Source organism: Oncorhynchus gorbuscha, linkage group LG19 (assembly GCF_021184085.1).
Source record: "Oncorhynchus gorbuscha isolate QuinsamMale2020 ecotype Even-year linkage group LG19, OgorEven_v1.0, whole genome shotgun sequence".
NCBI classification, from domain to species: domain Eukaryota; kingdom Metazoa; phylum Chordata; class Actinopteri; order Salmoniformes; family Salmonidae; genus Oncorhynchus; species Oncorhynchus gorbuscha.
Genome location: NC_060191.1, coordinates 18,553,440 through 18,688,167, shown reverse-complemented (window position 1 = coordinate 18,688,167; position 134,728 = coordinate 18,553,440). Strand labels below are relative to the sequence as shown.

The window sequence follows — 134,728 nt, the reverse complement described above, 5'->3', positions numbered from 1 at the left end:
CAGACACTGTACCTCCATCACAGAGTGCTATGCAGACTATGTGTGTGTTTGGAGCAGAAGGACACTGTGTAAGTGGAGCGTTGTGGAGCTCTGGCCTGAAGCTTTCTCTCAGCACCCGTCTGGCTGACCCATGTTATTGGCTTCTGTCATTTGTTTCCAAAATTAATTTCTGCCAATTTCCTCCCGCTTTCTCTCTCTCTCTCCAGTCATCTTGCTTACTCCTCTGAGGCGTTTTGCAGGGAACTTTCTATTTCCCTCTGAGTCAGACGCTCTCTTCCTGCTTGACCTTTTGTAAAGGGAAATGTTGGAAAGCGGCGCCCGGTCATTACTTTCTGAATGATGTGTTGCTGTATTTGCGTTCCCCCTCATGCCGATGCTGCCGTTTCTGGGTCATGTGAGAGATTGGGCTCCAGGAAGCATTTGGACCTCTTTGTTGGGACTTGAGACGGGTAGGTAAATGCTGCAGGGTTGGGCAAGGTTTAGGCCAGGGTTGGGCCAGGTTTAGGCCAGGTTTAGGCCAGGGTTGCACCAGGTTTAGGCCAGGGTTGGACCAGGTTTAGGCCAGAGTTGGGCCAGGTTTAGGCCAGGATTGGGCCAGGTTTAGGCCAGGGTTGGGCCAGGTTTAGGCCAGGTTTAGGCCAGGGTTGGACCAGGTTTAGGCCAGGGTTGGACCAGGTTTAGGCCAGGGTTGGACCAGGTTTAGGCCAGGGTTGGACCAGGTTTAGGCCAGGGTTGGACCAGGTTTAGGCCAGGTTTAGGCCAGGGTTGGGCAAGGTTTAGGCCAGGTTTAGGCCAGGGTTGGGCAAGGTTAAGGCCAGGTTTAGGGCCAGGGTTGGACCAGGTTTAGGCCAGGGTTGGGCCAGGTTTAGGCCAGGGTTGGACTAGGTTTAGGCCAGGGTTGGGCCAGGTTTAGGCCAGGGTGTGTACCAAACACGGCAGAGTTGGTATTCCTCAGGCTCGTCATAGTCATAGAGCCTCTGTGTCTGGACCAGTTTGTAACTGAAAGCCTTCCCATAGTAGTCTATGGTCAAGACAGACTGGAGTTCAGTCTGCTTGGCTGTGTTTATTTAGCTCAGGCCCAAGCCTTGTTGGTCTATGCCATAATGCCGCCCTGTCCTGACACATACGAAACATATTGTTCAGACGTCCCACAGACAGACAAAGGCCTGAGTGTGTGGACTGAACATATCTTTGGGCATCTGACCCAGAGACCCCGACCCGGTGTATCCACATCAACCCCCTCCCACACACACACAGTGAGGGACAGCCCCTCCCTGTCTGAGAGGAGACATTAAAGCCTCTCCACACTCCTCCGTCTCTGCGTTGACTCTACCTCTCCGTCCACCACCCCCAGATGGACTGATAGACTGCTTTATTAACTAGACCTGCTGCTGAGAGACAGACAGGCCAGGGGAGGGAACGCATAGATACACACACAGTCGGTTATACACACACACTTTCTCTCTCCCACACACACACACACACACACACACACACACACACACACACACACACACACACACACACACACACACACACACACACACACACACACACACACACACACACACACAGTCAGTAGCATTTCATTAGCAGCTGTCCCAACACTGCTGTCTCCCACTAAGAACCTTTTCTCTGTGGTTCCAGTGGCCCCAGCACTGCCTGTGAGTTGGATGGGACTGGAATCCCCCCTCCTATTGGGAGTGTAATTTGCTTGATCATGCAGTGGTTTACCAGAGGGGTTACTGACTTAGACACCACGACTTCTGGGATTACAGGCCAGTGTTTACACAGCAGCGTGAACATAACCCCAACCTCCACCCACCTCTCATACAGCTTGTGTGTGTGGTGTGTGCATGCGTGCATGTGTGTGTGTGTGTGTGTGCGTGCGTGTGTGTGTGTGTGTGTGTGTGTGTGTGTGTGTGTGTGTGTGTGTGTGTGTGTGTGTGTGTGTGTGTGTGTGTGTGTGTGTGTGTGTGTGTGTGTGCGTGCGTGCGTGCGTGCGTGCGTGCGTGCGTGCGTGCGTGCGTGCGTGCGTGCGTGCGTGCGTGCGCGCGTGGGTGCGTGCGTGCGTGTGGCGTGTGCGTGCGTGCTTAAAGAGAGCATAGAGGAGCTAGAAAGGTAACTGGTCTCTGACACCTGAATATGTGTTTGTCTGTATATGTGGTGCAACCCAAGTCTCCTGTTCCACCGACAATTACCTAGCTTGTATACTGTCCCCTCCTCTTCTCTCTCTGTCTCCTCCTCTCCTCTCTCTGTCTCCTGCTCTCCTCTCTCTGTCTCCTGCTCTCCTCTCTCTGTCTCCTGCTCTCCTCTCTCTGTCTCCTGCTCTCCTCTCTCTGTCTCCTGCTCTCCTCTCTCTGTCTCCTGCTCTCCTCTCTCTGTCTCCTGCTCTCCTCTCTCTGTCTCCTGCTCCCCTCTCTCTGTCTCCTGCTCTCCTTTCTCTGTCTCCTGCTCTCCTCTCTCTGTCTCCTGCTCTCCTCTCATCTCTGTCTCCTGCTCCCTTCTCTCTGTCTCCTGCTCTCCTTTCTCTGTCCCCTCCTCTTCTCTCTCTGTCTCCTCCTCTTCTCTCCTCTCTCTTTCCCCTCCTCTTCTCTCTCTGTCTCCTCCTCTTCTCTCCTCTCTCTGTCCCCTCCTCTTCTCTCTCTGTCTCCTGCTCTCCTCTTTCTGTCCCCTCCTCTCTCTGTCCTCTCCTCTCCTGCCCACTCCTCTCTCTGTCCCCTCCTCTCATCTCTCTTTCTCCTGCTCTCCTCTCTCTGTCCCCTCCTCTTCTCTCCTCTCTCTGTCCCCTCCTCTTCTCTCCTCTCTCTGTCCCCTCCTCTTCTCTCCTCTCTCTGTCTCCTCCTCTTCTCTCCTCTCTCTGTCTCCTCCTCTTCTCTCCTCTCTCTGTCCCCTCCTCTCTCTGTCCTCTCCTCTCATCTCTCTGTCTCCTGCTCTCCTCTCTCTGTCCCCTCCTCTTCTCTCCTCTCTCTGTCCCCTCCTCTTCTCTCCTCTCTCTGTCCCCTCCTCTTCTCTCCTCTCTCTGTCTCCTCCTCTTCTCTCCTCTCTCTGTCCCCTCCTCTCATCTCTCTGTCTCCTGCTCTCCTCTCTCTGTCCCCTCCTCTTCTATCCTCTCTCTGTCCCCTCCTCTCTCTGTCCTCTCCTCTCCTGCCCTCTCCTCTCTCTGGCCCTCCTCTCATCTCTCTGTCCCCTCCTCTCATCTCTCTGTCTCCTGCTCTCCTCTCTCTGTCCCCTCCTCTTCTCTCCTCTCTCTGTCCTCTCCTCTCCTGCCCTCTCCTCTCTCTGTCCTCTCCTTTCTTTGTCCCCTGCTCTTCTCTCTTCTCTCTCTCCTCTCTCTGTCCTCTTCTCTCTCTGTCCCCTCCTCTCCTCTCCTCTCTCTGTCCCCTCCTCTTCTCTCTCTGTCTCCTGCTCTCCTCTCTCTGTCCCCTCCTCTTCTCTCCTCTCTCTGTCCTCTCCTGTCCTGCCCTCTCCTCTCTCTGTCCTCTCCTCTCTCTGTCCTCTCCTCTCCTGCCCTCTCCTCTCTCTGTCCCCTCCTCTCATCTCTCTGTCTCCTGCTCTCCTCTCTCTGTCCCCTCATCTTCTCTCCTTTCTCTGTCCTCTCCTCTCCTCTCTCTGTCCCCTCCTCTTCTCTCCTCTCTCTGTCCTCTCCTCTCCTGCCCTCTCCTCTCTCTGTCCCCTCCTCTCCTCTGTCCCCTCCTCTCCTCTGTCCCCTGCTCTTCTCTCTTCTCTCTCTCCTCTCCTGACCTCTCCTCTCTCTGTCCCCTCCTCTTCTCTCCTCTCTCTGTCCCCTGCTCTCCTCTCCTGTCCTCTCTCTGTCCTCTCCTCTCTCTGTCCCCTGCTCTCCTGTCCCCTGACTCTACCTCTCTTTGTCCCCTGCTCTTCTCTCTTCTCTCTCTCCTCTCCTGACCTCTCCTCAGGAGGATAGACTTCTTTACTAACTAGACCTGCTGCTGAGAGACAGACAGGCCAGGGGAGGGAACGCATAGATACACACACACTTTCTCTCTCCCTCACACACACACACACCCACACACACACACACACACACATCCATAAGCACTCTAACAAAGACATATAATTTATCACACATTAACTTTTCCCTTGGACAGACAGAAACACACACACACACACACACACACACACACACACACACACACACACACACACACACACACACACACACACACACACACACACACACAGTCAGTAGCATTTCATTAGCAGCTGTCCCAACACTGCTGTCTCCCACTAAGAACCTTTTCTCTGTGGTTCCAGTGGCCCCAGCACTGCCTGTGAGTTGGATGGGACTGGAATCCCCCCTCCTATTGGGAGTGTAATTTGCTTGATCATGCAGTGGTTTACCAGAGGGGTTACTGACTTAGACACCACGACTTCTGGGATTACAGCCCAGTGTTTACACAGCAGCGTGAACATAACCCCAACCTCCACCCACCTCTCATACAGCTTGTGTGTGTGGCGTGTGCGTGCGTGTGTGTGGTGGCGTGTGTGTGCGTGCGTGTGTGCTTAAAGAGAGCATAGAGGAGCTAGAAAGGTAACTGGTCTCTGACACCGGAATATGTGTTTGTCTGTATATGTGGTGCAACCCAAGTCTCCTGTTCCACCGACAATTACCTAGCTTGTATACTGTCCCCTCCTCTTCTCTCCTCTCTCTGTCTCCTGCTCTCCTCTCTCTGTCCCCTCCTCTTCTCTCTGTCTCCTGCTCTCCTCTCTCTGTCCCCTCCTCTTCTCTCTGTCTCCTGCTCTCCTCTCTCTGTCTCCTGCTCTCCTCTCTCCGTCTCCTGCTCTCCTCTCTCCGTCTCCTGCTCTCCTCTCTCTGTCTCCTGCTCTCCTCTCTCCGTCTCCTGCTCTCCTCTCTCTGTCTCCTGCTCTCCTCTCTCTGTCTCCTGTTCTCCTCTCTCTGTCTCCTGCTCTCCTCTCTCTGTCTCCTGTTCTCCTCTCTCTGTCTCCTGCTCTCCTCTCTCTGTCTCCTGCTCTCCTCTCTCTGTCTCCTGCTCTCCTCTCTCTGTCTCCTGCTCTCGTCTCTCTGTCCCCTCCGCTTCTCTCCTCTCTCTGTCCCCTCCTCTTCTCTCCTTTCTCTGTCCTCTCCTCTCCTCTCTCTGTCCCCTCCTCTTCTCTCCTTTCTCTGTCCTCTCCTCTCCTCTCTCTGTCCCTTCCTCTTCTCTCCTCTCTCTGTCCCCTCCTCTTCTCTCCTCTCTCTGTCCCCTCCTCTCCTCTCCTCTCTCTGTCCCCTCCTCTCCTCTCCTCTCTCTTACCCCTCCTCTCCTCTCCTCTCCTCTCTCTGTCCCCTCCTCTTCTCTCCTTTCTCTGTCCTCTCCTCTCCTCTCTCTGTCCCCTCCTCTTCTCTCCTCTCTCTGTCCCCTCCTCTTCTCCTTTCTCTGTCCTCTCCTCTCCTCTCTCTGTCCCCTCCTCTTCTCTCCTTTCTCTGTCCTCTCCTCTCCTCTCTCTATCCCCTCCTCTTCTCTCCTCTCTCTGTCCCCTCCTCTTCTCTCCTCTCTCTGTCCCCGTCTCTCCACTCCTCTCTCTGTCCCCTCCTCTCCTCTCTCTGTCCCCTCCTCTTCTCTCCTCTCTCTGTCCTCTCTTCTCCTGCCCTCTCATCTCTGTCCCTCCTCTTCTCTCCTTTCTCTGTCCTCTCCTCTCCTCTCTCTGTCCCCTCGTCTTCTCTCCTCTCTCTGTCCCCTCCTCTCCTCTCCTCTCTCTATCCCCTCCTCTCCTCTCTCTGTCCCCTCCTCTTCTCTCCTCTCTCTGTCCTCTCTTCTCCTGCCCTCTCATCTCTGTCCCCTCCTCTTCTCTCCTTTCTCTGTCCTCTCCTCTCCTCTCTCTGTCCCCTCCTCTTCTCTCCTCTCTCTGTCCTCTCTTCTCCTGCCCTCTCATCTCTGTCCCCTCCTCTCTCTGTCCCCTCCTCTCCTCTCTCTGTCCCCTCCTCTTCTCTCCTATCTCTGTCCTCTCCTCTCTCTGTCCCCTCCTCTTCTCTTCTCTCTGTCCCCTCCTCTCCTCTCTCTGTCCCCTCCTCTTCTCTCCTATCTCTGTCCTCTCCTCTCTCTGTCCCCTCCTCTTCTCTTCTCTCTGTCCCCTCCTCTCCTCTCAACCCATTCCCACGTTGCCAGCCTCCACGTTTTGTTTTTAGATTAACATACACTGCTGTTGTGGCCGTTTAGTCTGGACCACACTCACACACACATCACACACGCACGTCACATCACAGAGCAGGGGACACAGGGGAATGCAAGCGCTCTGTGAGGCCTGTGTGTATTTTGACTGTGGCCCCCTGAAGCTCTAAAGAGCACCAGCTCTTTTCTCTTAGAGGGGAAGCGGAGCAGAAAACCTCTGCTTTGAAGAGAAGGCGATAGGACCATTCTCCTCTGGGGAAATGTTATCTACTTGTTGACATTTGTTTGGCTGTTTTTTGTGTTGCTGACGGGAGTGTACAGTGTTGCAGTCAAACGTCTTTGAACCCACACTATCATGAGCCCACACCATACATATCAATACACACTATCATGAACCCACACCATACATATCAATACACACTATCATGAACACACACCATACATATCAATACACACTATCATGAACCCACACCATACATATCAATACACACTATCATGAACACACACCATACATATCAATACACACTAGCATGAACACACACCATACATATCAATACACACTATCATGAACCCACACCATACATATCAATACACACTATCATGAACCCGCACCATACATATCAATACACACTATCATGAACCCACACCATACATATCAATACACACTGTCATGAACCCACACCATACATATCAATACACACTATCATGAACACACACCATACATATCAATACACACTATCATGAACACACACCATACATATCAATACACACTATCATGAACACACACCATACATATCAATACACACTATCATGAACACACACCATACATATCAATACACACTATCATGAACACACACCATACATATCAATACACACTATCATGAACACACACCATACATATCAATACACACTATCATGAACACACACCATACATATCAATACACACTATCATGAACCCACACCATACATATCAATACACACTATCATGAACCCACACCATACATATCAATACACACTATCATGAACCCACACCATACATATCAATACACACTATCATGAACCACACACCATACATATCAATACACACTATCATGAACCCACACCATACATATCAATACACACTATCATGAACCCACACCATACATATCAATACACACTATCATGAACCCACACCATACATATCAATACACACTATCATGAACCCACACCATACATATCAATACACACTATCATGAACCCACACCATACATATCAATACACACTATCATGAACCCGCACCATACATATCAATACACACTATCATGAACACACACCATACATATCAATACACACTATCATGAACCCACACCATACATATCAATACACACTATCATGAACCCACACCATACATATCAATACACACTATCATGAACCCACACCATACATATCAATACACACTATCATGAACCCACACCATACATATCAATACACACTATCATGAACCCACACCATACATATCAATACACACTATCATGAACCCACACCATACATATCAATACACACTATCATGAACCCGCACCATACATATCAATACACACTATCATGAACACACACCATACATATCAATACACACTATCATGAACCCACACCATACATATCAATACACACTATCATGAACACACACCATACATATCAATACACACTATCATGAACCCACACCATACATATCAATACACACTATCATGAACCCACACCATACATATCAATACACACTATCATGAACCCGCACCATACATATCAATACACACTATCATGAACACGCACCATACATATCAATACACACTATCATGAACCCACACCATACATATCAATACACACTATCATGAACCCACACCATACATATCAATACACACTATCATGAACCCACACCATACATATCAATACACACTATCATGAACCACACCATACATATCAATACACACTATCATGAACCACACCATACATATCAATACACACTATCATGAACCCACACCATACATATCAATACACACTATCATGAACCCACACCATACATATCAATACACACTATCATGAACACACACCATACATATCAATAAACACTATCATGAACCCGCACCATACATATCAATACACACTATCATGAACACACACCATACATATCAATACACACTATCATGAACCCGCACCATACATATCAATACACACTATCATGAACACACACCATACATATCAATACACACTATCATGAACCCACACCATACATATCAATACACACTATCATGAACCCACACCATACATATCAATACACACTATCATGAACCCACACCATACATATCAATACACACTATCATGAACCCACACCATACATATCAATACACACTATCATGAACACACACCATACATATCAATACACACTATCATGAACCCACACCATACATATCAATACACACTATCATGAACCCACACCATACATATCAATACACACTATCATGAACCCACACCATACATATCAATACACACTATCATGAACCCACACCATACATATCAATACACACTATCATGAACCCACACCATACATATCAATACACACTATCATGAACACACACCATACATATCAATACACACTATCATGAACCCACACCATACATATCAATACACACTATCATGAACCCACACCATACATATCAATACACACTATCATGAACCCGCACCATACATATCAATACACACTATCATGAACACACACCATACATATCAATACACACTATCATGAACCCACACCATACATATCAATACACACTATCATGAACCCACACCATACATATCAATACACACTATCATGAACCCACACCATACATATCAATACACACTATCATGAACCCACACCATACATATCAATACACACTATCATGAACCCACACCATACATATCAATACACACTATCATGAACCCACACCATACATATCAATACACACTATCATGAACCCACACCATACATATCAATACACACTATCATGAACCCACACCATACATATCAATCAATACACACTATCATGAACCCACACCATACATATCAATACACACTATCATGAACCCACACCATACATATCAATACACACTATCATGAACCCACACCATACATATCAATACACACTATCATGAACCCACACCATACATATCAATACACACTATCATGAACCCACACCATACATATCAATACACACTATCATGAACCCACACCATACATATCAATACACACTATCATGAACACACACCATACATATCAATACACACTATCATGAACACACACCATACATATCAATACACACTATCATGAACCCACACCATACATATCAATAAACACTATCATGAACCCACACCATACATATCAATACACACTATCATGAACACACACCATACATATCAATACACACTATCATGAACACACACCATACATATCAATACACACTATCATGAACCCACACCATACATATCAATACACACTATCATGAACCCACACCATACATATCAATACACACTATCATGAACACACACCATACATATCAATACACACTATCATGAACCCACACCATACATATCAATACACACTATCATGAACCCACACCATACATATCAATACACACTATCATGAACCCACACCATACATATCAATACACACTATCATGAACCCACACCATACATATCAATACACACTATCATGAACCCACACCATACATATCAATACACACTATCATGAACCCACACCATACATATCAATACACACTATCATGAACCCACACCATACATATCAATACACACTATCATGAACCCACACCATACATATCAATACACACTATCATGAACCCACACCATACATATCAATACACACTATCATGAACCCACACCATACATATCAATACACACTATCATGAACCCACACCATACATATCAATACACACTATCATGAACCCACACCATACATATCAATACACACTATCATGAACCCACACCATACATATCAATACACACTATCATGAACCCACACCATACATATCAATACACACTATCATGAACCCACACCATACATATCAATACACACTATCATGAACCCACACCATACATATCAATACACACTATCATGAACCCACACCATACATATCAATACACACTATCATGAACCCACACCATACATATCAATACACACTATCATGAACACACACCATACATATCAATAAACACTATCATGAACCCACACCATACATATCAATACACACTATCATGAACACACACCATACATATCAATACACACTATCATGAACCCGCACCATACATATCAATACACACTATCATGAACACACACCATACATATCAATACACACTATCATGAACCCGCACCATACATATCAATACACACTATCATGAACACACACCATACATATCAATACACACTATCATGAACCCACACCATACATATCAATACACACTATCATGAACCCACACCATACATATCAATACACACTATCATGAACACACACCATACATATCAATACACACTATCATGAACCCACACCATACATATCAATACACACTATCATGAACCCACACCATACATATCAATAAACACTATCATGAACCCACACCATACATATCAATACACACTATCATGAACACACACCATACATATCAATACACACTATCATGAACCCACACCATACATATCAATACACACTATCATGAACACACACCATACATATCAATACACACTATCATGAACCCACACCATACATATCAATACACACTATCATGAACCCACACCATACATATCAATAAACACTATCATGAACACACACCATACATATCAATAAACACTATCATGAACACACACCATACATATCAATAAACACTATCATGAACCCACACCATACATATCAATACACACTATCATGAACCCACACCATACATATCAATAAACACTATCATGAACACACACCATACATATCAATAAACACTAGCATGAACACACACCATACATATCAATAAACACTAGCATGAACACACACCATACATATCAATACACACTATCATGAACCCACACCATACATATCAATACACACTATCATGAACACACACCATACATATCAATGCACACTATCATGAACCCACACCATACATATCAATACACACTATCATGAACCCACACCATACATATCAATACACACTATCATGAACACACACCATACATATCAATACACACTATCATGAACACACACCATACATATCAATACACACTATCATGAACCCACACCATACATATCAATACACACTATCATGAACACACACCATACATATCAATACACACTATCATGAACACACCATACATATCAATACACACTATCATGAACCCACACCATACATATCAATACACACTATCATGAACCCACACCATACATATCAATACACACTATCATGAACACACACCATACATATCAATACACACTATCATGAACCCACACCATACATATCAATACACACTATCATGAACACACACCATACATATCAATAAACACTATCATGAACACACACCATACATATCAATACACACTATCATGAACACACACCATACATATCAATACACACTATCATGAACACACACCATACATATCAATACACACTATCATGAACCCACACCATACATATCAATACACACTATCATGAACACACACCATACATATCAATAAACACTATCATGAACACACACCATACATATCAATACACACTATCATGAACCCACACCATACATATCAATACACACTATCATGAACCCACACCATACATATCAATACACACTATCATGAACCCACACCATACATATCAATACACACTATCATGAACCCACACCATACATATCAATACACACTATCATGAACCCACACCATACATATCAATAAACACTATCATGAACACACACCATACATATCAATAAACACTATCATGAACACACACCATACATATCAATACACACTATCATGAACCCACACCATACATATCAATACACACTATCATGAACCCACACCATACATATCAATAAACACTATCATGAACACACACCATACATATCAATACACACTATCATGAACCCACACCATACATATCAATACACACTATCATGAACCCACACCATACATATCAATACACACTATCATGAACACACACCATACATATCAATACACACTATCATGAACCCACACCATACTCACCAATACGGTACAAATGTCATATCAAAATAAAATAAATCACATGCACCGAATAGAATAGAGTGAATTGCTTATACCAGTAGTATATGTACCGGTACAGAGTCAATGTGCGGGGGCACCGGTTAGTCGAGGTAATTGAGGTAATATGTACATGTAGGTAGAGTTATTAAAGTGATGATAACAACCTAGAGTAGCATTGGTGTAAAGGGGAGGCAATACAAATAGTCTGGGTAGCCATTTTATTAGATGTTCAGGAGTCTTATGGCTTGGGGGTAGAAGCTGTTTAGAGGCCTCTTGGACCTAGACTTTGCACTCCGGTACCGCTTGCCGTGCGGTAGCAGAGAGAACAGTCTATGACTAGGGTGGCTGGAGTCTTTGACAATTTTTTAGGGCCTTCCTCTGACACCGCCTGGTATAGAGGTCCTGGGTGGCAGGAAGCTTTGCCCCAGTGATGTACTGGGCCGTAAGCACTACCCTCTGTAGTGCCTTGAGTTCAGAGGCCGAGCAGTTGCCATACCAGGCAGTGATGCAACCACTCAGGATGCTCTCGATGGTGCAGCTGTAGAGCCTTTTGAGGATCTGAGGACCCATGCCAAATATTTTCAGTCTCTTGAGGAGGAATATGTTTTGTCGTGCCCTTTTCACGACTGTCTTGGTGTGCTTGGACCATGTTAGTTTGTTGGTGATGTGGACACCAAGGAACTTGAAGCTCTCAACCTGCTCCACTACAGCCCTATTGATGAGAATGGAGGCGCACTCAGTCCTCTTTTTCCTGTAGTCCACAATCATCTCCTTTGTCTTGATCACGCTGAGGGAGAGGTTGTTGTCCTGGCATCTCACAGCCAGGTCTCTGATCTCCTCCCTATAGGCTGTCTTGCCGTTTTCTGTGATCGGGCCTTCCACTGTTGTCATCGGCAAACTTTATGATGGTGTTGAGGTCGTGCCTGCCCGTGCAGTCATGAGTGAAAAGGAGTACAGGAGGGGACTGAGCACGCACCCCTGAGGGGCCCCTGTGTTGAGGATCAGCGTGGCGGATGTTTTGGTACCTACCCTTACCACCTGTGGGTGGGCCGTCGGGAAGTCCAGGATCCAGTTGCAGAAGGAGGTGTTTAGTCCCAGGGTCCTTAGCTTATTGATGTTGAACACTGAGATGTAGTCAATGAATAGCATTCTCACGTAAAGTTGAAGTCGGAAGTTTACATACACTTAGGTTGGAGTCATTTAAAACTGTTTTTTTCAGCCACTCCACAAATTTCTTGTTAACAAAGTATAGTTTTGGCAAGTCAGTTAGGGCATCTACTTTGTGCATGACACAAGTCATTTTTCCAACAATTGTTTACAGACAGATTATTTCACTTATAATTCACTGTATCATAATTCCAGTAGGTCAGAAGTTTACATACACTAAGTTGACTGTGCCTTTAAACAGCTTGGAGAATTCCGCAAAATGATGTCATAGCTTTCGAAGCTTCTGATAGGCTAATTGACATAATTTGAGTCAATTGAAGGTGACCTGTGGATGTATTTCAAGGCCTACCTTCAATCTCAGTGCCTCTTTGCTTGAGATCATGGGAAAATCAAAGGTAATCAGCCAAGACCTTAGAAATAAAATGGTAGACCTCCACAAGTCTGGTTCATCCTTGGGATCAATTTCCAAACACCTGAAGGTACCACGTTCATCTGTAGAAACAATAGCACGCAAGTATAAACACCATGGGACCACGCAGCCATCATACCTCTCAGGAAGGAGACACGTTCTGTCTCCTAGAGATGAACGTACTTTAGTGCAAAAAGTGCAAATCAATCAGAACAACAGCAAAGGACCTTGTGAAGATGCTGGAGGAAACAGGTACAAAAGTATCTATATCCACAGTAAAATTAGTCCTATATCGACATAACCTGAAAGGCTGCTCAGCAAGGAACAAGCCACTGCTCCAAAACCTCCATAAAAAAGCCAGACTATGGTTTGCAACTGCACATGGGGACAAAGATCGTACTTTTTGGAGAAATGTCCTCTGGTCTGATGAAACAAAAATAGAACTGTTTGGCCATAATGACCATCGTTATGTTTGGAGGGAAAAGGGGGATGCTTGCAAGCCGAAGAACAACATCCCAACCTTGCTGCATGATGCACGAGGGTGGCAGCATCATGTTGTGGGGGTGCTTTGCTGCAGGGAGGACTGGTACACTTCACAAAATATATGGCATCATGAGGGAGGACAATTGTGTGGATATATTGAAGCAACATCTCAAGACATCAGTCAAGAAGTTAAAGCTTGGTCGCAAATGGGTCTTCCAAATGGACAATGACCCCAAGCATACTTCCAAAGTTGTGGCAAAACGGCTTAAGGACAACAAAGTCAATGTATTGGAGTGACCATCACAAAGCCCTGACCTCAATCCCATAGAAAATCTGTGGGCAGAACCAAAAAAGCGTGTGCGAGCAAGGAGGCCTACAAACCTGACTCAGTTACACCAGCTCTGCTTTGAGGAATGGGTCAAAATTCACCCAACTTATTGTGGGAAGCTTGTGGAAGGCTACCTGAAATGTTTGACCCAAGTTAAACAATTTAATGGCAATGCTACCAAATACTAATTAAGTATATGTAAACTTCTGACCCACTGGAAATGTGATGAAAGAAATAAAAGCTGGAATAAATCATTCTCTCTACTACTATTCTGACATTTCACATCCTTTAAATAAAGTGGTGATCCTAACTGATCTATGACACAGAAGTTTTACTTGGATTAAATGTCAGGAATTGTGAAAAACTGAGTTTAAATGTATTTGGTTAAGGTGTATGTAAACTTCCAACTTCAACTGTAGGTGTTCCTTTTGTCCAGGTGGGAAAGGGCAGTGTGGAGTGCAATAGAGATTGGATCATCTATGGATCTGTTAGGGCGGTATGCAAATTGAGTGGGTCTAGGGTTTCTGGGATAATGGTATTGATGTGAGCCATGACCTGCCTTTCAAAGAACTTCATGGCTACAGACGTGAGTGCTATGGGTCAGCAAGTTACCTTAGTGTTCTTGAGCACAGGGACTATGGTGGTCTGCTTAAAACATGTTGGTATTACAGACTCGGACAGGGAGAGGTTGGAAATGTCAGTGAAGACACTCTCAGTACACGGTAATCTGTCTGGCCCTGTGGCCTTGTGAATGTTGACCTGCATAAAGGTCTTACTCACATTGGCTGAGGAAAGTGTGATCACACAGTCTTCCGTAACAGCTGGTGCTCTCATACATATTTCAGTGTTATTTGCCTCGAAGCGAGCATAGAAGAGTTTAGCTCATCTGGTAAGCTCGTGTCACTGGGCAGCTCTCGGCTGTGCTTCCCTTTGTAGTCTGAGCCGGTATAGTGCGATTCGATTTTAGTCCTGTATTAATGCTTTTCCTGTTTGATGGTCCGTCGGAGGGCATAGCAGGATTTCTTATAAGCTTCCGGGTTAGAGTTCCGCTCCTTGAAAGCTGCAGCTCTACCCTTTAGCTCAGTGTGAATGTTGCCTGTAATCCATGGCTTCTGGTTGGAGTATGTACGTACGGTCACTGTGGGGACGACATCATTGATGCACTTATTGATGAAGCCAATGACTGATGTTGTGTACTCCTCAATGCCATCGGAGGAATCCCGGGACATGTTCCAGTCTGTGCTAGCAAAACAGTCCTGTAGCTTAGCATCTGCTTCATCTGACAACTTTTTTATTGATCTAGTCAATGGTGCTTCCTGCTTTCATTTTTGCTTGAAAGCAGGAATCAGGAGGATAGAATTATGGTTAGATTTCTGTGTGTGGAGTAGGTGGTCCAGAGTTTTTTTCCCTCTGGTTGCATATTTAACATGCTGATAGAAATTTGGTAAAACTGATTTAAGTTTCCTTGCATTAAAGTCCCCGGCCTCTATGAGCGCCGCCTCTGGGTGAGCGGTTTCCTGTTTGCTTATGGCGGAATACAGCTCATTGAGTCCGGTCTTAGTGCCGGCCTCAATCTGTTGTGGTATGTAGACAGCTACGAAAATACAGATAAACTCCCTAGGTAGATAGTGTGGTCTAGAGCTTATCATGACAACTTACTTAGACTTATTACTTAGACTTGCATGGCTTAATCTTTGAGACAAGCATATGCTGAGCATATGCTCAGGCCTCATAAAATGAACATCTGCAAACATATTTGACGTAGGTTAGTATGACAATGTTAGTGATGATGACGGTGATGCTGTTGTGGTATTGGGTTAGCATTACAGCTGGGGACTGTTTGCTGATGTTTCCTCTGCAGAGAGGCCCACGGTAAAACCGATGCTCTATTTAGTCTAGAAGGTTCCACTTAGTTACTTTGTTGATCAAATAAAAATAGGAGAGGACCTGACTCTCTTATGCTTTAACCCCATCTTTTACGATGGAAATGTTTATCAAGTCCTGATAAAATGGCCCTGTTAACCCAAAAGGGTTCTGGTTGTCTGGATGAAAAATGTCTGATACTGCTATGTGATCGCTCATGTATTTCTGTCTGGGGAGTAGCAGCAGCAAATGAAGTGTTGATGTGGTTTGGACTTGGGTCTGTCACAATGGGACTGATTGTAGAAGGAAACCTGACTGTCAATCAATGCTTGATTCGGACAAAGGGGGTGGTGTTTGTCAGGAAAAACATTTGTGACTGTATGCATTTTACTTTGGCTAGTTCTCTCTCTCCTTTCTTTCTCTCCTTCTCTCTCACCCACACACAATTCTCTCCCTATCTAACACACTCCCATACTATCCCATTCTTTCAAGCATGAGCACACACACACACGCACACTTTCTAACTCCTATCAATACACACACACACACTTTCTAACTCCTATCAACACACACACAGAGATCTGATGTGTCAGTCCCACTGGTGTCTCTACTTGTTTGTGTCTTTTCAGCTGCTGATGAGTGACGTATGGACAGAGAGGCTTGTCTCTCTCTCTCTTATTTATATATATATATATACCTGAGTCTCCCAATCAGAGTAGTGACAGACAGACAGTGTCCAGCCTGGATTAGCCCTGTCGCTACCGCACAGCGCAGGATTAACCATTGCTACACACACACTCCATCTATAGAGACATAGACAAACTTTTATGTATGTACTCAAACACTCACACACACAGAATGTTTGAATAATCAATACATACATATCAACCTAAACTGTATATTTTGCTGTGTCTGCGTGCATTTGTGTTTATATATGAATGAGAGAGTTCAGTTTTTCCTCGGGGCAGGTCACTACAGCCATCCTCTTTTATGTGTGATTGGGAAAGATCTGAGGGAGTACGCGTGCGTGCCCGGTTCTCCTCCGTGTTACCCAAATGGAAACCCAGCTCTCAGTCAGGACAATAAGACACTGCTCCCTGTTTAACTGGCCCATTGCTGCTGCTTCACACAGGCTTTTCTGTTGAGACTTAACCAGTTCTGTCTTTTTTTGGTGGTTGATTTTGGTTTATTTGGTTATTTTTACACTGGCTTGCCTGTGGGGATCATTTAGGAAGGCTAGACAAACGAGCCGGAGGCTGCAGGCGGAAAAACAGGCCAGTTTATATGGCCCCTCAACTAACACACACAGCCTTGATACACACTCAGCCTTGATACACTGTGCTCTAGCAACAATGACGCTCTACACACTGGATCGTGTAGGTCACACACTGCATCTGACCGTGCACATCAGACACAGCACCCTGGCCTACACACTGGAACTCACCTCCCACACGATACACACTGAACCTTTCAGACGGAGCCATGCACACAAAAAGCCAGTACACACACACTTCAGCCAGGACTTTGTAAGCCCTAGACGATTACCCAGCTGATTGGAGTCCCTCTCCGGAGTCTCTAAACACACACAGTCTTTTAGAGATCTCACCACAGCCCCCCTACACACACAGCACTCTCCTTTCTCATGGAGATAAGGATGTCTCAGCCAATCCAATGTGGAGGCGGGGGGGGGGGGGGGTGCGACAGGTGCCGTTGTAATACAATTTGTCTATGGGAGGGTTTGGAAGCCGTCTGAACTTAATTGCACCGAGGGTCACAGTCCTCTCTGCTGCACTGTACATAATAGCATTGTGTAACAGTATGCTAACCACAGCATCGGCACAATGCAAATCTAGGATCACCTTGACATCTTACATTGCTAACTTGAGCGGACTGACAACTCAAATCACATCAGATTGTATTTGTCACATACACATGGTTAGCAGATGTTAATGCGAGTGTAGCGAAATGCTTGTGCTTCTAGTTCCGACCATGCAGTAATATCTAACAATTTCACAACAACTACCTTATACACACAAGTGTAAAGGAATGAATAAGAATATCTACATATAAATATATGGATGAGCGATGGCCGAACGGCATAGGCAGGATGCCGTAGATGGTATAGATTATAGTATATACATATGAGATGAGTAATGTAGGGTGTGTGAACAGTATATAGAGTGGCATTGTTTAAAGTGGCTAGTGATACACTTATTACATCCAATGTTTTATTTTTAAAGTGGCTAGAGATTTGAGTCAGTATGTTGGCAGCAGCCACTCAATGTTAGTGATGGCTGTTTAACAGTCTGATGGCCTTGACATAGAAGCTGTTTTTCAGTCTCTCGGTCCCAGCTTTGATGCACCTGTACTAACCTCGCCTTGTGGATGATAACGGGGTGAACAGGCAGTGGCTCGGGTGGTTGTTGTCCTTGATGATCTTTTTGGCATTCCTGTGACATCAGGTGGTGTAGGTGTCCTGGAGGGCAGGTAGTTCGCCCCCGGTGATGCGTTGTGCAGACCTCACGACCCTCTGGAGAGCCTTACGGTTATGGGCGGAGCAGTTGTCGTACCAGGCGGTGATACAGCCCGACAGGATGCTCTCAATTGCGCACCTGTAAAAGTTTGTGAGTGTTTTCGGGGACAAGCCAAATTTCTTCAGCCTCCTGAGGTTGAAGAGGCACTGCTGCTCCTTCTTCACAACGCTGTCTGTGTGGTTGGACCATTTCAGTTTGTCCGTGATGTGTACGCCAAGGAATTTAAAACTTTCCACCTTCTCCACTACTGTCCCGTCGATGTGGATAGGGGGTGTTCCCTCTGCTGTTTCCTGAAGTCCTCGATCATCTCCTTTGTTTTGTTGACGTTGAGTGTGAGGATGTTTTCCTGACACCACACTCCGAGGGTCCCTTACCTTCTCCCTGTAGGCCGTCTCATTGTTGTTGGTAATCAAGTCTACCACTGTAGTGTCGTCTGCAAACTTTATTATTGAGTTGGAGGCGTGCATGGCCACACAGTTATGGGTGAACAGGGAGTGCAGGAGAGGTGGAGTGGAGATGTTGTTTCCTAACCTCACCACCTGGGGGCGGCCCGTCAGAAAGTCCAGGACCCAGTTGCACAGGGCGGGGTCGAGACCCAGGGTCTCAAGCTTAATGACAAGTTTGGAGGGCACTATGTTGTTAAATGCTGAGCTGTAGTCAATGAACAGCATTCTTACATAGGTATTCCTCTTGTCCAGATGGGTTCGGGCAGTGTGCAGTGTGATTGTGTCGTCTGTGGACCTATTGGGGCGGTAAGCAAATTGGAGTGGGTCTAGGGTGTCAGGTAAGGTGGAGGTGATATGATCCTTGACTAGTCTCTCAAAGCACTTCATGATTATGACGAAAGTGAGTGCTTCGGGGTGATAGTCGTTTAGCTCAGTTGCGTTAGTTTTCTTGGGAACAGGAACAATGGTGGTCCTCTTGAAGCATGTGGGAACAGCAGACTGGAATAGGGATTGATTGAATATGTCTCTAAACACACCAGCCAACTGGTCTGCGCATGCTCTGAGGGCGCGGCTAGGGATGCCGTCTGGGCCGGCAGCCTTGAGAGGGTTAACACGTTTAAATGTTTTACTCATGTTGGCTGCGGTGAAGGAGAGTCCGCAGGTTTTGGTATCGGGCCGTGTCGGTGGCAATGTATTGTCCTCAAAGCGAGCAAAGAAGTTGTTCAGTTTGTCTGGGAGCAAGGCATCGGGGTCCGCAACGGGCCTGGTTTTATTTTTGTAGTCCGTGATTGACTGTAGACCCTGCCACATTCCTCTCGTGTCTGAGCCGTTGAATTGCGACTCTACTTTGTCTCTATTCTGATGCTTAGCTTGTTTGATTGCCTTGCGGAGGGAATAGCTACACTGTTTGTATTCGGTCATATTTCCGGTCGCCTTTCTGGTTGGGGAAGGTTTTAATAGTCACTGTTGGTACAACATCACCGATGCACTTGCTAATAAACTCGCTCACCGAATCGGCGTATACATTAATGTTGTTGTTCGACTCTATCCGGAACATATCCCAGTCCACGTGATAGAAGCAATCTTGAAGCGTGGAATCAGATTGGTCGGACCAGCGTTGAACAGACCTGAGCACGGGCGTTTCCTGTTTTAGTTTCTGTCTATAGGCTGGAAGCAACTTTATGGAGTCGTGGTCAGATTTGCCGAAAGGAGGGCGGGGGAGGGCTTTGTATGCATCGCGGAAGTTAGAGTAACAATGATCCAGAATGCTGCCAGCCCGGGTCGCCCAATCGATATGCTGATAAAATATAGGGAGCCTTGTTTTCAGATTAGCCTTGTTAAAATCCCCAGCTACAATAAATGCAGCCTCAGGATATGTGGTTTCCAGTTTACATAGAGTCCAATGAAGTTCTTTCAGGGCCGTCGAGGTGTCTGTTTGGGGTGGATGTTCACGACTGTGATTATAATCTAAGAGAATTCTCTTGGTTGATAATGCGGTCGGCATTTGATTGTAAGGAATTCTAGGTCACGTGAACAAAAGGACTTGAGTTCCTGTATGTTGTTATGATCACACCACGACTCGTTAATCATAAGGCATACACCCCCGCCCTTCTTCTCATCAGAGAGATCTTTGTTTCTGTCGGCGCGATGCCAATCAACAATGCTAATCAAATCAAATTGTATTGGTCACATGCACATATTTAGCAGATGTTATTGCAGGTGTAGTGAAATACTTGTGTACCTAGCTTCAACAGTGCAGTAGTGTCTAACAATTCAATCTTAACCCATATTATGAACAGTGTTAACCATAGCTAACACCACAGGAGAGCATTTGGCTCAGATTCCCCTCGGCCTATTGGTCACCACTAAATGACAGAACATCACTAAATCAGGCATCTCAAATCAGGCATCAGAGATGGAAAGAAGGGACTGTCTATCCGCCATCACAGATGAATCCCAAGTTAATGACGTGTGGGACTTCTGTTCATAATAACGTGTTAATCACTCCTATCTCTCTGTCTGGCCCTTTTCAGATAAAGATTCCAAGGACAAGAAAGTGTCTGCTGAGGGAGCAGTCAAGGAGACAGTGGAAGAGACTGCAGAAGAGCCTGTGAAAGAAGTGAAGAAAGAAAAGAAGGACCCCTCTAAGGAAAAGAAGGAGTCGACCAAGGAGCCTAAAGAGCCCAAGGACCCTGGGAAAGAGTCAAAAAAGGAGTCTTTGAAAGAGTCCAAGGAAAAGAAGGAGTCCTCCAAGGAAAAGAAGGAGTCCTCCAAGGAATCTGGAAAGGAGTCTTCTAAGGACACCAGCAAAGAGTCTTTGAAGGAGCCTGGGAAAGAGAAAGTGTCAAGAAAGTCATCTGTGAAGGTCAAGGAGAAAAAGAAAGAGCCAGATGCTGCTGCTGGAGAGGGCTGATAATTTCATGCAATAATTACATTCAGATACACACACACACACACACACACACACACACACACACACACACACACACACACACACACACACACACACACACACACACACACACACACACACACACACACACACACACACACACACACACACACACACACACACACACACACACACACACACACACACACACACAGTCTCACATATACACTCATATTCATTGACAAACACACTTCTATCAGGGCGGATGCTGGTCCATAGTCAGGACTTCTGGTGTCTGTGTTGGATGAAGGTGTGGTGCAGAAGATGAGGCCCAGTCAGAAACTCCAGTAGAACAGTCTAGGAGTTGGACGTGCGACATCAAAGCCCTTCCCCTTCCTTCCTTCCAGTGGCAGCGTCTCTCAGTGTAACCCACAGCCCTGTGCGTCGGTAAGCCCTAACCACCCCGCCTACACGCGGGCACTCTGACATCTACCCCGCCCTCTCGCCCCCTCGTGTGGCACCATGCCTTGCCAAAGCCACCCCCGCCTCAGGCTAAGAATAACCCCCGCGTTCCGTCCATCTCTCCGTATGTCCCCTCGGGTAAAACGAGGTCACTTTCACCCCCCCATCAGCAGCTTTCAGCACACAGAAGCAGGAAAACCATCAAACTGAGACAATAGCAGAGAAATTAAAAGCTGGGTGGGGGGGGAATTCAAGCAGCCCTCATGATCGTTTGTGAGGATTTGCAGGAACATACTCACACACACCTGAATCCACAAACACATGCACACAAACACAAGAATACAAACATGCACAACCATACATGTAAAAACACTAGCTAGCACCTGCTCGTATTCTGCAACACACAGCCCTGCAAGCGGTACAGTGTTTCCAGCCAGCCAGACCACCTTCTGTTAGAGGATCGCTGTGCCAGCCTGACCAATGACAATCCAAACAGCTCTTTGTATTGTACTGTACCTGTACGTCCTGTATGTGTGTGTTGTCTGTACGTGTCTTGATTAATTTAGATGTGTATCGTTTCCTAACTCAGCTTAATGAATGTATTATAGCAAAGGTTTCGTACCGTAATCAGTCTGATGCACCAGGCACCTGTTCTATGCCTGTTTTTATAGACAAAGCAGGGCGATTCAAGTTAGTGCTATGAAACTATTGTTTAATGTTTGTATCTTCTTAATCTCCCTCCGTATGTATGTCTTTCTCTCTCCCTTTAAGTCTCTTTTCACTCCTTGCTTACTGAGAATGAGGGACAGTGTGTATGTTAGAGTATATAGGAATGGTCACTGTTAAAATGAATTTGTCCTTGGCCAGTGGCTTTAGGTTTGGTTTTTTCCTTGCTGTTGTGTAAAAGGTCTGTGCTAATTTTCTTGAGCTCGGCACACGGTCAATTTCAGATTGAGTAACTGTGAGACTGACTGTTTCATTTGGCCCGGGTGGTTTGTAGATGTTGCGTTATAATCACGTCGTGGAAGAAGATGGGGATGGACTCCGGCGGACTCTCCTCTCAGGTCTGTGTTATGTTATGTTATGTCTGTTTAACGTCAGTGGGTTCACTTTTTTATTTTATTCTCCTCGATAACTTGTGTCTTTGACTAAACGCTTTGTGGCGCTCTGTGTTTCACAACATGAATGTTGTACAGGACAAGTTCACGTGCAAAAAAATGATTGAACTAGGACCAAACATTGTTACATGCCCCACTGTGAAAAACGGAACAGTGCCGCACAGTTTTGAGAGAATGTAATAAAAAGCCCTTTGGATTAGACTTTTAGAAACAAATGGGTTGGTGTCATTTTATTAAAGAAGCTGTCTTGTGAGAGGCTTAGGAGAGAATGTATATCTGATGTATGTGCATCAGAACAGTATGTAACGCTAATGTGTATCTGAGAGGAGATGAACTGTTATCCCTACTTCCCTGTGACAAGCTTGTAAACCGATGGAAAGTATTGAGTGTAGTAGGTCCCAGCCCCAGACTAAATCTACAGCTCCCACAATGCTCTTTGATAAATGCCTCTGTTTTTCCTCTCCCCTGTCTTAAAGAGACACTTACTTTCTCTATGGGTGTTTTTGTGCATGATTGTGTTTTCTATGTCTGCGCTTCTATTTGAGTGTTCTGGTGTGTTTCTAGATGTGTGTGTGTGTGTTTCGTCTCTGATCGGTGCCCAAATGAAGTCGCCTGTAAGTCGCCTGCTCGCACAGCTGTAGCCCGCGGGTACCCGACCTCTCACCCTGAAGAGGTCAGAGTTCAGGCTTGTTTTAAGTTTGGATGGAGCGAGGGTATCCCTGGATCCACCGTGGTGCTGCTTTCTGATCCAGGCTGGCGTGGGTCTGTGCTGGACGGAGGTCGCGCTCCAGTCTTGACACGACAGCTGAGTCTAACCCCTTCCCCTCTGGACCCAGACCCACCGTCTGCCCGCAGTCTTAACCCTGGGCAGCTGACTCCCAGGGCTCTCTTAACGTCTGTGCAATGTCTCCACAACGTCTGCCCCATGTCAATAAGATGTAGCAGTAGACACAATATAAAAACATTCCCTTCACACTGATTACATACATATTGACTCAAGCAGGGACAGTGACACAAAAGCACAACACTCTATAATATCTGATATAATAATATATACCATTTAGTAGATGTTTTTATCCAAATCGACTTATTCATATTCACACAACAACACAACACTATAACAGGGATGGACAACTCTTCCCCTCTTTTGTAGGCCCGTGGACCAGTTTCACCCCAAAATAAATCAAATATAAATATTATTATCATTTTTTTAGGAACTTTTTTTGAGTAATAGAATACACAAGGTGCAACTTGGAAATTTGGTTGTGCATCAGCAGCCACTCAATTAGCCCATGTCAACAACAACAAAAAATGTATCGGTAAATTAGTCTAGTGGCCAGCTATCTAAACATGCAGTGAGCATGGTTGAATTGATTGATCATCAGTTCTAATATTAAAAACGGCAAAGATTTGCCTCCAGCTATTGCAAAATGGGTAGAATTGCAGCAAACTTGTTTTAAAACTGAACTTTTCTTTACACCCCATGGCAAAATGTGCAGAATTGCAGGAAATGTACTTTTAAACTGCTGCGGCCCCTCATGACGAGTTCCGTTTGTTTGTGTCCCCCGACTCCATCAAAGTTGCCCATCCCTCCCTGCTCTATAATATAATAATATATGCCATTTAGCTTACGCTTTTATCCAAAACGTACTTATGAGTTGTCCCGTGATTCAAACCCACTACCCTAGCATTACAAGCACCATGCGCTACCAACTGAGCTACAAAGGACCATACTAAGGAATCTGAATTACGACAGCGCAATAGGCCTATGTCGTTTTGGGGTGGAAGAGGGCCATTTATGGCACAGTTAAATAAATAACTGTTTCAACTCAGCATCTGTAGTAATCTTGCGGAGAGTTTGGGAATTAGACACCTCTCCTTCAAACGGGTGCTCGTTGGCGCCATCTTCCGTTCAATATTAACACAACGTTAATCTGTACTGCTGAATGCACACACACTGTCGACACAAAGACAGTGACACACTCTCTTTCTCTCTAACACACAGACACACACATTCGCTAAGTTTACTCGTCACTCGTGGCATGTTTACAATGCGAAGTAACAAGAGCAATACAATTAGATCAAAGAAAACATTGTTCCTTGACAGTTAAATGCTGTAAATACAGGGTTGGGTCATAATTGGATCTTTGAAGAAATGCTTTTCCTTCCCATTTGAGGTTCTTCAGAAGCACAATTTTAAGAGTGACAAACTGTTTTAAAAGGTGTATATTTCTAAATCTGTCTCAAACAACAGTAACAGACACTTCATGTCATGCAAGCTGGTTAATGTCGCCTAAACTAGATATGTGCCCTTATTATAGGCTATTGAAATGTTATAGATCATATATACTGAATTGACATCAGACCTTTGAAGTGGTGTCAAACAAAGATGCCTAATTTATCAAATAACTGTTGCATTGAGGATATGACTGGAAATGTCAAATATATGATACTGAACAGACAGACATTGTGGTGCGCACCATCAATGCGGGTGGGGGAGATCAACAATTGTGGGATGACGCTTGGTCCACGGGCAGCTCGAGGGGCGCAGAAACCCCACCTTGATACAAAGTGGCCTGAATTAGTGAATTTTCGTTGTTCCATTCTGCGTTTCACACTGTTTTGCAGCGTGACCGTGTTGAGAGAGCGCAGCAGAGATGAACAGTAAAGACAGGTGAATCGCATGTTGTGTATCCAGGCGTGTTTGTAGTGAAACGAGATCCAGCCTCGAGATCTGATTGAAGTAGGTGGTTCTCTCACAGCGCGGTATTGTACCGAGTGTTTCATTACCAGAGCTGCAGCCAGCCGGGAGCAGCGGGCAAAATTGTACTTCAAATCACTCGGATTATTAAACCCGCGGCAACAATTGAAACATTGAGGGGCCGTTCTCGTTTTGTTTGGAGGAGGTTCCAGCACCCTGCGGGGATGTTTAACTGGAGTAGTAGGGTTTCTATTACGCTGGCATCGCCGTGCGCCTCAGTAGGAGCAGTTTACTATAACTTTGGGCTGGAGGTGGTTCGCTTCTCGCGAGTGAGAGAGACCAGTGCAGGCTCGTGTAGCCTTACCCCAAGCCCGCTACTAAACCTGAGACAGTTGGACAACATCTCGGCGCAAAACGGACCTACAATTCCAAATTTAACCGGTTTCTTTTAGCACTTGACAACATCTGTATATTTTTGATATTTCCAAACCTGAGGATTTTTGAAGATATTTAATTACGAGTATATCTTTAGGCTATTTGGGGAATTTATTTCCAAATACTTTTATTTGTATTTTTTATTATACGCATCTGTTTTATTTTAATATTTTATGAAATTAGTTTTTCACTTTATTTGGAAACATTTTCTAACCCCTGCACTTGTTTTGGGAACACGAGCGCTCCTTGACGCGACATGAGGACTGTCGCCTGGCTGTCCGCACGGCATTGTCATTGTAATTTTCACGTGTCATGTCGATATTCGGATGCCGGAGGACACGGGATGTCGTTTAGCATTTTGACAAACTGAAGGTTATGGTCTGGAACAAAACCAAATGAAGAACGCTATAGTAGCCTGAATGGGGGCAATTATGCTGGAGTCCCATATATTCTAGGGTTTTCATTCGCACACCAACCCATGGGGATTTAAATATTTATGTATATGTATATTCTAGCATACAATTTCCTTTTTTTAACGTTTTTCTTCTTCTTTTTTACTGGACCAATTTTAGGATGTTGTTGTATTGCTGCTCGAGCGCCTTGAACTTTCTTTTAAGTTCACCTGCAGCTTTTTATTCGTGTTTTTACTGTTCCAAATGCCACAGTCCTCCTCGCCTTTAATTACAGGTAAGATATATTAACTTGGCCTATTTAGTTTCAAAACATGTCAAGCAATTGACAAAAACAAGAAAAAAGCCCAAAAGCTAGCCTATAGGCCTAGAGGTAGTCTATTCACTGTTCCCGTTACTTCACACTCCACACAGACGTCAGCTCAATGTCTAACGCTAGTTTTGATTATTTACATTTGGTTGAATTGTGAAATCAACGTTAAATCAACAACAAATGTCACAATGTCATTGGATTGACGTTAAAAGTTGAGTGAAAAAAAATATACTCTGTCGGGTAACTGGTGCCCCGGGCTCGTTTGAAACCTCATGACATTGGCTCACCAGTATAATTTGCCCATCTACTGTTGTTTAGGAAACTCGAGTTGGGTCGCGCTGTCGAGGTCAGTATCCAAGTCACCTGGCGCCTTATTGTGCAAACATAATCATTTATTTCAGGGGAAAGAAAAACCTGCGTATCGGTATCAGCTGAGTAGGCTACCTTTAAATTCCCATGCCGTGCCGCTACCTGGTATTCGAAATATGCGGTATGTCATCTGTCTATTGTTTTCCCTGCAGGGCCGGGGTTGAACGCACCGTTTTCGTGGAATAGGAAAGTTGTCTGGTTGTAAAAAGACAAAATGCGCCCTGTCACTGTGCTCGGCTGCAAGAGATGGATGAAGAGTAAACAACATTTATAGGGCTATTCATTCATCTCTGCTTTATAAAAGAAGAAAAGCCTCATTGGATTTAGGCTAAAGTGTTGGGTTTCCCCACAATCACTTAAAGCAGTGCTGGTTTAATTACACGTGAAGGTTGTAGGGTACGCTACTGTCGGGGTAATTGCCCTTCTCCTGTAATTCTCACAGAAACCACGTTGTCACCAAACTTCCCCCCCCCCCAACACTCTCCCTGGCTGCCACTACCCTGCTCAACTAAAACATTTATATCTCAACTCAATTTAAATCACTCGGACAAAAATATTCTGAGGTAAACTGATCGAATATTTCGTAATTTAGAAAAAGTTATAGGCTATAGCCTATATAATCCAAATAGAGAGTCCATGACGTAACTTCTCTTAGGCGCGAATTTATTGCCTCTCTCCTCGCGCCCTTCACAGGTACAGAAGCCAGCTGCGAGAACGAAGGAGAGGTGCTCCACATACCCAACATAACGGACAACCCGTGCATCACCTGCGTCTGTCTGGTGAGAACAAATCCCATTTCTTGCTAAATAACTTTCAAATGGTGTTAGGGCAGGTAATTGTTAGTTGACATTGAGCTTCCCTATTGGTTTTTGGCACGTAGGTTCCACTGAGGAGGGAAAAAAACCAATTGTTGTGCGTAATTCTTCCCTCTGCGCTTGACTGAATAACTTTAATATTCATATTGTGACCTAATTATGTATAGTCTATAGCCGAGTTGTAGGCCTAAGTGGGCAAATAGGCCTGTACTGTTTTTTCTAATTATTTCCCTTGTAAGCCCACACTGGCTTTTAAACAAAATGGAATTGTTTGTTTAAAGACGTCCTTGTCTTTATGCTGACTTTGCCCCGACTTCCTGTTAAATCGAGGCTAACGTTACACATGTGAAAGGAGGCGTCTTTCCTGGAACATTTGCTCTTTGACCTCTGTCTCTCCTTGCTTTGAAGGTCATTGTTTTACGGTTGAGAATGCAAGTAAGAGGCTTTTCTGTCACCAGCAGCCAGATTCAATAATGCTCTCCCTCACCTGTCTTTTTAGTCCCTCTTTAAAAGTGTCATGTGGTGAGGAAGTTTCTACAAATGTTGTGTTTGACTTGCAGGGTATTTGCCCTATGTGAAACAGAGAAACAGTGTGTAAGGTTATATATTTATGTGTGCACTGTGCACGCTACTGTGGCCGTGCTGCCTCGGCTGTCTGTAGCTGCTCTGATAGTCTCTTTGATATGTCTCCCTCTGCTAACCACCTCCTTATCAGGCTTCCATCACTAGGAGCCCTGCTGAATGCTATCAGTCATCAGAGGGCCACGGCTAGCCTTTCATCTTGGCCCGTCCTTCATGTCACTGGCCCCAGAGTGCCTCACAGGGGAGGGAGGCCAGCCTGAAAGACACTTGTGTCGCCATGCTGTCTTTTAGGGGGCGTTAGCGGATTTTAAAGGGTGGGGGTGAGCTGTCAGGGCTCTAGTGTCAATCACAGGCTCCCAGTTGCGGCGGAGTATTTGTTCATGGCCCTGCACTGGCGGAAACTGAGGCACACAGAGAAGCCATTCTTTTCGCCAGCCATCTCACAAGACGCAGGAATCTGCCTCCCGCTCGCTAAACATAATATACAGGCAGCCAGGAGGCAGCTCTCGTTAACCTGCTATCTACTACTCCCCCTCACTTTTTCCCCCTCTCCTCTTTCTCAGTAGCAGTGATTGATGAGCTCAGTGGGCTGACCAGTGATCTGCAAACATTTGGGAAGCCAAAGGTCCTTTCCTGTTCCAACCGCTCCACAAACATGTAGATCAATACTCACCGTGTACCTTTACAGTCTTTACCTCTGCCACTGGCGTTGTCAGTGTTAATATCTCTACATTCTTAGAAAAAAGGTGCTACCTGACATGATGACTCCTTGCTGTCCCCGGTCCACCTGACTGTGCTGCTGCTCCAGTTTCAACTGTTCTGCCTTGTTATTATTCAACCATGCTGGTCATTGTAAGTCGCTCTGGATAAGAGCGTCTGCTAAATGACTTAAATGTAAATGTAAATTTATGAACATTTGAACATCTTGGCCATGTTCTGTTATAATCTCCACCCGGCACAGCCAGAAGAGGACTGGCCACCCCACATAGCCTGGTTCCTCTCTAGGTTTCTTCCTAGGTTTTGGACTTTCTAGGGAGTTTTTCCTAGCCACCGTGCTTCTACACCTGCATTGCTTGCTGTTTGGGGTTTTAGGCTGGGTTTCTGTACAGCACTTTGAGATATCAGCTGATGTACGAAGGGCTATATAAATAAATTTGATTTGATGTGATTTATCTAGAAGCTTAATGGGTTCTTCAGCTGTCCCCATAGGATAACCTTTGAAGAACCCTTTTTGGTTGCAGGTAGAACCATTTTTGGTTGCAGGTAGAACCCTTTTGGTTCCAAGTAGAACCCTTTTGTGTTCCATGCAGAACCCTTTCTACAGATGATTCTACATGGAACCCAAAAGGGTTTTATCTGGAACCAAAAAGGGTTATCCTATTGGGACAGCTGAAGAACCATTTTGGAACCCTTTTTTTCTAAGAGTGTAGTCTAGAAGACTCAAAGAAGACACAATCCTCCTTTATTTTCCGCTCTCTTTCTCCACCCCCCTCAGTTTTCCCAGTGGTCTATAGAGCAACGGTGGTGTTAGAGAATCGCCAGAGCAGCTTTGCTATTGGACCTTCCAGGATACTTCTAATAGAGGGGTAGAGACAACAAAAAATGTGTATATATATATCCAGGCTGTATCACAGCCGTCTGTGATCGGGAGTCCCGTAACGTGGCGCACAATTGGCCCAGCGTCGCCCGGGTTAGGAGAGGGTTTGGCCGGGGTAGGCTGTCATTGTAAAATAAGAATTTGTTCTTAATTGACTTGCCTTATTAAATAAAGGTTAAATAACAAAAATACAGTACCAGTCAAAAGTTTGGACTCACCTGTTAATTGAAATGCATTCCAGGTGACTACCTCATGAAGCTGGTTGAGAGAATGCCAACAGTGTGCAAAGGTGTCATCAAAGCAAAGGGTATCTACTTTGAAGAATCTAAAATTGTTTAACACTTTTTTTTGGTTACTACATGATTCCATATGTGGTATTTCAGAGTTTTGATGTCTTCACTATTATTCTACAATGTAGAGAATAGTAAAATAATGAAAAACCCTGGAATGAGTAGGTGTGTCCAAAATTTTGACTGGTACTGTATATATGTTTTATAGTCACACACAAGATAGGTGCAGTAAAATCTGTTGTTTTACAGGGACAGCCATAGTAGTACGGCACAGGAGGTTGGTGGTACCTTAATTGGGGAGGATGGGCTTGTGTTAATGGCTGGAGCTGAATCAGTGGAATGGTATACAAATTCATCAAACACATGGTTTCTGTCCTCCCCTCAGCAGTCTCCACTATAGTACGATGCCCCTGGATAAAATAGGGTTAAGTGCCTTGCTCAAGGGCACATCGACAGATTTTCACCTTATCGGATCAGATATTCTAACTGCTAGGCTACCTGCCAGGACATAAAGAAGGATAGGACAACAACCATCTGAATTCAAAGAAAAGTCATGGAGCTAGCCTACCTATCGGAGCCAAAAGTTACATTCAGTTCATTCAGCACCATTCACTTTCTACCACTGGTGCAGGAATAGGCCTACTTCTTGGATAGGCTTGTGACTTCTCAGTGAAATGTATATATTGTTGCCCTTATCTTTTTTTCATCCAGTTTTAAGCCACAACTGCTGCTCCTGTGGGGTCGCGACCTGTTTGTTTTGGAGGGAGATGAAGGGTCACGAGGGCAAGGAGTCCAGGTTTAAATAGGCCTTTGATTTGAGTGCTTCTCTGAAAAGCCTTTTAGTGATCTCTCCATCCTTCCATGAAAGACCGACGGCACGGTGGCTGGCGAGCCTGTCAGCTTGTTTTGACATGCCCTCTGAGGTCAGACTGAGAGAGAGAGAGTGATAGTGGAAAAGACTGGGAGAGAGATTAGGAGGGAGGGAGAGAGAAATTATCCGTAGACCATGGTTTGACTGAACACATTTTGATTATCTGAAGTTGGCAAATGGAGATAGTGAAACTGACTGTGCTGTCGCCATCTAGTGATCATCTTTCCACAGTACATGACCATCACGTCAGGGATCAATGCATCTTACATACTCTACATATATCTTTTTAGATGGTCACATTAACCTATCAACATGTTATTACCCTTCAGGTCAAATATTTCTCTAGTTATTACAAGAGACTAGCAGTAGTCCAATATCAATCCCCAGACCACCCGTTGGCCTATTAGAAGCCACGACATACCACCAGTAGACCAGTAAGAAGCCTCAGAAAGTACACGGTATGTTGAGTGTTTATGAGGCGTGGTGACCTGATTTGACCCCTAATCTTTGTTGAGAGAGGTCAAACCTTTTCACACCACTTAGTGTTAATGGCTGCCGAGTGGAATGGCTCCAAAGCCCAACTGGGAAAGCACAGGTGTGGAGAGACATTAAGATTCAAGGACAAATACGTGACCTCTATGACACTACTAGATATTCCAAGATGGCGTAGCAGTGCAGACATGTTTTGTTCGTCCTTTCGTGTACTTTTGTATTTTTTCGTCTTTTTTTGTATATATTTCAATTTTATTTTCAATCTCTTTCAATCTCTTTCAATCTCATTTTAGTTCAATTATATCTTCCGGTAACCTGCCTCACCCAATGTGATACGGAACCGCTATTATTTTTAATTTTTAGACCTTATAGCAAGAACCACCTAGCCATCAGAAACTAACCAGCTAATTAGCTACAAGCTATTTAGTCATTGTTAGCCACTGCTAGCGGCCTTTACCTTCTGCACATGTACCAGCACTTTTTTTAGCTAGGATAATACTCGCCAGCCTACCAGTAACGGACTGTCTCTCCACTACAACGCCGGATTCCTGCCGTAATCCCTGGACCATTCTCCTGATCTTCACAGCTAGCTAGCACCCACCGAGTTACCCAGTACTGAAACTATCCCTGAGGCCCACCTCTCGGCCTACTCAGTTGTTCACCTGGACTCCACCCAAACATGGATAGAACCCACTACTCCACCGGATCATTGCCGTAAGCTCTGGACCTTGACACCGGATCACCGCTGCTACCGAGTGGCTAATGCCCCTGCCCCGAAGCTAGCACCAGATAGCCGTGAGCCAGGCGCATCTCCCGGATAGAAAACTAAATTACTACAACTACAATACCTCTTTCGCCATCTGGCTTGGATCCTTAGTCGACACGGCGCCCCGCTGCACCACCACGACAGGTCTGCCGACAAATACTCCATCCACTGTGCCTTCAACCGGCCTCCGTCGGACGTCGGAGCAGACACTCCTATTAGCCCCGGGCTACTAACTTTAAACGTTGGTTCCCCTGCTAGCTTGTGTGGTAGCGACTACTCTGTGGCTTCCCTGTTCCATCGATTGCTGCCCCCTGGACCCTATGATCACTTGGCTACATAGCTGATGCCCGCTGGACTGTCCATTAATCACGGTACTCTTTTTATTCTTATTATTTATTTATTATTATTATTTATTTTATTTTTTTATCTGTCGGCCCTAGCCGCGAACTCAGGCTTTGTGTGTAGTTAACCGACCCTCTCTGCCCATTCATCGCCATTTTACCTGTTGTTGTTTTAGCTGATTAGCTGTTGTTGTCTCACCCGTTGTTGTCTTAGTTAGCTCTCCAAATCAACACCTGTGATTACTTTATGCCTCGCTGTATGTCTCTCTCATATGTCAAAATGCCTGGTATACTGTTGTTTAGGTTAGTTATAATTGTTTTACTTTACAATGGAGCCCCTAGTTCCACTCATTATACCTCTGATACCTCCTTTGTCCCACCTCTCACACATGCGGTGATCTCACCCATTATAACCAGCTTATCCAGAGATACAACCTCTCTTATCATCACTCAGTGCCTGGGCTTACCTCCACTGTACAGATTTCTGGGCGTGGTAGAATAGATTCAAGGCATAATGTGCAGACGGGTATGGTGGCATATTCTTTGTCCCCAACGCTCTAGTTTTGATAGCCTTTTCGCCGTACCCTCATCCTATTCCTCCTCTGTTCCTCGGGTGATGTGGAGGTAAACCCAGGCCCTGCGTGTCCCATGCACCCTCATTTGTTGACTCCTGTGATCGAAAAAACCTTGATTTCATGCATGTCAACATCAGAAGCCTCCTCCCTAAGTTTGTTTTACTCACTGCTTTAGCACACTCCGCCCACCCTGATGTCCTTGCCGTGTCTGAATCCTGGCTTAGGAAGGCCACCAACAATTCTGAGATTTCCATACCCAGCTACAACATTTTCCGTCAAGATAGAACTGCCAAAGGGGGAGGAGTTGCAATCTACTGCAGAGATAGCCTGCAAAGTTCTGTCATACTTTCCAGGTCTATACCCAAACAGTTTGAACTTCTAATTTAAAAAATCAACCTCTCCAGAAATAAGTATCTCACTGTTGCCGCCTGCTATCGACCCCCCTCCTCTCCCAGCTGTGCCCTGGACACCATTTGTGAATTGATTGCCCCCCATCTAGCTTCTTACACAAAACAGTTCTCACACAAAACATCAAGGAACCCACCAGGTACAACCCTAAATCCGTAAACATGGGCACCCTCATAGACATTATCCTGACCAACTTGCCCTCCAAATACACCTCCGCTGTTTTCAATCAGGATCTGGAGGAACTGCCTCTTTGCCTGTATCTGCTATGGGTACGCGGTCAAATGACCACCCCTCATCACTGTCAAATGCTCCCTAAAACACCTCTGTAAGCAGGCCTTTCTAATCGACCTGGGCCAGGTATCCTGGAAAGATATTGACCTCATTCCGTCGGTCGAGGATGCCTGGTCATTCTTTAAAAGTAATTTCCTCACCATCTTAGATAAGCATGCCCCGTTCAACAAATGCAGACCTAAAAACAGATATAGCCCTTGGTTCACTCGAGACCTGACTGCCCTTGACCAGCCCAAAAACATCCTGTGGCGGACTGCAATAGCATCGAATAGTCCCCACGATATGCAACTGTTCAGAGAAGTCAGGAACCAATACACTCAGTCAGTCAGGAAAGCAAAGGCTAGCTTTTTCAAGCAGAAATTCGCATCATGTAGCTCTAACTCCAAAAAGTTTTGGGACACTGTAAAGTCCATGGAGAACAAGAGCACCTCCTCCCAGCTTCCCACTGCACTGAGGCTAGGTAACACGGTCATAAATCCATGATAATCGCATTTCTCAATGGCTGGCCATGCCTTCCTCCTGGCTACTCCAACCCCGGCCAACAGCTCCACCTCCCCCGCAGCTACTCGCCCAAGCCTTCCCAGCTTCTCCTTCACCCAAATTCAGACGGCAGATGTTCTGAAAGAGCTGCAAAACCTGGACCTCTACATATCAGCTGGGCTAGACTATCTGGACCCTCTATTTTTAAAACTATCCACCGCTATAGTTCTGCATTGTTGCAACCCCTATTACCAGCCTGTTCATCCTCTCTTTCGTATCGTCCGAGATCCCTAAAGATCGGAAAGCTGCCGCGGTCATCCCCCTCGTCATCTACAAAACAGCTTCCAACACTCTACTCAGCAAACTGGATGCAGTCTATCACAGTGCCATCCGTTTTGTTACCAAATCACCTTATACCACCCACCACTGCGACCTGTATGCTCTAGTCGGCTGGCCCTCGCTACATATTCGTCGCCAGACCCACTGGCTCCAGGTCATCTATAAGCTAGGTAAAGCTCCGCCTTATTTCAGTTCACTGGTCACGATAACAACACCCACCCGTAGCACACGTTCCAGCAGGTATATCTCACTGATCATCCCCAAAGCCAACACCTCATTTGGCCGCCTTTCCTCCCAGTTCTCTGCTGCCTGTGACTGGAACTAATTGCAAAAATTGCTGAAGTTGGAGACTTTTATTTCCCTCACCAACTTTAAACATTGACTATCTGAGCAGCTAACCGATCACTGCAGCTGTACATAGTACATCTGTAAATAGCCCACCCAATCTACCTACCTCATCCCCATATTGTTTTTTATTTTATTTACTTTTCTGCTCTTTTGCACACCAGTATCTCTACTTGCACATCATCAATCTGCTCGTTTATCACTCCAGTGTTAATCCGCTAAATTGTAATTATTCGCTCCTATGGCCTATTTATTGCCTACCTCCTCATGCCTTTTGCACACACTGTATATAGACTTTATATTTTCTACTGTGTCATTGACTTGTTTATTGTGTTATTGGCTTGTTTATTTTTTCTCCATGTGTAACTCTGTGTTGTTGTCACCCTGCTTTGCTTTATCTTGGCCAGGTCACAGTTGCAAATGAGAACTTGTTCTCAACTAGCCTACCTGGTTAAATAAAGGTGAAATAAATAACATAAACAACTACTGTGGTCGTCAGAAGACGCATAACTCTCCACTCTTTCTATTTCTTTATCTCTCTCTATTTCTCTCTCTCTCTAAAAATCAATCTCTCTCTCTCTTTCCCTCTCAAAATCCATCCCTCTATCTATCTATCTGGCATCATATATCTCACTCTCAGACATATTTGTCTCAAACTGGCTGTTGAAAGTGCTCTGAAAATCTCTATGATTTAGACCAGTGGTTTGGGGAGCGCTTTACAGAGACTATGTATGGATCCCATGTGCCTTCGCCTCTCACCGCCCTTCTCTCGCCTTCACTGATGGCATCACCCAAACCAGCGTGGTTAGAGAACCAGTGAAGGCTCTCTGTAAATAAAACCGCCCAGTTTTATTTTAGTTATATGGGCCACGGTCCAGCTTTGAAGTTGACTCATTATACAGTCCAGTTAGGTTGCACTGAGTAAATGGGGACTATATAAAGGGAGTGTATAAAGTTAGTGGCAAAGTGATACTGTTTAGCGAGTATATAAAGTGGGGTTGTATATAAATTGAGAAGAGAGAAAGAGAACATCTGCATAAAGTACATGTAACCAGAGTTTATTTTAGCCTGTAAAAGGGGAGTGTGTCGACAAAGAATGTGTAGGAGACTTTATAATGTGAATACACTGATGGTAATCAAAAAGCTTCTTTCTCCCTCTATCCCTCCGTCTCTCTCTTCCTCTCTCTCTACCCCCTCTTTCTCACCTCCCCCCTCTTACTTTCGATCTCTATCTCTCTACCCTCCCTCCCCCTCCCACCCTCTCCATCAGAAGGAGAAGGCAGACTGTAAACAGGAGAAGTGTCCCCTGGTGTCTGAGGACTGTGCTCTGGTTGTCAAACAGACAGGAGCCTGCTGTGAGAGATGCAAAGGTGAGCAGCACACACACTCTACAACTCTCATCACCATGAAAACATGAGGTCGAAGGTTAGGGGATGCATGTACTGTTCTGTACAATAGACTTGGAACTTTGTCTAGTGGAGTGAGTAGGTTCTATCTCTGAATCTCTTTAGTGTTGATGTATAGACCTTGCTGCAGCGATGTTGTTTGACGGTCATTGATGCTACCTGTTGGAGTGAGGGTGACGTGACAGCTTGAGTCCCACAGTAGAAGACAGTCCAGCTGCACTGGTCATCCTACTTATTTATCCACTACTGCCTCCTTGTGGAGGAATGAGGAATAGTTTTTCTTCCCACAGCACAATAGTTACTATGCGTGTGTATGTATGTGTACTGTATCAGACCAATTGAAGATTCTGCTTGAGGGTAAATTGCTACATACACAAACACATATAGCTATTATTTTCCAGGCTTCTTCTCAAACACACCCACAAACATGTGACAGGCGTACAGCAAATCGTATTTAAGTCTTCAGACCTATTCTTTCTCACACTGTTTGCCAGCATCTCTCTCTCTCTCTCTCTCACACACACACACACACACACACACACACACACACACACACACACACACACACACACACACACACACACACACACACACACACACACACACACACACACACACACACACACACACACACACACACACACAGCTGCAGTGGTGGACTTCTCCTCTCTGGGACAGGTTGGGACCCGTTGGGGTTCAGCGTTGGGTTTATGGGGCACAGAAATAAACCTAGTTTACGAGCCGCTGCGCCTCTCAGCCTCCCAGACTAGGACCACACTCATTCACCTCCCAATCAGAACACACAGGGGTCGCGTAGTGTTGGGGTCACCTTGGACACGGTCCACAGCATTGACCACCTCATGGTCTGGGGCGCGGTCCTTTGTTTGCGGTCAAGATTATACGAGACTAGAGTTAATTCAAATGAAAAGAGGTGGAGCTCGCTTAAGTCGACCATGGAAAGCCCCATGTTGTCATGGTGAATGATATTAGTGCCTATTGTTCCTCCATTGTGGTTGACTTTGGGTTTTATTCATGACCATGTCTACATTTAGAACAGGAACTTGCTCATGTCAGCACAAAAACCTCCCACAAGTACTTAATGCAGTGGTTTTATCATAGGAATGGTTTTGCTGTGTTTCCATACCCAGACAACCCTATATCTGTTGAAATTGAAGATGAATTTAGTCCCTTATTGACTGTGGGTGGTGTATCTGGAGCGTTGTGATTGCTCATAGTGGATCTCAGGCCCATTTCACATGGTGTTTTTATCAAGCCCTTGGAATGGACCTGGACACTTCACAACAACATGGTCTGGTATCTTGATACATCTATGTAATGGATTGGGGTTGTCAGAGTGTGTGCATGCCTGTCTGTCTGTCTGTCTGTCTCAAGTGTCTGAATTGCACATAACTGACAGTGTCGAGACTACTAAACCTCACCATCACTATGCCAAATCATGACAATCAAAGAAAGGTCTTCCCAAGCCATAAGGGGCATTATAGCCAGCTGGCTCTGATGGTGGTGGCAGACAGACTCCCTCCAGGCATCGCATACAGTGGATTCATAACCCTGTGTTAAATCTGTCTCAACACTTATGGTCTGGAGAGGCAAACAGCTCTATGTTCACACATGTGGTCCATTTAGTGCTCCCTGTAGACTTTTAGTTTCCACGAACTAGTAAACATTCACATCCAGGTTTGGAGTGCTAACTTTCTCTCGCTCTCCCTCTCTCTGTCTCTTTCTCTCTATCCCCCCTCTCTCTCACTCTCTCTCTATCCTTCCCCTCTCACTCTCTAGGTTGTCAGCTGGATGGAGAGTCTTATAATAGTTCTGTCTCCTGGACCAGCTCCATCAAGCCCTGCATCTCTCGCCGCTGTCAGGTGAGTGTCACAAAGAGAAATGAAAGAGAGAAAGGGAGGGTAAAAGACATAGAGAGAGAGACGATGATGAGAAAAGTAAGTAGAGGGAATGTAAAGTAAATGACGGAGAGAAGGAAAGAGGGAGTACTAAGCCAGAGGCAGACAGGGAGAGGGAAAGAGAGAGGGAATGAAAGAGGGAGTACTAAGCCAGAGGCAGACAGGGAGAGGGAAAGAGAGAGGGAATGAAAGAGGGAGTACTAAGCCAGAGGCAGACAGGGAGAGGGAAAGAGAGAGGGAATGAAAGAGGGAGTACTAAGCCAGAGGCAGACAGGGAGAGGGAAAGAGAGAGGGAATGCAGACAGGGAGAGGGAAAGAGAGAGGGAAAAGAGGGAGTACTAAGCCAGAGGCAGACAGGGAGAGGGAAAGAGAGAGGGAATGAAAGAGGGAGTACTAAGCCAGAGGCAGACAGGGAGAGGGAAAGAGAGAGGGAATGAAAGAGGGAGTACTAAGCCAGAGGCAGACAGGGAGAGGGAAAGAGAGAGGGAATGAAAGAGGGAGTACTAAGCCAGAGGCAGACAGGGAGAGGGAAAGAGAGAGGGAATGAAAGAGGGAGTACTAAGCCAGAGGCAGACAGAATGAAAGAGAGTACTAAGCCAGAGGCAGACAGTGAGAGGGAAAGAGAGAGGGAATGAAAGAGGGAGTACTAAGCCAGAGGCAGACAGGGAGAGGGAAAGAGAGAGGGAATGAAAGAAGGGAGTGAGTGGAAAACAGGCAAACGGACACAGGGGGAGTGAGTGAAAGAGAGACGGGTGGAAAGGGAGAGAGAGATTCATGAAGAAAGGGAGAAAGATAAGTGAGGATCTAGGGAAAGATAGACATACATTTAGAGTGGGAGGCTGAATGACGCAGACAGAGACACAGAGTTGGGGAGGGAACGAGAGGTGAGGGAGAGAAAAAATGAGACAGTGTACAGATAGCCAAGGGTTTGGAGGAAGAAGAGACATAAAGAAAGAAAGTCAGATGAAGTTGGGGGGGCTGAGAGAGAGCGAGTGAAGGAGAGGGATAGAAAGATAATGGAGGATGATATATGTCTCAATATCTTTGGGAGAGGAGCCAGGTGAATTTGGCAGTACAGTCCACCCATCTGGTTTCAAGCCTCCCCAACCCAGTGTCGACCTCACAAGACTAACCCCACACGTCTCCTCAAAACACACTCAAACCACATGTACACCCAACCTCACTTACTGTATACACACCACACACTCACAGGGTCCCACAATACCACTTAAAACACAAAACACACGCACAGATCTGAACACTGTAAGTCAATGGCCGTCATTGTCAATATATATTAAGAATTTGTTCTTAACTGACTTGCCTAGTTAAATAAAGGTTAAATGTAAAAAATAAAACAAAATAAAATGGCAGTGGACACAGCTGTGTGAGGGAGTGTCAGCTCCAGCATTGGGGAGGTCCAGTCAAACTAGGCTATGTGTTAGTCTGCGTGTTGACGGGTGGTGTGCGAAAAAAGCTGAGCTCCACACACCACTCATTTACTCCATCCCCAAGGGGGGGGGGGGGGGGTCTAGTCTAACCAGTATCCAGACCTCACACACAAACAGTGTTGAGGTCCCTAGTTCTAACACTCCTACTTCTAACAATCCTAGGGCATGTATAATACATGTCACTTCTATTGAACTAAACACATGGCAGACTACTGAGATCTGCCCAACAAGGGAGGTGTGTGTGTTTCTGAGCTTCAGTTTGTGGTTCTCATGGAATATGTTGTTGATTCAGGATATTTTTTCAGGTACATTTCCAGTGAGTGATCAGGGGTGTCCCAGTGTGTAGAATAGTTGCATGTGTGAGATGCAGAATGGAATGTTCCTATCTAATGGTATGTCCCTATCTAATATCCTGCTTACGTAGTACATGCCTTACATAACTGAAACAGGATTCAAACAGCTAAGCAACCGAGAGACGAGTTTGTCTAATACAGGAATGAGAGGTATGCAGCAGAATATTCACTGATGTACGTAGCCTAGGACTGGACAGGGATGCTGCTGGGAATATGTCGTAGGAAATTTGCTCGAACAATAATAAATAAATCGCTGTTTTAATTGCTTCCTGGTTTTGACAGGAAGGTGTCGTAACTGAAGCGGAAGCACAATGTGTCGTTCACTGCAGGAACCCCAAGATTCACCCCAAGAAGTGCTGCCCAACGTGCCCGAGTGAGTGAGTGAGTGTGTGTGTGTGTGTGTGTGTGTGTGTGTGTGCGTGCGTGTGTGTGTGTGCGTGTGTGCGTGCGTGCGTGCGTGTGTGTGTGTGTGTGTGTGTGTGTGTGTGTGAGTGAGTGAGTGAGTGAAAAAAGGAATACATCGATAATAAAGCTAACCTGTGTGTCTCTTCTGTTCCAGGCTGTATCTTGGAGGGCCATCTGTACAAAGAGAGGGAAGAGTTTCACCCTGAGGGAAAACCCTGTATTAAATGCACCTGCACTGTGAGTATACACTGTATAGACATGCATGTCTCCAGTCCCCACAGTACAGTAACTGGCTCTCTGTGGTCCAAATTAGTTTGTCTTGGCTCTCAGGGGACTCAAAGTGGTCACGCTCCCCCTCCCCTTAGTAAACAAACAGGGGAGGAGAGTGAGTAAACACATTGTGAGGTGAGTCTTTAAACACATTAACGCCTCAGTTGGACTAGTGTACACTGTGTCCTGTACCAGCCGTTAATGAGGGCACACTGCTACAAGGCCAGGGGGAACTGTGAAAACCGTCTGGCATATAGAGTAGTTGTGTTTGTGAGCTGTTAAAGGTAGCAATCCGGGTTTCACAGGTCCAGACAAAGGTAAAAATGATATTGTGTAAGGGAAATGGTCATTAAGTGGAGATAAGTTGAGTAATGCATAAGAGAAGATGAATGCAGCGTTGTTTTAACGTCTATGTATATAGCTTCCTTATTCTTCTTTCATTGGGGTATTTTGTTTTTTTTAGTAAATATTTTCTGAACTCTATTTTCTTAAAACTGCATTGTTGGTTAAGGGCTTGTAAGTAAGCATTTAAGGTCTGCATGTAAGGTCTACACCAGTTGTATTTGGCGCATGTGAGAAATAACGATTTGATTTGATATGATATGCTGTGTTCTTTCAGGGAGGGCGTACCCTATGCGTCAGGGATGTGTGTCCTGTCCTCTCATGCCCCGCCCACCTGAGCCACACTCAGCCCGGACAGTGCTGTCCCAAGTGCCTCGGTAACACCCCTCTCTCATCAAATACTTCATAGGACTCTCCGATAGAAGTCTGGAGGACATTTTCATATTTCATGAATTATTATTATTAAAACATCTTAAGTCAGAATAATTATCATCAAGCATATATTTTTTTCTTTCTCTCTCCGTCAGGTCAGAGGAAAGTGTTTGACCTATCGATGGGGAGTTGTCTGTTCCACAGTGAGGTCTATGAGGACGGCACCTCTTTCAAACATGACAACTGCACCACCTGTACCTGCAAGGTAAGAACTGACCAGAGAACCAGGCCCCAGAACTCTATTCAATGTATGTGCCATATCACCAAGTTACCATCAATAACTGACCCCTTCTCCTTCCCTCGTATCCCTCCACCTTCTCAGAATTCCACTGTGGTGTGTAGGAAGCGCTGCTCTCGGCCGGGCAGTTGCCATGGTGACCAGTGCTGTGAGGCGTGTCTGTCCTTTGTGAAGGTAGCGGAAGTGAAGTACTGCCGGGCCAGGAACAAGTTCTACCGGGTGAGACAGTCTGGGACAACAAGTCCTAATGCTGCATCCTTGATATCAACTGGGAGAATAGAACCTTACCATTGCCTCAACATTCAACACTGATACTTATCCACCGCAGTTGTCCTCATTCTGACATTTATATGCATATTTATACAGCCATTAATACTTGTTTGATTGATGTTGTGGTTGATTGGTGCCCTCTCTGCTTCTTCCTCTGCTCTAGGAGGGAGACATGTGGTCGTCTGTGAACTGCACTCTGTGTGCCTGTGTCAAGGGGGCCATCGAGTGCCAGCCAAAGCAGTGTGTGCCAATCACCAGCTGCCCCTCGGTGAATGACAGGCTCAAGGCCCAATCACAAACTGTCTCTCTTTGTATTGCGCCTTTTCATTCCAGGAATTTTTCAATGAATTGATGTGAATAACAACATTTATTAGAATAGGCTTAAAAAAATAATCATGCTCACTCACTTTACCTATTATCTTAAAGCTGGAATCTGTACTTGGTGAAACTGCTACACTCGTTTGCGATATTACATCAACAAAGAAGTTACTTCAAACAACAACCCCTGTTTTTTTCTTCATTGGACCCATGATAGAACAGCAGAGCATGTACCACAAATACATTTTACCACGATGCTGAATGCTCCTCTCCTCTGTTTCATCAACAAAATAAAAACGAGAACAAATGCTCTGGGGCGGAGAGTGGCGCTGTTTCACCATATGCAGATTTCAGCTTTAAGCAATTTCCCATCTGCAACGTAAATGCACTTATGTTATGAACACTGCCTATATCTATAGGACATAGCCCTGGGGTCCCTCTGTTCTCCCTGAATCATCAACATGAGACAGTCACTTTCACAATTCACCACGTCCCCATCCATCTGGTCCCCCTCCCGCTGAGACAGACAGAGGCTGTCTACTGTCCAGAGTTACTGTCTGTGACTAACCGCCACATATTCAATCCACTTGCGTGACGTGTTGGTGTCACAGTAGGCAGCTGACTGGAAGCTGATTTTGCGGTGGAGCATTAAGGAGGAGTCAAAATCAATTCACCTGGGCCAGAACAGTGTGGTGGGCCAAGGAACGACCCGGTAACTTACCACAGTAACCATGCTTCAGCTGTCAAGTTTTTTGGGCTGACTAACAGTCCCAGTTCACAGGGCGGTCACCTGTCTTGGGGTGATGTAGTAGATTCTTTGCATTCCAGCGACCAAATGATCAGTTACTTATTCATGCTGCCAGTGACCAGCGTTCACACGGTTACAATGGTTACCTAGCGTCACCTGTTATGGTCACATAGCGGTTGCTTGTTGCGCGGTAATGTAGTGGTCATCTGTTCTTTCATACATTCCTATAGTCAACATTAAAGGCTCGTTGTCATTCTTTTTTAAGCTAGCATCCCACCACCATCACATATACACCATGCCCGTATGGTTATGGAGCAGATCATGGTCACATAGTAGTATAATGAACTGTCATACGGTCATTAGTCAGACAGTACAATTAGTTACATATGGCTGCCTTAGTCATGGATTCCTAGTGGTCACACAGAGTTCACCTGTTATGGAGTCATGTAGTATATCTATCCCCTAACGGCCATCTGTGTTTGTGTCTTGGTCACTGAGTCATGGTCATCTGTCGTAATAGTCACATAACAGCCAACTGAGACACGGTCACCTAGCGGTCAATTGCAATATAGATACGGTCACATAGCGGTCACCTGTCATACAGTATCACAACATCCACTCATCATACCTTCCTGGTGGTCATGTAGCATTCACTTATCACACGGTCACAGTGTGGTCACCCATGTGTCTGCCCCTCCGTCCCATAGGAGACACACAGTCTCCAGTCAGGTCTTTGTCTGGGTGATGTTTGAGTGACAGTAAAGAAGAGCTTCCCTATATTTAGATCCTGAAAGCCAATCTCTCCTTCTCTCAAAGAGCTTCAAAGAGGGAGAGCCCTTTGTGCACTGTGATGTGGGTCAGGTGGGACCCGGGTGTGTGTGTTTGTGTCTAGGGGGGGGGGGGAGAGAAAGTGAGAGAGTGTAAGTGATGAGGACAGCCCTGGGGCAAAGGTAAGTGGAGGTTGAAGGGGATAGAGTTCTCAAATGTGCACCTCTGATGGAGGTTGAAACATAGCCCCCACCATCTCTCTAGCAAACGCACACATACACCAGGCAGAGAGTATCAATTGTCTGTATCAATGTCTCACTGTCTGGCTGTCCACATTTGACTGGTTTTATCTGCCTGTGTCTATGTGTGTGGGTATTAATGTGTAATGTGTCCAACTTTCCAGTTGACTGTCTGTCTCTTACACTCTGACTGGCTGCCTGCTGATCTCTCTCTGTCTGTGTATCTAACAGTCTGTCTGTCTCTTCTAGAATAAGATCCTGAACAGGACAGGCTGCTGCCCGGTTTGCACTGAAAGTGAGTAAGTTACTCCCCTCTTCCTCTGCTGAGTCCTCACACACCTTTGTGGGTTGCATTTGACAGTTTTGTGGCGGCTGTTTCTTTCTTGATCTTCTCTCAAATAGACATTTAGTCATGTTGTATTAAGCACAGATTTCTCATGCAAAATACAGGAATACAAGTTGGGATCAAATTGATGCCCATAATTAAACACACTCGCCTCTCTCTCCCCCTCCTATCACTTCTTCCAGAGCCAGGCGTGTGCACTGTATTCGGCGACCCCCACTACAACACCTTCGACGGGCGCACATTTAACTTCCAAGGAACCTGCCAGTATGTTCTAACTCGAGACTGTGGTAGCGCCCCCTCTGGCGGGGGTGGAAACAGCGCTGGCTCTGACTCTGGCTTCACGGTTGTGGTGAGGAACGATGCGAGGCGAACCCGCTCCTACTCCTGGACCCAGTCAGTGGAGCTGAGGATAGGAGGGCTGAGTCTCAGCCTGCACCAGCACCTAACGGTGAGGAGGAACGGCACACGCATCGCCCTGCCCTACCATGGCCCTGGGATCCACATCGACCTGGATGGATACCTGCTCAAACTCACCACCATTGCAGGTTAGACAGGATTCATGTTTACTTCATTGGAACCTAAAGGACACTGCTAAAGTGCATTTTAGCTCCTTTTTGAAGCATAACTCTGTCTCTTTCTTTCTCCCCCCTCCCCTTCCCTCAGGTCTGGAGATCACGTGGGACGGGGACAGCTTTGTGGAGGTGGTGGCTGCTCCTCACCTGCGTGGTCGTCTCTGCGGCCTCTGTGGGAACTACAATGGACACAAGCGGGATGACACCATGGGCAGCGATGGCCTCTTCAAATTCGTGGTGGATGAGTTTGCAGAGTCGTGGCGCGTGGAGGGGAACGAGGTTTGTGCCCAGCCCATCAGGAGGCCCATCTCGTACCTCTGTCCCGGCAGTGTAAAGATCAGGTTCCGCGCTCACAGGGAGTGTCAGAAGCTCAAGTCCTGGGAGTTCCAGAAGTGTCACCAGGTGGTGGACTTTGCCTCCTTCTATAGGTCAGTGGTTCTTGGGGTGTTTCAGGAATGTTGGGGAGCTTCATTTGTAATGAGATTTGTCCTAGAATCTGCAACATTTCCAAATGCTCTTGTGACATTTTGTTCATATAGCAAATGTGATATTTGTGCATAAAATGTCCAATGTTGTGTTGAATATGGAACCCTCTTAGTATAGAAATACATTTAATCCAGTCCATTCAATTTAATTCAACATGTATTTGTCTTATCTCTCTCTCTTTCTCCCTCTGTCTCTCTCTAGGTCCTGTGTAACAGACATGTGTGAGTGTCCGGTGCATAAGAACTGTTACTGTGAGTCCTTCATCGCCTACAGTCGGGCCTGTGAGAGGGAGGGAGCCCCCTTCTACTGGAAGCCAGAGGCTGCCTGCATGGGTGAGTGACAGCACGCACAGCCTATCACTAAACTTCATGGAACAGGGGACTCCCCCTCATTCAATTTGCTCAACAGAATTGATCGACGCATCTCTGAAATCCATTCATGTTAGGTGATCTGCAGTTATTTCTAACCAACTCCCATCTTCTCAGCCACCCAGTGTAAACACGGAGCGGTGTATGACACCTGTGGCCCGGGCTGCACCAAGACCTGTGACAACTGGAATGAGATCAGGCCCTGCCACAAGCCCTGCGTTGCCGGCTGCCACTGCCCAGCCAACCTGGTGCTGTTCCAGGGCCGCTGCATCAAGCCCACAGCCTGCCCTGGCCGGTGACCCTAGTGCCCCAGGGGAAGGGGGCTGAGAGAGCGCCAAACAGCCAACACTGCCTAGCACTCAGGGTCCATACCTGTGGGGGGGACATTGGGGTGAGTGTGGGGTGATTAATGGATTTGCAGACAGGCAACGATGGACTGAAGGGGTTCTCAGAAGACAGGTGGAGGCCTCATCCACTCTGAGGGAGATAGATACCGGCCATCACAAACTGGGGTTTGGAACTCCGCTGTCGGCTGCTCTTACTCGTCCACCACTACCTTGTGTTTCCACAGGATGGCGCCCACGTTGTCATTCAAATGGGATAGGAATCTGGAGGGAAACATCACCCCTGTAGTTAAAAGAGGAAGAGACCCTTTGGGAAAGCCTTTGTGGCTACGCTTCTTTAGTTACTGGACACTCAAGGGACATTCATCCAGACTGTCATGGACCTTCAGGAAAAGGGTGGGGCTGGCTCTGTGTTGAGCCAATATGGCCTCAGTGTTTCACTCTGTTGCAGCACACAGACATTCAAAATCAGGAAACCAACCAATGCATCTTAAACAAGCATGTTCACCCTGCCAGCATAAGAGATAAGCTCTATGATGAATATATTGAACAACCCCCAGGTATCACGTGCATAAGATTATTTTATACTGTAAACTAAAAAGACTTGCATAAAAACAGATAGCTTTTTGTATGATTATTGTTGTTGATATTGTTAATTTATATAGCGATCAATAAATATGTTGTAGCAAGAGCCAGAATCATACATTTAATTTTGTTATAAATGATTTAAAGGGAAAAAAGCTATTTATGTGTTTGTGTAATTGTGTCTTGTGTGAAGAGAAATGCCCATATGTGACTCGGTTGTTGCATCATCGCAGGGAAGAAACGTACTGTATTTTTAAATGCTCAGTGTACAGGTTGTTGTGTGTTGATTCTCAAACTGAAGGTGTTCCTCAAGACGTACATTTAACTTGACCTTGTATTATTTAAGACCAGCAATATATAATTTCCATGAAACTCATCGCTGACGGTTTTCTTCCTTTATTTTGGTTGACTGATAAAAAGTTCATTCCAATTTAAATAGATGTGTACACTTTAATAAACCTCAAAGCACATAAAACTAGAGATAGAAGTCAACCACTTTGATAAATGTGGCAAGAGAGGTTGTACTAGGACAGTAACTGTATGGGTCAGAAATAACACTGGATGCCAGAGAGACACAAATTGGAAATAGCGTTAGCCATCCAAGTTCATGGTTCCAAACTGCTGTGAAAACAAAACATATTACATTTGTATACCCATCGCTGTATACCCATGTCCCAGACACACAACAGCACCAGTTAAATACCATTTAAGCACCTTATGAACACACATCCGAACTGGGCACAAACTGGTTGAATCAATGTTGTTTCAACGTAAATTTGTCAATGTATTGTAACATGGAATCTATGTGGAAAATATATTGGATTTGAAAAAACTATTGTTTTGAGGGTGAAATGTCAACCACAGGATTATGTCATCGTTGTAACCCCTTTTCAACAAAAACAACCCTTGTGTAAAATATGTTGAATTTGTACCTTTGAAACAACGTCAGATCTTCAACGACATATCCACTATCAGAAGAAAAAACAATAGGCTCAGCAGCACCTTCTATTGGAGAGATGATCTATATACAGTTATTCATTTGGTCCCTCATCCAGGGTTTTAACCAAGCCCATTCCTGCTTAGCTTTGATATTTGTCACCAAATAGCACAATTGAAGGAGATGTATCTTCTGATTGGATAGTTGCATCTGTGCCACTGACTTAGTCTGGCTTTAATTCCAGTTTGTCTACAAATGAATAATTGATATGTTGAATTCATGTCTCCATCTCAACCAAAAATCTAAGTTAAAGAATAGGACTAAATCACATCTAACTTTAAATGCACTTCAACTTTGATTTAGTCATATTCTTTTATTTTGATTTTTGGTTGACATAAATTCATGTAGACAAACTGGAATTAAAGCCATACTAAGTCAGTGGCAAAAAAGATACATCTCTTTCAAATGTTGATATTTGGTTGTGTTGACAACCAAACACAATTCAATATCATTTTTGCAATACAGTAAATAGCCTATTAATTTGACGACAAATTATGTTGGATTCACGTCTCCAACTAAACCAAAAATAAAAGTTAAAGAATAGGATTAAGCCAGTGGCTCAGCTGAAACCATCCAAGCATTAGATACTTTAAAATGTTGAAATTTGATTGACTTTTGGAATACAGTAAATAGCATAAAGTTAAGGCTATTTTACAAACTAATGTAAAGGTATTTATTCAACCTTAAAATGAGTAACACACATCCATGGCCAAATTTTGAGGTTAGCCTACAGTAACTATAAATATCTTCTGTTATAATAGAAATTGTGCATGTTCCAAGATAGCATGATAACACAGCAGGTTTGTGGTGATCTTCACAATTGCTATAATAATCTGCGCAGATTCTAGCGCGCTATTGATCACTGTCACAACAGTTGCTAAATTAAAAGATGTGATCCAATGTGATTGCTATCACTCCAAATCTGTTGAATCTATGGAACTAATGAAAAAACAAGTGGTCAATGTATAGCAGCTGTTACATGTTATGAGTAACTCAGTGTAATGAAAATAGACTTAGATCTAAGTAAAAATAGATGTTCAGCGTCTGTATTCTAAAAACTACTTGTTTTGCTTCTTTGGTACTTCTAAAAATGTCTACACAGGTCTGAATCGAGCCCAGTGATATATGGTTGGGAACTTTGGACAGTGATATATGGTTGGGCCAGTAACCAGGTTTCCATCCAACCTTTTTATGCGAGTAAAGTCAGATTTAAAAAAAATGCCACAACAGGCCCACATTTGTGGGTAAACTTTCCAAATTTCGACAAAACTAAATACGCTAGACAAGGTGGGATCTTTTTCTGTCTGTAAAATGAATTATGTGAGAAATATCGGTGGAAACGCATTTATGTGCAAATATTGATGTAATAACTGTCATATAGAAGTACATTTGGAGTCATGTGATATTGTGTGGTCCTCCCACTACGACTCAGGAAAGCTTGCAGTTTATTAGGCTATATGAAATAAATGATAAACTTCACAGGGTGGTGAAAGTGCACGGTGATGAGCCTTTCCAATAAATATCGAGGGTCTTATTCTGGTGACATGATGATCGATGCTTGGCTGCCGTTTGACAAATACAAATAATCACGCTCTTATCCGTAATAATCGCATCATGTAGACTAGCCTACCTGCAAAACAGCAAAAGTTATTTTTATGTGCACTACGTCATCACGCACAGACTGTTATCCGCAACAAGTCAATGTGATGGAAACATCTCTGGTGGGAATGTGCACATATTGTTTTAATGCGGATTTTAGAATATTTGCATGAAAATCTGTCACCAATAGGATGGATACCTAGCTATTGAGTGAGACAGAATCAGAAAGTCAAATGATTGATGTGGAAATAGTAGAATATTAGCTATAAAGGGTATGGTGAACTCAAAGTACTGGGTGTTAGTTGCATTTAAAGATCAGAAAGGTGCTGTTAAAAGCAATGCAAAATATTTTAGGGGGAAACTGCTGAAAGTGTTGATATTACAATTAAACTAAAGTGCTTTGACATGTAAAGGATTGACCCCGGCTCATTTACATGTTACTGATATTTACCTGTTCACCAGAACAGGTCAATATTCCAACTAAAACCTTTAAGTGGTCAATTGAAACTTTAGAAACTGATTTGACATAAAAAATATGAGTATGTCCTTTTGTATCATCTGTAGCTTAGATCGATGTGAGCTGTACCCTGGCCTCGTCAAAGACTGATTTTTGAAAGTGTCATGATACTGATAAAAACATGGAATGGGTGAAATGCTTTCAGTGCCTTCTTTTGAATTCCAGATAAATAGGGAAGATGGGGGTGATATTCATCCCCTGTGATGAAACAAGAAAACAACAAAGACTTGTGCTACAAGTTGATACAACTAGGAGCTCTAACTACAGAAAATATGTACATGCATTCTAATATATATTCTTTAGCATGTTTTCATATGTAAAAGTATTTAAAAATACAAAACAAAATATACAGCTAATCAAAAATACACTATTAAATCTCCAGGTTCGCCGGCTTCACAGAGACATTAAAAAATACAATAAAACCAGACTTTACAGTTGGGTTGGTTACCACAGCAACGAAACAACGGAACCAGGCAAAGAGAAGAAAGAGGAAAGCAAGATGGTGTAATAATGAGAGGTAGAAAGAGAGGGCAGGAGAGAGACTGGGGGCAGTTCAGTCGTCACCACTGTCGCTGCCTGACTCGCTCAACTGGAGGTCATTCCCTGTGGACACACCAACACACACATTACTACATTGCAACCACAACCTAAAGACTTATATCAAGAGATAAATGATTAGTAATCCCAACGTAGAGCACTGCCCTGGTACTCACTGAGCGTGTTCATCAGCTGGTTGCTGCCCTGTTGCCTGTCTGCTCCTCCGTTGACCACAGGGTTGGGGGAGGGCTGGATGAGAGGGAGTGGGACAGGTTGGGGATGAGGGGCGTCATGCTCCCCATCACTGCTGGAGCTGTCGTCCCCACTACCAGAGCCACTGGCAGAGTCAGATGAGCTGCTGCCGCTACTGCTGCTCATTTGTTCAATAACATCCACCTCCGCTCGCAGCTCTGTGCCAGGCCAGGAGGGGGCGACAGAGTCAGTACACAGACAAAGTCAATAGAGAAACAAGAATGTTCACTGAGTAAAAGTGGTGGCAACACATGAAGAGGCTCACCTCTCTTGATGTCATCTAGCTGGGGCTCAGGGGAGGGGTTGTCCTTGGAAGGGGAGGGGGAGGTCTTGGCCCCTGCAGCAGGCTTAGTGGGGGCACGGAACTGCGCTGGAGGCTGGGTGGCAGTGGCACGCACCGACTGTTGCTCAATCCTGGCCTGATCTTACTGCTGCCCTCCGCTCTGAAATACAAAAGTCAACAGCTGCACATGTACTGTCACAAATTATCTGCAAAACACAACACTTCTCCTAAAGGTTAATTGTTACTATGCATTTTTGAGACAGTGTTTTGGTTAACACCTGGTTTTCTTGACCTGGATACTGCTGCTCAACTTCTCCAGCATGTACTCCCCAGTGTCATGATTGATGATAAGAACACAGTCTTTCTGATATGGCCGCTTATTCCCTTTGAATACTGTCATGGGTGGTGTAGAGCCCTATGAACAACACAATAACAAGTATCATGATCAAGTACACAGTTTGCTTTCATCTTTCTGCAGTGGAGTTATCAGAAATAAATGTTGTCATTGTACAGCACAGGCAAAAGACCACAGTTGAGTAACAATGACTAAAAAACACCCACTCTTACTGGAATGTGAGGTAATGTGATGGTGACTTCCTCTCCTTTACCGACTTGCAACTCTCCCTCGCAGCTTGTGTCAATTGAAGCTGGTTTGAAATCATCTACAAGTGTGAAAGAGTAAGAAAGGTAATTATGTCAGAAATACTACTTACCTGTCCAAAATTGTCATCAGTAACCTAACTTTTGGATTACGCAAACTCAGTAACGTAATCTGATTACTTTCCCCTTAAGGGGCATTAGAAGAAGTAAAGCACACCCATTTTCACCTACCTCATCCCCACAGTTTTTATTTATTTACTTTTCTGCTCTTTTGCACACCTATATCTCTACCTGTACATGATCATCTGATCATTTATCACTCCAGTGTTAATCTGCAATATTGTAATTATTCGCCTACCTCCTCATGCCTTTTGCACACATTGTATATAGACTCCCCTTTTTTCTCTGTGTTATTGACTTGTTCATTGTTTACTCCATGTGTAACTCTGTGTTGTCTGTTCACACTGCTATGCTTTATCTTGTTCTCAACTAGTCTACCTGGTTAAATAAAGGTGAAATAAAAAAAAATATTTAAAAAAGGACCCATCAAATGCATTTGGTGTGTCATCATTTTGACTCTCTATGTCCCCTATCTTCCAGGCCGGCTCGGTCCTCCCCTCCCACTCCGTGGCTTGACGACTCATTGCGAGCTCACAGAACAGGCCTCCGGGCAGCCGAGCGGAAATGGAGGAAAACTCGCCTCCCTGCGGACCTGGTATCCTTTCACTCCCTCCTCTCTACATTTTCCTCCTCTGCCACTTTCTACCACTCTAAATTCCAAGCATCTGCCTCTAACCCTAGGAAGCTCTTTGCCACCTTCTCCTCCCTCCTGAATCCTCCCCCCCCCCCCCCTCCTCCCTCTCTGCAGATGACTTCGTCAACCATTTTGAAAAGAAGGTCGACGACATCCGATCCTCGTTTGCTAAGTCTAACGACACCGCTGGTTCTGCTCACACTGCCCTACCCTGTGCTCTGACCTCTTTCTCCCCTCTCTCTCCAGATGAAATCTCGCGTCTTGTGACGGCCGGCCGCCCAACAACCTGCCCGCTCGACCCTATCCCCTCCTCTCTTCTCCAGACCATTTCCGGAGACCTTCTCCCTTACCTCACCTCGCTCATCAACTTATCCCTGACCGCTGGCTACGTCCTTTCCGTCTTCAAGAGAGTGAGAGTTGCACCCCTTCTGAAAAAACCTACACTCGATCCCTCCGATGTCAACAACTACAGACCAGTATCCCTTCTTTCTTTTCTCTCCAAAACTCTTGAACGTGCCGTCCTTGGTCAGCTCTCCCGCTATCTCTCTCAGAATGACCTTCTTGATCCAAATCAGTCAGGTTTCAAGACTAGTCATTCAACTGAGACTGCTCTTCTCTGTATCACGGAGGCGCTCCGCACTGCTAAAGCTAACTCTCTCTCCTCTGCTCTCATCCTTCTAGACCTATCGGCTGCCTTCGATACTGTGAACCATCAGATCCTCCTCTCCACCCTCTCCGAGTTGGGCATCTCCGGCGCGGCCCACGCTTGGATTGCGTCCTACCTGACAGGTCGCTCCTACCAGGTGGCGTGGCGAGAATCTGTCTCCTCACCACGCGCTCTCACCACTGGTGTCCCCAGGGCTCTGTTCTAGGCCCTCTCCTGTTCTCGCTATACACCAAGTCACTTGGCTCTGTCATAACCTCACATGGTCTCTCCTATCATTGCTATGCAGACGACACACAATTAATCTTCTCCTTTCCCCCTTCTGATGACCAGGTGGCGAATCGCATCTCTGCATGTCTGGCAGACATATCAGTGTGGATGACGGATCACCACCTCAAGCTGAACTTCGGCAAGACGGAGCTGCTCTTCCTCCCGGGGAAGGACTGCCCGTTCCATGATCTCGCCATCACGGTTGACAACTCCATTGTGTCCTCCTCCCAGAGCGCTAAGAACCTTGGCGTGATCCTGGACAACACCCTGTCGTTCTCAACTAACATCAAGGTGGTGGCCCGTTCCTGTAGGTTCATGCTCTACAACATCCGCAGAGTACGACCCTGCCTCACACAGGAAGCGGCGCAGGTCCTAATCCAGGCACTTGTCATCTCCCGTCTGGATTACTGCAACTCGCTGTTGGCTGGGCTCCCTGCCTGTGCCATTAAACCCCTACAACTCATCCAGAACGCCGCAGCCCGTCTAGTGTTCAACCTTCCCAAGTTCTCTCACGTCACCCCGCTCCTCCGCTCTCTCCACTGGCTTCCAGTTGAAGCTCGCATCCGCTACAAGACCATGGTGCTTGCCTACGGAGCTGTGAGGGGAACGGCACCTCAGTACCTCCAGGCTCTGATCAGGCCCTACACCCAAATAAGGGCACTGCGTTCATCCACCTCTGGCCTGCTCGCCTCCCTACCACTGAGGAAGTACAGTTCCCGCTCAGCCCAGTCAAAACTGTTCGCTGCTCTGGCTCCCCAATGGTGGAACAAACTCCCTCACGACGCCAGGACAGCGGAGTCAATCACCACCTTCCGGAGACACCTGAAACCCCACCTCTTTAAGGAATACCTAGGATAGGATAAAGTAATCCTTCTCACCCCCCTCCCCCCTTAAAATATTTAGATGCACTATTGTAAAGTGGTTGTTCCACTGGATGTCATAAGGTGAATGCACCATTTGTAAGTCGCTCTGGATAAGAGCGTCTGCTAAATGACTTAAATGTAATGTAAATGTAAATGTAAATCATAGTGGTCTCTGTCTTGTGGTCAGACTAGCTCAGGTGGAACAACCTTAAAATTAAAAAACTTCTTCAGGATTGGTGGGTCCCCTGCGGGACGGTTGAGCTAACGTAGGCTAAAGCGATTAGCATGAGGTTGTAAGTAACAAGAACATTTTCCAGGACATAGACATATCTGATATTGGCAGAAAGCTTAAATTCTTGTTATTACAGTGAAACAATACCATACTATTGTTTGAGGAGAGTGCACAATTTTGAACATGAAATGTTATTAATAAACAAATTAGGCACATTTGGGCAGTCTTGATACAACAGTTTGAACACAAATGCAATGGTTCATTGGATCAGTCTAAAACTTTGCACATAAGACTGCTGCCATCTCGTGGCCAAGATATAAATTGCACCTGGGCTGGAATAATACATTATGGCATTTCTCTTGCATTTCAAAGATGATGGTACAAAAAACGGTTGTTTTTTATTTGTATTATCTTTTACCAGATCTAATCTGTTATTTTCTCCTACATTCCTTCACATTCACATTTCCACAAACTTCAAAGTGTTTCATTTCAAATGGTACCAAGAATATGCATATCCTTGCTTCAGGGCCTGAGCTACAGGCAGTTAGATTTGGGTATGTAATTTTAGGCGGAAAAAAGGTCCCGGTCCTTTTTTCTGTACTGAATGGAATGTCATTGAGAAAACAGAAAGGTATTCATGTATTTTTTTGCAAACATCCTTTCTGAATTTAAAAGTAATGGCATAGCTAATGTGCGCTACCTACGTTTTCAAAAGTATTTGTAATGTGATTACAATAGTTTTGCTGGCAACGTTCTATCGTACCGGATTACCGTTAGTTTTTTGTGCTAGCTAACTAACAATAACTAGCTACATTGTTAGGTAACGTTAGCTAGCTGACGAAGATAGTTAGCTAACGTTATCTAACTTACAAACTTGTCAAAAGGCGTGACTAAAGTTGGGTATAGTAACATATTTACTTATTTATATTTCATCAATAAAAATAGTCTACTAACATCTGATGGTGTGAAATGATGATTTTGGCCTCTTCTCAAAGCTCTCTCCGAGCTTCAAAACATGTTCTTCTTTGTCCAAGAGCGGATTTGTACTCCCATTCATGACTCTGCTAGATGTTTAATATTCACATTTATTTAAATTATGCTGCGTTATAAAAGTGAATGATAATAACGTAGTATATAAGATAGCTTCAGCTAGCTAAGCTATTTTGAAAAACAATCCCTACGTCACATGACCACTCCGTTTCCTGTTTGTTCCAGGGCTGAAATGTCACCGATAAGATCTGAGCACCCTAATCGGGTTGACCCCAAAATAAACACCGACAAATCAGCATATTCATCATATTTACTACATTAGAATTAGTAACGATGTATTATTAGCTATTAGTATAATAATACGATTTTCACCCACACGAATAAGTACAACGTTTTTACTGACTGAGATGAACAGCCCGGAATCACCGTAATCAAACACTGTTCCCACACGGATGAAGAAGACTGCATGCCACACGAGAAGTCTTAGAACATTTATGGAACATTTGCGTTCATAAAAAATGTATGTGAAAATATTTCCTGCATTTTCAATAACAGTCTATCTATCACTATAATGTGTTAGTGCCATCCATTAACATTAGCAAGATAATTTCATGTGGATTGATGAAATAACAGATTTGAGGATGTCAAGGAAGTTCTGCTATTAGCCTCTGCCGTTAATTACACTAGTGCAAGTTATGGCACTATCAAAGCAAGACGACACAGCCAATGTTGTACTCCCTGGAGAGGAACCCAAAGACGGATTGCCATGTCTTACCCCACCTGTCCAAAGCAAAACATCTACTGGCAGGACTTTGAATGAGAAAGAGATGGAGAAACTGACAGGTGACCAGACTTTGGTGTCTGACTTCAAGCAGATGAAGTTAGAAAAGGAGGCACAGAAAAACTGGGACTTGTTTTACAAAAGGAACACAACAAACTTTTTCAAGGATAGGCATTGGACCACCAGAGAGTTTGAAGAACTGAAAGTGTGCCTTGAGGTAAGATGATGGCATAGGAAGTTGTTAGGTTTCCAACTAGGGGTGCATCTCAATAAATTTCTCAATATGCTCTCTCAGTTTGAAGCCCAAAAGCTGGTCCTGCTTGAAGCTGGCTGTGGGGTTGGGAACTGCATCTTCCCACTACTGGAGGAAGACCTCAACATCTTTGTCTATGCCTGTGACTTCTCACCACGAGCTGTGGAGTTTGTGAAGGTAAGAAGATGTACCACTGATGACCCAGAGCCAGTGGGACTTTTAACAAAACAACCCTGATATCCAGTGTCATTTTCTCTTTGTCCTCAGCAACACTCCCTGTACTGTGCTGAGCGCTGCAGTGCGTTCCAGTGTGACCTGACTAAGGATGACCTGAGGGGTAACGTCCCAGTGGGATGTGTGGATGTGGCCACGCTCATATTCGTCCTCTCAGCCATCCACCCAGACAAGATGCAGCAGGCTCTGGACAACATTTACAGGGTGAGACAGGGCTGAGGAAAAGGATGAAACTGCAGTAAACACTTAACACCCTCAAAATAACTTGTGACTGAATTGACATTCTCTGTGTCAGGTTCTGAAGCCAGGGGGCATCATTCTGTTCAGGGACTATGGTCTGTATGACCACGCCATGATGAGATTTAAGGCTGGAAACAAACTGGGAGAGAACTTCTACGTCAGACAGGATGGTACCAGGTCTTATTTCTTCTCCAAAGGTCAGTCCATTCCATTCCTCTTTCCTCTCCTACATTTTTCCTCATAGTTATTTTAGCTTTTTTGGCTTTCTTTATTGTCTTTTGTTTTGTCTTTTCAAATTACCCACAAGCAGTAAGCAGTCGGTCTGGTCTCTTCTATGGGACTCTTTCTCTGTTTATACATTTTGAATCATGGTTATTGTCTAATCTTGATTGTTGTCCTGTCGTGTGGTCCAGTGCTGCAAGGAAAGACCTAGTTAAGCTGGAGCTGGCCCAGAACAGATCAGCACGTCTTGCTCTTCATTGTAATCAGAGGGATGATATAAATACTATGCTGCCAGTCTCTCTTGGCTGAGAGTTGAGGAGAGACTGACTGCATTACCTCTTCTTTTTATAAGAAATATGAATGTGTTGAAAATTCCAAATTGTTTGCATAGTCAACTTACACACTGCTCTGACACACACACTTATCCCACCAGACATTACACCAGGGGTCTTTTCGTAGTCCCCAAATCCAGAACAAAGTCAAGAAAAAGTACAGTATTATATAGAGCCCTTATTGCATGGAACTTCCTTCCATCTCATATTGCTCAAATAAACACCAAGCCTGGGCTCAAAAAACAGATAAAGCAACACCTCACGGCACAATGCCTCTCCCCTTTTTGACATAGCTAGTTTGTGTGTATGCATTGATATGTAGGCTACGTGTGCCTTTAATTTTATTTATGTACTTTTGTCCTTGAGCTGTTCTTGTCTATTAATGTTCTGTATTATGTCATGTTTTGTGTGGACCCCAGGAAGAGTAGCTGCGGCTTTTGCAACAGCCAATGGGGATCCTAATAAAATACCAAATTTGAATGTCTGTGTTTCAGAGCTCCTAGCAGACCTGTTCAGAGGGGCGGGGTTCGAGAGTGTAACCAATGAGTACGTGCTACGAGAAACGGTCAATAAGAAGGAGGGGCTTTGTGTGCCCAGGGTGTTCCTTCAAAGCAAGTTCCGAAGGCCAGACCAATTACAGGGCTCCTGAAGTCCCTTTCCTCAACAAATGTTTGAAACCTTCAAAGGCACAAATGGACTAAAACCTTCATATATAAATGGATATCATTGGACAAGAGCCTCTACACTGCCGTATGGCTGATCAAGTGCTGCTTGTTTGATTATGCCTTTTTATTATTAGAACTCAGTGGTGGAAAAAGTACCCAATTGTCATACATGAATAAAAGTAAAGAAACCTTAATGGAAAATGACTCAAGTAAAAGTCACCCACTAAAATACGACTTGAGCAAAGGTTTTTTTTTTAATAGTATAATCAAAAGTAAATGTAATTGCTAAATTATACTTAAGTATCAAAAGTAAAAGTAAATGCTATACATAATTTTAAAATCCTTATATTAAGCAAACCAGAAAGCACAATTAGTTTTATTTACTGATAGTCAGGCACACTCCAACACAGACAAACAAACAAAGTATTTGTGTTTAGTGAAGTCTGCCAGATCAGAGGCAGTAGTGATGACTGCGCGTTTTTTTGATGAGTACGTACATTTTACAATATTCCTATCATACTAAGCATTCAAAATGTAACGAGTACTTTTGATTGTCAGGGAAAATGGGAGTCAAAAGTTTTAAAAAATCTTGTAGTGAAGTAAAAGTTGTAAAAAATATAAATGATAAAGTACAAATACCCCCAAAAAACTGCTTAAGTAGTACTTCAATGTATTTTTACTTAATTACTTTACACCAATGATAAAACTGTATATGATGGAGAATTTCTTAGAGAGAACTTTTTCTTAGAGAACTTTTCCAATCATGTAATACATTTTCTTTACCACAAGGGGGCAACAGAATCTGTATAAAAACAAATCTGTAACATCAAGTGCTCCTTGGTTAGTCAAAATAAATATTCATATTTTTTATCCTGCTCAATTTGTTGAATGTTTCCAGTTGATCATGTTTACCAAGCATTCATACACAATGTGCATAGTTGACAAACCCATGTTGACTTCTAAAAATGTAAAAGTGATTTAATGTAGATGTCTTGCACCTACCGTACTAATCTCTCGTGGACAATGCACCTTAATGATTTTAAGTGGGCAGGAATTGTTTTAGTGCAACAGTAACAAATCCTGATATTTTAAAATTGAGAATACCTCTGATTTTATGTCTTTAGGCACTGAACAACAAGCATCTGGATTAGTTTTTGAGACCACCTCTTTTTTTCTGCCCCCCCCCTCCAAATCCACCCATCTGTGACACCACAAAGTGACCCCTGACCCTGTAGGAGGAGGAGTCAACAGCAAGAAGCTGAAATTGTTAATCACATGTAACCTTTTCAAAGACCTTACAGGTGTGTGTGTTTTTTGTGTGTATTTTTTCATGTGGAACTGACCCCACCACGCATTTGCCCTTTCCAGCAGTGGACTGGGTCTGTGTGGGTTTGTGCCATGTCACCTTTGGGAGATGAGACACGTGTCACATCATCAGGTACGGGAGGGCAGCTGTATCCACAGCACACGAGGAGTCTGACATTCAGGGAAATGCCACAAACCCACCAGACACTTGGGGCTCAAAGGCCAGCTCCCTTCTGGCTTTTTATAGCCAATTCTGGGTTTACTGATACAAAGCACTGCTGTTTAAAACGGATCTGACCATCATTTCAACATCCCAGAACCAAAGTCTTGCATCTACTTTGTTTATATAACCTGGCAAGTCAGTTAAGAATAAATTATAATTTACAATGACAGCCTACCCCGGCCATTTACAATGACAGCCTACCCCGGCCATTTACAATGACAGCCTACACCGGCCATTTACAATGACAGCCTACCCCAGCCAATCCCAATTGTGTGCTTCCCTATGGGACTCCCAATCACAGCCGGATGTGATTCAGCCTGGATTCGAACCAGGGACTGTAGTGACACCTCGTGCACTGAGATGCAGTGCCTTAGACCACTGCGCCACTCAGGAGCCCATTTTAACATCTGTCCACAAGAGATTAGTCTGAGAAAGGCTTTGCAGAGTTTCACTGACATTCATCTCTGAAATCTCTATCATTTCTTTAGAAATGGGGTTGATGTATAGATCAGATAATCAGTGCAGCTCCCAGGTCAGACCGACCCACTGAGTACAGAACTCAATTCATTTACATTTAAGTCATTTAGCAGACGCTCTTATCCAGAGCGACTTACAAATTGGTGCATTCAACGTCCATTCCACCTTGGTTCCACGTAATTTCATTGAAACGATGTGGAAATAACATTTATTCAACCAGTGTGTGCCCAGTGGATAGTGAATAAGCACAGTACCCGCCATTTCCATATCCTGTCAATAGGAAGTCTATAGTAACACAATGAGTCGTTGAGGGAGTACACGGGCTCCCAGTCCAATTCAAGGTCCCCATCATCACTCATCACCTGTCACCATTATAACGTTTGTGACACAGGTACACACACACACATACACACACACACAGAAACAAGTGGCGCCCGTCTTTCTATCGCGTGGCGAGGGGTCTTACTGATGGTTCAGGGGAATCATTATTGTGAGTCTCTACCCCCAATAATGTTCTCTTAATGTAACCCACATTCACTCACTGCTATAACACTTGGCACTTTTCCCCTAAACATTTACAGCACTGTGGTCCTTATCAGCCTCTTAGGATCCTTTGTATATGAAGATGCTATTAATGCACCTGGAATGTTTTGTGAGGTGGAGCCCCCACGAGTGTGATATTGCATAAGAGGAATGTGATAGGAGGGATTGCAGGGTATGATTTCATATTTCTCGCCCCTCTCTTTTTCACTCTCTTATTCAATTGGGCAGAATGTTCCTTGTGTCTCAGAGATAAAATATAGTACATATCTCTATCCTCAATGTTCTGAACGTTCCACCCTACTCAATGGGACCATGCCAACATTCGCCTCTCTTATATTGCTGTCTTTTCCTTTATAGAGAGGGCACTTCCTGTAGAAACACAGGCTCAGGCTGAGGTCAGCTCTGCTCCACAAAGTGAAGAGAGCATTGAAGAGGTCATAGCCTTCTAGTACTCGATATCTGGAGGGGTTTGACATATCCTGTTATTCAGATTAATTCCTTTGGGTGGACAGAACATGCTGACTGCTGTAGATGACCTTGTGCTTTTGATAGTAGTTACGGTGATGTAAAGTGGGAAGCTGTACGCTTGTGAGATAAGGCTAGTACACTGTTCCCTGTATAATTACCGTGGAAGGGATCCTTTCCTTAATGATATTGATTTAAGTTCAAATATATATATATATACACTGCTCAAAAAAATAAAGGGAACACTAAAATAACACATCCTAGATCTGAATGAATGAAATATTCTTATTAAATACTTTTTTCTTTACATAGTTGAATGTGCTGACAACAAAATCACACAAAAATTATCAATGGAAATCAAATGTATCAACCCATGGAGGTCAGGATTTGGAGTCACTCAAAATTAAAGTGGAAAACCACACTACAGGCTGATCCAACTTTGATGTAATGTCCTTAAAACAAGTCAAAATGAGGCTCAGTAGTGTGTGTGGCCTCCACGTGCCTGTATGACCTCCCTACAATGCCTGGGCATGCTCCTGATGAGGTGGCGGATGGCCTCCTGAGGGATCTCCTGCTGACAGGATCTGCTGACACACTCCAGCCACATGAGGTCTAGCATTGTCTTGCATTAGGAGGAATCCAGGGCCAACCGCACCAGCATATGGTCTCACAAGGGGTCTGAGGATCTCATCTCGGTACCTAATGGCAGTCAGGCTACCTCTGGCGAGCACATGGAGGGCTGTGCGGCCCCCCAAAGAAATGCCACCCCACACCATGACTGACCCACTGCCAAACCGGTCATGCTGGAGGATGTTGCAGGCAGCAGAACGTTCTCCACGACGTCTCCAGACTCTGTCACGTCTGTCACATGTGCTCAGTGTCAACCTGCTTTCCTCTGTGAAAAGCACAGGGCACCAGTGGCGAATTTGCCAATCTTGGTGTTCTCTGGCAAATGTCAAACGTCCTGCACGGTGTTGGGCTGTAAGCACAACCCCCACCTGTGGACATCGGGCCCTCATACCACCCTCATGGAGTCTGTTTCTGACCGTTTGAGCAGACACATGCATATTTGTGGCCTGCTGGAGGTCATTTTGCAGGGCTCTGGCAGTGCTCCTCCTGCTCCTCCTTGCACAAAGGCGGAGGTAGCGGTCCTGCTGCTGGGTTGTTGCCCTCCTACGGCCTCCTCCACGTCTCCTGATGTACTGGCCTGTCTCCTGGTAGCGCCTCCATGCTCTGGACACTACGCTGACAGACACAGCAAACCTTCTTGCCACAGCTCGCATTGATGTACCATCCTGGATGAGCTGCACTACCTGAGCCACTTGTGTGGGTTGTAGACTCCGTCTCATGCTACCACTAGAGTGAAAGCACCGCCAGCATTCAAAAGTGACCAAAACATCAGCCAGGAAGCATAGGAACTGAGAAGTGGTCTGTGGTCACCACCTGCAGAACCACTCCTTTATTGGGGGTGTCTTGCTACTTGCCTATAATTTCCACCTATTGTCTATTCCATTTGCACAACAGCATGTGAAATTTATTGTCAATCAGTGTTGCTTTCTAAGTGACAGTTTGATTTCACAGAAGTGTGATTGACTTGGAGTTACATTGTGTTGTTTAAGTGTTCCCTTTATTTTTTTGAGCAGTGTATGTTCACAGTCCTACATGTGGCATTTTGGGGCTTATGGTTTAAATAAGTATTGGAGAAACACTGTAGGCTATGCAGTTATGAATGCGTATTTAAATACTAATCCTGATTTCACATTGGTTCTTGATATACTGCATAATCCCACTCCCCACCTGATCACTGCCATCCTACTGGGCTGTATACAATATATGTGATCCTCCAAAATGAGGCATGTTATTCTCTGTCGGTGAATGGGTAGCTGATGTATTCCAAGGCGGTTTTACAAACGGGACATGACCCAATCAGATTGGAGCGCTGTAAGTAATTGAGCTTTTCCTGACTGGTTGATCTGCTTCCTCCCGTCGTCGTGTCTCGTTATTAACACTGTCAGTGAACTGGAGTTCTAACAGGCCCATTCTAGCTGCTCTGTCCGATGGCTTTAAGGTGAGCAGCCAGACAGTCTGAGTTAAATAACTGTCAAAACAATCACCCCCTCAATCTGCTCGTCTGCCTGCCAGCCATCCTCTGCTTCTCTCTTTTCCCCTCTGATGTGCATTGGGGAATGAAAACAAGGATGTCTGGATGTGGGTATGACAGAGGGAGAGAAAAAGAGAGAGCGAAAGAAGGAGTAAGTAAGCACCTGTGTTTGTGTTGACTGTATCTGTGTGAATACAGGTCCAAGAGGTGTGTGTTTATGTTGACTGTACCTAGGTGTGTGTTTGTGTTGACTGTACCTGTGTGAATACAGGTCCAAGAGGTGTGTGTTTATGTTGACTGTACCTGTGTGAATACAGGTCCAAGAGGTGTGTGTTTGTGTTGACTGTACCTGTGTGAATACAGGTCCAAGAGGTGTGTGTTTGTGTTGACTGTACCTGTGTGAATACAGGTCCAAGAGGTGTGTGTTTGTGTTGACTGTACCTGTGTGAATACAGGTCCAAGAGGTGTGTGTTTGTGTTGACTGTACCTGTGTGAATACAGGTCCAAGAGGTGTGTGTTTGTGTCGACTGTACCTGTGTGAATACAGGTCCAAGAGGTGTGTGTTTGTTGACTGTATCTGTGTGAATACAGGTCCAAGAGGTGTGTGTTTGTGTTGACTGTATCTGTGTGAATACAGGTCCAAGAGGTGTGTGTTTGTTGACTGTATCTGTGTGAATACAGGTCCAAGAGGTGTGTGTTTGTTGACTGTATCTGTGTGAATACAGGTCCAAGAGGTGTGTGTTTGTTGACTGTATCTGTGTGAATACAGGTCCAAGAGGTGTGTGTTTGTTGACTGTATCTGTGTGAATACAGGTCCAAGAGGTGTGTGTTTGTTGACTGTATCTGTGTGAATACAGGTCCAAGAGGTGTGTGTGTGTTGACTGTATCTGTGTGAATACAGGTCCAAGAGGTGTGTGTTTGTTGACTGTATCTGTGTGAATACAGGTCCAAGAGGTGTGTTTTTGTTGACTGTATCTGTGTGAATACAGGTCCAAGAGGTGTGTGTTTGTGTGTGTGGGAGAAAAAGAGGGTGTAATACCTGGATGTCGTCCCACACTGCAGAGATGCTATCCTCCTGTCCTAGCTATGCCCTAAAGGCAGCACCGTGTCTGAGTACCCTGTACTCACGTACTGTAGCTCACCTTACTATCCACGGCTGTCTAATCACGCACAGCAGCACCGATAAGGACCTCTTATATGCTGAGGTTAACGAACAAAATGGGCTGTTGAACAGAACTGTGTCTGAGGATAATGGTCCTTCACTGAGGATGTGAATGGGTGCTATTTGCCTATCTAATCATATTTACTATATCTGGGTCACATGGTGTCTGAATCAGGATGGGACAAACACAGATAACAAGACGTGAACCTAATGGAAGATTAGATTGTATGGGCTCAATAACATTGATAGGTCTGTCCTGTCATCATAGTGCACTGCAGTAAAATAACTGGAAATCAAACATTCTAATGGTAGTTGAATGATAACCGAGCCTTATGTTCTAATGTCAAGCAATTGCACTGATAGGTGTCATTCAAAGCCTCTATCACTTCACAAACTCTTTATAACATTACCACCTACACATTACATTGACATACTGGGCATTCCATTACCTTAGATTGAGAGAAAGTGAGAATGAAAAAGATTTAGGTCAAACATGTCCATGAAGAAAGGGGACAGTTCCACTCAGATATACAACATCCCAGATGAGTCCTGTCTAACATGATTGGTGAGTATAATATAGAATATAGGATGAAGAGAGTATCTGGTATTTTGGAGTTGGCTAATACAAAGAGGGTATCTGGTTGGGTACGGCTAACTGGTCTATGTGGAATGTAGGGGCAATGAATATCTAAGGGTATTCATGAAATACAAATTGCATTCATTATTATCTGAAATCTGTAACATTCTATTTTGGGAGGGAATATATATTAAATAAATTCATAAAAAGGTATTGAGTTTCCCAAATTGTATATTCAGCTTGTTATAACTGTTTTACCACACAGTAAGTCGTCTCTGATGGTACACACATCTATAAATGCATCGGTTTGGACAGCAGAAGGGGCGTAACGTTACGCTGTAGATAAAAGTCATTTCATCATCACTTCCTCAGTGGCTCGGTATTGGACGCAGACAGAGTGCTGCTATGTCAATTAACATACAAGACGATTATCACTCTTTTGTCTTTCAATGACCTGTATAGCGCTTTGATATAAATATTTCAAACATCGTTTTTATCATCGCTAACGTTGCAGTGTGATTGAGCGTGTTCGTGAAACTCCTGTCACGCGGTTAGAGCGTCTCTTGGAAATTGGCTTTGTTCGCTCCGACAGCACACAGTCCGTCCGCGTTATCATCCAGAATGGACCATTTGGAGAAGGAAAATAGGTCTGACGAAGATTCGGAATATGAAGAAGAGGAGGTGGACCCTAGAATTCAGGTACGTTATAATAACAATTGCTCTTTGTTTCAATTGAGACTAACTAATTAATTAATTTAACTGCATTTGATGCAGTGCACATCTTAAAGAGTATGTATTATCCCTGGCAGAAAGTCTTATCTGATTTGGGGTATTTAAAAAAATAGTTTTTCATGTATTGATTTATCAAGAGTGTCTGTCTACCTTGAACAAAAGGTCAGTATTGTACGTGACTTAGTTGCGATGTAGGCCTATTGGTTATGTTTCTGATTGTCTATGTTTTAGCCAAACGTGTTTTTGATTTAATGGAATGCATGGGAGTAAAGGCCTGACGCTCAAATAGAATGTTCATCTGAATATACCCTCTGCAGTGTATTAGGCTATTCATTTGTTGAAAAATAACATAAAAGCTATGTGCATTTAATATATCCATAAATCAAGATAGTAGCTGATTCTTGTGTTCGTTCAAACCATCACTCTGGCTAACTTCTATTGTCCAGTCTAGTATTTCAGCCTCGTGTAACACATTCCAGATGTTACAGACTTCCCAGATACTGTACATTCCTTTCTCTTGGTGTTGCTCAATATTGTCCTATGCTCTCTTTCTTACAGGGAGAACTGGAGAAACTCAACCAGTCCACAGATGACATCAACAGATGTGAGACACAACTGGAGGTAAGACCGTACACACACACACACACACACACACACACACACACACACACACACACACACACACACACACACACACACACACACACACACACACACACACACACACACACACACACACACACACACACACACACACACACACCCCTTCAAGTTTAACATACATGTTCCCTCCAAAGTGCACCACATGGCTGACACTGATTGACAATTACAAGCTGACCCCTTATCAAAGAATTCCTTTCAACCATTAGACATTGACCTCTGCATATGAAAGATGATTCGTTCTGGTCATTGAGGTGGTTTATGTTGCAGAATGATGATCTTTGGATGCTGTTAAATGTCAGTAAAATGGAAGCACACAGCTCTGTCAGTCATATACCGCTTGGAACTGTATTACAGTAGAACGTCTATAAACTACCTGTCATTTCTAATGGTACTGGATCCTCACCGACTTGATCAGCATAAAGCTTAAAGAACTTGTACAATGTTTCCATTGATCTTGAGGTTCAATGAGTTCTTGTCGAATACTTAGTTGTTTTTCGAGTTCAGATATACCCCCTCTGTGTTGTTGTTGAGTCAGCGGATCATATCTGTTTATGTGTGGACCCTGTTTGATGTGGTCTCAATGCAAAGCTGTCCGCCGTTGGAGTAAACGGTGTGCCAATCGGTGAAGTCTATTTGACATGGACTTGAGTCCTTACCGGTGGCTCCTCCGATCTGGAAACAAAATGAACGTCTCAAAATAACAGATTTTTAAAAAACACGAAAACACAAACAAAATCATATCCAGTATGTTTCTTTTCTGAGAGAGCAAGGAATAATGTCCAACTTTTTAAAATGCATTTGACTTCAAAGGGGATAAACAAACAGATGTACTGATTCACCATTTCTCAAGTACATACCTGAGGGAAGTAGGGGTGCTGAGGGTGCCGCAGCCCCCCCCCTAACAAAATCACAAAACATAGGAAGAAATCTTAACTACTGCTCAGTGAAGATTTGGCAGAGCTTCTGGTGTTGATGGAGTGATGAGGATCGCCAGCAGCAGAGCCCAGTGGATGTAGGCCTGTCATCATGCCCTGGTAATGGACTATTGGCTGTAGGGTTTGTATTGATCATGTCAAGGAGCACGTGTGACAGCTTTTGTGACAAGGGGGAATGCAGAACAATGGCCAGAGTTCCATAACATCTGAGAACTTTTTGTTGAATTCAGAGACCTTTCATTAATATCAATATCACCATCCAAGTGGAAAAATACCGTATCTGGGTAAAGGGCAATACAGTGACACAAATGGTTTGGATTGAATTCTAATATTTTTAGGTTTACGACTGTGTGTTTGACATGGTGTTCAGTGTATGAGGAGGCTGTGACAGAGGAGATGCAATGCGTCACAAAAGCAAAGCTCTGCTCGACCCTGAGGTGTGAGGGACAGAGAGACTGTAACCTCTGAGGTGTGAGGGACAGAGAGACTGTAACCTCTGAGGTGTGAGGGACAGAGAGACTGTAACCTCTGAGGTGTGAGGGACAGAGAGACTGTAACCTCTGAGGTGTGAGGGACAGAGAGACTGTGACCTCTGAGCTGTGAGGGACAGAGAGACTGTGACCTCTGAGGTGTGAGGGACAGAGAGACTGTGACCTCTGAGGTGTGAGGGACAGAGAGACTGTGACCTCTGAGGTGTGAGGGACAGAGAGACTGTGACCTCTGAGGTGTGAGGGACAGAGAGACTGTGACCTCTGAGGTGTGAGGGACAGAGAGACTGTGACCTCTGAGGTGTGAGGGACAGAGAGACTGTAACCTCTGAGGTGTGAGGGACAGAGAGACTGTAACCTCTGAGGTGTGAGGGACAGAGAGACTGTAACCTCTGAGGTGTGAGGGACAGAGAGACTGTAACCTCTGAGGTGTGAGGGACAGAGAGACTGTAACCTCTGAGGTGTGAGGGACAGAGAGACTGTAACCTCTGAGGTGTGAGGGACAGAGAGACTGTAACCTCTGAGGTGTGAGGGACAGAGAGACTGTAACCTCTGAGGTGTGAGGACAGAGAGACTGTAACCTCTGAGGTGTGAGGGACAGAGAGACTGTAACCTCTGAGGTGTGAGAGACAGAGAGACTGTAACCTCTGAGGTGTGAGAGACAGAGAGACTGTAACCTCTGAGGTGTGAGGGACAGAGAGACTGTAACCTCTGAGGTGTGAGAGACAGAGAGACTGTAACCTCTGAGGTGTGAGGACAGAGAGACTGTAACCTCTGAGGTGTGAGGGACAGAGAGACTGTAACCTCTGAGGTGTGAGGGACAGAGAGACTGTAACCTCTGAGGTGTGAGGGACAGAGAGACTGTAACCTCTGAGGTGTGAGGGACAGAGAGACTGTAACCTCTCTGAGGAGACTGTAACCTCTGAAGTGTGAGAGAGACAGAGAGACTGTAACCTCTGAGGTGTGAGGACAGAGAGACTGTAACCTCTGAGGTGTGAGAGACAGAGAGACTGTAACCTCTGAGGTGTGAGGGACAGAGAGACTGTAACCTCTGAGGTGTGAGAGACAGAGAGACTGTAACCTCTGAGGTGTGAGGGACAGAGAGACTGTAACCTCTGAGGTGTGAGGGACAGAGAGACTGTAACCTCTGAGGTGTGAGGGACAGAGAGACTGTAACCTCTGAGGTGTGAGGGACAGAGAGACTGTAACCTCTGAGGTGTGAGGGACAGAGAGACTGTAACCTCTGAGGTGTGAGAGACAGAGAGACTGTAACCTCTGAGGTGTGAGAGACAGAGAGACTGTAACCTCTGAGGTGTGAGAGACAGAGAGACTGTAACCTCTGAGGTGTGAGGGACAGAGAGACTGTAACCTCTGAGGTGTGAGACAGAGAGACTGACAGAGAGACTGTAACCTCTGAGGTGTGAGGGACAGAGAGACTGTAACCTCTGAGGTGTGAGAGACAGAGAGACTGTAACCTCTGAGGTGTGAGAGACAGAGAGACTGTAACCTCTGAGGTGTGAGGGACAGAGAGACTGTAACCTCTGAGGTGTGAGGACAGAGAGACTGTAACCTCTGAGGTGTGAGGGACAGAGAGACTGTAACCTCTGAGGTGTGAGGACAGAGAGACTGTAACCTCTGAGGTGTGAGGGACAGAGAGACTGTAACCTCTGAGGTGTGAGGGACAGAGAGACTGTAACCTCTGAGGTGTGAGGACAGAGAGACTGTAACCTCTGAGGTGTGAGAGACAGAGAGACTGTAACCTCTGAGGTGTGAGAGACAGAGAGACTGTAACCTCTGAGGTGTGAGGGACAGAGAGACTGTAACCTCTGAGGTGTGAGGGACAGAGAGACTGTAACCTCTGAGGTGTGAGAGACAGAGAGGACAGAGAGACTGTAACCTCTGAGGTGTGAGGGACAGAGAGACTGTAACCTCTGAGGTGTGAGGACAGAGAGACTGTAACCTCTGAGGTGTGAGGGACAGAGAGACTGTAACCTCTGAGGTGTGAGGGACAGAGAGACTGTAACCTCTGAGGTGTGAGAGACAGAGAGACTGTAACCTCTGAGGTGTGAGAGACAGAGAGACTGTAACCTCTGAGGTGTGAGAGACAGAGAGACTGTAACCTCTGAGGTGTGAGGACAGAGAGACTGTAACCTCTGAGGTGTGAGAGACAGAGAGACTGTAACCTCTGAGTGTGAGAGACAGAGAGACTGTAACCTCTGAGGTGTGAGAGACAGAGAGACTGTAACCTCTGAGGTGTGAGAGACAGAGAGACTGTAACCTCTGAGGTGTGAGGGACAGAGAGACTGTAACCTCTGAGGTGTGAGAGACAGAGAGACTGTAACCTCTGAGGTGTGAGGGACAGAGAGACTGTAACCTCTGAGGTGTGAGGACAGAGAGACTGAGACTGTAACCTCTGAGGTGTGAGGGACAGAGAGACTGTAACCTCTGAGGTGTGAGGACAGAGAGAGACTGTAACCTCTGAGGTGTGAGAGACAGAGAGACTGTAACCTCTGAGGTGTGAGAGACAGAGAGACTGTAACCTCTGAGGTGTGAGAGACAGAGAGACTGTAACCTCTGAGGTGTGAGAGACAGAGACTGACTGTAGACCTGTAACCTCTGAGGTGTGAGAGACAGAGAGACTGTAACCTCTGAGGTGTGAGAGACAGAGAGACTGTAACCTCTGAGGTGTGAGAGACAGAGAGACTGTAACCTCTGAGGTGTGAGAGACAGAGAGACTGTAACCTCTGAGGTGTGAGAGACAGAGAGACTGTAACCTCTGAGGTGTGAGAGGACAGAGAGACTGTAACCTCTGAGGTGTGAGAGACAGAGAGACTGTAACCTCTGAGGTGTGAGAGACAGAGAGACTGTAACCTCTGAGGTGTGAGAGACAGAGAGACTGTAACCTCTGAGGTGTGAGAGACAGAGAGACTGTAACCTCTGAGGTGTGAGAGACAGAGAGACTGTAACCTCTGAGGTGTGAGAGACAGAGAGACTGTAACCTCTGAGGTGTGAGGGACAGAGAGACTGTAACCTCTGAGGTGTGAGAGACAGAGAGACTGTAACCTCTGAGGTGTGAGGGACAGAGAGACTGTAACCTCTGAGGTGTGAGAGACAGAGAGACTGTAACCTCTGAGGTGTGAGGACAGAGAGACTGTAACCTCTGAGGTGTGAGGGACAGAGAGACTGTGAGGGACAGAGAGACTGTAACCTCTGAGGTGTGAGAGACAGAGAGACTGTAACCTCTGAGGTGTGAGAGACTGAGAGAGAGACTGTAACCTCTGAGGTGTGAGAGACAGAGAGACTGTAACCTCTGAGGTGTGAGAGACAGAGAGTAACCTCTGAGGTGTGAGGACAGAGACTGTAACCTCTGAGGTGTGAGAGACAGAGAGACTGTAACCTCTGAGGTGTGAGAGACAGAGAGACTGTAACCTCTGAGGTGTGAGAGACAGAGAGACTGTAACCTCTGAGGTGTGAGAGACAGAGAGACTGTAACCTCTGAGGTGTGAGGGACAGAGAGACTGTAACCTCTGAGGTGTGAGAGACAGAGAGACTGTAACCTCTGAGGTGTGAGGGACAGAGAGACTGTAACCTCTGAGGTGTGAGAGACAGAGAGACTGTAACCTCTGAGGTGTGAGAGACAGAGAGACTGTAACCTCTGAGGTGTGAGGACAGAGAGACTGTAACCTCTGAGGTGTGAGAGACAGAGAGACTGTAACCTCTGAGGTGTGAGAGACAGAGAGACTGTAACCTCTGAGGTGTGAGGACAGAGAGACTGTAACCTCTGAGGTGTGAGAGACAGAGAGACTGTAACCTCTGAGGTGTGAGAGACAGAGAGACTGTAACCTCTGAGGTGTGAGAGACAGAGAGACTGTAACCTCTGAGGTGTGAGAGACAGAGAGACTGTAACCTCTGAGGTGTGAGAGACAGAGAGACTGTAACCTCTGAGGTGTGAGAGACAGAGAGACTGTAACCTCTGAGGTGTGAGAGACAGAGAGACTGTAACCTCTGAGGTGTGAGAGACAGAGAGACTGTAACCTCTGAGGTGTGAGAGACAGAGAGACTGTAACCTCTGAGGTGTGAGAGACAGAGAGACTGTAACCTCTGAGGTGTGAGGGACAGAGAGACTGTAACCTCTGAGGTGTGAGAGACAGAGAGACTGTAACCTCTGAGGTGTGAGAGACAGAGAGACTGTAACCTCTGAGGTGTGAGAGACAGAGAGACTGTAACCTCTGAGGTGTGAGAGACAGAGAGACTGTAACCTCTGAGGTGTGAGAGACAGAGAGACTGTAACCTCTGAGGTGTGAGAGACAGAGAGACTGTAACCTCTGAGGTGTGAGAGACAGAGAGACTGTAACCTCTGAGTGTGAGAGACAGAGAGACTGTAACCTCTGAGGTGTGAGGAGAGAGTAACCTCTGAGGTGTGAGAGACAGAGACTGTAACCTCTGAGGTGTGAGAGACAGAGAGACTGTAACCTCTGAGGTGTGAGAGACAGAGAGACTGTAACCTCTGAGGTGTGAGGACAGAGAGACTGTAACCTCTGAGGTGTGAGGGACAGAGAGACTGTGACCTCTGAGGTGTGAGGACAGAGAGACTGTAACCTCTGAGGTGTGAGGGACAGAGAGACTGTAACCTCTGAGGTGTGAGAGACAGAGAGACTGTAACCTCTGAGGTGTGAGGACAGAGAGACTGTAACCTCTGAGGTGTGAGAGACAGAGAGACTGTAACCTCTGAGGTGTGAGAGACAGAGAGACTGTAACCTCTGAGGTGTGAGAGACAGAGAGACTGTAACCTCTGAGGTGTGAGAGACTGAGGTGTGAGGGAGAGAGACTGTAACCTCTGAGGTGTGAGAGACAGAGAGACTGTAACCTCTGAGGTGTGAGAGACAGAGAGACTGTAACCTCTGAGGTGTGAGAGACAGAGAGACTGTAACCTCTGAGGTGTGAGGGACAGAGAGACTGTAACCTCTGAGGTGTGAGGGACAGAGAGACTGTAACCTCTGAGGTGTGAGGGACAGAGAGACTGTAACCTCTGAGGTGTGAGAGACAGAGAGACTGTAACCTCTGAGGTGTGAGAGACAGAGAGACTGTAACCTCTGAGGTGTGAGAGACAGAGAGACTGTAACCTCTGAGGTGTGAGAGACAGACTGTAACCTCTGAGGTGTGAGAGACAGAGAGACTGTAACCTCTGAGGTGTGAGAGACAGAGAGACTGTAACCTCTGAGGTGTGAGAGACAGAGAGACTGTAACCTCTGAGGTGTGAGAGACAGAGAGACTGTAACCTCTGAGGTGTGAGAGACAGAGAGACTGTAACCTCTGAGGTGTGAGGGACAGAGAGACTGTAACCTCTGAGGTGTGAGGGACAGAGAGACTGTAACCTCTGAGGTGTGAGGACAGAGAGACTGTAACCTCTGAGGTGTGAGGGACAGAGAGACTGTAACCTCTGAGGTGTGAGGGACAGAGAGACTGTAACCTCTGAGGTGTGAGACAGAGAGACTGTAACCTCTGAGGTGTGAGGGACAGAGAGACTGTAACCTCTGAGGTGTGAGGGACAGAGAGACTGTGACCTCTGAGGTGTGAGAGACAGAGAGACTGTAACCTCTGAGGTGTGAGGACAGAGAGACTGTAACCTCTGAGGTGTGAGAGACAGAGAGACTGTAACCTCTGAGGTGTGAGAGACAGAGAGACTGTAACCTCTGAGGTGTGAGAGACAGAGAGACTGTAACCTCTGAGGTGTGAGGGACAGAGAGACTGTAACCTCTGAGGTGTGAGAGACAGAGAGACTGTAACCTCTGAGGTGTGAGGGACAGAGAGACTGTAACCTCTGAGGTGTGAGGGACAGAGAGACTGTAACCTCTGAGGTGTGAGGGACAGAGAGACTGTAACCTCTGAGGTGTGAGGACAGAGAGACTGTAACCTCTGAGGTGTGAGAGACAGAGAGACTGTAACCTCTGAGGTGTGAGAGACAGAGAGACTGTAACCTCTGAGGTGTGAGAGACAGAGAGACTGTAACCTCTGAGGTGTGAGAGACAGAGAGACTGTAACCTCTGAGGTGTGAGAGACAGAGAGACTGTAACCTCTGAGGTGTGAGAGACAGAGAGACTGTAACCTCTGAGGTGTGAGAGACAGAGAGACTGTAACCTCTGAGGTGTGAGAGACAGAGAGACTGTAACCTCTGAGGTGAGGGACAGAGAGACTGTAACCTCTGAGGTGTGAGGGACAGAGAGACTGTAACCTCTGAGGTGTGAGAGACAGAGAGACTGTGACCTCTGAGGTGTGAGAGACAGAGAGACTGTAACCTCTGAGGTGTGAGGGACAGAGAGACTGTGACCTCTGAGGTGTGAGAGACAGAGAGACTGTGACCTCTGAGGTGTGAGAGACAGAGAGACTGTAACCTCTGAGGTGTGAGAGACAGAGAGACTGTAACCTCTGAGGTGTGAGGACAGAGAGACTGTAACCTCTGAGGTGTGAGGGAGAGAGACTGTAACCTCTGAGGTGTGAGGACAGAGAGACTGTGACCTCTGAGGTGTGAGAGACAGAGAGACTGTAACCTCTGAGGTGTGAGGGACAGAGAGACTGTAACCTCTGAGGTGTGAGAGACAGAGAGACTGTAACCTCTGAGGTGTGAGGGACAGAGAGACTGTAACCTCTGAGGTGTGAGGGACAGAGAGACTGTGACCTCTGAGGTGTGAGAGACAGAGAGACTGTAACCTCTGAGGTGTGAGGGACAGAGAGACTGTGACCTCTGAGGTGTGAGGGACAGAGAGACTGTGACCTCTGAGGTGTGAGAGACAGAGAGACTGTGACCTCTGAGGTGTGAGGGACAGAGAGACTGTGACCTCTGAGGTGTGAGGGACAGAGAGACTGTGACCTCTGAGGTGTGAGAGACAGAGAGACTGTAACCTCTGAGGTGTGAGAGACAGAGAGACTGTAACCTCTGAAGTGTGAGAGACAGAGAGACTGTAACCTCTGAGGTGTGAGAGACAGAGAGACTGTAACCTCTGAGGTGTGAGAGACAGAGAGACTGTAACCTCTGAGGTGTGAGGGACAGAGAGACTGTAACCTCTGAGGTGTGAGAGACAGAGAGACTGTAACCTCTGAGGTGTGAGGGACAGAGAGACTGTAACCTCTGAGGTGTGAGGGACAGAGAGACTGTAACCTCTGAGGTGTGAGGGACAGAGAACTGTAACCTCTGAGGTGTGAGGACAGAGAGACTGTAACCTCTGAGGTGTGAGGGACAGAGAGACTGTAACCTCTGAGGTGTGAGAGACAGAGAGACTGTAACCTCTGAGGTGTGAGAGACAGAGAGACTGTAACCTCTGAGGTGTGAGAGACAGAGAGACTGTAACCTCTGAGGTGTGAGGGACAGAGAGACTGTAACCTCTGAGGTGTGAGGGACAGAGAGACTGTGACCTCTGAGGTGTGAGAGACAGAGAGACTGTAACCTCTGAGGTGTGAGGGACAGAGAGACTGTAACCTCTGAGGTGTGAGAGACAGAGAGACTGTAACCTCTGAGGTGTGAGGGACAGAGAGACTGTAACCTCTGAGGTGTGAGGGACAGAGAGACTGTGACCTCTGAGGTGTGAGAGACAGAGAGACTGTAACCTCTGAGGTGTGAGGGACAGAGAGACTGTGACCTCTGAGGTGTGAGGGACAGAGAGACTGTGACCTCTGAGGTGTGAGAGACAGAGAGACTGTAACCTCTGAGGTGTGAGGGACAGAGAGACTGTGACCTCTGAGGTGTGAGGGACAGAGAGACTGTGACCTCTGAGGTGTGAGAGACAGAGAGACTGTAACCTCTGAGGTGTGAGAGACAGAGAGACTGTAACCTCTGAGGTGTGAGGGACAGAGAGACTGTAACCTCTGAGGTGTGAGGGACAGAGAGACTGTGACCTCTGAGGTGTGAGAGACAGAGAGACTGTAACCTCTGAGGTGTGAGGGACAGAGAGACTGTGACCTCTGAGGTGTGAGGGACAGAGAGACTGTAACCTCTGAGGTGTGAGAGACAGAGAGACTGTAACCTCTGAGGTGTGAGGGACAGAGAGACTGTGACCTCTGAGGTGTGAGGGACAGAGAGACTGTAACCTCTGAGGTGTGAGAGACAGAGAGACTGTAACCTCTGAGGTGTGAGGGACAGAGAGACTGTGACCTCTGAGGTGTGAGAGACAGAGAGACTGTAACCTCTGAGGTGTGAGGGACAGAGAGACTGTGACCTCTGAGGTGTGAGGGACAGAGAGACTGTAACCTCTGAGGTGTGAGAGACAGAGAGACTGTAACCTCTGAGGTGTGAGGGACAGAGAGACTGTGACCTCTGAGGTGTGAGGGACAGAGAGACTGTAACCTCTGAGGTGTGAGAGACAGAGAGACTGTAACCTCTGAGGTGTGAGGGACAGAGAGACTGTGACCTCTGAGGTGTGAGGGACAGAGAGACTGTAACCTCTGAGGTGTGAGGGACAGAGAGACTGTAACCTCTGAGGTGTGAGAGACAGAGAGACTGTAACCTCTGAGGTGTGAGAGACAGAGAGACTGTAACCTCTGAGGTGTGAGAGACAGAGAGACTGTAACCTCTGAGGTGTGAGGGACAGAGAGACTGTAACCTCTGAGGTGTGAGGGACAGAGAGACTGTGACCTCTGAGGTGTGAGAGACAGAGAGACTGTAACCTCTGAGGTGTGAGGGACAGAGAGACTGTGACCTCTGAGGTGTGAGGGACAGAGAGACTGTAACCTCTGAGGTGTGAGAGACAGAGAGACTGTAACCTCTGAGGTGTGAGGGACAGAGAGACTGTGACCTCTGAGGTGTGAGGGACAGAGAGACTGTAACCTCTGAGGTGTGAGAGACAGAGAGACTGTAACCTCTGAGGTGTGAGGGACAGAGAGACTGTGACCTCTGAGGTGTGAGAGACAGAGAGACTGTAACCTCTGAGGTGTGAGGGACAGAGAGACTGTGACCTCTGAGGTGTGAGGGACAGAGAGACTGTAACCTCTGAGGTGTGAGAGACAGAGAGACTGTAACCTCTGAGGTGTGAGGGACAGAGAGACTGTGACCTCTGAGGTGTGAGGGACAGAGAGACTGTAACCTCTGAGGTGTGAGAGACAGAGAGACTGTAACCTCTGAGGTGTGAGGGACAGAGAGACTGTGACCTCTGAGGTGTGAGGGACAGAGAGACTGTGACCTCTGAGGTGTGAGGGACAGAGAGACTGTAACCTCTGAGGTGTGAGAGACAGAGAGACTGTAACCTCTGAGGTGTGAGGGACAGAGAGACTGTGACCTCTGAGGTGTGAGGGACAGAGAGACTGTAACCTCTGAGGTGTGAGGGACAGAGAGACTGTAACCTCTGAGGTGTGAGAGACAGAGAGACTGTAACCTCTGAGGTGTGAGGGACAGAGAGACTGTAACCTCTGAGGTGTGAGGGACAGAGAGACTGTAACCTCTGAGGTGTGAGAGACAGAGAGACTGTAACCTCTGAGGTGTGAGGGACAGAGAGACTGTAACCTCTGAGGTGTGAGGGACAGAGAGACTGTAACCTCTGAGGTGTGAGAGACAGAGAGACTGTAACCTCTGAGGTGTGAGGGACAGAGAGACTGTAACCTCTGAGGTGTGAGGGACAGAGAGACTGTAACCTCTGAGGTGTGAGAGACAGAGAGACTGTAACCTCTGAGGTGTGAGAGACAGAGAGACTGTAACCTCTGAGGTGTGAGGGACAGAGAGACTGTAACCTCTGAGGTGTGAGAGACAGAGAGACTGTAACCTCTGAGGTGTGAGAGACAGAGAGACTGTAACCTCTGAGGTGTGAGGGACAGAGAGACTGTAACCTCTGAGGTGTGAGGGACAGAGAGACTGTAACCTCTGAGGTGTGAGAGACAGAGAGACTGTAACCTCTGAGGTGTGAGGGACAGAGAGACTGTAACCTCTGAGGTGTGAGGGACAGAGAGACTGTAACCTCTGAGGTGTGAGAGACAGAGAGACTGTAACCTCTGAGGTGTGAGAGACAGAGAGACTGTAACCTCTGAGGTGTGAGGGACAGAGAGACTGTAACCTCTGAGGTGTGAGAGACAGAGAGACTGTAACCTCTGAGGTGTGAGAGACAGAGAGACTGTAACCTCTGAGGTGTGAGAGACAGAGAGACTGTAACCTCTGAGGTGTGAGGGACAGAGAGACTGTAACCTCTGAGGTGTGAGAGACAGAGAGACTGTAACCTCTGAGGTGTGAGGGACAGAGAGACTGTAACCTCTGAGGTGTGAGAGACAGAGAGACTGTAACCTCTGAGGTGTGAGAGACAGAGAGACTGTAACCTCTGAGGTGTGAGGGACAGAGAGACTGTAACCTCTGAGGTGTGAGAGACAGAGAGACTGTAACCTCTGAGGTGTGAGAGACAGAGAGACTGTAACCTCTGAAGTGTGAGAGACAGAGAGACTGTAACCTCTGAGGTGTGAGAGACAGAGAGACTGTAACCTCTGAGGTGTGAGAGACAGAGAGACTGTAACCTCTGAGGTGTGAGGGACAGAGAGACTGTAACCTCTGAGGTGTGAGAGACAGAGAGACTGTAACCTCTGAGGTGTGAGAGACAGAGAGACTGTACTGTAACCTCTGAGGTGTGAGAGACAGAGAGACTGTAACCTCTGAGGTGTGAGAGACAGAGAGACTGTAACCTCTGAGGTGTGAGAGACAGAGAGACTGTAACACCTCTGAGGTGTGAGAGACAGAGAGACTGTAACCTCTGAGGTGTGAGAGACAGAGAGACTGTAACCTCTGAGGTGTGAGGGACAGAGAGACTGTAACCTCTGAGGTGTGAGAGACAGAGAGACTGTAACCTCTGAGGTGTGAGAGACAGAGAGACTGTACTGTAACCTCTGAGGTGTGAGAGACAGAGAGACTGTAACCTCTGAGGTGTGAGAGACAGAGAGACTGTAACCTCTGAGGTGTGAGAGACAGAGAGACTGTAACCTCTGAGGTGTGAGAGACAGAGAGACTGTAACCTCTGAGGTGTGAGAGACAGAGAGACTGTAACCTCTGAGGTGTGAGGGACAGAGAGACTGTAACCTCTGAGGTGTGAGAGACAGAGAGACTGTAACCTCTGAGGTGTGAGAGACAGAGAGACTGTACTGTAACCTCTGAGGTGTGAGGAGACAGAGCAGACTGTACTGTAACCTCTGAGGTGTGAGAGACAGAGAGACTGTACTGTAACCTCTGAGGTGTGAGAGACAGATAGACTGTAACCTCTGAGGTGTGAGAGACAGAGAGACTGTACTGTAACCTCTGAGGTGTGAGAGACAGAGAGACTGTACTGTAACCTCTGAGGTGTGAGAGACAGAGAGACTGTACTGTAACCTCTGAGGTGTGAGAGACAGAGAGACTGTACTGTAACTCTGAGGTGTGAGAGACAGAGAGACTGTACTGTAACCTCTGAGGTGTGAGAGACAGAGAGACTGTACTGTAACCTCTGAGGTGTGAGAGACAGAGAGACTGTACTGTAACCTCTGAGGTGTGAGAGACAGAGAGACTGTACTGTAACCTCTGAGGTGTGAGACAGACAGAGAGACTGTACTGTAACCTCTGAGGTGTGAGAGACAGAGAGACTGTACTGTAACCTCTGAGGTGTGAGAGACAGAGAGACTGTACTGTAACCTCTGAGGTGTGAGAGACAGAGAGACTGTACTGTAACCTCTGAGGTGTGAGAGACAGAGAGACTGTACTGTAACCTCTGAGGTGTGAGAGACAGAGAGACTGTACTGTAACCTCTGAGGTGTGAGAGACAGAGAGACCTGAGACTGACCTCTGAGGTGTGAGACTGTACTGTAACCTCTGAGGTGTGAGAGACAGAGAGACTGTACTGTAACCTCTGAGGTGTGAGAGACAGAGAGACTGTACTGTAACCTCTGAGGTGTGAGAGACAGAGAGACTGTACTGTAACCTCTGAGGTGTGAGAGACAGAGAGACTGTAACCTCTGAGGTGTGAGAGACAGAGAGACTGTAACCTCTGAGGTGTGAGAGACAGAGAGACTGTACTGTAACCTCTGAGGTGTGAGAGACAGAGAGACTGTACTGTAACCTCTGAGGTGTGAGAGACAGAGAGACTGTACTGTAACCTCTGAGGTGTGAGAGACAGAGAGACTGTACTGTAACCTCTGAGGTGTGAGCGACAGAGAGACTGTACTGTAACCACTGAGGTGTGAGAGACAGAGAGACTGTACTGTAACCTCTGAGGTGTGAGAGACAGAGAGACTGTACTGTAACCTCTGAGGTGTGAGAGACAGAGAGACTGTACTGTGACCTCTGAGGTGTGAGAGACAGAGAGACTGTAACCTCTGAGGTGTGAGAGACAGAGAGACTGTACTGTAACCTCTGAGGTGTGAGAGACAGAGAGACTGTACTGTAACCTCTGAGGTGTGAGAGACAGAGAGACTGTACTGTAACCTCTGAGGTGTGAGAGACAGAGAGACTGTACTGTAACCTCTGAGGTGTGAGAGACAGAGAGACTGTACTGTAACCTCTGAGGTGTGAGAGACAGAGAGACTGTACTGTAACCTCTGAGGTGTGAGAGACAGAGAGACTGTACTGTAACCTCTGAGGTGTGAGAGACAGAGAGACTGTACTGTAACCTCTGAGGTGTGAGAGACAGAGAGACTGTACTGTAACCTCTGAGGTGTGAGAGACAGAGAGACTGTACTGTAACCTCTGAGGTGTGAGAGACAGAGAGACTGTACTGTAACCTCTGAGGTGTGAGAGACAGAGAGACTGTGACCTCTGAGGTGTGAGAGACAGAGAGACTGTACTGTAACCTCTGAGGTGTGAGAGACAGAGAGACTGTGACCTCTGAGGTGTGAGGGACAGAGAGACTGTACTGTAACCTCTGAGGTGTGAGAGACAGAGAGACTGTACTGTAACCTCTGAGGTGTGAGAGACAGAGAGACTGTGACCTCTGAGGTGTGAGGGACAGAGAGACTGTACTGTAACCTCTGAGGTGTGAGAGACAGAGAGACTGTACTGTAACCTCTGAGGTGTGAGAGACAGAGAGACTGCACTGTGACCTCTGAGGTGTGAGAGACAGAGAGACTGTACTGTAACCTCTGAGGTGTGAGAGACAGAGAGACTGTGACCTCTGAGGTGTGAGAGACAGAGAGACTGTACTGTAACCTCTGAGGTGTGAGAGACAGAGAGACTGTAACCTCTGAGGTGTGAGAGACAGAGAGACTGTACTGTAACCTCTGAGGTGTGAGAGACAGAGAGACTGTAACCTCTGAGGTGTGAGAGACAGAGAGACTGTGACCTCTGAGGTGTGAGAGACAGAGAGACTGTACTGTAACCTCTGAGGTGTGAGAGACAGAGAGACTGTACTGTAACCTCTGAGGTGTGAGAGACAGAGAGACTGTAACCTCTGAGGTGTGAGAGACAGAGAGACTGTGACCTCTGAGGTGTGAGAGACAGAGAGACTGTACTGTGACCTCTGAGGTGTGAGAGACAGAGAGACTGTAACCTCTGAGGTGTGAGAGACGGAGAGACTGTACTGTAACCTCTGAGGTGTGAGAGACAGAGAGACTGTACTGTGACCTCTGAGGTGTGAGAGACAGAGAGACTGCACTGTGACCTCTGAGGTGTGAGAGACAGAGAGACTGCACTGTAACCTCTGAGGTGTGAGAGACAGAGAGACTGTACTGTGACCTCTGAGGTGTGAGATACAGAGAGACTGCACTGTGACCTCTGAGGTGTGAGAGACAGAGAGACTGCACTGTAACCTCTGAGGTGTGAGAGACAGAGAGACTGCACTGTAACCTCTGAGGTGTGAGAGACAGAGAGACTGTACTGTAACCTCTGAGGTGTGAGAGACAGAGAGACTGTACTGTGACCTCTGAGGTGTGAGGGACAGAGAGACTGTACTGTAACCTCTGAGGTGTGAGAGACAGAGAGACTGCACTGTGACCTCTGAGGTGTGAGGGACAGAGAGACTGTACTGTAACCTCTGAGGTGTGAGAGACAGAGAGACTGCACTGTAACCTCTGAGGTGTGAGAGACAGAGAGACTGTACTGTGACCTCTGAGGTGTGAGAGACAGAGAGACTGTACTGTGACCTCTGAGGTGTGAGAGACAGAGAGACTGTACTGTGACCTCTGAGGTGTGAGAGACAGAGAGACTATACTGTGACCTCTGATGTGTGAGAGACAGAGAGACTGTACTGTAACCTCTGAGGTGTGAGAGACAGAGAGACTGTACTGTAACCTCTGAGGTGTGAGAGACAGAGAGACTGCACTGTAACCTCTGAGGTGTGAGAGACAGAGAAACTGCACTGTAATCTCTGAGGTGTGAGAGACAGAGAGACTGTACTGTGACCTCTGAGGTGTGAGAGACAGAGAGACTGTACTGTAACCTCTGAGGTGTGAGAGACAGAGAGACTGCACTGTGACCTCTGAGGTGTGAGAGACAGAGAGACTGCACTGTAACCTCTGAGGTGTGAGAGACAGAGAGACTGCACTATAACCTCTGAGGTGTGAGAGACAGAGAGACTGCACTGTAACCTCTGAGGTGTGAGAGTCAGAGAGACTGCACTGTAACCTCTGAGGTGTGAGAGACAGAGAGACTGCACTGTAACCTCTGAGGTGTGAGAGACAGAGAGACTGCACTGTAACCTCTGAGGTGTGAGAGACAGAGAGACTGTACTGTAACCTCTGAGGTGTGAGAGACAGAGAGACTGCACTGTAACCTCTGAGGTGTGAGAGACAGAGAGACTGCACTGTAACCTCTGAGGTGTGAGAGACAGAGAGACTGCACTGTAACTCTGAGGTGTGAGAGACAGAGAGACTGTACTGTGACCTCTGAGGTGTGAGAGACAGAGAGACTGCACTGTAACCTCTGAGGTGTGAGAGACAGAGAGACTGCACTGTAACCTCTGAGGTGTGAGAGACAGAGAGACTGCACTGTGACCTCTGAGGTGTGAGAGACAGAGAGACTGCACTGTAACCTCTGAGGTGTGAGAGACAGAGAGACTGCACTGTAACCTCTGAGGTGTGAGAGACAGAGAGACTGCACTGTAACCTCTGAGGTGTGAGAGACAGAGAGACTGCACTGTAACCTCTGAGGTGTGAGAGACAGAGAGACTGCACTGTAACCTCTGAGGTGTGAGAGACAGAGAGACTGTACTGTAACCTCTGGTGTGAGGGACAGAGAGTCTGCACTGTACTGTAACCTCTGAGGTGTGAGGGACAGAGATACTGTACTGTAACCTCTGGTGTGAGGGACCGAGAGACTGCACTGTACTGTAACATCTGAGGTGTGAGGGACAGAGAAACTGCACTGTACTGTAACATCTGAGGTGTGAGGGACGGAGAGACTGCACTGTAACATCTGAGGTGTGAGAGACAGAGAGACTGCACTGTTATCTCTGAGGTGTGAGGGACAGAGAGACTGTACTGTAACATCTGAGGTGTGAGGGACGGAGAGACTGCACTGTAACATCTGAGGTGTGAGGGACGGAGAGACTGCACTGTAACATCTGAGGTGTGAGGGACAGAGAGACTGCACTGTACTGTAACCTCTGAGGTGTGAGAGACAGAGAGACTGTACTGTGACCTCTGAGGTGTGAAGGACAAAGAGACTGTACTGTAACCTCTGAGGTGTGAGAGACAGAGAGACTGCACTGTGACCTCTGAGGTGTGAGGGACAGAGAGACTGTACTGTAACCTCTGAGGTGTGAGAGACAGAGAGACTGCACTGTAACCTCTGAGGTGTGAGAGACAGAGAGACTGCACTGTAACCTCTGAGGTGTGAGAGTCAGAGAGACTGTACTGTAACCTCTGAGGTGTTAGAGACAGAGAGACTGTACTGTAACCTCTGAGGTGTGAGAGACAGAGAGACTGCACTGTAACCTCTGAGGTGTGAGAGACAGAGAGACTGCACTGTAACCTCTGAGGTGTGAGAGACAGAGAGACTGTACTGTGACCTCTGAGGTGTGAGAGACAGAGAGACTGCACTGTAACCTCTGAGGTGTGAGAGACAGAGAGACTGCACTGTAACCTCTGAGGTGTGAGAGACAGAGAGACTGCACTGTAACCTCTGAGGTGTGAGAGACAGAGAGACTGCACTGTAACCTCTGAGGTGTGAGAGACAGAGAGACTGCACTGTAACCTCTGAGGTGTGAGAGACAGAGAGACTGCACTGTAACCTCTGAGGTGTGAGAGACAGAGAGACTGCACTGTAACCTCTGAGGTGTGAGAGACAGAGAGACTGTACTGTAACCTCTGGTGTGAGGGACAGAGAGACTGTACTGTAACCTCTGAGGTGTGAGAGACTGTACTGTAACATCTGAGGTGTGAGAGACAGAGAGACTGCACTGTTATCTCTGAGGTGTGAGAGACAGAGAGACTGTACTGTAACATCTGAGGTGTGAGAGACAGAGAGACTGTACTGTAACCTCTGGTGTGAGGGACAGAGAGTCTGCACTGTACTGTAACCTCTGAGGTGTGAGGGACAGAGATACTGTACTGTAACCTCTGGTGTGAGGGACCGAGAGACTGCACTGTACTGTAACATCTGAGGTGTGAGGGACGGAGAGACTGCACTGTAACATCTGAGGTGTGAGAGACAGAGAGACTGCACTGTTATCTCTGAGGTGTGAGAGACAGAGAGACTGTACTGTAACATCTGAGGTGTGAGGGACGGAGAGACTGCACTGTAACATCTGAGGTGTGAGGGACGGAGAGACTGCACTGTAACCTCTGAGGTGTGAGGGACAGAGAGACTGCACTGTACTGTAACATCTGAGGTGTGAGAGACAGAGAGACTGCACTGTTATCTCTGAGGTGTGAGAGACAGAGAGACTGTACTGTAACCTCTGAGGTGTGAGAGACTGTACTGTAACATCTGAGGTGTGAGAGACAGAGAGACTGCACTGTTATCTCTGAGGTGTGAGAGACAGAGAGACTGTACTGTAACATCTGAGGTGTGAGAGACAGAGAGACTGCACTGTACTGTAACCTCTGAGGTGTGAGGGACAGAGAGACTGCACTGTACTGTACTGTAACCTCTGAGGTGTGAGGGACAGAGAGACTGCACTGTACTGTACTGTAACCTCTGAGGTGTGAGGGACAGAGAGACTGCACTGTACTGTACTGTAACCTCTGAGGTGTGAGAGACAGAGAGACTGTACTGTAACATCTGAGGTGTGAAAGACAGAGAGACTGCACTGTACTGTAACCTCTGAGGTGTGAGGGACAGAGAGACTGCACTGTACTGTACTGTAACCTCTGAGGTGTGAGGGACAGAGAGACTGCACTGTAACATCTGTGGTGTGAGGGACAGAGAGACTGTACTGTACTGTAACCTCTGAGGTGTGAGGGACAGAGACTGCACTGTACTGTAACATCTGAGGTGTGAGGGACAGAGAGACTGCACTGTAACATCTGAGGTGTGAGGGACAGAGAGACTGCACTGTAACCTCTGAGGTGTGAGGGACAGAGAGACTGCACTGTAACATCTGAGGTGTGAGGGACAGAGAGACTGCACTGTAACCTCTGAGGTGTGAGGGACAGAGAGACTGCACTGTAACCTCTGAGGTGTGAGGGACAGAGAGACTGCACTGTAACCTCTGAGGTGTGAGGGACAGAGAGACTGCACTGTAACCTCTGAGGTGTGAGGGACAGAGAGACTGCACTGTAACCTCTGAGGTGTGAGGGACAGAGAGACTGCACTGTAACATCTGAGGTGTGAGGGACAGAGAGACTGCACTGTACTGTACTGTAACCTCTGAGGTGTGAGGGACAGAGAGACTGCACTGTAACATCTGTGGTGTGAGGGACAGAGAGACTGCACTGTACTGTACTGTAACATCTGAGGTGTGAGGGACTAAGAAACTGCACTGTACTGTACTGTGACATCTGAGGTGTGAGGGACGGAGAGACTGCACTGTAACCTCTGAGGTGTGAGGGACAGAGAGACTGCACTGTACTGTAACCTCTGAGGTGTGAGGGACAGAGAGACTGCACTGTACTGTAACCTCTGAGGTGTGAGGGACAGACAGACTGCACTGTACTGTAACCTCTGAGGTGTGAGAGACAGACAGACTGCACTGTACTGTAACCTCTGAGGTGTGAGAGACTGCACTGCACTGTACTGTAACCTCTGAGGTGTGAGGGACAGACAGACTGCACTGTACTGTAACCTCTGAGGTGTGAGAGACAGACAGACTGCACTGTACTGTAACCTCTGAGGTGTGAGAGACTGCACTGTACTGTACTGTAACCTCTGAGGTGTGAGAGACTGCACTGTACTGTAACCTCTGAGGTGTGAGAGACAGAGAGACTGCACTGCACTGTAACCTCTGAGGTGTGAGGGACAGAGAGACTGCACTGTAACCTCTGAGGTGTGAGGGACAGAGAGACTGCACTGTAACATCTGAGGTGTGAGGGACAGAGAGACTGCACTGTAACATCTGAGGTGTGAGGGACAGAGAGACTGCACTGTAACCTCTGAGGTGTGAGGGACAGAGAGACTGCACTGTAACATCTGAGGTGTGAGGGACAGAGAGACTGCACTGTAACCTCTGAGGTGTGAGGGACAGAGAGACTGCACTGTAACCTCTGAGGTGTGAGGGACAGAGAGACTGCACTGTAACATCTGAGGTGTGAGGGACAGAGAGACTGCACTGTAACCTCTGAGGTGTGAGGGACAGAGAGACTGTACTGTAACATCTGAGGTGTGAGGGACTAAGAAACTGCACTGTACTGTACTGTAACATCTGAGGTGTGAGGGACGGAGAGACTGCACTGTAACCTCTGAGGTGTGAGGGACAGAGAGACTGCACTGTACTGTAACCTCTGAGGTGTGAGGGACAGAGAGACTGCACTGTACTGTAACCTCTGAGGTGTGAGGGACAGACAGACTGCACTGTACTGTAACCTCTGAGGTGTGAGAGACAGACAGACTGCACTGTACTGTAACCTCTGAGGTGTGAGAGACTGCACTGTACTGTACTGTAACCTCTGAGGTGTGAGGGACAGACAGACTGCACTGTACTGTAACCTCTGAGGTGTGAGAGACAGAGAGACTGCACTGTTATCTCTGAGGTGTGAGGGACAGAGAGACTGTACTGTAACATCTGAGGTGTGAGGGACAGAGACTGCACTGTAACATCTGAGGTGTGAGGGACGGAGAGACTGCACTGTAACATCTGAGGTGTGAGGGACAGAGAGACTGCACTGTACTGTAACATCTGAGGTGTGAGGGACGGAGAGACTGCACTGTAACATCTGAGGTGTGAGAGACAGAGAGACTGCACTGTTATCTCTGAGGTGTGAGAGGCAGAGAGACTGTACTGTAACATCTGAGGTGTGAGGGACGGAGAGACTGCACTGTAACATCTGAGGTGTGAGGGACGGAGAGACTGCACTGTAACCTCTGAGGTGTGAGGGACAGAGAGACTGCACTGTACTGTAACATCTGAGGTGTGAGAGACAGAGAGACTGCACTGTTATCTCTGAGGTGTGAGAGACAGAGAGACTGTACTGTAACATCTGAGGTGTGAGAGACAGAGAGACTGCACTGTACTGTAACCTCTGAGGTGTGAGGGACAGAGAGACTGCACTGTACTGTACTGTAACCTCTGAGGTGTGAGGGACAGAGAGACTGCACTGTACTGTACTGTAACCTCTGAGGTGTGAGGGACAGAGAGACTGCACTGTACTGTACTGTAACCTCTGAGGTGTGAGAGACAGAGAGACTGTACTGTAACATCTGAGGTGTGAAAGACAGAGAGACTGCACTGTACTGTAACCTCTGAGGTGTGAGGGACAGAGACTGCACTGTACTGTAACATCTGAGGTGTGAGGGACGGAGAGACTTCACTGTAACATCTGAGGTGTGAGGGACTAAGAGACTGCACTGTACTGTAACCTCTGAGGTGTGAGGGACAGAGAGACTGCACTGTAACATCTGAGGTGTGAGGGACAGAGAGACTGCACTGTAACCTCTGAGGTGTGAGGGACAGAGAGACTGCACTGTAACCTCTGAGGTGTGAGGGACAGAGAGACTGCACTGTAACCTCTGAGGTGTGAGGGACTGCAATGTAACCTCTGAGGTGTGAGGGACTGCAATGTAACCTCTGAGGTGTGAGGGACCCATCCTCTGAATTTTCTCTATTGAGCAAATGGCAAACAGCGGTGGTGGAGCCATCTCTTTATTTGGTTCCTTGATCTTCATACACACTGAATGGGAAGGAGCTAGGGTTCAGGGGCTAGGGTTCAGGGGCTAGGGTTCAGGGGCTAGGTTTCAGGGGCTAGGGTTCAGGGGCTAGGGTTCAGGGGCTAGGGTTCAGGGGCTAGGTTTCAGGGGCTAGGGTTCAGGAGCTAGGGTTTAGGAGCTAGGGTTCAGGAGCTAGGGTTCAGGGGCTAGGGTTCAGGGGCTAGGGTTCAGGGGCTAGGGTTCAGGGGCTAGGGTTCCGGGGCTAGGTTTCAGGGGCTAGGTTTCAGGGGCTAGGGTTCAGGGGCTAGGTTTCAGGGGCTAGGGTTCAGGGGCTAGGGTTCAGGGGCTAGGGTTCAGGGGCTAGGGTTCAGGGGCTAGGGTTCAGGGGCTAGGGTTTAGGGGCTAGGGTTCAGGGGCTAGGGTTTAGGGGCTAGGGTTTCAGGGGCTAGGGTTCAGGGGCTAGGGTTCAGGGGCTAGGGTTTAGGGGCTAGGGTTCAGGGGCTAGGGTTTAGGGGCTAGGGTTTAGGGGCTAGGGTTCAGGGGCTAGGGTTTAGGGGCTAGGGTTCAGGGGCTAGGGTTCAGGGGCAATGGTGTTTGTCCTCAGATGCCAGCTTGTTGCAGGATGATGTCACAGGATGTGTGTGTCCCTGCCCTGTTCTCACAATTGGCCTTCCATCCCTCAGATTTGAACCGGTAACAGGAAGGATATGTTAGTCCAGAACACTGGTGCAGATTTATTTATAGTCTCTTTCCATAAAATCCCATGGTGAGATTGAACCTTTCAAAGAATTGAAAACAATCCAATAAATGTATTAATACACTGACATCTCCAGGAATCTGTTTTCATGCTTGTTTTTGTTTTCTGTCCACCATCATGTCTCCTTCTGTACGTCACACTTGACCCCACTTGCTTGTTCTCAGAAAAATCTCCTCTGCTTGATCTAAAACGGTTTCAAGGCAAATGAATGTTTCGGATTAGATGAGGTTTAATATGATTGAATGGAGGCCTGTTATTGTCTTTATCATGCTTAGCTGGGGCTTTTACATCTGACCACCATGACGGATGCATAAACATTAGCAGTAGCTGATGGTGTGTCACATAAAAGGCTTGTCGGCTAATGGCTAATGGCTAATGGTGTGTCGCATTTCCTATGATCATTTCCATATGGCCATTTCTTTGTTAATTACCTGTTTGCTTCTGTCTGAAGGTTCCGTCGACATCGCTGCCCCTGTTAACTTGATAACAGACTAATGCAATTTTAGGACACTGGCCTTTTCAATTCTTATAATCGAAGGAGGGAGAGCCCCGACTCGTACGTCAAAATGTATTTTAAGAGTCTGAATGAATACTCTGGTTTTGTGAAATCCTGCTGCGTCTAACTTAATATTTGCTGTCAAGTGTTAACTCCGGTTGGTTAAACGGTTAACAACGATGACGTCAGGATGTCATCGCCTAAACATTGAAATGACTGTTGAGTCTATGACCTTTGTGAACATTCATAGCAAGCAAAGGATTGGAAGTTCGCTACAGTCCTAGTTAACCTTTTCTCTCTGTTTCCTCTCCAGGATGCCAGGCAGAAGTTCCGCTCGGTGCTGGTTGAGGCCACGGTGAAGCTGGATGAGCTGGTCAAGAAGATTGGGAAGGCGGTGGAGGAGTCCAAACCCTACTGGGAGGCCCGGAGAGTGGCCAGACAGGTGGGACACCACTGGGTGAACAGGGGGACTACGGACCGGGTGTCTCTGCTCATATTGACCGTAGAAACAGTCCAAAATCTTTTATTTATCGGAAATGCTTTATTTGCCTAGTTTGCATTCTATTTGCCTAGTTTGCATTCTATTTGCCTAGTTTGCATTCTATTTGCCTAGTTTGCATTCTATTTGCCTAGTTTGCATTCTATTTGCCTAGTTTGCATTCTATTTGCCTAGTTTGCATTCTATTTGCCTAGTTTGCATTCTATATGCCTAGTTTCTTTGGGATTCATTAAAACCAGCACATACTATTTGATACCAGGTTGACTACACACCATTTCTAAATACTAAGCAAATATCACATTGAACACCAAATGGGCTGGACTATTAAATGAAGTGTTACCTATTTACCGAGCTTGACTTGCTTGGACAAGTGAATGGCCTGCAGTGAGGGAGGGGGGGGCTCTGTGGGAAGCTGTGATCTTGGTTCTCTAATCTGTAAAGCCGTAGGTATTGTTAGAGGGGAGCTGCTGCCACCTGCTCATCTGGGTGATAGAGCCCTGAAGCTGGAAACAGTCAGAGAGGAATCGCCAGGACCAGCTCTGCTTTGGGCATTGTGTTCCTCTCATTCAGGCAACCTCTATATGGCTTCTTAATGAGAATGCACCTTTGTGTGGTTGTGATTTATGTTAATGCCCCTGACAACACAAATGAAGTTTACTTATGGAAAAAGGAAGTTATTCTAAGTTTGAGGATATTGGATTGTATGAGTTCCTCTGCCTACCTTTCGCACATCTACTCAGGTGCACAACCCCCCCACATTGAAATCAAATTTTTGCCCCCCAGCAGTTTTATCATATCATTTTATCAATAAAATGCTAATTAATTACTTAAAAATCCTACAATGTGATTTTCTGGATTTTTGTTTTAGATTCCGTCTCTCACAGTTGAAGTCTACCTATGCTAAAAATTACAGACCTCTACAGGCTTTGTAAGTAGGAAAACCTACAAAATCGGCAGTGTTTCAAATACTTGTTCTCCCCACTGTAGCTGGCAAGTTAATAGCTGTTTGATTGAAGACTTTTTTATTTGCAGTGTTTAGCTAGTAGTGTAACTGACATGTAACGTTAGCTAATGTTTCATCCCCTCTCGTCTGAAGAGAATGAACTTGCTAGCTAGTAGCTACCACAGCCAGTTCAGCTTTCGCCTCTAGCTATCTGTCAGGGAGCAGCATCTAACTGCTTTAGTGTGTATGGAAATGTTTTGTAGCCTTATTGTTCCGTTTCAACAGAAGTAAATTTACTTGGCTAGTTTTCGCCAGTTGGTGGACCATTAGAGCTAGCCAAAAGTTGGCTAAGGTTAGCTAGCTAGATCACTAACTTTAGCTATTATTTTTGCCTCAATCACACTAGACCTGAGTCAATAAACCCAGGGGCCAAACGATTGAAGACCGATATTCATCTGAGCAGGATCAGATGGTGACAGGGGTCTCAGCAGGGTCAGTCAAATAGGGAAGACCAGTCTGTGACGGCGCTGAGGTGAACTTTTGCAAACACCAACACTGGACAAGCTAGAAGCTTCAAAGATTTATACAATTTTAAGGCAGTCTAACAACCCTCTAAAGTTGATTTCCAAACTGTATCAAGGGTTTATAGAGGCTTTTCCTGATGACACAAAACATGTTGACAAAAATTTGACGAAGACCTGGGAGACACTACTGATGATGTATACCGATATGTTTGAATGCCCAGTCATGTTCATATAATCTCAGACATAAATGACTGCAGTTTAAGACCATCCATAGAGCGTCATCTATGCCAGTAAAACTGAATATCTTGCACTCAGAAATGTAGTTCCTCTGCTGGTGGTGTAAAATCCGAAAGGGGACGTGTTTGCATATGTTATGATCTTGGGGCTGAGTTCAGGAAAAGAGTATGTTCTTTTATCTCAGCATGTCTACAGATTCTCCCTTTCCACTGTTTTTGTTTGCTTGGAAATGTTGATACTGGAGACAGTTACCAGAAGAAACTATGGAACCTGGCATTTATAGAGGCTAAGAAATGCATTGCTATTAATTGGATGGTTGGTTATCCTCCCAGAATGTCACAATGGGTGGCAGAAATGTCAAGTTATGCATCACTAGATGTGATTTATTACAAGACGAAGGGTATACTGTGCATCTTTCACAAGGTCTGGGTGCCTTATATGGAATACTTAATGACAAAAAGGGTCTGTATTGAAAACACAAGATTTGTTTTCGTCGAGCAGTTCTTTTTTCATTGGCACACTGATCTGATTTGCACTGGTCTCATTGGGAGTAATCCAGGGGCCACGGGAATGGCACGGTCCAAGGATATGGGGATTGTGGCTCCGATGCACAAGGCACGGCTCTCCAGAATGAGCGCTCTCCCGCCATTTCGTGTGTATTCATTGCTACATAACTTCATCGTGTGCCTTGTTTGCTGTGTCTATCAATTCCCCATGACATTTATCACCAGTAGTGGCCTATATTTTACCATTAATTCCAATTATTTCTAATCTGAAGTGTTTGTTTGGTTACGGTAGTTTTTGTTAATGCATTGAATATATTATTATGACAGTCATCTATTGTTCTTATTTTCGTAGTGGATGTGTGAACTCACGACCTTTGCTACACTTGTGAGAAACAAGTTTTTATTTCATTCCATTTACGAGTTTTGTCAATTTATTAATCGCCTTTTGTTTGAAACGCTCCTGTCAACGTTGAGTAAGGATGCACACCTGTTTACGCATATAGAAGTAGGACTAGTCTACCTGGTTTGCCCATGAATGTTCCTATAATGAGCTGTGGAGCTTCTCCAACTAATTTTTCTTCACCTCAAACAGCAAGTTAACAAAGTCTGTTTTTACAATCAATTGAGAATGACAATAGTTTCTCAAAGGATTTGAACGATATTTCCAGCTCTCTCCCTTTCGATTAACATTTGACATGAAAGTGAAAAGTGTAAAGCTCTGATCCAGTGGAAACGTCATAAAATACCTGATTACTTCATATCGCTTTCACAAATGGCCAACAGCTGTGTCTGTCCAGAGCTCACTGCTGCGGGAAACTGAGGGCCCAGAATATTTCATACAATGTTTCAAGTTTGCTAGCACAAGTTTCTGGGTGACACAGTTCATAGTTGATACAATGTTTCAAGTTCATTGCAGACAGGCCATGCGTAGCCAATGTGATTCATAGGATATTTATTTTTATCAGGATATTTTCTACCTGCAGGCTGCAATGTTTTTATGTGTTGGCTTTATGTAAACTATTTTTACATAGTTGGCAATGCAATAAAAGTTACTTTTAGATTTTCATAATTTTCATTTAGATAGAATGTAAATTAACCACAGACAATGGTTTTGAGATACAAAGAATTATAAATGAAATTAAACTGTACCATGAAAATGTGCATATAAAAATCAGAACTAGCATGCAGACTGGTAGAAATGGTAAGATAAATTGGCCATCCAAATAGTGTAGCCGGTGTAGCCGGTGCTGGTGTAGCCTATTGCCGGCAACTTCAGAAGCGTAATTCTGCGAAGCGGGAGCAGCGGGATTTTTTTTCTTCTTTCTTCTGGCTATCTTGATCTCTGGCTCTCTCTTGAATCATTTGTGTGGCTTAGTTATTTAATCAAACAGCCTAAAGCATCAGACAAGTTCAGTACATATAGTTGATTTTATTAAAACACTTAAGGTGTGTCTATATATATAGAAAAATACACGTTTGAAAATTTCAACCAATAAAAGAAAAGACTACTCTTGGTTGACCAAGATTCCATTTTTGTCGGTGACAGCCCTAGTAGAAATGCATAAAATGAGCTTCAGATGCCCGGGTTATTTCATTCCTAAAACCAAAGATGCACCCCTGCATCTACTGGCCCAGTTATTTCACCGAAAGCAATGGTATGAAGCCATGATGTGTTGTTCAGGAATTCAATAAGAGTTTGGCACATACTCGAGGGCTCTTATTTCCAAACTAGGTTGGCAGGCATCTTAATTATGAACAAGTGCAGGACTCGCTTGTCTGTCATACAATGCTGAGCTCTGCAACAAGAAGTCAGTGGGACCTGACTGCAAAGGGCGATTCTAGGGCACTGGTCACTCTCTCTCTCTCTCTCACACACACACACACACACACACACACACACACACACACACACACACACACACACACACACACACACACACACACACACACACACACACACACACACACACACACACACACACACACACACACACACACACACACACACACACACACACACACACACACACACACACACACACACACACAGGTCTCATAGGGCGATGGTGTGGTTGGGAGCATTACAAAGCGGTTGAGGTTGAAATGGATCAAAGGTGCGATAAATGGCTGCCTCTCTGACATGGTTGAGTTAATCAACCTCACAGTGGTGACTGTGGCAGAGCCCATCCTAACACAGCAGTCCTGAATCAATTATGCAACATAAACACTCTTCCTCTCTTTCTCTATCTTCCTCTTCCTCTATACTCTATTCTCCTCTCCTATTGCAACGTATCTCCACCTCCATCTTTCCATTCTCCGTCAGTGGGTGAGCATGTACACAACTTTGAACCTGAATCATTGTTTGCCCAGAGGGGTGGAAATTCTCTATCTCTCTGGTTTGTTGAAGTAGCCTACATGAGCAATACATTATCATTTGCTTTAGAAGGCTAATGATAAGGTACACGGGGAGTGGCAGTGCTGTGGAAAAATGCCCTTGACTTTGGTCTAGACACACAGGCTTTTGCGTAACAAAACAATAGATGGTTACTTACCTTAGATGTTGAGAAGACTTGTATATCCTGAGGTAGTACGTGTCACAAGTTAATGGCTGACTGCCCTTGTAAGTGGATCAGAGACGGCTTGACTCAGCCGGTCGTCTGGGCACCCTGCACTGTATGTTTCCTGAGGGGTCGTCTGGGCACCCTGCACTGTATGTTTCCTGAGGGGTCGTTTGGGCACCCTGCGCTGTATGTTTCCTGAGGGGTCGTTTGGGCACCCTGCGCTGTATGTTTCCTGAGGGGTCGTTTGGGCACCCTGCACTTTCTTTGACAGCTCCCATTTTTAAAGTGCTGAATCAGCCTCGATTGCTGCAGTCACCAGTAGTGTAAAATGATGAAAAGTGCTTTTCTTATACCTCATGAAATATGTTTAGTTTCCTTCTCGTTCACCTCAGGTTTGAAGAGTGTGACTTGACAAAAGTAGACCAGTCATAATTGAAACAGAATTGACCCCATCCCTGGTTAGCATTAAACATTGAAGTCCTATTGCCCTTCCCCCTCAGCTGCCCCATCTTGTCTGGAGAGTAGGTACAGCTAGTGGGGGGAAAGGTGGGAACAATAGAGGAGGAGGAGAATGGTGATGGTGATGTGTTGTGGCTGGTGCAAGGTTTGGGCACCGTTTATCTCCCCCCTCCCTCTCGCTCTCTCCTGCATGGCCCGTTAGCGACAGTGATTACCACGTAGCTGAACTGAAGTGCACAGTCGAGGTCGTCTCACCCCCTGCCTGCTTCAGTCATCTAACCGCAGTGCGTCTGGAGGTGGGAAGAACGAAGGAGAGACGGATAATGAGAGAGAGTAGGAGAGATGCCTGAGGTCCAGAACAGAGGAGACCGACTGTGGATATGTCTGTGAGATTAGTTATGAACTGACCTCCATGATGGCCATAGATTGAACAGATGTGGGGCTTAGTGGTGTCTGGCTGGGGGAGGAAAGCAATGAAAATCCTCCAGGCCTGGAGGAGATCATCCAGTGGATTGGTTGGATTTGGTACAGCTGGAATAGATTCAGACTGGGGGAGAGAGCTGTCTCTAGCTGATGTATGGGATTGTTCTCTGGCTCTGAGTCAAGGGCAGATGGATCACAGCTACAATAGAGACTCTATAGGTCCCTGCACATGTTTGTCAGAGGCTGGGGGCTCTAATACATCAACCTGTCACCGTAGTGTCCGGGATAAAGCAAAAGGACTTGGAGAGAGTTTGTAGGAATTTATATGGGCATACTGTAAATATTGCATTTTATTACAATTACAACATGCATTCTTGCAGTGCAAGAAGAATGTTGTCATGTCTTTCCCTGGAAAGATACTGGTTGTGGTAGAACAGGGAACCTTGTCCCAGACAGTCTCCTTTACCACCACAGTAACTCAGTTCCATGTATTACAGAACAGCCAGTATATCCCCATGGGTATGGAGATTGGGTTAAGACGGTTAGTGCCATTGTGTAGTCCTGAAAAGTCAAGAGACCATCTGTGACCTGTCTCTTTCTCTCCTGTGGAGAGAGGTTTTGGTAGGCTTATAGCACTGAGCGGGTGAGGGTCATGGGGGATAGGATGGGAAGGATGGAGAGGGGGAACAGAGACAAGGTCGTGGCCGTGTGCTGGAGCCATGCTCTGGCCTCCTGGGAGGTGGGAGGCCAGCCTGTCCTGTGGTGCATGTTGATGCTGGTCAGCCCTGGTTACATCACTGCTTCAGCAAGCAGGACTGGAGCTGTTTTAATAATGGCAGCTCAGCTTGACAATGACTCAATACAGCTGTGTGTGAGCTGTGCATGTGGCTATTGTTCTGGTTGGCTAACGTTTGTGTGTATGGGTGTCGACAGGGGCAGACTGGGACCTGAAATTAGCCCAATCACTTCTAACTCGCCGGCCCATTTATTTTCTCGAGGCCCCCACACCAGCCCATTTCTTTCCCCATTGTTAGCCAAATAATGATCATTTTGCTCTAAAATCCCAAGTTCGACAGGCCCTCTCGGCTAAAAATGGCATTTCGTGCCGTCCGCCCCTGGATGTCAACACTTGCTGTCCAAGCCTGCAGCCATGGAACATTGTATGAGTGTGCTGAGGAATCCAAGAGGCAGCTGTTCATTACAAGTGGTGCTTCAGCACATTAGACGTTGACTAGAACACTGAAGTTAAACAATGGCTAAGCAACCACCTGGAACAAGTGACTTACATCCCCATGTCCACGCCGGAACACGGTTGTCCTTCACTTTGCCTCAGAGAACATTCAGACTGACCTGATCGATGTACAGCTTCTAGGTTGTTGTAGCATCAGACCATGAAGCATGATGAAGACGAGCTCTCCCCGAGTCATGTGCGGTATAACGACTTCTCCAGGATTAACTCTGTGGGTCTCTGACATATCTAAGCCAGTCACAATTTGTTTGTGTCTCACAGCAAAAGGAACGGTCTCAATCGGGACACAATTAAGGCCAAGGCTAGCGAAGCGTGACTGCAGAGATGCATGTTTACTATCTGACTGTAAATCATTGACCTCCAATTGAAAAGGCCCTTTTCATCCCATCTCACTCCCTTTTCATCAAGATTAATTGCCCTGCTTAACTGGGGAGATTAAATCAGTTAATTATCTTGGAAAATAGCTGTGTGTCTGTGTTCTCTTCTGAAAGCTGATACTTTTCCAGTGTTGATAGCCTATGCTGAGGAATGTTTAGCTGAAACGCTCTGGTCTTTGAAGTGTTGGCACGTCTTGTCAAATGTATGCTGTGAAGATTATAGGAAGGCTTTATATTTCAAAGCTTCGCTTACATGCGTGCAGCCATGGAGGCAAGCGTGAATATGTAGCAACGAGATGTTTATCTGAACATGTGCCGGTTAACCAAATGAATACTCTGTTAAGGGCTCCGAAGAGCGCAAGCTCTGAATAATTTAAAGGCTGTGTAGAGCGGGATACAATTTTCTTATGCCCAAAGAGAAAGCATAGACTTTTTTATAAAGTTCCACTTTACTTCCACTTGCATGTGCACATGTTGGTGCTTGTTTGATTCACATTTACAGAGCCCTACTGATTTAAAATATGAGTAGGGCTGTAATTATTTGATCAATTATTTTCCTGTATTTGAGTTACTATAGATATGGGTTGATATGTAATAAACATGAGAGAAATGGAAAAAGTTAACCATGAGTGTTTAAGTACCATATTTAATGAAGCAGTTTGGTGCCTGTTTATCATTATCTGATATAACTATGTACTGATGATCTTACCTTTGACCTGTGTCAAAATGTCTGCCAAGTGTTGAATGTTGTGTAAAATTTGACTCCTGACTGGATTCGAGGACACACTGATAGTGTTTCTGTGACACTGTGATTCTGTAGCATCTGATGTTGTGACTTCCTACAAGCCTCCTGGTGTTTACAGAACATTCGGTGCTGTGTGATTAATGTAGTTCAACATTTTCTCTGCTCCTATTCTGGAGGCGTCTCCCTGTAATTGATTTGATCAATGTCTGCTGTCCTTTTTGTTCACCTGGAAAATCCCCGTTACCTATGATTTGTCTGTGTGATGGAGAGAAGTTGTAGACCTTATGATCTATTTACACAGACAGAAACTGCAGCAGAAATGCAGAACTGATGTGGTATGAGCATCTTTCTAGAGGTCAAATATACACCGGTGGAAAGTTTGTAACCGCAGTCCTTAGAGAGGACAGTGAATAACAACACAATACTTCATTGGAATGTGCTGAATAAATAGACTAATGCCTCCACTTCCATCCATCTCCCCGCCTCCGTAATAATCCATCTCTCTCTCCCTCTTCCCTCCAGTCGTGAGTTCCTGAGAGGCCCAGCTTTAAAAGGTGGCTGAGAAATTATGCTCAAGTCTTTTTTAAACATTTTAACACCATCACTGTGCAGCTGAACATGAAGGGTAAAGATGGGATGAGTAAACTGAAAAGAATAGAACGATGGATCACAGTGGCAGCAGGACTGAACTGGTGATGGAGGAGAGGAGAAGGCAGAGGAGAGATGGATTAAGGAGAAGGGCTGGGTTGCCAATCATTTATAGAGGAGCAGGTGTACAGCAGTAGGCCTGTTGTGAGAAGTCTCTCTGTTGGCATCAGTTTATCTGCAGTATACAGTAGGAACAGAACACTACTACATACTAATAAATGTACTTATATATTTATGAAGTGCATTCGGAATGTATTCATACCCCTTGACTTTTTCCACATTTTGTTACGTTACAGCCTTATTCTAAAATCGATTAAATAGTTTTCTCCCCCCTCAGTCTACACACAATACCCCATAATGAGAAAGCAAAAACAGCAGTATTTTTTTGTGTGCAAATGTATAAAAATAAAAAAATATCACATTTACATAACTATTCAGACGCTTTACTCAGTACTTTGTTGCATTACCTTTGGCAGTGATTACAGCCTTGAGTCTTCTTGGGTTTGACGCTACAAGCTTGGCACACCTGTATTCGGGAGTTTTTTCCTCTGCAGATCCTCTCAAGCTCTGTCAGGTTGGATGAGGAACTCCGCTTCACAGCTATTTTCAGGTCTTTCCAAAGATGTTTGATCGGGTTCAAGTCCGGGCTCTGGCTGGGCCACTCAAGTACATTCAGAAACTTGTCCCGAAGCCACTCCTGCGTTGTCTTGGCTGTGTGCTTAGGGTTGTTGTCCTGTTGGAAGGTGAACCTTTGCCCCCAGTCTGAGGTGCTGAACGCTCTGGTGCAGGTTTTCATCAAGGATCTCTCTGTACTTTGATCCGTTCATATTTTCCTCTTTCCTGACTAGTCTCTCAGTCCCTGCCACTGAAGTGGTGGCATAATGCTGCCACCACCATGCTTCACCGTAGGGATGGTGCCAGGTGTCCCCCATATGTGACGCTTGGCATTCAGTCCAAAGAGTTGGTTTCATCAGACCAGAGAGTCAGAATATATCTGTCAGAATAAAATGATGTAATTACTTGGGGAAGGTCTCCATGGGTTCTCCACGTGGCCCGTTCAGGCTGCTCAATGACGCACTTCTCCGGCGCAACTCTCTGGTCATCCTCACGATGACACTGTCCTTTTGGCTTAGGAGTCTGTTCCCTCGCCCTTGCTCTGGAAGGGCTCTTCTGAGGACAGACAGCTCTGTAGCTCAGAGCTCACAGCGTAGGAATGAAACGGTGTAGATACCACGATGGGGAGTGGAGGCTAGGTGGTTCGACTTGAATTCACCCGCTTAGACACAGCTACTCATCTGTAGCTTGGGTAGAAAAATATTTCTTTGTCTTCAAACTTGTGTTGCGTTTTGGGTTTGTTGACTTTTTTAGACCTCGGCTGCAGCTTGGGTCACGTAGTCTTCTCTGTAAATTCTTCACGCACAGGTTTTATACCCTCGGGTCAGAAGTGGGCGTAACCGCCTTTAGGGCAATTCTCTGGGCGTACCTAGTTAAGAGGCAATGTCTAGACTTTACTCAAATCCAATTTTAGACAACTAACTTCACATTTCATCTTTACCAAAACATTCTCTTTGATTTGGACATTTTCCATACAACGTACAATGTATAAACATCAAACATATAATAGGTAAACTGTTGACGTTACAATGTTTTCGTTATAACGCCATCTATTAACCTTTTAATTACAAAACAAAAATGACATACATTTTCATATTCCATCTATCGTCACGACAACCATTGTGGCTGACGGAAACCATTGTTCCAAAGTCCCTTTATTTCATGTTTAATGTTCTGAGGCTGGTTCTCCATAGTAACAGGACAAAGGAATTTGTCTGTGGCCTGAGATTTACCAGGGGCGTAAGGGGTCATAAAACCCCCACATCTACAGACCTCTAGATCTCTTCTCCTCTGTTGAGGTTGAGAGATAATCCGTAGGGTTGTGGTCTCCTGTAACCTGACCTAATCAGGACAGTCATGACAAATGGAAACAGGATGCACCTGAGCTAAATTTCAAGTCTCATATCAAAGGGATGTAAATCATTTACTTATGTAAATAATGTAGACGGATGGACGGACGGACGGAAAGACAGGGTATATGTTTTTAATTTTTAATAAATTTCCAAAACGTTCTAAAACCTTTTCGCTTTAACATTATGGGGCATTGTGTGTAGATTGATGAGGAAAAACATGTACAGTGGGGCAAAAAATGATTTAGTCAGCCACCAATTGTGCAAGTTCTCCCACTTGAAAAGATGAGGCCTGTAATTTTCATCATAGGTACACTTCAACTATGACATACAAAATGAGGGGGAAAAATCGTACATTGTTATTTTCTGGATTTTTTTTCTCATTTTGTCTGTCATAGTTGAAGTGTACCTATAATGAAAATTACAGGCCTCTCTCATCTTTTTAAGTGGGAGAACTTGCACAATTGGTGGCTGACTAAATACTTTTTTTGCCCCACTGTAACTACATTGTAATCACTTCTTATAAAATGCTGTATTTAATCCATTTTAGAATAAGGCTGTAACGTTAAAAAAAAGTGGAAATGTCTGAATACTTTCCGAATGAACTGTAAGTGTGCCACTAAGTAGCCTGCTATCTAGGAGTGGTTCCTGCTGAAGTAAAATAAAGACAGAGATAGATGCACAAAGAACATCGTGCTGTACAGTATTATGCTTCAATGCAGCATTATTTCTATGAACTGAGTCAGCCATTAGACTTTGTCTGATGAAAAGTCCTTTCTCCAGAGATCATTCCTTGTACATTATATTAAGTGGACAACACTGGGTGCATAGGGGGTTCCTGGGAGTGGGGCACGTTTTCTCAGCATGGAGTCTGCTTGTTGGGGTTAGTGGGAAAACAACTATGCAGAATGATTTTATAGTAGATCACTGAATGTGCTTACGGAGTGAAGGTGAAAGAGGGAGATACTTGTCTAAATAAGAGCATGTGTATGTTGCAATTCTCATGAACAACATGGCAAACCATTTTGTGAACGAGAGGCCCCGGTTGAATTCCTAGGCATTCAAGCTCATGACTCATTTATAGTGAAGTGATAGACACTGGTTAGCATGTGGTTGGACCCAACTCTCTATGTGCACATCAAGCCCATCCGTGTCATGAGAAGGTCTGTGAATGGGTTGTGTGATCACCACAAGGCAGAGGTTGTTTAGTTCGTGCTGAGTTGGCATTTGGAAGCTAATCAAATGACCATAGTAGGGAATGGGATGCTGTCTAAATCAATGGAATATCTTGGCTTGCAGATCCTTGTCTAGTAGAGTCTTGGCGTATACCACATACTGCTCCATAGGTCGTGATGAGAGCAGGAAATAATGATCACTTCATTTCACTTGTTTTCTTTACGGTGACTCAATGTGTTCCTCACTTCAATTAGTTCAGCAGAATCTCTAGTCACATGAGATCCTGTTGGAATTGTCCTCTGCTGTGACTTATTCATAAGTTGCTTGCAGCGAAGGAGACATGTCAGTGTAGATCTACCTTCACTTCCTCCCAAACTAGTCAGGCTACTGTAACTGAACAATAGTTCAGTTGGGATTTAGTTTTTGGCAGATCAGAAATGTTTTACCCTCCTTACTGTAAAACGTTGGAATGATATTTAACCTCTACAGGAAATGTACCCACGGACACACACTCATGCCCACACAGATACAGTAAATCACCCTCCCTTGACACGCTATTGGTGGGTTTGGGGCAAAGTGTTGAGTCAACGCTTTACTAGTACCCACAGATCAGAGAGGGATTTAGGGTATTAGTTCTAGTTACAGGGGGTTTCTGTCACTTTACTAGTACCCACAGATCAGAGAGGGGTTTAGGGTATTAGTTCTAGCTACAGGGGGGTTCTGTTGCTTTACTAGTACCCACAGATCAGAGAGGGGTTTAGGGTATTAGTTCTAGTTACAGGGGGTTTCTGTCGCTTTACTAGTACCCACAGATCAGAGAGGGGTTTAGGGTATTAGTTCTAGCTACAGGGGGGTTCTGTCGCTTTACTAGTACCCACAGATCAGAGAGGGGTTTAGGGTATTAGTTCTAGCTACAGGGGGGTTCTGTCGCTTTACTAGTACCCACAGATCAGAGAGGGGTTTAGGGTATTAGTTCTAGTTACAGGGGGGTTCTGTCGCTTTACTAGTACCCACAGATCAGAGAGGGGTTTAGGGTATTAGTTCTAGTTACAGGGGGTTTCTGTCACTTTACTAGTACCCACAGATCAGAGAGGGGTTTAGGGTATTAGTTCTAGTTACAGGGGGGTTCTGTCGCTTTACTAGTACCCACAGATCAGAGAGGGGTTTAGGGTATTAGTTCTAGTTACAGGGGGTTTCTGTCACTTTACTAGTACCCACAGATCAGAGAGGGGTTTAGGGTATTATAGTTCTAGTTACAGGGGGGTTCTGTCGCTTTACTAGTACCCACAGATCAGAGAGGGGTTTAGGGTATTAGTTCTAGTTACAGGGGGGTTCTGTCGCTTTACTAGTACCCACAGATCAGAGAGGGGTTTAGGGTATTAGTTCTAGTTACAGGGGGTTTCTGTCACTTTACTAGTACCCACAGATCAGAGAGGGGTTTAGGGTATTAGTTCTAGTTACAGGGGGGTTCTGTCGCTTTACTAGTACCCACAGATCAGAGAGGGATTTAGGGTATTAGTTCTAGTTACAGGGGGGTTCTGTCGCTTTACTAGTACCCACAGATCAGAGAGGGGTTTAGGGTATTAGTTCTAGCTACAGGGGGTTTCTGTCGCTTTACTAGTACCCACAGATCAGAGAGGGGTTTAGGGTATTAGTTCTAGTTACAGGGGGGTTCTGTCGCTTTACTAGTACCCACAGAGCAGAGAGGGGTTTAGGGTATTAGTTCTAGCTACAGGGGGGTTCTGTCGCTTTACTAGTACCCACAGATCAGAGAGGGGTTTAGGGTATTAGTTCTAGTTACAGGGGGGTTCTGTCGCTTTACTAGTACCCACAGATCAGAGAGGGGTTTAGGGTATTAGTTCTAGCTACAGGGGGTTCTGTCAGTTGCTATGACTGACAGATTAGAGAGGAAAATTGGATAAATGAGAAAAGGATTAGCTTTGCAGCAATGCAACACACACACAGGAAGTCTAAGCCTAAGCTTCCACTTTGTACTGTACCTCAGCATAACTGAGGCTGGAGGAGGGAACTGTTTTGGAGTTTATCCATTACTATGTGACCCGGTTGGGCTAAAATGAGGACAGAGAGTAAAGTGGTAATACTTGTATGTTCTCTCTGGCAGCAGTCTACGATGTTTTGGTGGACCTCAGAACAGAACATTCAGAGTGGGTAGGGAGGGATGGGTTGACATAAAGCTGGATGTTACTGATAGAACCAATAGATACCAATAGGAAAAAAGATGTGGAGCCTTGTTTTATACACACATACAGACAGACAGACATGCAGACAGACAGACAGACACGCAGACAGACACGCAGACAGACAGACACGCAGACAGACAGACACGCAGACAGACAGACAGACACGCAGACAGACAGACAGACACGCAGAAAGACAGACAGACACGCAGACAGACAGACAGACACGCAGACAGACAGACAGACACGCAGACAGACAGACAGACACGCAGACAGACACGCAGACAGACAGACAGACAGACAGACAGACAGACAGACAGACAGACAGACAGACAGACAGACAGACAGACAGACAGACAGACAGACAGACAGACAGACAGACAGACACGCAGACAGACAGACAGACAGACAGACAGACAGACAGACAGACAGACAGACAGACAGACAGACAGACAGACAGACAGACAGACAGACAGACAGACAGACACGCAGACAGACACGCAGACAGACACGCAGACAGACAGACAGACAGACAGACAGACACGCAGACAGACAGACAGACAGACACGCAGACAGACACGCAGGCTTACACGCACAGACATATGTGCTCACAGACGCACACAGAAACGCGCACACGCACAGACACACATGCGCACAGACACACTCGCACAGACACTCGCGCGCACAGACACACTCGCACAGACACTCGCGCGCACAGGCACAGACACAGCTGCGCGCACAGCCGCAGGCACAGCCACGCGCACATACACAGGTACAGACACAGACGCGCACACAGACACAGACACACAGGTGAAGTGTTTGGCAATAACTCTATTAGCTGTGATGTCTTTGAGCCCTAAATCTCTTCCCCTGCTGTATACAGTAAGTGTCAAATGAGACGATGCAGGTATACTTTGCTTATACAACCATGTGTCATGCCGTCATGACCTTTGTGTTTTCTCATTAATTAGTCCTTTTGATGTTAGGAACACCTTAGGTACAAGACAGTTTGGCGTGTTTCCATAGTCAGTCACAAGGACCTTTGGTGGCTTGTTTGTTATTTCGCCTAGTTGCTATTTTTCATGCTGACTCAACAGCTGATTTGGTTTATTCCTGTCAATGTTTGAGCTAAAAGTTTTGTGTCTCTTGTTTTTAAAAACAGCATTTTATAAGAAGTGCTTACATTGTAGTTACAGTGGGGCAAAAAAAGTATTTAGTCAGCCACCAATTGTGCAAGTTCTCCCACTTAAAAAGATGAGAGAGGCCTGTAATTTTCATCATAGGTACACTTCAACTATGACAGACAAAATTAGAAAAAAAAATCCAGAAAATAACATTGTACGATTTTTAATGAATTTATTTGCAAATTATGGTGGAAAATAAGTATTTGGTCAATAACAAAAGTTTATCTCAATACTTTGTTATATACCCTTTGTTGGCAATGACAGAGGTCAAATGTTTTCTGGAGGTCTTCACAGGGTTTTCACACACTGTTGCTGTTATTTTGGCCCATTCCTTCATGCATATCTCCTCTAGAGCAGTGATGTTTGGGGCTGTTGCTGGGCAACACCGACTTTCAACTCCCCCCCCAAAGATTTTCTATGGGGTTGAGATCTGGAGACTGGCTAGGCCACTCCAGGACCTCGAAATGCTTCTTACGAAGCCACTCCTTCGTTGCCCGGGCGGTGTGTTTGGGATCATTGTCATGCTGAAAGACCCAGCCACGTTTCATCTTCAATGCCCTTGCTGATGGAAGGAGGTTTTCACTCAAAATCTCACGATACCTGGCCCCATTCATTCTTTCCTTTACACGGATCAGTCGTCCTGGTCCCTTTGCAGAAAAACAGCCCCAAAGCATGATCCCCCCCCCATGCTTCACAGTAGGTATGGTGTTCTTTGGATGCAACTCAGCATTCTTTGTCCTCCAAACACAACGAGTTGAGTTTTTACCAAAAAGTTATATTTTGGTTTCATCTGACCATATGACATTCTCCCAATCTTCTTCTGGATCATCCAAATGCTCTCTAGCAAACTTCAGATGGGCCTGGACATGTACTGGCTTAAGCAGGGGGACACGTCTGGCACTGCAGGATTTGAGTCCCTGGCGGCGTAGTGTGTTACTGATGGTAGGCTTTGTTCCTTTGGTCCCAGCTCTCTGCAGGTCATTCACTAGGTCCCCCCGTGTGGTTCTGGGATTTTTGCTCAGCTTTCTTGTGATCATTTTAACCCCACGGGGTGAGATCTTGCGTGGAGCCCCAGATCGAGGGAGATTATCAGTGGTCTTGTATGTCTTCCATTTCCTAATAATTGCTCCCACAGTTGATTTCTTCAAACCAAGCTGCTTACCTATTGCAGATTCAGTCTTCCCAGCCTGGTGCAGGTCTACAATTTTGTTTCTGGTGTCCTTTGACAGCTCTTTGGTCTTGGCCATAGAGGAGTTTGGAGTGTGACTGTTTGAGGTTGTGGACAGGTGTCTTTTATACTGATAACAAGTTCAAATAGGTGCCATTAATACAGGTCACAGGTGGAGGACAGAGGAGCCTCTTAAAGAAGTCTGTGAGAGCCAGAAATCTTGCTTGTTTGTAGGTGACCAAATACTTATTTTCCACCATAATTTGCAAATAAATTCATAAAAAATCCTACAATATGATTTTCTGGATTTTTTTTCTCATTTTGTCTGTCATAGTTGAAGTGTACCTTGATGAAAATTACAGGCCTCTCTCATATTTTTAAGTGGGAGAACTTGCAGAATTGATGGCTGACTAAATACTTTTTTGCCCCACTGTATATAGAGACACTGGATATAGTAATTTCTTGACTGAAGAGCCCATTGTTAATTTCCTGTGAGAGGAAAGTGTTCTCTTGAGGTGTACAGATCAAGGATTTGGCCTAGTATGAGCATTGGCCAGCTGCCAGTAGGGGCAGGGGTTCAACCCCTATGGCCAGACATGGCCCACATAATATTTCATGGTGACAGAGAACTTGGCTGGCGACAGAATGTCATGGCCTCTTCAGGTGCCCGTCTGGCAGGCTGTCACGCTACCCGTTGCCCAGGCCCAGCTCGAGACCCAGTCATGAAGTATGTCTGGTAGGGTCTCATCCCATCTGTTGTGCAGATGATTCTGCAGGAGACCCAGTGAAGGTCTGGTTCTGTGGCTGATCTCAGGGCATATCTGACATGTTGACTCTCTACCCATTGCCCAGGCTCAGCTGGAGGCCCAGAGAGCCACCCAGGACTTCCAGAGGGCCACGGAGGTGCTGCGTGCGGCCAAGGAGACCATCGCCCTGGCAGAGCAGAGGCTCCTGGATGAGGACACCAGGCAGTTTGACTCAGCCTGGCAGGAGATGCTCAACCACGCCACCCAGAGGGTGAGTACCGTACTGCATGGAGGGGGAGGAGGGAATGGGGTGCTGCGAATTGCATTAGTGCAACATGACTGTCTGTCAAACCTACATTTGACACCTGAATGTTACTATTCAAAGGTTAAAGGCATAATGTGGTTGGAAATTGATGCTTCGCAAGTTAGGAAGTCACATTTCCGTGTAGTTGCGAGACTGAGTTCTGGTTGGCTGTTGCAGGTGATGGAGGCGGAGCATACAAAGACGCGGAGTGAGCTGGTGCACAAGGAGACGGCAGCCAAGTACACGGCAGCCATGGGCCGCATGAAACAGCTGGAGAAGAAACTCAAACGCACCATCAACAAGTCCAAGTGGGTCCCATATGACTGTGTTGCGACCACAACCCAACTACACCGTAGTTAAAAGACTGAGAAGTCAAAGTGAACCTGATACGACCACTGCGTCAATTACCGAATGGTCTGCGACTCTCACATTCACACACCCATGTTTATTGTCAACAGTGACCTTTTGCAAGACATTGATCTTTCATGGCGGAGATTTTTCAGTAGCTTGAAAAAGGTCAACTTGAACAAAATAAATGAATATAAATGTGCAACAAGTAAATGTGAAACAGTGGAGGCTGCTGAGGGGAGGACGGCTCGTAATAATGTCTGGAAAGAAATGAACGGAATGGCACCAAACACATGGAACCCATGTATGTAATGTATTTGATACCATTACACTTATTCCTCGAGACTGTCCTCCCCCAATTAAGGTGCCACCAAACTCCTGTGGCGTGCAAGTGTCATTTTCGACCTTTGATGAAGAAGTAGTGGCTGTTTTTGTTCCTAGCAGCACAAAGAGAGACAATGTGGTGGTGTTCTGGTTAGTATATACTGTCAGGTTCTTACTAAACTCCATAGACTGGAGGTCTGTGTTGGGGAGGGAGTGTATAGTGTAAAGTAGTTTCCCTGCTGTGACTGGGGCTGTTGCCAATTACATATGGTCTTAAACAGCTTCCTTGTCTCCTTTCCGTCATCACCACAGATCATGTACTTGATATGTGTAATTAGTATGGTTGAAACCTATTTAGTGTCATGAAGATGAGATGAGAAAAGAGACCGTTTTAGAGTGTTGGGACTGAGCCTGTCTTGCTCTGTGTTGCCTCAGCTCTCTGTCTAATCCTTTCTCCATGGTTAGCTCATCTAATGTGATAACCCTATATCTCACCCTGTTGCCTTGGTGATATGTACACAGCTGTTCTGAGTTGTCATCGCCTCTAATCTTTATCCTTCCCTATTTTTTTTTCCCCCCTCTTCCCGCAGACCTTACTTTGAGTTGAAGGCAAAGTACTACCTACAGCTTGAGGTATGTGTGCACTACACTACACTACACTACACTGGAATTTGCCTGCCTTTATAGACCTTTTTAAAGGTCTTTTAGATTTAAGGAGTCTTACTGTCTTGTTATTGTGGACTCTGCACTGTGGTTAGATCTTTACTGATGTGACCTAGGTCAATAAACTTTGACCTTGAACATATTGCCATGTCATCTCAGGTCTAAACCATTTATGGCAATACTGGTTTCTCCTTCTGCCTTTGCGTGAGTGTGTGTACTTAACCTTGTATAGCAAGCTAATGCTAACAATGACTCCCTTTCTGTCCGTCTGTAGCACCTAAAGAAGAACGTGGATGAGTTGCAGGCCAAGCTGAGCCAGGCTAAAGAAGGGTACAAGACAGCTCTGAGAAACCTGGAGATGATCTCAGACGAGATCCACGAACGCCGACGCAACTCGGCCATGGGCCCCCGGGGGCGGGGCGTGGGCGCCGATGGTGACAGTGTCGCAGTGGATGACATTGCCAGCTTCAAGATGGAGTCAGATGGCATCTCCAGTGAGTACACTTACAATGCATGATGTTCTGGTCATTTCATTTCTGTGCTTGAAAACTGCAGAAACTGTTCTTGGATCAGCTGTCCTACATAGTGAGGCTAAACAGGCTATTCTTTGAAAACATCAAGATGGTGTCCGAGATCATCTCCAGGCTCCTGAGAGGGTTGCCTGTTTTCTTGGAATGTTTTCCTAGAATTGGAACATTAAAGGCGCACAGGATGTTTGAGGTTGACTTTAATGAAAGTGAAGCACTGCCCTGCGTTGGTGTCTAAATAATGTACAATACATGCTAAATGTGCTCTTTTGAAGTCTGTTAATTACATTTTCTTTCAAAGGAAATTCCTGTTTAATTTAAAATGCCTGTATTGACTTTGCAGAGGATCCCATGATATGTCAACTAGCCTAGAGACAGCATTACTGTTTAAGCTCCTATGGTTAAGGTTAGGACTTGACTCATGACAGCTGATCCTGAATCAGTTAAGTGCTGAAGATACACACTGTGATGAGATTGAGGCTGAACTGTAGTCAGACGAAAACCGTGGATGTTCACAGCAGTGTGTGTCACTCACTGATCCACCGCCCATTGTCCTGAATTATGGGCTGCGGGATGATGTTTCCATGGCAACCTCAGAGCCCTACTGCTGGCTGACCCACTTAGCCGCCATTGGCTAAGGTTATTGCTGTTGCGCGTTAACCCACATAAACAGTTTTATGCTGTGTCTGTTTCAAACTCTCCAATGGCAGTAAACAAAAGAATCAGCGATTGCCCATAGTTCAAGGTCATAAAAACATTCCTTCATTCATACAGTCGCCAACCATGTTGGAATTTGTGACTTTTGACCCCTACATGGGAAATGGATCTCATATTAGTCTTGAAGTGCTCTACACTCCCACTTTCAGTGTAAAGTATGTGTCTGCAGTATTTCAAGGAGTCTCTCTCCCCCTTCTACCCACCATCTGTCTCCCTCGTTTTATTTTTCTTCCTACTCCCTTTCTCTACGTTCCTTACCCTTGCCCTCTCTCTCCCTCCCTTTTTCACCTAAACCCCTTCACACTCAATCTCCAGCTTCCTGTTTGCTCTTTGGAGAATGTGTATTTAGTGGATGCCACATTGATGCTCTGCATGTACACTCAGTTGTACAGTAAAGGCTTGTTACATCTCAACCACTCTTCCCCTCTCTCTGTCTCTGCAGTGACGTCTGAGTCGTTTGAGGATGAGACCTGCAGCAGCAGTGCCATGTCAGAGGAGGACTCAGAGACCCGCTCCACCTGCAGCCTGGTCTCCTCCTCCCACTCCCCCAACAGCCTCCAGGACCTCCCCTCGCCCTGTCCCTTTGCCAGCTCTTCCTCGCCCTCGCCCTGCCCCTCCTCCTCCTCCTCCTCTTCCCCTGCTCCCACCTCACGCCCCTGCAGTCTGGACCTTCCCAGCCCAGTCTCGCTGTCTGACTTTGGCCTCATCTCTCCTGTCCTGGGACCACGCAGCGAGTGTAGCGGGGCGTCATCACCGGAGTGTGACCTGGAGAGAGGTGTGTGTGTGTGTGCGCGTGTGCCAAAAAAGGAAAGCTGGGCTTAGAGAGTGTATTTGCATACTGTATGAGGTAGTGTGTACATATGCAGACAAGTGAAAAAAAGAGAGAGATTGATGTTGTGTGTGTTTATTGTCAGTAAGACATATCGTCTTCTGCTTCCTGTCTGACTTGCACCTGAGCCAGAGGAGAGACCTATTAGTCATAGTGACAGCTAGCCTAGTGCTTAGGCCAGAGCAGGTGAAGAGGCACAGGCAAGCAGTACTGCTGCGGGATACATCCTAATCTCCACTGGGTCCCTAAGAGCCTGCGGAAGGTTTTGGACCAGTGAGAAAGGATAACAGTGGGAACGTTTAGAAAAAGACTTAGGTATGACAGTCTACGGGTGTGTGTGCAGGGCTTCCTAAACACAAAGTATATTCATTACTGTTTACGTGAGTTTTTTTGGGGGGGGGGCTCCCAATATACTTTATCTATCTCGATCACCAGGCTCACACAACATACCTCTCTGTGTGTTTCAGGTGACAGAGCAGAGGGAGCGGAGGGTGAGCTGGACAATACTGTAAACAACAACAGCACCACCGTCCCAAACACCAAGAAGACCACGGGCCTGGAGGGCCGCCTTAGCTTCCTGTCTCTTCGACGCTCGCGCAGCGACAGCACCAAGAACGCCAAGCGCGAACGTCAAAGCCGTTCCCAGACCCCCACCCAAACTGTGGTTCTGATCAACGGGGTGTGAAGAGGAACGCTAATCCACAAGCTAACCCCATCACCTGCTTTGTGTGCCAACATGCTGTATTGCCAGTAACCACACACACATTCCATTCTACCCCATGAACTAATACTGGCTAAGTAAACAGAAAGTGACTCAGTATGAGATACTATGAACTAAATGGTCAGTGTATATACAGTTCATATGGATTATGATGAGAAGAGACTTAAGACCCAACCCAGGGTGAGTGAGGTCATTAAACCACCACTTCCTATAGAAAGGACCTTTCACCCTTTTGACCTCCCTCCCATAGCGTTGAGACCTCAGTCAGATTGACTTCCAATAATTCCCTACTGTACTCCACACACATTAAGGACAGTGCTGGCTAACATCCTATGGGTGGGGGCCCATGGTATATGAGGGGAAATGGGACAGTGTTTTTTTTACTGTGATATTCTCCCTGAGAGGGAGCTGCACTTCTAGACAAGATGTGATTCTATTGTTGGTAAATGAAAGAATGCACTCCCAGCTTCGACTATTAGAAATGGGGATTATTTATAAAACGTGATGTCTCAGTGAATGTGCCACATGTTTTACCAATACAGAAATTTGTCAAATTCAAAACATTGATAGCAATATGTGTTATGCTTTTGTAAAAGAAGAGCACGTATGAGGCCAAGATTTAAAGTCAAGATTTCTAAAAAAGAAACAAGTACATTTATGGAGTTGGAAGTTTTGTGAATAACCCTCATAACTTGTAATATTACTCTGCTATATCCTCTCTGATACTTGACATGTGAATACTCTCACCATTATGTAATCATGTGTACGGCATATAGAGCCTATGGCAACTGCTTCATGTTACCATGGAGACGTAACAGCCCCCTGACTGGTATCTCTTCGGACAGCCTGTGCATTTGTCCAATAGGGTGTCTTCAGAATTGGACTTTATTCTATTGCACAACTAATTTCCCAGTGAGCTAACTGTGAATCCATCTCGCCTGCAGTACACATAAAGCTGGACTTGGAATCTGATTGAACGAGAGTATAATAATTGTGTGGGGTGAGGCTACAGTAGATATACCCTCCCCTCTTCGCTCCCTCCATCCTGTGGTTCTTCAGTGCCAGGGAAATGTGCCTCCAGACACCCTCTAGCCCTCCTTCCATCCATCTCCCTGTCATGGCATCCCCAATGGCCCGGTACTGAGGGACAACATCCACCCACGGACGGTAACACTAAGAACTGAGCAATAGCGCAAGGACAGAACTTTTGATAACCATATCTGCCCATGGACACGTTCATATAGAGTTCTCTGTAACGGAATGCAAATGGCCAGCCTGGTAATTCTCAGAATCTGAGGATGGTTTTGTCTTGGACCAATCTTGAGGATAACGTGAAACTAGATGACTGAATGAAACTGATGGTGAAGAATGATGAGGCCTTTTGTGGAAACTGACAGAATAATTGATAAGTGTTGTGATTTCTGATGGACAGTATCAGCTACAGTAAGTTGTAGATCCATATTGGCTAAAGTGGCACACAGTAGACTGTCAGATGTTTGTGAGGCCTAGTCGTCTGTCTCAAATAGTGTTAAATTGTCTTCCTCTCCTGGTCTCCTTATGCTCCATGGCCACATGGGAAAGGTATTTGGTCACCGAGTTATGAGAAAAGCAAGCTATTGCACAAGCGTATGCAGTCTATTTGTTATTGTGAACACTCCAGTCTATGTATGTAGTGTACAAATGTAATGATGTGTCGATGTTTATCTCTGTCCCCCTCCGCTGGGGAATATAAGGATATAACCATGAACAGTCCCTGTCATAGCCATTTTCTTCCATTATGTTAAGAGTAACTTTCCATTGTGTCTCCAGTTTATGTGCCTGTTTTCTGAAAATAATCCAATAAACTGATGTTCACTGCAGACTTTGTTCATTTCTGAAGTTCTATACAAATGTAGATCAACTAATCTTTTGTCTTTTTTCCCTCACTAGCCTGAAATTCTTCGGTCAACTGATTAAATGACCCATTGACCCAAATTCCAGGTAGGTTTAAAAGTTATTCTTAAAAAAAACATGTCTGTCAGAACCCTATACAGTAATTGACTAGCCTGTAGCCATTCTGACTCCAACTGAGCTATACTGATATTTTCTTGGTCTTGATGACATTGTCAACAGTTATTGGATCGCTGCAGATAGCCTATTACAACAAAAGAACAGACCATTGCTTTCTTGCAGGTTGTTTACATCACCCTGGCTCCTCATTGGCAAACCTTAACATGATTAACCACAGCAGAAAAGTAGCAGACTCGCGCTGGGATTCCCCACGTATAAGCCATGTGCTGCTGACTGTAGGGTTACAGGGTTCAGAATGTTAGCAGGTTTGACATTAGCCACGGCTAAACCAAGTGAAGATATTTGGGTGGCAAGGCAGCACAGAACTAGATTATAGGATCCTGTTCACACTAACAAAAGTTAAACTGGTTTTCAGATTTCTTAGCAGTATTTGTCAGTTGCCAAATCTGGCTCTGGAGTTAAATTCCTGCCTTTTACCTAGACAATTGTTTTGTTCGTTCTCTCTTTACTGCACTTCCCTGTCTCCCCTCTACCTCTCCAGATTCCTCCCTCAGGCCTGGTAGTTGGTCTCTCTGCCCTGTGAGTCTCATTAGAGGTTGTGACCAGCTGCTGCTCACGCAATACGCTCCGTTTTCAAATGCTCTCAGACAGGAGAGAGGCCAGATCTTCAACACACACAGACAACACTTTTTCTGATTTCCTTCAATGCCATGTTTGAATACATCATTCCACATTTAGTGCAAGTTAAGCAAAATCATACAAGACTATTGCATTTGACGTAAGTGGCAACAGCAGCAATTAGTTGCCCTTTAACAGTCACTGGAGGGGGAAGAAAACAAATGTAATTGTATGTAAAGAAGAATGAAACGACAAAGAGCAGCCATTTTGCTAATGCAAAGGAAAGTCCATGCTTTCCTTTGTCAAAAATAAAGTATGTTTGAGGAGTGGGTCTTGTCCACAAGACTGTATAGCATTGACACTTCAGAGTAATTGTCCAGAAAATGACAAAGCCACTAGCAGTCTTGCCTGTTTGACTAAATGTTAACAGAGAAGGAGAAACTGCTGTGAAGTGTTCAAGTCCTTGCTGAAGCGTAAACAAGAGACTGGAGATACGTTTCAAATGTCGTTTTCCATGCGAGTTCACACACACACACACACACACACACACAAAATCCCAGGAATTTATAAATTCCTCGGTTTTCCCTAAATCCCAGTTGGATGATTCTAGGAATCTGGAAAACCAGGGAATTTATTGAAAGTTCCTAGAATTTTGCAACCACACACACGTCCTGCATGCCTGTGTCACGCATCCTTAGAAATACCAAAGATTACTCTTCATGCCTGTGTCACATTCCTGTGCAACAGAGAAATCCCTGTCGTGGTGAGGTCTCCTGAGAAAAAGACAGTAGCGGTTGCAGTTGAGAACATCACCCTTCGTTCTTGGTAAATACCAGCACTGCCTCGAGTACCTAGACTGGTGGTCAACAAGCACCAAGTAATTGAACATTGAAAATCATAAGGGCCATAGTTGTTGTGACATCATTTACTGTGTCTGTCATTATGGCAAAGGAGGATGGAAGCACCTCCAACATTAGCTCTGATAGTTTACATTTTTTGGTACATGTTCTTACACACCCCTCAGCACATAGAGGGCTAGGTTCCATACCAAACACTTGTCCCTTTCCAAATACCCTTGATAATCAAATAAATCAGTCTCTTTTGCATCCTCCGGCAGTCGTAACAAGTTCCACCCAGAGTTTAGGGAACAGTGAGTGTGTCCATGTTGTGAGCAAGTTATTCCTGGTGTCACACCGTAATCCTTCCCCCCTCTCCTTACTGGAGCTGGGAGACCTTTAGGGGCGTGGTGCTGCTGAAGTCCAGGAAGAAGGGTCCTTCCTGTTTGGGCAGGAAGGTGGTGGGGATGACGTTGTAGATGCCAGCGGGGACATGGTCCGCCTCCATGTAGCAGAAACCACACCTACCGAGAGAGGGAGCGTGCGAGAGAGAGAGAGAGAGGGAGCGTGCGAGAGAGAGAGAGAGAGAGAGCGGAAGAGTCACTATGGCTTTGTCTCAATAGTCTCAAATAGCACCCTTTCTAATCTCCATTCCTTCATAACCTGTTGTTACAATGCAGTCCACCGCCATTCCTGGACATTTTCTGTTTCATATTTCATTACCCACTAATAAATGCATACAATGTGTTCAAGAGCTGATTATATGAATGATTTATAGAGATCATCTGTTATTGAATACGAATTTAACCTGCTTTAACCTCATCCACAGGATAATATTGCATAATCAACAATCATGGTCTAAATGTGAGGAAAATGTTATATCTTTACTTAAATGATTTCAAAATAATTTCTGACACACACAGTCTTTGCCAAAAGATCTTTCCTTTCAACCAGGCTAACTCAATTAACATAAACATCCCAGAGGTCAGACACTAGGTCCTCAGATGTGACCTTTTGACCTGTGGGGAATGTATAGAATGTTCCCTCGGTGTTGTGACTGTAGCCACCACATTTAGGCAGCAGGTCATCAGAGTCTCAGCTTTGGTGAATCATGTGTCCCCAACATATGTTCCAACACTGAACTTTAACCTGTGCATAGCATTTTATGATGGATGCATTAAAGCGGTCAACATGCCTCTGTTTTTGTAAAAAGCTGAGGGACGGGCCTGGAGAAATGTAACCACTTTCAAATTCATAGACGGAAAGGGGATACCTAGTCAGTTGAGCCGCGACTGCAAGGACTGACCATAGATGATATCAAAATGATAATATCAACCATGTTGAGGCTATATAGTGTTTGTTTACATTTATGTTACCCAACATTGGAGTTAAACAAGCTCAGAGTTTCACAGTAGGAAAATGACACTCATACCCGGGTTTAAAATGGCCGATTTGGAACACAGTAGCTGTACAGTAACATACTATACATGAGGTCAGAGTCTCCGCGTCACAGCTCTGTATGGGTTTTGACTGAGCTGTCTGGAAGTTGAGCACCGTGCGCGACAAGAAGTTGCCCCCATTCGATCCCCTAACTGGGCAAAACATTTTGTCGTTCGAGTGACGGTAATCCTATAAATGAAGATGACTTGATGTATTGTGAAAGAGGAAACACTGAGGATTATAATAAATACCACTGATGTCATACAAGCGAGCCAAACACACGTGAGCCCAAATGTGCACTTCACATTACCATATGAAACTCATGTCAGATACCGTGTCAACGTTTATGATCACTATGTTCGATGTACAGTTACAAGATGACATGGCGTTATAACCTGGGATGTCCTGAACACAATGAGCCTGTGTTTGTTTTTGGGCCTGCGGACTACACATTTGAATGCACTCATGACTCCATTCTATGTGCACCAAAATGACCATCTGCTTCTCTGAATTGGCTTGTGAAAGCCTACTGTAAAATCATATTTTTCAATTTAATGACGCCAACCTGACCCAGATTGGAATTTATAATGGACCGTTTTTGGATTGCGTAAACAACAGTCTTTTAAACAAAAGAATGTAACAGTAATTGTGTGTTGGCGGGGATGCAGGGCTGTGTTCCAAAAAACAACTACCAGCGCGCTTGCTCGGCACAGCTAGGAGAGCTCAAAAAAAGCACCTTGCAGTTGAAGACTATTTTAGTCATAAAAGTGTATTGAAGTTTCTTAGGAACTGTGCATACTTAGGAGAGGTGTGTGGCCACTTAAACACCAGCTTGACCTCTCACTCAAACTCTTGTCAAATCTTTGTCTTATGTTGGACCTACCCCAAACCATGAATATTCTTATCATGTTACTGAAGGACTATTTTCAGATCTCATTATCATTAATACAATACACATCAAATCAACAGCAGAATGTTTGGATTCAGCCGTGTCTGGTGAACTGTTGTATCCTCAACTTTAGTCTAATTATTTTACCAGAATCTCCAAACTGTTCCCTTTAAATTGCTACCATTGCTATGCATATGCTTTCCATATCTCTTCTGTAATAAATATTTCCATTTAGCCCCATCTATATAGGCTAATTCCCACGAGTGTAAAGGGTTAACATTAGGATTGATACTGAACTCATCTGGAACGCAACACTATGTACGATCCCTGAATACCTCTATATGCTGATAGTGTGTTTGTCTATCTCCTGTGAATCCTGGGTGAGTACCTGTAGTCTCCACTGTTCTTCTTCGGGTGGCCTGCAGGTCCTGGCTCTACTACAGTGGACACGGTCACCATCTCAAAGCCCACACTGTACTGCCTAGAGAGGGAGAGACCGAGACAAGATAACCACATTACAAGCAACCAGAACCTGCACTCTACTGCCTACAGACAGAGAGACAGATTTGAATTAGGAGCACCAGATTATCTATTAAAAGATGACCCCCTACAGGATGACGTAAGGGAGTCGAGTAACACTGGAAACTGACTGTTAGTCTGTCTGGTCACATTTACACCTGGCAATCGTATTCTGTGACAGCTCAAATTTTCCAGATGTGCCATGACAAAGTCTCATTGGAGTCAGACTGTCAGACACAATGCAGACCATGCATATTATTTTGCATTGCAGTCATTTAGACTAGATTCAACTTTGTCATTGAACAAGTACAGTATAACTAAATACAGTTAGCATCTGACCAGAAGTGCAAATAAAAGAGTGCAAAAAATGTACAAGTAAAACAATTAAGTACAATGTATGATATTAAGTGGGATGTATGAAAGTGCAAGGAGGCATGCAACTGAAATACAGGGAGAGCAGCAATGAGGTTTCCCGAGGTAGGCATGTACAACTGAATAATGTCCTTTATACAGACTTTGCAAAGCAATGTCAGAGTCCAGAAGTACTGTGAAGAGTGCAAAGAGAGTAGTGCAACAAGGTCTCCGAGAGGCAGTACTAAGATGTGGGCGGGTGGATATGGCTGTTACAGTGTTCAGCAGGGTTACAGTAGCTGGAAAGAAACTGTTCTTGAGCCTGCTAGTGCGGCAACGTTGAGACCTGTACCACCTGCCTGATGGTAGAAGGGCACATAGTTTGTGGCATGGATGTGAAGGGTCCCTGAGGATGCCGCACGCCCTATGCAGACGCCGCTTGCGCTTGAGATCTACGATGGCAGGGAGCCGAACACCAGTGATGTGCTGGGCGGTTTTCACCACCCGTTGCAGGGCCTTCCGGTCGACCAAGGAGCATCCGCCAAACCACACTGTGGCGCAGTTAGTCAGAATGCTCTCGACCGTGCAGAGGTAAAAGTTCACCAGGATCTTGGGAAACAGGCGGGCCTTCTTTAGCCTCCTCAAAAAGTATAGGCGCTGCTGAGCCTTTTTGACCAGGGTTGAGGTGTTGAGGGTCCAGTAGAGGACCTCGAAGATGTTGACACCCAGGTAAATGAAGTTGGGCACACGCTCCACCTCAGTGCCATCAATGAGAACTGGGGAGTGGCTACAGCTTTTAGACTTCCTGTAATCCACAATGAGCTCCTTGGTTTTCTTTGCATTGAGGGCCAGGTTGTTGTCAGCGCACCATGCAGCCAGGTGCTTGACCACCTCCCTGTATGCTGACTCGTCATTGTCACTGATCAGGCCTACCACCGTGGTGTCGTCTGCGAACTTGATGGTGTTGGAACCGTGTACAGGAACACAGGTGAAGAGGGAGTACAGGAGGGGGCTCAGCACGCAGCCCTGTGGCACACCGGTGTTCAGGGTTGAGGAGGTGAAATTGTCTAACCTGACAGACTGGGGTCTGTTGGTTAGGAAGTCCAAAGTCCAGTTACAGAAAGAGGGGCTGATCCTTAGGTCATGAAGTTTGATGACCAGCCTAGAGGGAATGACCGTATTGAATGCTGAGCTAAAGTTTACGAACAGCATTCTCACATATGTGTTGGTTTTATCCAGGTGGGTCAGGGCAGAGTGTAAAGCTGTGGAGAGTAGTCCTTCTGCAGTCACCTCGGATTAGAGAAGGTTTGACGGACAGGATGAACACTTGAGTATTAAAAGTGCTGTGTTACAAGAGGACATTCATTTTATATCCATCCATTGTGATTGAGCCGTAGTGCCCCCAGTGGTGTGGAGGGCCCCTGCAGGCCGCAGTGAGTCTTACCTGGAGCCTCGTAGCTCTATGAGCATGGGTCCTGGGCGCTCCAGGTTAAACTGGTAGATGGGGTTGTGCTTGTAGGAGTCCTTGTAGTTCCCACAGCCCCCCGCACTCGGCCCTTTCCACTGGCCATTGATCTGCACAGGGAGAGAGAGGGGGCTTCAGCAATGTGAGATGGTGATTTTGTTATCATGCCAATAGAGAATTTGAATAACAAAGAGACAAGTGGAAGTACATTTTACCCGTTTGGTATGAGTGAAGGGCGTTGGGATCTTGGAGAAGGAGAACTTGCATCCAGAGTAGACCTGTTGGAGGGAAACGTCTATTACTCTGTTGGAACTGAATGAGCAGGGATGTGATCAGCACAACATAGAAACATCCGGAAGAAACTCCAGGAAGAATACTGGCCAGCTCTTATTCAGATGGGAGAAATCATGTTCGTTCCATACCTCACGAGAACTCTTCACTAATTCTCCTGATTATTTTTAAGGAAGTGAGAGTGCAGGTATTGATTTCACAGCCAGTTTGCTGCTTGTCAGTCAAGGCTAGAGATATTCCTCTGGTGATTGGCTTTTCTCATTCATACTCAGAAAGACACACATGCAACTACTTTCAGGGTTTCTTCTCTTCTACAGAGGCCAAACATGTTGTTTTTGTGTGACATCAGATAACAGCTCCTCAAAGACTTCAGATCAGTTGGTAAGGGGAGTTTATGAAATATAAATGAGCAAAAAAAGGTTTGGGTCACATACTCACACACAAAACATAAAACCTTTTACTCATATACAAACCAACAGAAAGTCTCTCTCCATCGCTCTGTCACACACAGCAATTCATTGCAGACAAACTCACAAGCTCTCTTTCAACTGATTTCACAGTTCTGCAAGTGGGTTCTGACACAGAAATGTTTCTTATGAAATAATTAGCACACGGTTCATTTATGACTCAATCTGCATGGATATGAACACACACACTCACAGACGAGAGGACAAAGGAGGCTGCTTCATGTTTCAGAATGTAGATTTATACAACTCAGAACTAGTTTTCTATTCCTTGTGTGTACGGTATATGTACATACACTTCACACTCACCAAGTGGAACAAGACACTTTCCTCTTTTCTCGCTCTTCATCTCATCTTCCCCCACTCCCTCTTCTTCTTCACCCCCACCATCCCACTCTCTTTTCTCACGCTCTACTGTGAGGTGCTTGAGGCATGCTACACTTCTGCACCGCAGTACAACAGGATCGCAGTACAACAGGATCGCAGTACAACAGGATCGCAGTACAACAGGACCGCAGTACAACAGGACCGCAGTACAACAGGATCGCAGTACAACAGGATCGCAGTGTTTACCTGCCAGCGACAGATCTGACACTCAGGAGATGTATCTGACATAATGTGTGTGTGTGTGCCTCACCCTCAGGGTGTAGTTGATGGTGTTCTGCTTCTCGTACTGTGACACCACCAGTGTGAATGTGTGTGTTCCAGCACTGGTTAGTCTCATCTTGGTCAGGTAGTGGGGGCTGTTGATCCTGATCCCATCTATGTAGGGGGGAGGGTCCGCTGAGGAGGAACATGCGAGACAGTCAGAGGAAACACACACACACACACACACACACACACACACACACACACACACACACACACACACACACACACACACACACACACACACACACACACACACGAGAAACTCACCAGGGTAGTAAACTTTCTTTCCCTCTGTCTTGTAAACCACCAAGGTGATAAACTCCTTGTTTTGTGCAAAGTCATCCTGAACATCAAAAGGACAACAACAGAGTGATTATTGTTTCTATGGGAGGAAATGAGACCGTGTCTGATACTGTGTGGTGGTGAACAGCCAGACAGACAGTGTGTGCACCTTGTCAGTGATGTGTCTGGTCAGCAGCACCCAGACAGCGGTGCCCCCTGCAGGACAGGTCACCTCCAGCCGGTACTGAGGGTTGTTGGCCAGGCTGTAGGCATCCTTCACCGGGCCCTGCTTCCCATCCCAGCTACTGCAGGGACACACACAACCAGAAATATATCTCACATATCATACATGTGTATTTTTTATACACATACAGTGCATTCGTAAAATATTCAGGCCGCTTGACTTCCTCTAAAATTGATTAAATAAAAATAAATCCTCATCAATCTATACACAATACCACATACTGACAAAGCGAAAACAGGTTTGTAGAATGTTTTGCAAATAAATTGAAATACCTTATTCACATAAGTATTTAGAACATTTGCTATGAGACTCGAAATTGAGCTCAGGTGCATCCCATTTCCATTGATCATCCTTAAGATGTTTTTACAACTTGGAGTCCACCTGTGGTAAATGTAATTGATTGAAAATGAAAAGGCACACACCTGTATATAAGGTCCCACAGTTGACAGGGTATGTCAGAGCAAAAACCAAGCAATGAGGTCAAAGGAATTGTCTGTAGAGCTCTGAGACAGGATTTTGTTGAGGCACAGATCTGGGGAAGGGCACCAAAACATGTCTGCAGCATTGAACACAGTGGCCTCCATCATTCTTAAATGGAAGAAGTTTGGAACCACCAAGTCTCTTCCTAGAGCTGGACGCCTGGCCAACTGAGCATTCGGGGGAGAAGGGCCTTGGTCAGGGAGGTGACCGAGAAGCTCCAGAGTTCTTTCTGTGGAGATGGGAAAACCATCCAGAAGGACAACCATCTCTGCAGCATTCCACCAATCAGGCCTTTATGGTAGAGTGGCCAGACGGAAGCCTTCTCAGTAAAAGGCACATGACAGTTCGCTTGGAGTTTGCCAAAAGGCACCTAAAGGATTCAGACCACGAGAAACAAAACTTCTCTGGTCTGATGAAACCAAAATTGAACTCTTTGGCCTGAATGCCAAGCATCACGCCTAGAGGACACCTGGCACTGTCCTTACGGTGAAGCATGGTGGCTTCGGGACCGGTCTCTGAACGTCCTTGAGTGGCCCAGCCAGAGCCAGAACCTGATCGAACATCTTTGGATAGACCTGAAAATAACTGTGCAGCAACGCTCCCCATCCAACCTGACAGAGCTTGAGAGGATCTGCAGAGAAGAATGGGAGAAACTCCCCAAATACAGGTGTGCCAAGCTTGTAGCGTCATACCCAAGAAGATTCAAGGCTGTAATCGCTGCCAAAGGTGCTTCAACAAAGTACTGAGTAAAGGGTCTGAATACTTATGTAAATGTCATAATTCCAGTTTTTATTTGTAATACATTTGCTAAAATTTCTAAAAACCTGTTTTTAGTCTATGTGGAAAAAGTCAAGGGGTCTGAATACTTTCCGAATGCACTGTATAGTAGGTATTTATAGGTATAGTAGACCCTTCTGGGAGATATAAGATGGCTGTTGTTGACTGACCTGTGGATACAGGAAGACTCTCTGAACAGGGCAGGGCTCCAGCTCAGGTAGATGACATCATAGTACTGGCACAGGTCCTCAAACGTGATCCAGAACACACCGTTATCAAACTTCTGTGCGGTCTTGGGGTCAAAGTTAAGGTATTTGAGAAGTTCTGGGGTCCAGTTTTTCTCGTCCCGTTCACTGAAGCGGCCTTTCCACCTCAGGTGGCTCCACGGGTTCTTCAGCTGCAGGAACCGCTTCCCCTGAGAGCCAGATCAAATGGCACAGAAGCTTAGCATGCAGGCAGAACACTATTAGTGTCACTAAAGTTACAAAGTTCTGCAGGCTCTAGTTTTGTCTTATCTCGATTATTGTCCAGTCGTGTGGTCCAGTGCTGCAAAGAAAGACCTAGTTAAGCTGCAGCTGGCCCAGAACAGAGCGACACGTCTTGCTCTTCATTGTAATCAGAGGGATGATATGAATACTATGCATGCCAGTCTCTCTTGGCTGAGAGTTGAACTTACACAAAGCGCCGACACACACACTTACCCCATCAGACATGCTACCAGGGGTCTTTTCACAATCCCCAAATCCAGAACAAATTCAAGAAAGCGCACAATATTATATAGAGTGATTATTGCATGGAACTCCATTCCATCTCATATTTCTCAAATAAACAGCAAACCTGGTTTCAAAAAACAGCTTAAGCCACACCTCACAACGCCTCTCCCCTATTTGACCTAGATGTGTGTATGCATTGATATGTAGGCTACATGTGCCTTTAAAAAAATGTTTTATGTAGTTCTACCCTTGAGCTGTTCTTGTCTATTAATGTTCTGTATTGTCATGCTAACAAGCTACTGTAACAACCATGAGTGGTTATGCCAAGTTAACACTGACACTTACTTTGTGCTCCCGGATATCCAGGACAGCGTAGGCATGCGTTGGCACAAGGCCCCACCTCTCGCCCTCCTCCTCTGTCATCACCCCCGTTGCTGTGGTGATTAAGACGTCGCCCCGGTGAAACCTGTCATGGGAGGAGAGGGGGATGTAAGAGTAGTAGGTCAGCTATCTTGGCTAGGAGACAAAACTCTGTGGTATTGATAACCATGTCTATTACCATCTGGCAGCAAAGGTAATCATGAAAAATGACTACCTGACTGGAAGATGGATTAGTGGCATTACTCGGTGTGTGTATCTTTAAACAAATGTAATATGATTTGTGGATTCAAATAAAGTATTTCAAATGTGTAAGAATCTGTGAGTCATGTCTCTTGGTGTGTAATGTATGTGTGTGAAATCTACAGAGCAGATGGACTATGTAGGCCCTTAAGTGTGTGCATGGGTGAATTAATGAGTGTGTGTTTGTGTCTGCGTGTCTCACCTCTGGTAGAGCATGCGGAAGGTGTCGTCCTTGATGAATGACTGATTGTCTGAATGCATGGCGATACGCTCTGGGATCCAGCCAGTGAGTGCGTGCAGATCGATGTTCTACAATACAATGAGACAGAACGGACAGAGATCACACTTTAGAGAACATAAATAACAAGGTGGACAACAGAGCCAACTGTCCAATATCGCACAATTGATGAAATGTGGAATTTAGCCCACGCCGTGAGGGAACTCTTGTTCGCTCTGAAACATTCTCCAAAGTGAAACATTCGCTTCTCTCATATCAGTTCAGTAGGAGACAAGGAGATGTAGCCAAAGCAGATAATTGAGATGCACGTTTGGTTATTGGACAGAGCCCAGTGAAAAAAGGGGTAGTACTTTCACAGAGGGAACTCCCTCACAGGGGGAACTCCCTCACCGAGTTGGAGCCGGGGAAGTCGTAGCCTCCCATGACCTTCATGTAGGCCTTCTCTATGAGGGAGACCCACAGCTCGTTCCTGTTGCTGGAGTAGGAACACAGCAGCTCTCCATTCTGACCACAGGGCAGGAAGTCGTCTATAATGACCTGCAGGGAACAGGAAGGGGAACACTTACAACAATACAACCCATTGGTAGACGCTGTCAGCGACATGGCAGCTTTACAGTGACAGTCTAGTCATTTAGAGAGTGAGGTTTGCTAGCTTATCTCACAATGACATTGAGCACCAGGGGACCCCAGTTCCCAGGTTTTGCAGTGTGTTACCTTCCTGGGCACACCGTTGATGTGAAGCTTCACCATGTACTTCCCACAGGGGTTATACTCTGGCTCCCCGCGTCGGTTCTGTGGGTAGATGATGCTGGTGATGAGCTTCTTGTTGTAGCGTCGCTCATAGGCAGCGCTGATGGCTAACGACGCCACGAACGAGCAGTCAGACACCACCGTCTAACGGGAGAGGGTAGGTGATCAACAATAAGAGTATGAGACTGACATCGGACCACCAGGATGGGAGGTGAATCTGCCACTTTTATCCGTCACATTGACAGGTATTCAGTATAGAGCAGATTGTCTATAAAGTAGGTAGGTTTTGTCAGACAAAACATACGTACAAGTGGCGCCATCTGATGTTGAGTCAATTCCAATACAACTCATATAGCTACTGCACTCTTAGTGGTCTACACCTGAAATAATGATGTATTTTACAGGGTATGTTTTGGTCTTGATTATTGATAGTGAATATTGGCGGCTGTGTGTGTGGCCGGACCTGTTTGATGCTGAAGCTGGATACAGATAAGATCATGGTGGGGTTATTGCAGATCTCGTCAGGGCGAACCCAGCGGGAGAAGATGGTTCTCTGCTTGGGAGACAGGGCCAGCTTGCCTAGTTTGTCCCTGGGAAACATCCACAGAGAATAAAAAAAGTCTGATGTTAAATCACAAATGAACAATTGATGCAATCAAGCGGCACTCCATCTAGTATCGGCTTTCAGATGGAAATTGGTTGTCAGTAGAAATGTATTATGTGTGTATTCTACAATCTGTACACCCACTTACTAAGGAACCTTTTTTCTCAGCCAAGAATATCCTGACTTACGAGAATGGAACAGGAAAGGCAAATCTCTCCTTCAGGTCCACACTCATGAAGGGGACGAAGGGTATGCCGTTGATCTTGGATGTGCTCCTATTTGAAAAGGAGGAGAATCAGGAGAAATGTAACATGTGTAACTTACCCAGCAAGTGGAAATGTAGATGAGAGTCAAACCTGAACCTTCACCAAACAAAGGTGTGTCACTAGCTGACCTTTAGAAAAACCGGTCACACACTGGCATTATGCTCCTAGGGAAATGGGGATGATTACCGAACCACAGATCATTGCTTCTTGGGAGCCTAAACTCAATGTGTTGACCATGTTCTTTGATTCTCCAGAGTCCAGATAGATCCCAGCCTGCTCACCTGAGCACCTCGATCTCTTCTGAGGTGTAGCGCTGACCCTGAGGCTCGCTGGACTGGACGGGCCTGACTGGCTGGGGACGGTTCTGGAGTGAGAAGTCAGGTCCAAGGGGGAAGAACTGTCTGACGGGGCAAGGCCCCCCACTATGTTTGGCCCCTGGGGGCCCTGGCCTGTCCTGTGGGGACTGGGCTAAGGGACTGGCGGACTGGGACTCCTTCAGCCCCTCCGCCCTGGAGAGAAACAAAGTGCTTGGTTGGTTGGTCAGTCGGGTTAGTGTTCCTTGATAATTTACAGCGCATTCGTAAAGTATTCAGACCCCTTGACCTTTTCCACATTTTGTTAAGTTACAGCCTTATTCTAAAATGGATTTGAAAAATACTGTTACATTCCCCAGTTTCTGTGTTGTGGTTTTGTTTGTATATTTGTGTTTCAGCTCTGACGAAGGTCGATACGTAAGCTTATTAAGAATCAGTGATACTACCAAGGGCAGTGTGCGGTTTCCCTTTTCCTTCATCCTTACTCGCACCTACAATCCAATCCATCTTTCACACCACGGGGTGTTGTTGTAGCAGGGTGTTGCGTTCCCTCTTCCTAGAGGCGTACGTATCAAATACGTATCAATCTACTCACAAAACCCCATAAAGACAAAGCAAAAACAGTTTTTTAGACAACGTAAATATCACATTAACATAAGTATTCAGACCCTCTACTGAGTACTTTGTTAAAGCACCTGTGGCAGCAATCACAGCCTTGAGTCTTCTTGGGTATGATGCTACAAGCATGGCACATCTGTATTTGGAGAGTTTCAACCCATTCTCTGCAGATCTTCTCAAGCTCTGTGAGGTTGGATGGGGAGCATCGCTGCACAGCTATTTTCAGGTCTCTCCAGAGATGGCTCTGACTGGGCCACTCAAGGGCATTCAGAGACCTGTCCTGGCTGTGTGCTTAGGGTCATTGTCCTGTTTGAAGGTGAATCTTTGGCCCAGTCTGAGGCCTGAGCTCTCTGGAGCAGGTTTTCATCAAGAATCTATCTGTACTTTGATCTGTTCATCTTTCCCTCAATCCTGACTAGTCTCCCAGTCCCTGCCACTGAAAAACATCCCCACACTATGATGCTGCCACCACCATGCTTTACTGAAGGTGCCTTTTGGCAACCTCCAAGCAGTCCATTATGTGCCTTTTACTGAGGAGTGGCTTCTCCATCTGGCCAGTCTACCATAAAGGCCTGATTGGTGGAGAGCTACAGAGATGGATGTCCTTCTGGAAGGTTCTCCCATCTCCACAGAGGAACTCTGTCAGTGTGACCATCGGGTTCTCGGTCACCTCCCTGACCAAGGCCCTCCTCCCCCGATTGCTCATTTTGGCTAGGTGGCCAGCTCTAGGAAGAGTCTTGGTGGTTCCAAACGTCTTCCATTTAAGAATGATGGAGGGAACTGTGTTCTTGGGGGCTTTCAATTCTGACGACATTGAAAGTTTTGACACAATCCTGTCTCGGAGCTCTACGGACAATTACTTCAACCTTATGGCTTGGTTTTTTCTCTGACATGCACTGTCAACTGTGGGACTTTATATAGACAGCTGTGTGCCTTTCCAAATCATGTCAAATCAATTGAATGTACCACAGGTGGACTCCAAGTTGTAGAAACATCTCAAGGATGATCCATGGCAACAGGATGCACCTGAGCTCAATTTCGAGTCTCACAGCAAAGGGTCTGAATACTTATGTAAATAAGTTCTGTTTTTTTATTTGTAATACATTTGCAAAAATGTCTAAACCTGTTTCACTTTGTCATTATGGGGTATTGTGTGTAGATTGATGAAAATATGTATGTATTTCATCCATTTAAAAATAAGGCTGTAAAGTAACAAAATGTGGAAAAAGTCAAGGGTCTGAATACTTTCCGAATGCACTGTATACAACACTAGAAATGTAGAAATATTACACTATAGAGAGGAGGGGAGAGTGAGCTCCTTACCTATCGAGGGCCTGACGAGCCAGCTGCTTCAGTTTGCCCTGCAGCCCCTGGTCTGTTGTATCATGAGACTGTGAGAAAATATATAGAAAGTGGGAGAAAAGGAGTGAGGGGGGGGGGTTACACTTGACACACATTATGTACCCTAGAGACTAGGTCAAGAGGGACGTCAATACATACAATGAAAGCTAGTGGGGTATCAGTCTGTTCATGGCCTAATCCAAATAAACTGTTCTTATACTTGTTCCTGACTACACCTCCATTGGACCTGGTGATGACCCTGGAATTACCATCCTGTATAAATGTCTGATACAGTGGTCTGAATAGCAGAGAGTATAGCTCATTTTGTTGTTTTGCTCAACACAAGAGCATTGGTGGTGAAAGTTGCCTCTGTAGTCTCACAGTGGGCCTAAAAGAAGCCTGGGTCTTTCCTAAGCAGCCCCTACCGTCTGGATGCAGAGTTCCACGGCCTGTGTGTAGAGCTCGATGGCCTCGTCCCCATTGCCCTTCTCATCCTCCTCAAAGGCCTGGGTGACCAGGAAGTGGGCCCGCTCCAGATCCACCTGCTGCTTGCTCTTTAGAGGATCGCTACTTTGAGCTTGAACTGCATGGGGTCAAAGGCAAGTAGGACATAACGGAACATTAAAAATATAGATATTTTCACATACACTGGATAGGTGCAGACAAATGTTGTTTTACAGCCATACTAGTACGGCGCCCCTGGAGCAAATTAGGGTTAAGTGCATTGCTCAAGGGCACCGACCGATTTTTCACCTTGCCAGCTCAGGTATTCAAACCAGCAACCTTTAGGTTACTGGCCCAACGCTACAACCGCTAGGATATCCTCAATGAGAGGCTGACTATGAAAATAACAACTGGATGAGGGAAAAACGAGGTGTTATATATTTGAGGTGATGTGGACATGTTAGGATAGCTACTGCCAACTACAGCATTGAGAAACACTGGAAACAATGAAAGAGGTTTCCTCTACCCAAATAAGGCTAGTGCCTCATATCAACTTGAATACAGTAACATGACCCTGTTGAGCGACAGGGATATTAAAAGAGGCTATGCCCGGGAAACCGTATAGTATGAACCTGAGTCACACCCCCTCTCCAACTTAACGGGACATACCCACACACCCTTTGTTGCTTTTATGTATTTTGCTTTTTGTGCTATTGCTCTGTCTGCTATGTGTTGCTTGTCCTATGTTGCTCTGCATGTGCTCACTACTCACTGTTCGTCCGTATTGTTATTGTAATTGTTTTTAATAGCCTGCACAGGGACTGTGGTTGAAAATTTGCCGGCTGGCTAAAACCGGCGCTTTTACTGAAACGTTCATTAATGTGCACTGTCCCTATAAAAATAAATTCAATCTGTGGGACAGTTTCATAAACACAAGCAAAGGCCCTCACATCTCACACGCAAAGTGAAGTGTAAGCTGTTCCGTAGGTCATGGAGAGAATGACTCAGAAGGAAACTCACTAAGTTTACTGTGACCCAACATTAGATAGGCTAAGGACTAGATACAGTGCATTCAGAAAGTATTCAGACCCCTTGACTTTTCCACATGTTGTTACATTACAGCCTTATTCTAAAATGTATTCAATAGTTTTTTCCTCATCAATCTACCCACAATACCCCATAATGACAAAGCACAAATAGGTTGACATTTTTGCAAATGTATAAAAATACAAATGAACTGATATGACATTTACGTAAGTATTCAGACCCTTTACTCAGTACTTCGTTGAAGCACATTTGGCAGCGATTACAGCCTCAAGTCTTCTTGGGTCACCTGTATTTTGGGAGTTTCTCCTGTTCTTCTCTGCAGATCCTCTCAAGCTCTGTCAGGTTGGATGGGGAGCATCGCTGCACAGCTATTTTCAGGTCTCTCCAGAGATGGCTCTGGCTGGGCCACTCAAGGACATTCAGAGACTTGTCCCGAAGCCACTCCTGCATTGTCTTAGCTGTGTGCTTAGGGTCATTGTCCTATTTGAAGGTGAACCTTCGCCCCAGTCTGAGGTCCTGAGCTCTCTGGAGCAGGTTTTCATCTTTCCCTCAAGCCTGACTAGTCTCCCAGTCCCTGCTGCTGAAAAACATCTCCACAGCATGATGCTGCCACCACACTTCACAGTAGGGATGTTATTGACCAGGTGATGAGTGATGCCTAGTTTCCTCCAGAAGTGACACTTGGCATTCAGGTCAAAGAGTTGAATCTTGGTTTCATCAGGCCAGAGAATCTTGTTTATCATGGTCTGAGAGTACTTTAGGTGCCTTTTGGCAAACTCCAAGCGGGCTGTTTTGTGCCTTTTACTGAGAAGGGTCTTCTGCCTGGCCACTATACCATAAAGGCCTGATTGGTGGAACACTGCAGAGATGGTTGTCCTTCTGGATGGTTCTCCCATCTCCACAGAAAGAACTCTGGAGCTTCTTGGTCACCTTCCGAACCAAGGCCCTTCTCCTCTGATTGCTCAGTTTGGCTGGGTGGCCAGCTCTAGGAACTCTCTATAGTTTGGTGGTTCCAAACGTCTTCAATTTAAGAATGATGGAGGCCACTGTGTTCTTCGGGACCTTCAATGCTGCAGAAATGTGTCCCCAGATCTGTGCCCTAGACACAATCCTGTCTCAGTTTTTGCTCTGACATGCACTGTCAACTGTTGGACCTTATATAGACAGGTGTGTGCCTTTCCAAATCATGTCCAATTAATTAAATTTACCACACTCCCAAGTCGTAGAAACATCTCAAGGTTGATCAAGGGAAACAGGATGCACCTAAGCTCAATTTCAAGTCTCTTTGCAAAGGGTCTGAATACTTATGTAAATAAGCTATTTCTGTTTTTGTTTTTTATACATTTGCAAACATTTCTAAAAACCTGTTTTTGCTTTGTCATTACGGGGTATTGTGTGTAGATTGATGAGGAAAAAATGTATTTAATTCATTTTAGAATAAGGCTGTAATGTAACAAAATGTGGAAAAAATCAAGGGGTCTGAATACTTCCCGAATGCACTGTAGGCAACTCACTGATAATATGCTTTGTGAATACGGGCCCAAGCATTCTGGATGGAGTATGAGAGTGAACAAAGTTGGATCAGAAGTGGTTATGGAGGATCACCACTTTCCCTACACTGTAGGGAGTGGACTCACCAGCATTGTGCAGGGCCTGAACCCGGTCCAGGTACTCATTGACTTTATCCTGGATGCCCTCCAGTTTAGTCCCTGCCATGCCGGCGTAGATCAGGGCTTGTGCCGCCTCCTAATATCACATACAACACCGACATTATTGCTCTCAAAATGACAAATTAATTTCCATGTAGCAAAATACAAGCGTGTCTTAACCATGGGTCAAGTACCACTACAATAGTAACTTACCCTATATTATTTGAGCTTCTGGACACACCTTAAAGACTGAATACATACCGTTTGTTACACTGGGATGCCACTTCTAAAGGCTAAAAGTGCATCAGTGATCAAGTCGTCTATTCCACAATGGTGACGATAAGATGCAGGTGAAAGTAAAAGCCAATGTGGAGTGCGGCAAATTATTCCATAACCTCCATTTCAGAGTCCTTAACGTTACCTTATAATAGAAGACAGCCTCGTTGTATTTTCCATTCTGGTCGCAGATGACAGCAGTTTTAGCAAATTTAACTGCATCGTGCTCCAGTGCCGTGCAATCCATTTTGTTCTAACGTTTTTTCATACAGCCTGGAAAATATGACTGTCCCTGTCATTCGTAACTAACGTTAACTAGCTAGCAAGCCGAACTTGACAGAACGTTAGACAGCTAAATCAAAGCAATGAGTTACAGTTCCAAAATATGGGTTTTTAAAATAAGATCATAAAATGAATGGAATACAAACAACCACCGTGACGATATCCGTAAAACATGATGATATACAGCTAGCAAGTAGACGAGCTACTTTCTGCTCGATAACAACAACAACAAGTGATTTCCAAGATTTAGCTTCCGGGTAGCTCCAACGATGACGAGAGCTTTTACCCTCCAATCCAGTTGGTGGCAGTATTGCGCCATTGATTGATGTAAATCTCCAGTCCACATTGAAGAATATTCATGATCGAAACATAACCATAACACAGTACATACAACTCGACGTGCATCACATGTTCAGTTTTACGCACATTGGCGTTGTTAACTCATGTTTTGACTGTGTCCCTCGTGAGATGGCGGTGTGTGCAATTGAAAGATTGCGCTTAATTAAATAGTTTGTCAAAGTTCAATTTCCTCCATGCGTGTGAAACGCATAGACTTGCATTTCCTATTCAATTAAACTGTGTGCATGCATGCTTACTTTGTTATTCCACCATTCAACACTTTTCTATCTAAAGGTATCAGTCTTTTGTGAAAAGCTCGTTTTTTTACATAACCTAACATGTTATTTTTCAGTCTGTTGAAAGTCTTAAAGAATGAAACAAGAATATCAGGACATTATTCTACAGGAGTGTGGTGCAAAGGCACTGTGTGTTGGTGACAAAATCCAGACACTGGAGCGGGTATGGCCAGATTGTGAAGGTCCATTTAGATGGCTGTTACCGCCCCTCAGTCGTTGTCAAACATTTACATTTAAGTCATTTAGCAGACGCTCTTGAAACATGTCATGTTCCCAAAGGAGGCCAAGCACCCTGGAGGCTGGAACACAGACCTGTCTCACATGCACACGGTGAGGTTCTACCAAGTGGAGACACTGGTGTTGATACGGGGACGAACAGCTGATAGTTCTGGAGGACCTGGATGTGGTGGGCTTCGACTAGAGAAGAACCAGCGTTAGGGATGCAGAGATGAGGTCCTGCATCAGCTGGCTGGCCCACTTCCATGGCCTCTTCCTGGTGGTGGTTCCAGAAGGGCTGTGGCCCGTAGGTACCTATTGGTACCTGGAATCACGCCCTGACGAGCTGGATGCCATGTACGACTCCCACCTCAAAGCAGCTGCCGGGAAGATTGACAGGATCCTCAATGAATGCCGCTTCAAGAACATCATTCACAGAGATGCCAAACTAGCCAACTTCTGCTTCCCTGGGAGTGGGCAAGGTGTGGCGGCAGTGGACTTTCAAGACGTGGGCGGAAGCTGTGGGATGAAGGATGTTGTCTACCTCCTGGAGGAAATAGAGGAGAAACAGCTTGAAAAGAGGGTTCCTGGCCTGCTGGACTACTACTTCACAGAACTGAGGGCATCAGTGACCAAGCAGGTGGACTTTGCTGCCCTGGAGAAAGAGTGGAGGGAGATGTTTGCCTGGACAGACTTCCATCACTTTCTCCTGGGATGGATGCCAGGACACCAGAAGATCAACAGATATACTAAGCAGCTGACTAAAGAGGTGCTGAGGAAAGTGAAACGGTGACTTAAGCCTCTGCCATTTAGGCTCATCAATCACCTGCTGATTGGACTGGATTGTATTGAGGGATGTAGATCAGAAAAAACTGATTTGCTGTGTGTTGTGTAAAATCAGACATTGAGCCACATTTTGGATTGCATTTAAAGTTTTCCTTACAAGCTAGAATATTTTAAATTACATTTTAACTTATTTTAGCATTTGGTTCTTCAGCTGCTCGAAATTTGAGACAATATCAACTGTAAAGTTTTGTTTACCCCACTATTTAGAGCACATGCACTGAAGATGAATGTCTATCACCTGGTACATGCACAAAACCAA

At 45.6% G+C, this 134,728-nt stretch overlaps 6 protein-coding genes across 11 annotated transcripts in view; 4 read left to right on the top strand and 2 right to left on the bottom strand.

Annotated features, from left to right (window-relative positions):
* Positions 1 to 22,189, top strand: part of bbs9 (Bardet-Biedl syndrome 9) — a 203,347-nt gene extending 181,158 nt beyond the window's left edge. For all 4 annotated transcript variants that reach the window (XM_046315063.1, XM_046315062.1, XM_046315060.1 and 1 more), the window contains one exon: positions 21,667 to 22,189. In XM_046315063.1, coding sequence (XP_046171019.1) covers positions 21,667 to 22,046 — 380 coding nt within the window. In that variant the 3' untranslated portion in view covers positions 22,047 to 22,189. The remainder of the gene's footprint in view (positions 1 to 21,666) is intronic.
* A 4,099-nt stretch (positions 22,190 to 26,288) lies between these two features.
* LOC124004673 (BMP-binding endothelial regulator protein-like) lies at positions 26,289 to 51,123 on the top strand. 2 transcript variants are annotated; one of them, XM_046313351.1, is made up of 15 exons: positions 26,289 to 27,428; positions 28,527 to 28,612; positions 37,299 to 37,395; positions 39,229 to 39,311; positions 41,431 to 41,521; positions 41,708 to 41,790; positions 42,443 to 42,542; positions 42,693 to 42,802; positions 42,920 to 43,054; positions 43,269 to 43,373; positions 45,428 to 45,473; positions 45,707 to 46,069; positions 46,188 to 46,524; positions 46,784 to 46,914; positions 47,068 to 51,123. In XM_046313351.1, exons 1-15 carry the CDS (start codon positions 27,398 to 27,400, stop codon positions 47,247 to 47,249), a joined length of 1,980 nt encoding a protein of 659 aa, XP_046169307.1. In that variant the 5' UTR covers positions 26,289 to 27,397; the 3' UTR covers positions 47,250 to 51,123. The 2 variants fall into 2 exon arrangements, with proteins under 2 accessions (XP_046169307.1, XP_046169306.1); XM_046313350.1 differs by having other exon boundaries at positions 26,290 to 27,428; positions 37,296 to 37,395.
* LOC124004675 (ELL-associated factor 1-like) lies at positions 48,260 to 56,812 on the bottom strand. The gene is given in 7 exon segments (XM_046313353.1): positions 48,260 to 51,595; positions 51,706 to 51,939; positions 52,047 to 52,205; positions 52,208 to 52,224; positions 52,343 to 52,479; positions 52,632 to 52,726; positions 56,402 to 56,812. Coding segments are annotated over 7 exon segments (795 nt in total). The 5' UTR covers positions 56,505 to 56,812; the 3' UTR covers positions 48,260 to 51,545.
* On the top strand, positions 56,747 to 60,034 carry LOC124004674 (tRNA N(3)-methylcytidine methyltransferase METTL6-like). Its single transcript, XM_046313352.1, has 5 exons — positions 56,747 to 57,435; positions 57,514 to 57,648; positions 57,739 to 57,909; positions 58,001 to 58,142; positions 58,994 to 60,034. The coding sequence occupies exons 1-5, from the start codon at positions 57,133 to 57,135 to the stop codon at positions 59,146 to 59,148; spliced, it is 906 nt and encodes a 301-aa protein (XP_046169308.1). The 5' UTR covers positions 56,747 to 57,132; the 3' UTR covers positions 59,149 to 60,034.
* Positions 60,035 to 66,374: 6,340 nt separating this feature from the next.
* On the top strand, positions 66,375 to 114,151 carry LOC124004990 (SH3 domain-binding protein 5-like). The gene is made up of 9 exons (XM_046313795.1): positions 66,375 to 66,716; positions 67,308 to 67,370; positions 90,566 to 90,694; positions 107,966 to 108,130; positions 108,341 to 108,471; positions 109,426 to 109,468; positions 109,773 to 109,992; positions 111,185 to 111,517; positions 112,039 to 114,151. Exons 1-9 carry the CDS (start codon positions 66,639 to 66,641, stop codon positions 112,254 to 112,256), a joined length of 1,380 nt encoding a protein of 459 aa, XP_046169751.1. The 5' UTR covers positions 66,375 to 66,638; the 3' UTR covers positions 112,257 to 114,151.
* A 797-nt stretch (positions 114,152 to 114,948) lies between these two features.
* On the bottom strand, positions 114,949 to 133,034 carry LOC124004989 (calpain-7-like). Of its 2 annotated transcripts, none has more exons than XM_046313794.1 (19): positions 132,636 to 133,034; positions 132,203 to 132,311; positions 129,500 to 129,657; positions 129,057 to 129,124; positions 127,083 to 127,310; positions 126,724 to 126,810; positions 126,395 to 126,521; positions 125,896 to 125,973; positions 125,572 to 125,718; positions 125,146 to 125,252; positions 124,668 to 124,788; positions 123,780 to 124,024; positions 122,278 to 122,413; positions 122,094 to 122,169; positions 121,813 to 121,958; positions 120,636 to 120,698; positions 120,400 to 120,530; positions 118,474 to 118,566; positions 114,949 to 116,280 (listed from the first exon to the last, which is right to left on the bottom strand). In XM_046313794.1, exons 1-19 carry the CDS (start codon positions 132,735 to 132,737, stop codon positions 116,136 to 116,138), a joined length of 2,367 nt encoding a protein of 788 aa, XP_046169750.1. In that variant the 5' UTR covers positions 132,738 to 133,034; the 3' UTR covers positions 114,949 to 116,135. The 2 variants fall into 2 exon arrangements, with proteins under 2 accessions (XP_046169750.1, XP_046169749.1); XM_046313793.1 differs by having other exon boundaries at positions 114,952 to 116,280; positions 125,896 to 126,075.
* Between the last annotated feature and the right edge of the window lie 1,694 nt (positions 133,035 to 134,728).

Excerpts from the sequence above, each read along its gene's own strand:
- LOC124004673 (XM_046313350.1), top strand. The coding sequence starts at position 27,398 with ATGCCACAGTCCTCCTCGCCTTTAATTACAG. Across the intron at positions 43,055-43,268 it reads CCAGGAACAAGTTCTACCGG|GAGGGAGACATGTGGTCGTC; the intron begins GTGAGACAGTCT and ends CCTCTGCTCTAG. Across the intron at positions 45,474-45,706 it reads CTGCCCGGTTTGCACTGAAA|AGCCAGGCGTGTGCACTGTA; the intron begins GTGAGTAAGTTA and ends CACTTCTTCCAG.
- LOC124004674 (XM_046313352.1), top strand. The coding sequence starts at position 57,133 with ATGGCACTATCAAAGCAAGACGACACAGCCAATGTTGTACTCCCTGGA. Across the intron at positions 57,436-57,513 it reads AACTGAAAGTGTGCCTTGAG|TTTGAAGCCCAAAAGCTGGT; the intron begins GTAAGATGATGG and ends ATGCTCTCTCAG. Across the intron at positions 57,649-57,738 it reads GAGCTGTGGAGTTTGTGAAG|CAACACTCCCTGTACTGTGC; the intron begins GTAAGAAGATGT and ends CTTTGTCCTCAG.
- LOC124004990 (XM_046313795.1), top strand. The coding sequence starts at position 66,639 with ATGGACCATTTGGAGAAGGAAAATAGGTCTGACGAAGATTCGGAATAT. Across the intron at positions 66,717-67,307 it reads AGGTGGACCCTAGAATTCAG|GGAGAACTGGAGAAACTCAA; the intron begins GTACGTTATAAT and ends TCTTTCTTACAG. Across the intron at positions 90,695-107,965 it reads CCCGGAGAGTGGCCAGACAG|GCTCAGCTGGAGGCCCAGAG; the intron begins GTGGGACACCAC and ends CCCATTGCCCAG.
- LOC124004989 (XM_046313793.1), bottom strand. The coding sequence starts at position 132,737 with ATGGATTGCACGGCACTGGAGCACGATGCAGTTAAATTTGCTAAAACT. Across the intron at positions 122,414-123,779 it reads GAGTCTTCCTGTATCCACAG|TAGCTGGGATGGGAAGCAGG; the intron begins GTCAGTCAACAA and ends GTGTCCCTGCAG. Across the intron at positions 121,959-122,093 it reads AAAGAAAGTTTACTACCCTG|CGGACCCTCCCCCCTACATA; the intron begins GTGAGTTTCTCG and ends GTTCCTCCTCAG.